At 35.7% G+C, this 144,179-nt stretch overlaps 1 protein-coding gene across 1 annotated transcript; it reads left to right on the forward strand.

The window, feature by feature from the left end:
- The first annotated feature begins 8,447 nt into the window (after positions 1-8,447).
- On the forward strand, positions 8,448-89,906 carry HtrA2 (HTRA2-related serine protease). The gene is made up of 6 exons (XM_090414953.1): positions 8,448-9,046; positions 13,849-14,050; positions 18,088-18,312; positions 33,435-33,546; positions 75,464-75,635; positions 89,165-89,906. Exons 1-6 carry the CDS (start codon positions 8,526-8,528, stop codon positions 89,334-89,336), a joined length of 1,404 nt encoding a protein of 467 aa, XP_090271079.1. The 5' UTR covers positions 8,448-8,525; the 3' UTR covers positions 89,337-89,906.
- The last annotated feature ends 54,273 nt before the right edge of the window (positions 89,907-144,179 follow it).

A 144,179-nucleotide genomic window follows, 5' to 3' on the forward strand; every position in this document is an offset into this window, starting at 1 on the left:
GTTCTTCTTTCCAAGAACTGTATATGACCATGTATAAAAACGTAAATTATTTTCAAAATTATTATTCAGCTAGTTAATGACTTCTGAAAATAAGCAATTTTAATACAGAACTCATTTAATCATTGACCTGTTCATTTTCAAAATGCCTAAGTTGAAGATGTGTCTTTAGTTTGGGAAGGAACTACACTTTCCGAATATTTAGCAATTAACAATTGATACCAACAGGCGAACCCTAATATTGGGTGTGTGTTTGTATACAACACATACTCTCGTAACAGGCGTTCACCACGCTGCTTCCTCACCCATATCCTGCTATGAGACTCGAAACAGGTGAAATTTGATTCATTGATCCAGAGTACCGTTTTCCACTTGTCAGTTGTCTAGTTCACACACTCTTTGCACTAGGGCAGACGAGCCGCCTTGTTCGTTGTTGGGAGTTTCGGCTTGTGTGCCGCTGCTCTTCCGTGGAAAACCCAGTAAATGAAGTGCTTTTCGTACAGTTTAGTGCTCACCGTGGTATTTCTGGGGCTCTGAAACTCATCACGGATGGTCTGTGCCCATTTTACCCGGTTTTTGCGTGCCACCTACTTTAACACTCTTCTGTCCCTGTCAGTCATTTTGGGTGGTCGTCCTTGGTGTTTTTCTACACCGCTAATGCCAGAACGTCCCCATTTGCTGATCACATCGCCAATAGCTGATTTTGGATATTCCAGTTGAACAGCTCTGGCACGTATGGACATGCTACCAATTTTTTAGTTTTACCCTCAATCTCCAGACGAATCTTATTAAAAATAATAATAAATTAGATTTATTTTATATTATTTATTTAGAACACTAAATAAAGTGGCTTTATATTTTATATATATACACTTCCACACGTACGCTCAGTGAATGTTAGGTACAATCACCTAACATCCTTTATCACAGCCTGTTGAACTTCAAGAAAAATTTCAAACTATTATAACAAGCACATGTTGGTTAATTGAATTGACTGATTCTATATCTCAAGTGAAGAGTTAGCTGGACCAAAATGGTTGTGCTAGCGATAAACTGCCCTCATAGGTTTTTTTTTTTCTGCTGTAGTTCCAAGCCCTTCAAGCTGACTGTGCTACAGGCTTTAGTTCTGGCAACACAGATGCTCGAGACAAGAGATGATGAATATGCTCTACTCAGTTGTTTCCCCTCCATCTCCATATAATAAATGTGGAGTTTTTAAATCTTTTCAAATGTATGCCATTTTTTCATGATGTTCTCAGTCTTGGTTTCTGCACGACTACAGGTTGTAATGATACCGACTTTCTCCATCCTGCATTTCCTTCCTGTGTGTGTGACTTTTTATGTGTCTGGAATGCCATCTGTTTTTCTTGAAGTCATCTATTGTATTTTCATACATGCTATAATATCCTGTCCACTTTTTGTTTTGTTATTGTTATGTTATAACGTGTGCATATATCTTTGAATCCAGATTGTTTCCATATTTCAGTGTGTCTTATGTGATCTTTCTTTCCTATATTACAAACTTTACTTTCTATTGCTTTTCGGGTTTCCCCTAATACTCTGTATGCGATTATCTGTGACAAGCTTTTATATAAAATAAAATTGTGTTACACTACAGTGTCATATTCGAAAGTCATATTTTGTATTCAGTAATCTTTCGAAGATATGTGGTAGGTTTTGTGGGGCAGAGTTTAAGACTTTCTCTTCAAAATTCTCCATAAAGAAGAAAGATTCAGTAATTTGTATCTTTCCATCAGGAAAGAAAAAGATAACTGAAAAAATTGTTTTCATCATTATTTTACCTAAGCGTTCAGAAATTTGCACGTAAAACATCTTCATAACTAGGTTAATATTAGACAGCAGTTAACCTCACATCATGCTGCCTAAGTGTTCTAGAACGCATAGTAGACTCTTGGGACATTAGACGGTATATTGGAGTGAGTGAACGGCATACTTGATTTCCAACCAACAATCTGAAGTATCGAATTCCATTGTGCCCATGAATGTGTGTGAATATCTTTGTGCTATAAATGAATTTCATAACTGTTTTGAGACGACTTTTCCGTTTATTTATTGGAAGCCTGAAGTGGCTTAAAAAGAGTCTGGATATATAATTATTAGCCTTCTACAGTATACATTCTATAGGTCTCAACCTTTCTCAGAGAAGAATAATATAAAATTTAATAAAATTTAAAAACCTTAATTGCAGATCTGGTTGGCCGACTGGTTAGCGTATCCTCTCTCCAGCCAAAAGGCTGCGGGTTCGAGTTCCGCCTTGGGCATGGATGTTTGTGATTGTCTGTGAAAATACTAATCGTGGTGGTGGGCAGTTTACGTACGTGGAGATGTAGTTGGTGGATTAGTAGTGGAGATGGAGATTTGTGAATGCCTTCCCTCGATGAGTCTTTGGATTCCTTGGAGGCGTCATTTAATAATAAAATAAATAAATAATAATAATAATATTTGAAATGAAAAAATGCATAATGTCATGCATTTAAGCGTTATAATCGACCAGTTTCGACCTTGATTGTAAATCTAGATCAGTGTGAGCTAGTCTTGTGCATATACTACTGAGAGATAACTCAAGAAGTGATCTGGCATCCACAGTATTATAATAAAATGGTGACATACTATTTTTCTGTGTATGAAAATATGACAGCCATTGAGTTAGCTCTCACTAGATCCATAAGTCTAGCTCGCTCAGGTGAGAATTAAATAAAGGTCAAATTCGGCCTGGGTAGTAACCCCTTACATTATACATGAAATTATAGATGAAACTAAGGGTGCGCGCGTGTGTGTTTGTGTGTGCATTTTGGTATTCAAGGGCAGCTTGCATTCAATTGCTCTGTATCTGCCACCGAGTTGGTGAGTGGTCAGTGTATTTGCTTTCGAACCAATAGGCCATGGTGCCGAATCCCGCTGTGCATTAATGTTTAGGGAATGTCTTTGGGTATGAGATGAGTTTCACAGCCTAGTGTGAGACCATCACCTACTTATGGGATGCTGAAGTGACTTGCAAGAAACGTTTCTTGGGTGTAGAGCATGGTTTGCATATTATGTAACACTTCGCCAGCAGAGAATAAGCTAAAAGCCTTTCATAAGATTCAAATTGAAAAAAGAAAAGATAAAAATGTGTGGTGATTCCAGAATAACTAACCATCTGCAGCTACAGATAACAGATCGGTGGTTATCGTCAACACGTTGGTGGATGAAGACTGGTATATTAACTAATTAGCGAGCGTAGCATTGTCCTAACGCTTGCATATTAGTTAATATAGCATTTTAATTTAGTTTATTCTTTCTTTTTTGTCGCATTGTTCCATGTACTTCAACATTCTGATAACATCTGCTGTGTGTAATGTAATGTTTTTCTAATCTTTTTATGAAAGTCTTGTATTCCTGATGATGTAAGATCAACGACATAAGCTTGCCGAGTTACATTGTTTACTTTAATAAACCTGTTTTAGAAGCACGGAATTTAAACGAAAATCCCCGGTTATTTTACTGATGATATGGCTTTCTTACAAAAAAAGAATGAAATAAGAAAGACGGACACAGTTCCTGCAACGTGGATTGATTGTGACAGCAAACAGAAAAAGGTTTTGTGAGAAAATTTGTCTGAAAATTCGCAGTAAAAGATGATACGTTCTCCGATGAGCTCTATTTTAAATAATTCATGAGAAGTCCCATGTTTAACTTGAAATGTCAGATCTTATGGAAAAGTACTAATAATAAGTGCTTCTCCCCCCCCCCCGTACATTTCTGACAAGAGCCCTTTAGACTTTGCATATTGAGTACTGAACGATACTGACTCATTTCCCTGTTCGTAGAAAAAGCTTTGCTACCACTGACGAGATTTCTGCTGAAGTGACCAGACTTATCAAACCTATCAACAAACAAGATTTCCTGACAGGAATGCAAACTTCCAAAATGTTGGACGGTACTGATTTAGTAGAATCGTGATTATGTGAAAGGCCTGTAAATGTACTTTGTTAAATAAACGTTTGGTTTATCAAGAGATATGGTGTACAGAACATTTGATATCACCCTACTTAGTTCTGAGCAACCATTAATCCTATACTACAAATTACAAAATCCTCTGACTATTAATTTCTGTTCTTACATTTGAGGTTGTGTTCTTAAGGTTGATTTTTTAAATCGTGATTCAATAAAAAAAAGAGCACTCAGGTGCCTTTTACACTCAATCTCTTTCTGCTTTCAGTTTTCGTTCTATTTCTGCTTAGTTCATTTTCTATACATATCTGCATGATTACTGTTCATCAGAACTGGCATTCATAATTCTCTACTTTTGTAAACCCATTGGTACACATGCAACAACCAGTTAAACTATACAGATGGTAGTCACTGCCACTTCATAATTTAACAATAAAATAAAATGAATCCATGAAGGCATTTTAGGAGAAGCCACTTGGCCTTAACTAACTTTTGAGGATTAGGGAAAGCCAACCCAACCCTTAACCAATCACACATAACTGATCCAAGGCCATCAATGATTTTAATAAACATATGGGGAGATATGATTGAGACATTCAAATTGCTAAAAGGATTCTATAGGATTAATTCAGATGATATTTTTGAGATCAGGACTGGTGGTGGGAGAACTAGGGGACACCCATGGAAGCTGGGCAAGAGCGTGGTTAGCAAGGTGTTAGAGCTGAGTTCTTTACTTTTAGAGTGGTAAATGAGTGGAATAAGCTGCCAGAGTCTGTTGTGGGTGCTATGACAGTGAGCGAGTTCAAGGCAAGGTATGATAGATACTGTGAGAATGTTGAACAGCTGTGTGAACATGATGTTTAGGGCCTCCCTCGATGAGTCTAAGGACTCCTGGAGTAGCCCGTGGTAATAATAATAATAATAATAATAATAATAATAATAATATAGGGAGGAAAGTACATAAGAGAACTATACCATCACATAATCCTAACATTAATACTACATGTAAAAAATCCACAAAAATCTTTAATTCCTCATAGGAATAGGCAAGGCAGTTTTATCACTAACTTTCGTTATATATTTTTGTCTGAAATAGTGTGAGATCTGCGGGCGATATTTTTTTTCAGTTGCGAGAGTAAACTCCGTGATTCTGGTAGTTATAAATCCCACCTTTCCCATACTAGAGATCGATTAACTCGCGAATCGGGCCAAAAAGTGTTAGACAAAGCTTCTGTAATCATAATTCAACTTTAACACAAACAACAATTTTTAGGCCTTCATTTCCTCTAGTGTGATACATAAACAGTCAGATCTATTCAGCCCTATAAAAGGGACATGTGCATCCATAGCTCTAATCCACACGAAGAAAGCCGTTCTCAGTTTTCGAATCTGGCCAACGACTAAAGGAACTTTTTCTACTCTTTCTTTCACCAGTTCCCGAATTAATCTGACACGGGCATGCGGATTTTTCTCCAGGAAACTCGTGTTATTTTTTATTATTTTTTTTTTTTTTGTCCCTTAAACTCAAGAGAATCGACCAAATTACGCGCTATTTCAGACAATAATTATATCATGCTAAGAAAACCACGAGAAAGCTGCACTTGTCTGCCATCTCTCCACTGGGTAGTATATAATTAGTGATGTTCTTGGGACAGTTATTTTTTATTGACTGCCACTGCCGGTGGAGATGGAAATTCCCTTTTTCAATCTCCAAAAATATTGGCCTCGTCCACTCCCTGTAGGGGAATAAAAAGCGTCAGCAGATCATTATTATAGTAACCTTGGGGAGAGCATTTTTTCTTTTTACCATAAAAATAAAACATGCAAAAAAATTAAGATTTTTTTTGCACATTCAGCACATTAAAAAAAAGAGAATATTCAAATTATTACAACCGAGTTTAACACTTCATTAAGACGAACGACACAAATTTACAATATTTTTTAAGTGCTCTTAATCTTTACAGTGTGTTCGTTATTGAAATTTTCAAATAAATAAATAATCTTTGCATAAATAAACTTTTTTTCTATTAAATGTTTATTTCAAAAATAAAGGAAAGTCTACAAGTTGGATTCACATACTCTGAAATTATCTCTGTTGTTAATGAGCCTCAAATATACATATCTGGAGTGAGTTACTCATAGTCTGATTGCAATAAAATCGTTGAGAGCTATTCTCATTTATGTTCAAACAGTACCATTTCAAACAAAGTGTACAAAATCGCACGTAATATAGTGGTTGCAAAAAAAAAAAAAATCTGCGTCTATTTAGATTCTTTGAAGTATCCCCCCCCCCCCAAATAAAAATGAAAAATCACTAGAAAATTTTCCAAAAATCTTTACCTAATTAAAATTTATTTCACGTGGCTGATCGTCTGCACATCCAACTGTTGACATTTTAGTGCATTGTTGGTCGTTTATTTCCTTAGGATTAGTTTCTCGGTTTATCCCCTGGTTTTTTCTTTCTTTCTAAGATTAATCCAACCAGTGGCGCACCCAGAAGGGGCCAGGGGCCCGTCCCCCCAAAGAAAAAGGAAAAAACACTAGGAAAGTTTCCAAAATCTTTTCCTAATTAAAATTCTTTTTTTTTTATTTATGTTGTGTCGTGTCTTCTATTTCTATACTACTTATGAATTAGCGATCACTGCAGATGCTCAGTCATAGGTCGTATGTGATGTGTAGTGTGTATTCTCAAATCGTCTACTCAATTCTCCCCCGCCAGGATTAAATCCTGAATGCGCTACTGAATCCAACATTCCCAGTTTGATAATATTGCCCATTGGTGATGTTGACTTATGTAGCCTTTTGTTAATGTCACCAACGGAAGGGACTGTGATATGACATTAGATCATACGCATTTTGAAGTTGGTAAGTTCTCTCCATCTATTAGTGAGAGAGATATGGCCGACTTCAAAAGTAAAAAAAAAAAAAATCAGCTAACGCTTTCGTAAATAGGGAGTAGGATAGCAGTACAGACGAAATGCGATGACAGGAATATAGATATCAGTATAAGAAGCCAAAAGACTATTTTACCGGCGACATAAATTAAGTTTAAGGGAGATGGTAAATCCCGCATTATTCTACAGCCGGTACGAAACTCGGATCGAAATCCATCGTAATCCTAGAGTTTCATGCCGAAAAAACTATCTGCGAGCCCAAGTGTAAGTAATCACTTGGGTAGTACAACACCAGGGCAACTCGGAGCAAAGGCGGGGCAAGCTCCACCGATCCGAGTGTCGTACCTGGCTGTAGAATAATGCGGGATTTACCATCTCCCTTAAACTTAATTTATGTCGCCGGTAAAATAGCCTTTTGGCTTCTTATAGTAGTAATAACAATATATAAGTACACCAGTTTAGCAATTCGTTAGTAGAGGTATATGTAAGTTCGGTTCACTTAAAACCTTGATGTTCCAGGTCTACCTACTCATTGATGAGACCTCAAAAAGGGTTGAAACCGGTCTGGGTAGTGACCTCTTCTCATAATGTAAAACAGTAATACGTCTCCTAGGAACTGCGTTTTACATTATGAGAGAATATTAAGGACAGTGACGGAACTTGCTCCACCTTTGCTCCGAGTTGCCCTGGTGTTGTACTACCCAAGTGATTACTTACACTTGGGCTCGCCGATAGTTTTTTTTGGCATGAAACTCTAGGATTACGATGGATTTCGATCATAGTTTTGTACCTGGCTGTAGAATAATGCAGGATTTACCATCTCCCTTAAACTTAATACATATCAGTGTATTCATTGTAAAATAGAGAATGTCTCAACACCTATTTCAGCATAATGTATATAAAATAAAATAAATACATAAATCTGCCTTTTATGGCCTCGCTTACGTCCCCTAATGGAAGTAAGCGAGGTCGTTTTAGCGTTATTGGCCATTTATCTAACTTTTGGAGACTGAGGAGAAGTTCAATCTCCACCGGTAGCCAATCAGAGATAGTTGCTTCAAGACTCTCACTAGTTATACTCGGTATCCGGTGCAGAGAGGAGGCTGACAAGTGTCACCATCTCATGGTCCTTAATCCTAACACTAATATGTTTACTGTCTGAAATGGTGCGAATTCTACGGTGGATTGTCTTGCGTTTCCATGGGAAAAAAACCGCATGCTTGTGCCAGAGATCGGGTAACTCGGGAACTGATTGAAAAAAAAAAAAAAGTTTAGAAAGAGTGACTGAACTTAGGAATTCTTCGGGCGTTCTAGTTCCGTAGACAGCACTTCCATTGAGCTACACAAATTTCTGGTTTAGATATATAATATTATAAATAAAATAAAATAAATAACTAAATTAATACAAAGTATTAGGAAAAATTTAGAAATTATTAGAAAACTAACTTGTTCAAGAATGTCAACAGGTGATATAAATTCTTCGTTTCCTTTTTTTTTTTTTTAATGCAGCCATTATTGTATTTTTGCCGAGCTTTTTTATCGACATAGGTAAAATTGCTTCATAAGTGTGACGTGAAGTGGCGCTGAAATGGTGAAGCGATGTTTGTCGTGTTTTGTCAGTGCTTGCTTTGAGATGTTGGTTATTCTGTTTTGTTCAGTACAGTAATAAAAGTTTAAAATATGTTTAAATTGTTTCGAGTTAACTATACGACTGTGCTGTGTAAACATTTTGAAGTGTGTGGTGCAACTGTCCGTTTGTGTAGGTTTCATGCAGTAAATCAAAAACTTTTGACACAACATGGTCCTTATGCAACATGGAAATCTGCGAAATTTTTAGTAAATAATTTAAAAGTGCTTAACAGTGTCTATTGGATTGTGAACTGTAGAGCCTATAAAAGTAATGACAATTGGTATAAATCTCAAAAACATGGAAGAACAGTGAGACTAGGGTCATTAATAGCATTAGCAGTAGGTTTCGGAACTTCTGGTATCCTTGCAGTTGGAGATAAAGATAATTTTATTTTATCAGGATTAACACATCTGGCTGATTTCCTATTTCCTCACCTCAATGCTGCCCAAGTGTATGATCCGGGTAGGGGAAGTGCTTCTTCTCCACCTTCAGCAAGTAAAATTCATAACTTCATCGCAGATGTTGTTGAAAAAACTTCTCCAGCTGTTGTATACATAGAAATAAAAGCCAGGTGAAGCTGATGCAATAATTGTAGTGATTCTATGTAAACATGTGCATTAGAGTAATATTTTCTGGACAGTTTTACAAAACCTAATACTTGTTACACCAGAATGAATGCCAGTAAACTTTAACACCTGGCAGGTTCCCAGGCAAGGGACACACCAAAGGGGGGGGGGATCCTTGAATTTGCGTGTCATTAAGCATATCTTTTGATTTCTGAAGAAGTTTTATTAAAGGTTTTGTAAAATCTTCCTTGATAAATTTTTAGTAAGAAAAAGTGAATATATATATGCTAATTTTTTGTGGTCATTTTACAGTTTTGATATACATTTAATATTTTGGTACAACTTTATCAGTACTACTGCTGTCCAGTATTTCTGAAATCAGCAAGTCATTATCACATGACTGACATCACTCTGTTAATCATATGATCTAGCTAATACTTGTCACATAATCAAGTAATAACAATGGAGTAACTAGATTAGTGATTGCTATCTATTTAGACAGTAAAAGAACATTAAATTAAAAAAAAAAAAATCAACCATTACCAAACATAACACTAATAACACAACAAAATTGTCCATATTATAACATTATTCTTGTCTTACTTTTTCCTTCTTTAACCATAATGTATGATTCACTAACTTCTAATACTGAAGTGATTTTTATCAATTTTTCTTAAAGTAAATAAATATGAAGTCACTCAGTCACTGTACTTGCCATTTTTAACATTATGTATATAAATTCTATTAATAAAAATGTAGAAATAAAAGGGGGAAAAATTATTATACTATATCTCAGTAACTAAAAATGATTTTTTTTACATTCTATAAATTCTCCTATTACACTCATCTTGTCACATTTAATGCCATCATTCATTAAGATGTGATTAGTTGTATTCCTTAATTACCAAGGAATTGGACCTCATCTCTGCTTTGTGGTAATGTATGAGCAAGCATTCCTATTGAAGGTATTAGTTGGTATTTCTTTGCTAGAAACTAAGAATGATTCTTCGAAATTTTCTAGTTATATTTCATCTAATACTACTATCATGGACAACTTACTAAAAAAGGTTCAAAAGCATGAAATAAATGCAAAAAAAAAAAAAAGAAAAAACACACATAATCACAAACAGATGAAATAACAATAAAAAAAATTAGTTAACATAAATGAAAACATAATTCAAAAAGAATCTCATGTTTTAATGTCATCACAGAAATCAATCAATCCTGTCACACATGGCATTGCATTCCTTGGTGGTGGTTTCTTCTCACCTACTTTTTCCATCAGTGCCAGAATACCAAGGCACTATGATTTTCACCTATATTCTTTCTCCTGTATACATCACTAATGATCTCTCACTTATACGCAATCCTGTCCAAAGCACTGCTGATGATGATGGTACACTCCATTCCTTCGTTCCTTTGTCATTCACAAAACATTGTGACACTCAGATGATTCAAGTTTGAAGATTTTCAGTGGCCAATGCCAGCACAATTTAGCCATTTTCAAATGAAGTAAAGATCATTGAGTACATTTTAATATCGTCAAAGCAATCATGCCTTATTTCACAGAAGAAAGACTGTATTTCCCTCTCTCTCTCCTCTGCTCGTCAACCAAGATTAATTTTCTCTTCTTGAGCTGGTTTTTGTATCTAGCCTATCCTGGAATAAACACACACACAAAAGACTGTATTTCACTCTCTCTCACTTTTAATAACACTCCTCTACTCGCCAACCAAGATTAATTTTCTCTTCTTGAGCTGATTTTTGTATCTAGCCTATCCTGGAATAAACACACACACAAAAGCCAAAAAGACATACCAAAAAAAAAAAAAAAAAAAAGAAGCTTGGTATTCTTTTTGCTCTAAACATTATTTCTTTTGTGCTCAACTCCTAACACTCTAAATCCCAAATCTGTCTAGCTTTAGAATATTGCTCTCACATGAGGTGGTTTCCTCTTATAAAAAAAAAAATAAATACATAAAATGATAAAAAGTCCTCAGAATGCTAATTTGTATCCAGAAGAGAACAATTCACTTAATAGATAACTCTTCTCTCACTGACTTCCTCTGGTCACTTTCTTACTGATGTTCTGGCTCTGCATTATATATTTCCTGCAGATATAGGTATTTCCATGGATGTTGCTCCACTGAATTGGCCACCACTATTCCTCATCTCCCTCTACTTATGGACCAACATAGATAGCTACCAATCAATATGCATTACCATTCAACTCCAGACTCACCAAACCAGTTTCTCATCCTCTTCCTTTCTTCTCTTTGAATACTTGCACACACAAAATTTTTGTGCTATACATCTTGAGACTTCTCATGTGTGGGATTGATATAAAAAATAAAGGGCAATACTAGGAATGCAGATACAAACACACTACCAAATACTTCTGGTCCGTGGCCCCTCAAAAGAAAAATACCAACCAGTAACAGCACATCCATCTTATAAATTAATAAACTCCAATTACTAATCGCTACAAAACAGACACCTAATCAACTCATCACTCTGGAAAAACAAAACTTCATAAAATAAGAAACCATCACTACAAACAATAACAACAAAACAATATAACAAGTGAATTTCCAGACACATTACTACTACTAAGTGTAATAGGTGTCTCCTACTACTAGAAGGAGACACCTATGGAAGCTGGGAAAGAGTGTGGTTAACAGGGGTGTTAGAGCTGGGTTCTTTACTTTTAGAGTGGTAAATGAGTGGAATAAGCTGCCAGAGTCTGTTGTGGGTGCTATGACGGCGAGCGAGTTCAAGGCAAGGTATGATAGATACTGTGAGAATGTTGTATAGTTGTGTGGACATGATGTTTAGGGCCTTTCTTGATGAGTCTAAGGACCTCCCTGTTATGGCGGAGATAGTGTGATGGTTTGCGGAGGCATCACTTTGGGTGGATGCACTGATGAGGTCTTGGACCTCTGTGTTTGTCCATATGTGGGTGTGATAGGGAAGGCAAGGTGATAATTCTCATTCTTATTGGACCAGTATTTTCAAGAAGAGACTATCATACGTATGGATTGGCCAGCCAAGTCTCCTGACCTTTATCCTATTGAGTATGTCTGGGATGTTCTATGTAGATGTGTTGTGGCTCTCAAATCCCTCTCCAAAAATTTGGCTGAGTGGCTAGCATATCTGCTCTCCAGCCAAGAGGCTGGGGGTTTGAATCCTGCCAAGGATGTGGATGTTTGTGATTGTCCTACTAACCATTTACCATATGTACTGTTGTGACCTGTGTCCTGGTGCAGTATGACCCTTGATGTCTTTGTGCCATTAAAAAAAAAAAATCAAATCAAACCAAAACTTTGAAAGACTTAGTAGAGTTTTGCAGGAGCAGTGGTTGTTATTACCAACTTGAGCTAGTGGATGCTATTATAAACAGTATGAAATATCATTGTGAGCACTGTATTACTGTGTGTGTGTGTGGGGGGGGGCATATTCCTTATTGAGGACACTTTGAAAATTTCATTTTGACCTTTTGTTTTTGACCATTGTCTCCATGTATTCATTTGGTACTGAATTAAATTATTTATTTACATTTACAATTATTTGGGTGTTTCTTTTACACACAATATCATTCTGTTTTTCACTAAATTGTATAAAAATTCATTATACAGTTTTTGAGTTATTGCGATTTTTCTCTTTATTCCTTAATTTATGGAACTAGTGTATTTCGGTGGTCATTCATCAGAAGTGCATTGGTAATTTCAGCGTCAGTCCCCCTTTAAATCTAAAACATGCAGGAGTTATTTAACATTATCTTCAAACTTAAATTTTCTTCTTCATTCTTTCCTTCTACAGCATTTGGAATGGTTTCCTTTCTAATGTATTTGCTAAATAGTATAATTCACAGGTTTTCAAATCCAATGTTAACAAATTTCTGCCTTTCCGCAGTATTAAATTCATTGAGTAAGTATATTAAATTTTCAAAATATTTCATAGAAAACTAGATTTTGATCAAAACAGCAAACATGAAGGCAAAACAACAAACATACATAAGATATTCCGTTTTTGGCCTAAACAATGCATTTGCTGACATTAGTTCTTTTCCAAATCTTTGATTAAAATTGAATCACACAAGCATTCAGAAGATTTCAGTCATTTCAAACTGAATCATACAGTGAGTTTTCTAGAGTACAGATATCGCAGTCAGTAATGATGACACTGGTTGACAAACTTTGGTGCAATTCACATTGTAGTAAGAGGAGTATTGACATTTCAGCTAAAGATGAGTTAGCTAATCGCATGTAAAGATGATCGATGTAGTTTAAACAACAAACAGCCGCTACATGGATCACTTTTAAATTTTATCTTTTGCCTCTTTAAATCAGCAGAACCACTCTAAGATTAATATTCCAGTAGTCCCCATATGTTAGTTTTTATAAATCATATTTTACTGGCTGCTTTGTTGCCTTTTTAAAACAAAATTTAATATGGCAAACATTTTGCTTTATATCAGACATTCCATAAATTGCCATGAAACTAAACTTGTTTATTTTCATGGCAATTTCTGCTGACATTACAAACATGTTGAACATATTGACATTGAAATATACATTCAATCTGAATACCTTTCAAAGTTACCTCATTATCTGTTTCTCTTAATTTCTAGATGTTACATGAATTATTATTAGGAACAGGCTGAAATGAAAAGGGTTTTATGGAATTATGATTTGATTTTTAACTAAGAGTTCTTTTATTAACCTTGTTGTTAATTGTTAAGTAATAATGTTTAAAATCTGAACTGACTTTGCAAGCATATATATAAAAATTCTTATTATTATTTTAGACATCCTTTGACAAACAGAATTATGCCAGTATCAAATGGTTCAGGTTTCCTTGTTGCTTCAGATGGGCTGATATTAACTAATGCCCATGTAGTAGCTCAAAAATCCCAAGTAACAGTCAAGCTCTTTGATGGCCGAGTGTTTGAAGGAATTGTAGAAGATATAGATCAAGAAACAGATCTTGCTACGGTTAGAATTAATGCTGTAAGTTACCTTTCATATTATAAAATGGCTTTTTTTTTATGTGATCATCATTTAGTATTAGTTATAATTAATTTACTGAAATATAGCTCTAATGGCAGCTTTGTCAATTATACTTTCCAAGAAATTATATTCTTGATTAATCCTTAATCCAAGTGTAAGTAAACTTTGTTTACTTACACTTGAATTAAGTATCTTCACAACTGGGCCACTTGTATGTAGAGGCAGATGACCCTTAGTCATCTGCCTCTTAGTAGGATAATTGACTCGCAAACTTTTTCTTGCACTTGAATTAAAAATTAATCAAGAATATTATTTCTTGGTAAGTATAACTTTGTAACCAAGTGAAAAAACTTTCTACAGCTATAACCCAGAGTATTTTAATAATAAGATGATGCACCTTTATACTACTTGTATATGAAAAATATATGACTTTGGCATTAATTCAACCTTGGTATCTGGAATAAAGGGATTTAGGCATTTGATGAGATCAGATGTGTTCATTTCTTTCTGCTAGATAACTTCATCTGATTTCAGTGGCGTTTCATGTTTTTTGCATTGCATGGACTCCATCCCAGCTCGAATTTCTACTTTCTTCCCCCTCTGCATGAAATGTGAATGAGGTCAATGGCTGTGTAAGCCCCACCCAAAAAGAGGACCAGTGGTGGCTGTTTGATTTCTAGAAAGCTCTAGCTGAAGCCTAGTGAAAATCACGACTCTTCCACCGTTACTTTGTGCATTTTTTCTAATGCTCGGTCTTGCTGGCAGCCCTTCGGGACTGTGGGATCTTTTCTTTGCTGGTAGATCATCGATTTTATCTACGGGATTTCACATTTGGGTTCTAGGACCCACTTCTCAAACTTATAGCTTTGATACTTGACATTAATAGACATGGAAAAACTAATAGATGAAACAAAATTCAATGATGTATATCGGGAATTTATCTGATTAGGTGAAATACTTAATAATAACTAGCCAGGAAAAGTAAAACTGTATGACACGTTTTCCCCACGCAATCGTCACAGACGACAGTCTGGAAAACCAACACCATGAGAACATGACGCCATTGGACAGCGGAACTTGGGGCAGTCACTAGATCCTGAGGATGTGGCAATATTCCAAAGCAATGTCCACCATATATTGGATACAGCCGACATGCAGGAAGAATTCCAAACTGTTAAAAATAAGAAAAGAAAAATCTCTGTTACTAGAGAAACACCCAAACCAGTAGAAATGGAGACTGATAATAATACAAATTCAAAAGAAAGAATACACCCAGTAATCCTAAAAGAAAAATTACTGGATATCAGTTGTCACTTAACTCCGAACACTAGAAATATCATTTAGGAAAGCCACCAATACAGAAGAAGGAATTTGCATCTAACCAAAAACTTCTACCGATTACAGAAAACTAACCAAATTACTGGATAATAGCAACCCTCCCTACCATACATTTGCCCTCAGTAGTGAAAAGAACCTCAAAGTTGTGCTCAGAGGGGTAATACAATCAATTACAACAGATGAAATTACGTCAGACTTACTAAAGTCAGCCGTATGCATAGAGCTTCCTAATTCCAAAACCTGGACCAGTTTCCTCAGAATTATGGACCAATCAGCCTCCTATCTTGTCTAGGTAAGATAGCCGAACATGCTATACTCACTGGATTCAAGAGGCAGCAGATAACAACCATGTCATACTTCGTGTGTAGAGGCTTAAGTGCTGTGAGGACATCATGTTGGAGGCTTAATGGATTTTTTACAACACTCAAAAAGAATTAAAATAGAATTTAATACTTCCTATATTTCGTCCTAGTCACTAGGACATCTATGGGGATTACAAAAACAATTAATGTAACATGCACACAAATATCATACAATACTAAGCCCAACCACGTGGGTGACACTAAAGTCCTATCTAGGTGGAGTGCCCTCTAAGGGCGGTAGTAGGTGGCCTGGAATGTAAGGTGGGACCTCTGGTGGTGAGTGTTTCCCAAATCTTCGGAAGCTTAATGCAACCGTATTTATTAAGATTTGGTTGGTTTTTGAGAGCTGCTGCTGCTTCTAAGAACTTCACCCAACCACATGGGTGACTTTAGTGTCATCCACGTGGTTGGGCTTAGTATTGTATGATATTTGTGTGCATGTTACATTAATTGTTTTTGTAATCTCTGTAGATGTCCTAGTGACTAGGACGAAATATAAGAAGTATTAAATTCTATTTTAATTCTTTTTGAGTGTTGTAAAAAATCCATTAAGCCTCCAACATGAAAAACCACGTCATACAAGATGAGCAGTTCAGCTTTAGGAAACATCACTCCACAACTCTTTAAATTTATAGAGTCATTGAATACATCATCACCCAAGGTTATGAATGGCACCAACACTCAGGTGCAGTCTTCCTGGACATAACTCAGGCATTTGATAGAATTTGGCATTATGGACTAATTTTCAGACTACATCAAGCAGGAATCCCATTACCACTAGTTCTCATTAAATCATATCTGAACAACAGAAAATTCAGAATAAAAATCAATAGAGTCAGATCCACTGCAAGAAGAATTACGGCTGGAGTCCCTCGAGGCTTTCTGCTATCTCCCGTATTCTTCTCCATACACGTGGCAGATCTCCCCAAGTTATCCCCATCCATCACTGCCCTCTATGCGGATGACACGATTATCATAGCAAGGTCACTCCGTCCTCAACTGGCCATAAACAAGCTGCCGATAGCAATCAACGTATTAGAGAATTGGTACAGTAAATGACGTATATCAATCAACCCAGGGAAAAGCTGCATAATACTATTTACCAGATGTAAAGCAGACCCAAACACAACCATATAAATGTTTGGAAAAACCATCCCTTGACATAACTCAACCAAATATCTAGGAGTTATGCTTGATAAATGCCTAAACTTCAAGACACACATAAATAGTATCTCCTAGACTACAGCACAGCTTGAATAGGAACAGCTTCCTAAACATAAACAACAAAATTCTCCTCTACAAATCAATAACTTGACCTCAACTAACTTACGCCTCACCCCCCTGGGGACACACGACTAAATGAAACATTCAAAGACTACAAACAATCCAGAATAAATGTCTGAGAATAGCATTTAATGTCCCTTGGTTCATCAGAAACCTCCAATTACACCGAGAAGCCAACCTTCTAGATATCAAGACCTATATGATAGGCATTGCAGAAAAATTCTTCACAGTCACAGATAATCACCCAAATCAATTAATTCAACAGATAGCAGACTACAAGTCCTCAGGTCGCTTCAAACACAGAAAACCAAAATCCTTCATTGTAGGAGAAAGCTAATGCATTATAAAATGCTCACAAAGAGCGGGTAATTAACCACAATAATTCCCTCACCCACAAACTAAAATTCAGATGAATGGATGAAGAGTCAAGGACTCGGTCCATCACCCAAAGAAGTTCCAAGTTCCAACCTTGATATCTTTCTGGGTCTGGATCCAATTTATGTGACCTCAATAAGGGTAAAAACTAGTCTCAGTAGGGACCCTCCCATAATGCATAGGATTATATGCATCTGAAAGGAAGCGTGCTTTATAGGATACTAAGGCAATTGATACGAAGGCATCAGCCTCTGTATACAAGTGATCTAGTTCTGAAGATACTAGACATATGCTCATACACATTCTGAAAGGAAATATGCTTTGTATTATGGGATACTAAGGCATTTGATATGATAAAGTTTGTTTACACTTGAATTAAGGATTAATCAAGAATATACTTTCTGTGACAACTTCATCCTTAGAATCAATATAATGTTAATTATACTGGGCCAGTTAGATCTAAGTGTTATTTTAATTGGAAAAATCAGAATGGCAAAGTTACTAAAATATACACCTGCATGAGGTGTATATTTTACATGAGGACTTTTTAGCTTATGTTTTATTACTTTCAATCATTTTTGAATATATATATTTTTTTTTTTTTATTTATATATATATATATATATATTTTTTTTTTTTTATTATTATTATTATTATTATTATTTTTTTTTTTTTTAGAAAAACTTACCTGTTCTGCCTTTGGGTGAATCAAATGCTGTACGACCAGGTGAATTTGTCGTTGCTGTTGGTAATCCTCTAACATTGAGCCATACTATTACAGCCGGTGTCATCAGCTCTGTACATCGGGATAGCCAGGAGTTAGGATTACGTAGAAAAATGGAATATATCCAGACTGATGCTGCCATCAATGTAGGAAATTCTGGTGGACCTCTAGTTAACTTGGTATGTAATTTAATGCATTTTGGAAATTAACATACTTCAGTCATGTTAGAGAAAGTTGTTTGTAGCAAGTATAATTTTTTTTCTATAGGGCAGTTATGAAGTAAATTTTGAACTTCAGTATACCTGTCCTCCACTTTCTTATCACATGCAGTTGCAGGCCAGCAACACCTTCATTTTGAGAATACAGCAGTAAAGCAGTTTCTACAGACCAGTTGCTATAAGAAGTCCTTGACCTTTGCTGTATGCCCCTGCTCTTTAATTTTCTCCCATTAATTCAACCATGAACAATAACTAAAACAGATACTGGTGCCACTGTAGGTATCAAAAAATTACCCACAAGGAAGAGCAACAAAAACACAAAAAAAATATGGACAGTACAACAAACAATTTTTAAATAACAATATTATACCAAAAAAAAATCTAAAATAAAGATTTCATTCAATAAAAAGCACTTCCATATTCATTTCACCAACATCGGTAGCCTCAATACATTTTGGACAAATTGGACATTTCCTTACTAAAGGTTATCAAATCTGGAATCTCTGCTCTTTGAGCTGCTCTGGCTCAAGATATCATTATCCCACTGTATTGCTTTTACCATTCTCCTAGTTTAAACACAAACTAGTTTCCCTTCTCTGACTTTACAGATCACACTGGAAAAGAAGTTGAATCATTTGCTCTCAGTCATAATATAACCCGATTTGTTACCCTGCAAACCAGAATATAGATGATATTCATCTTACTTCCAACACTGGACTTTTTCTTAACTAGCTATCCCTCCAAATACCCTGTAGATGTTGACTCTCCTCTTGGGAATTCTGACCATGACATTAAGTATTTTTTTTCCACAGATCAAACTCCTCCTGTGCAGGCACAGACTATATATGACCTCCAGTGTTTCTACACCTCTTTTCATGTTTAATTTCTGTTAATTGAAATAAAAATTAATAATACTAACACTGTGTGAAACTAGCTAAACAAAAGTCATGGGAGGACTTTGGCAAGAACATAGAAAATAAATATCAAGAAGGTGGTAAGATATTCTGGAGGTTGTTGAAGAAGCTTAGAAATGGAGGAAAGAGTGCTGTAAAAGAAATTAGAGATGATAAAGATGAAATGAAAACAGGAGAAAAAGATATCCTCGAAGTATGGAGTAATTACTTCGAAAAATTGCTAAATGAAACAAGCAGTGAGAGCACAGTGGTAAAAAACACTCAACAGGCATACAGTCAGGAATACATATCCATACTTGAAGTAGAAAAAGCCATCAAAGGCTTGAAATGTGGAAAGGCAGCAGGAGTAGATGATAGTCGACCAGAAATGCTGAAGTATATGGTAGTATTTTATGTTATAAAATACCACCATATAAATGCTGAAGTATATATACTTACAGTGGCTGCACTGCATAGTTCAGAAAGCCCGAACAGAGGGACGAATTCCCGATGATTGGAGTAGAGCTCTCATAGTACCCATATATAAAAAGGGAAATAAAACTGAATGAGGTATTTATTTTTCTACTGAGTGTTCCTGGTAAGATATATGCAAGTATACTTGAGAAATGGTTGAGAAGGATTGTGGAAGAGAAGCTTGGTGAGGAAGAACAAGCTGGATTCAGGCCAAATAGAGGCTGTCAGGATCAGATTTTCACTTTATGACAGATAGTTGATATTCGTGGAAATACGAAAAAAATCATGGAAATATGACAAAGATTTGTATTTAAGTTTTGTAAATCTAGAAAAGACTTATGACAAGGTGCCAAGAAAGAAGCTATTCAAAATGCTACAGTTATGTGTTGTCAATGGGACGTTATATCAAGCAATACTTAGTCTTTATTTGAGTTGTAAGTCAACAGTTAGAATTGAAGGAAGTACAGGAAGATGGTTTAATGTTAAATCTGGTGTGAGACAAGGATGTATATTATCTCCTCTGTTATTCATTATCTATATGGATTACATTATGAAGGAAAGTGGTATTAAACGTGATATCAGAATTGGAGATGTTAATGTCAGCTCTTTTGCTTTATGCAGACGATGTTATACTTCGAAATAAATCTGCTACAAGTTTGCAAGATTCCCTGACTAAATTGAATAACTGTTGTAATAGATATGGTATGAAGGTCAGCATTAAAAAGACAAAGACAATGAAAATAGGTAGAATTGCTGAAAATGTCGACTGTGTTGTGAATGGGGAACCTGTGGAACAAGTAAAACATTTCAGCTACTTAGGCACGATTTTTACTGAAGATGGTAAATTAAATATGGAAATTGACAGCAGAATCAACAAAACTGGTATGGTAGGCAGTCAATTGAATAAATTCATATGGAATAAGAGAGAAATTAGTTGGAACACTAAATTAGCTCTATACAAGACAGTGTTCAAACCAGTTTTAACTTATGGATCTGAGAGCTGGGTCAGAAGTAAAACACTTGACCAAAGACTAGAAACTGCAGATATGAGAGTCCTGGGAAAGATTAGAGGCATGAACAGATGGCATCAATGGCAATATCATATTAAAAATGAGGATATTAGGAAAGAACTTGACATTGTCAGCATCCAGGAATGCGTTAGCAGAGCTAATCTCAGGTGGTATGGTCGGTATAGTCACTTAAACAGAATGGGCGAAGAAAGATTAGCAAAACAAGTGTTCTCTGCCAGGTTGGCAGGAAAACGTCCCAGAGGAAGACCAAGATATAGGTGGATTGATATGGTACAAAGTGCCTTAGACGATAGAAATATAAGGTTTGATAATGTTGGAGTCTTGACAAGTAACAGACTGATTTGGAGGAAAATTGTAGATAGGAAGTTAGTAATGATGTAAATTTTACATCATTACTAACTTCCGTAGGTGGTGGGACTCCCTACGGAAGTTACCCCCCTATGCCGTATGGGGTGAGATCCCCCCTTTTCCGAGTCCTCAGAATTCAAGGAGAACCTCCTTCCACTCCGGAACATGTGGGGTTGGGTGGCAGGGGGCATAGCCCCCGCTAGTACTTATATAAAAAATATACCACAGTCCTTGATTAAAATTCAGCATTCATTTAGTGGTTCAAGTAAAAAACTCCTGCCTCTCATTCAGCTTACACTACAGTCCAAGACAAGTGTAAGAAGATCATCAACAAATCCAAAGCAGACTTCATAGGGCCCAAATGCAATAAGCTTGTCTCTTGCTCAACTGGCATTTCACCTTCTGATCCCTTGCTAAGGCTTTTGAGTGTAAAGTCTTTCCTGATGATAAATGTGGTAATATCACTCAAGGATAACGCCAGACCTCTTGTCATTAGGGTTTTCCTCCAACTTCTATAGACAACCAAGGCAAATCACCTCCTACAATGCATTCAGTGGTTCAAATCAAAAACTGCAGCTTCTCATTTGACCTACATTACAACCCAAGCTTTTACACCATGTCTCCTCTGATCTTTCACCAGAACAAAAGAAAAATACTATTATTCTTGATACTAATAATTTTACTTGTCCAAATGGCATCTCTTCAGTTGGGCTCCAGAATTAACACCTTTATAAGGTGTTAATTAACACCTATATCTTATCCTAGATGCTATACTCATCCAGCATCTATTCAACAACATGGAAGCAATCATTTTCATCCTCTCCTTAAAAAAAGGGAGATAAAAGTCATCCATCAAACTAACATTCCATTGTCCTCTCATCTCTGGACACATGAAAGTGATGGAGAAGGTCATCAACAACCAGCATTCTTCACTACCTAGAGATGTATCAGTTAATTACCAGCATGGATTATGGCATTCTTGTTCTACAGCAGACCTTGTCACTAACCTTACCATCTCTGGACATAGGCCATGGAAAGATTTGGAGGAACCTATGTAGTTGTTTTTGGTATTTCAAAAGCATTTGATCATGTCAAACTACCATCTTATGGTCTCTCTCTCCTGCTCTTTTTGATTGGATTGCTAGCTTCTCCTCCCTCTCTCTCTCTCTCTCTCTCTCTCTCTGGTTGTTCATTGCATGTCATGGAGGGCTCTTTTCAGAACTCATTTCAGGGTCCAAACATCTATCATCTATGAGAAAGCGGTGGAGTCTGTAAGAGTGGGTTATCTTTTAGCAAGAGTGTCTTCTTCTAGATAGCATAAGGCATTTTTAGGGACTTTCATTGCACTCCAAATGTGATGGCAGGTTGGGTGAGGTTTTGATTTTCACTTTGTGAAAGTTTGTGAAATTCACTAAAGCAAACCTTCTGCTATAACAAACTTTTTTTTGGGTGAGATGAGTGGAAAAGAACAATTTTTTTTTTGAGGATGGTGTAATGTGTTTGCTCTAGAAAATGCTGGAGATATTATACAGGCAGGCAACCCCCATGAACCATTAACATTATTCACACAATGCTTGTCACACCTCCATTTTTTACTTTTATTTTTTATGGTAACTCCACACAAGGAGTTATTTAGCCTTAGTATATTAGTAACCATGGAGGAGCAGAAAGTTGAGGAGATAAGAAACTTGTTGAGGTTAATTTGAATACGTGTAGATTGTATTCTTTAAGAAATGCATAGCAGGATAGGCTGTTACAAAAGAAGCATTGGAAGGAATGAATAAAGTGGAAAAAAATTTGTTCTTTAGTTTGGAGTGTTGAACTGCTGCTGCACATATTAAGATATATATAGAGGATAGGGGATGAATTACGGATGCCAAATTGCGATGAATAGTGACCATGAAAATATTTGCAGAAAATGCAAGCAGTAGAAAAATTGAATATCTCTCTGAAAGAGTGGAGAGGGAGAAAGAAAGAATGATGATTAATCAAACTAATTATTCTCTTCTACCAAGTCAAGTATTTTTAGTGAGCTCTTAGGAACACTGTGCTAAAATGAGAAATGTATTCAAAGTTTGAATGGAGTTGTGATATGTACAGATTTAACAGCTATTAAGAGGTAAAGTAACGCTTTGAAAAAAAAAAGTGAAAAACTAATTTTTTGGATGCCGAGGAGACAATAGTTGTAATATGTATGCCAAGAGAGATTAAAGATCAAGTGAAATTGTTCTCATCAAGAATTAGGCATTTGCCTGTTTTGGCTTCACTGGTCTTTCCATCTTACAGGTGGTCACTTTCTCTCTCTTTTTTTTTTCTTATTTTCCCTTTGGTCTATATTTATCCACTTCTTTTTATAGTCGATTTCTTTCCATCCTGTAAATATTCTTTACATTTCTCTCTATTTCTATTATATGATCTTTTCATATAAGTTGTAAATACCTAGTTTATATGGCTAATTTTGTGCATTCTTTAATTGTTGTTTAAAATCTTATTTCTGCTGCCTATATATATTTGGGTCCGCGCGGTTAGCCTAGTGGCTATGCACTTCACAACCATATGCCTGGGGAAGGAGTGTCCTAGGTTCGATTCCCGTCGGTGACGTGAGGAGCTGAAGGACTTCCTCAGCCATAGCCAAGTTAGCCAGTCTTGGGCATGGACAGCAGGGTTTTTTCCTCAGTTTATTCTGGGGTTTTTCATCCCGCAAAACAGGCGAACTGGCCTTGAGAACTTAACACTACAGGCCATAGGATATACCGGGGCATAGGGCTGACCACCTTATCCTGTAAACGGATTGAGGTCCGATGATCAATGGACCCTTGACACCGCAAGGTAAAAGAGGGTATAAAGAAGATGATGATGATGATGATATATATTTGGCTATTTTATTTATTGGTTATTTTATTTAATTCATAAACTGATTTTTGAAGATAATCTTTATTGTCATCATCAAATTCCTAAAAAGTACCCTCAGGAGATATTTGTCAGGATGTTATTATGATAGTACTACACAGAAAAGTTACATCATTACTAACTTCCTATTGATAATTTTCCTCCAAATTAATCTGTTATCTGTCAAGACTCCAGCATATTAGATCTTATATTTCTATCTTCTAAGGCACTTTTTACTATAGCAGTCCACCTAGACTTTGGTCTTCCTCTTGGCCTTTTTCCTGCCATCCATCCTGGCAAAGAACCCTTGCTAAACCTTTCCTCACCCATCCTGTTTAAGTACTATACCACCTGAATTTAACTTTGCTAACATATTCCTGAATACTAACAACGTCATGCTCTTTCCTAATATCCTCATTTTTAATATGATACTGCCATTGATACCATCTGTTCACTCCCTTAATCTTTCTCAGAGCTCTCATATCTGTGGTCTCCAGTCTTTGATCAAGTGTTTTATTTTTAGCCCATCTCTTAGATTCATAAATTAAAATTGGTTTCAATACTGTATTGTATACAGCTACTTTAGTCTTTTGACTAATTTCTCTCTTGTTCATTATACATTTCTTCAGTTGACTTCCTATCTTACCAACTTATCCTGTTGTCTATTTCCATATTAACTTTGTCATCTTCACCAAAAATTCAGCTAAATAGTTGAAATGTTTAACTTTTTCTGTAGGTTCTCCATTCAGGATGTATTGAATGTTTCTGCTATTTTCATTGTCTTTGTCTTTTTATTGCTGATTTTCATACGATATTTATTATAAAAGTTATTCAATTTATTCAGGGAATCCTGCAGACTTGTACTGGATTTATTTAGGAGTATAATATCACCTGCATAAAGTGAAGAGCTGAGATTAACATCTCCAATTTTTATATCAGATTCAGTACCACTTTTCTTTATAATGTGATTCATGTAGCTAATGAATAATGGTGAAGATTAGATGTACCCTCGTCTGACACCTGATTTAAAATCAAACCATCTTCCTCTATCTCCTTCAATCCTTGTGTACTGCTGTAACCTTTACTATATGCAGTATGACATTTGCTGTTTTTCTGCCAATAAATCATAAACCAACTAACAAACCAGTACTTCCTTCAAGTCTAACAGCTGACTTACAGTTCAGATATAGACTATATATTTGCTCGATATATTGTCCCATTTACACCATATAGCTGTAGTATTTTGAACAGCTTTTCTCATGGCACCTTGTCATGTCTTTTCCAGATCTACAAAACTTAAATACAGATCTTATTATATTCCCATGATTTCTGAATTATTTGTCTTAAAGTGAAAATCTGAATCTGACAGCTACTTTTTGGTCCTGAATCCAGCTTGTTGTTCTCCAAGCTTCCCTTCCACAATTTTCTTACTGTTTCTTAAGTATACTTGCATAAATCTTACCAGAACACCGTAACTGAATTCCTCTATAATTCTCACATTCAGTTTTATTTCCACTTTTTATAGATGGGAGAGCTCTGCTCTAATAATCTAGAATTGAACATTTGATCAGGCATTCTGAATCATGCTTTGTAGCCACTGTAAAACTTTTATATCTCCACATTTGAGCATTTCTGGTTGAGTATCAGCTACTGTAGCTGATTTTCCACATTACAGGTTTTTGATGGCTTTTTCTACCTCAAGTATTAATTATGTATTCTTAATTTTGAATATTTTCTATTACTGTTTTGCACTGCTTGTTTCATTTAGCAATCTTTTATAGTAATTATCCCATATATTTAGAATAGCTTTATCTTCAGTTTTCATATCATCTTTATCATCTCTAATTCCTTTTTACAGTATTCTTTCCCTCATTTCTAAGCTTTTTTTCAATAATTTCCAGATTATTGAAAAAACAACCTCACCACATGCCTCTCTAGCTGAATCAATCAATGTTTTCTTGATTTATCACTGAATCGCCAATGTGTGGTTCTTATTTTCAAACTCTTTTATTTTTTCTTGAATAATATTTGTGTATTTTAGCCTACAGTTCACCTCTGAAAGCTCTTCAACTTTGATTTATTTTAAAATTTTCTTATACGCTCTTTTTTATCCTACTTAAAACTAAATTATGATCACTTCCAGACTTTCAAATCCTCTGTATATGCTTGTGTCCTCATGAACCAGTGGGAAAACGTTGCCCTCAACAATAACTTAATCGATAAAACTTTTATTTCTTTCATCTTCTCCCCATGTGAATTTATGCTTGCCATTGTTTTATGCTTTACTCTTTTCTCCAAATTTTCTCCAAACAATTCTCAATGTCTGGTAATCATTTCCTACTCTACTGTTTAGATTCATTGTCTTGTAATATAACCTGATCATCTGTTTACTGCATTGTATTTATAACAGTTCTTCTGTTAAATGGATACCTTGTTTTATTGTTCTTATGTTTTGTTCCATGTTTTAATAATTTGATCAATAAATATATTGCATAGAGTTGGAGACACCCTACATCCCTCTTACAGCTTGATTAATTTTGGTCTCTTCTGTTAATTTCTTATAAAATTGTAACTATATGTTTTTTATATAAACTTTTTATAGCCTATACTAAAGGTAATGGATTACTTGTTTTTTCATTATACTGCATAATTTTTTCTGTGTATTTTATGAGAAAGCTTTTTTCATAAAGGCTAGATGCTTCTCCAAATTAAATTCATCTTTTTCAATAATGTGTTTTAAAACATAGATATAATCTATACATAATCTTCCATCTTTGAAACCATTTTATTCTTCTGAAAGGTATTTGTTTGCAATATTTCTAAGTTTTTTATTCAAAATTTTACTCTATACATTATAATCTGTATTTAATAAACTTATTCCTTTGTAATTTCCACAGTTATCTCTATCTTCTTTCTTAAGTATCTATACAACCTTAGCTTTTTGATGAAACTTCACATTTCTTCCAACAGTTATTAACTCTTAGAATCTTTGATGCAAATATTTACCAGTTGATTTTCTGTTTTTTTAATATCCTTATTGCTTCTTTTAGTTTTTCCAATCTAATTAGTTCTACATCCGTACTAATTTCTTCATTATTATTTTTTGTTAATAAATTTGGATCAAATTGTAAATTCTTATAATGTTCTGTCCATTGTTTCTGTTGTAGCATGTTGATTTGTGCTGTATCTCTATCTTTATTATTTAATTTCCTTAATATCTGGTGTTGGTGTACATGATGGAGACAAATGGAAGTGATTGAGAGCTGTAAAGTAGGTGCCCTCCCTCGATGAGTCTTTGGACTCCTTGGAGGTGTCACAAAATAATAATAATATTTTGTAATATATATCTTGTCTTCCATGTACACAAGGATGATCTGGCTCAGCAGGCTACTGGGAATATCCCTGTATGCCGATGTGTGAATGGTCCTAAATATCTGCTATGTCAAAAAGTAATTCCTTTGTTAAAAAATAATAATATATATATAAAATAATGGATTTGTGGCCATTCTTAAGTAATTTCTCAGGCCTACTTTGTTTGCCAATCCACTGCTACACGTATGTATATCTTCATTATTATTATTGTTACACGACACCTCCAGGGAGTCCAAGGACTCATCGTGGAAGGGACACTACTCTACTTCGCTAAATACATCTCATCCTCTCCACTACTGCTACTTAAATTTCCAACTAAGACACTACTACCATCAACGCCATCTATTGCCCATCATCACCCAACAGTATTTTTTGTCTGTAAATTGTGTGTGTTCTAAAGGCCGATTTGTCTGTGTGCGGGATGAAAAACCTAAGTTTCCAGGAGAGAAAAACCCTGCTACCACCTTATGAGATCAGCAAACTCACCTTCGACTGAAAAAGCCCATATAAGGATTCCTCTCGTCATGACTAGAATTGAACCCAGGTCTTTTCCAGTCGAAGGGTGCAATGTTCCGCTGTTCTTCCAATTATGCTATGGCAGGTATTTACTAATAAATATTCTAAGAATTGTGGTGAGCTTTCTTTACTATATTCTTTAGCTATATTTGTTTTGTTTTGATATTTCTCTTCTTTCTTTCTTTTATTGCATTTTCTATATCATTGTTCCAAATTTTTAGTGTTTTTCTTTTTAATGTTTTACTTTTATTCTTCTTCTATATCTTAATTTTGGCTTCTTTTAGGTAATCTGTTAATAATGATTGATATAGTATTCTAATACTTTCTTCGTGTAATAGATATCCTTTGTTTACTTGCTCTATTTATTGTGTTTTATTATTTACTTCCTTTCTCCATTTTGTTGTATTTCTATTTTAGAAACTACTAAATCATGATCTTTATTTTATTTCCTCTGTAAACATGTACATCTCTTATACATGGAGCTAGTTTCTGATTAGTAATGATATAGTCAATTATCTACATCAGTGCTGATTTCTTCATTGTTATTTTCTGTTAATAAATTCTTATAGTTTTATACATCATTTCTCTTGTATTATGTTGATTGTGCTGTATCTCTTCATTATATTCTACCATTCCAAATATATTTATATTCTTTGTTCGAAAAAAAAAAAGTATTAGTTATTTTAAAATTATTGAAAAATCAGAGGAAATTCAAGAAGAGAAATCTTATGTTATCGTGTATTTTGGTTTGTTTTTAATAAGAAAGTAGGTAGGATTGAGTTTTTCTAGAATTGAAATTAACACAGTTACTAGAACTGCATTGAAGAATAGCTTGGCAGTTAGAATTTAGGCTTGTTGAGGTTGATATTCTGAAAGTTTTGTCAGATGAGGAGGAGTAGAGTGCACCAAAATTTTGGATTGGATTTCAGTCAGCTAGAGATCATTGATATGTAAAAGGATGAATGAAAGAGAGAGAGAGAGCTTATCTCTCTCTCTCTTGCAAGAAATAAGACAGCACTGCATTTCTCTGTCATTGAAGTTGACAGATTTATATTGGTCATTCTTCATGGAGTGAAGAGGTTGATTATTGATGACCTCCATTACTTTTGAAAGAACTTGGATGAGAGTAATGCGATAGTGGTTTGATGATTACTTTTTTTCTCTTTTTTTTTTTTGATATAAATCAAATATAGGTTTGCTTCTATGCTGTAGGATAGATAATGGATGAATATGAAAGTTTATAAAGACCATCAGACATTGTTAATTTTGAAGCATGGTTGAGGTAATATTATCATAAACAAAAAAAGATCTAGTTATTTAACAGAATACTGCATGGAAAACTATTACATAAGTTGGAGCAAATGGGGTGACTGATAGATAGACATCAGAGGGTGGTACAGTAGAGTGGAATCAAAGTGATTGAGGGTGACTAATAGAGTGCCCCAGGGCTCTGTACTAGGACCACTACTATTTAATTTGTACATTAATGATATAATGGAAGATTTGAAGAGATATTCAGTTGTGTGCCAATGATGTAAATCTAGGGAGGGCAACAGTTGATAAGTGATGTAGATATCTTACAGGATGATTTAAATAAATTGGCAGTGTGGGCAAAGAACAATGGTTGCCAATTCAATGTTGTAAAATGTAAGATAATGCACTTTGGGATGAAAAGGTTACACACTCCATATCATATTGATGGTACTAATTTACAGGAAATCGATGAGGCTGATCTGGGGTGATGGTGGATAGAGTATCAAATTCATAGAAAAAGATAGAAAGGTTTTTATCCTCTTTATAAGGCTATGATTCAGCCATATGTTGACTACCGTGCAGAGATTTGGTCACCTGCATTTCTTGGTGATTGAGAGGTGGTGATAGAGAGGATTCAGAGATGAGCTACCAAGCTGATGACAGGTCTGTGGAATGTTCCCTATGAGGATAGATCGAGGGTGTGGGTTTTGGAGTTCAGCTGACAGGAAGAGGAGAGAGGACGTGATAAAAACTTATAAGTTACTAAAGGGATTCTATAAGATTGACACAGAAGGAATTTTTCAATTCATTGGGGAGTAAAGAGTCTCCAAGTAAAGAACCTATCTTTAACCTAGGTTAAAGCTAGGTTCTTTACTTGGAGAGTGGTAAATGAGTGGAATGGATTACCAGAGGTAGTTGTGAGCACTCCAACAGTAAATAGGTTCAAGAAGATGCATAATAGGTATTGTGTTAATGGATAGAGTGGGTCTCCTATGGGGACTCCATTGGAGACCCACGTGTTTTTTTTTTCTTTTCAGGAATATCATCACAAAATTATAGTAAATATAAAATTAATGTATCTATCCCAACAAGCATGTCTGAAATATCAGCATAAATGAAGCTTTCTTCGGACAAAAAAAACTTTTAGCATAAGTTTTTTATTGCATGAAATTGGCATTATTATGGCAAGAAATAAATGCATTTCTTCATTGTCAGTTCTTATAATTATTTGTTTCAGTTATATTTCTACTTTGATTTAGGAATGATAATTCCTTTATGTGCACATATGTGTAATTCTGTAGTAATTTTAAGAAGAAAATTAATTTTAATTCTCCCACATTATAAAATAATTTTATTTTGTAATGTGAGAGAATTGAAATTAATCAACAATATATGAATTTTTGTGAACTGGCTATTGTTGAACATGTGATTTGTTAGTGTGAATATTCCATCTCATTCATTTGAAAAAAAAAACTTCTTTTTCTCTGTTGTTTCATGGAGTAGTTCTTTATTAATACTGATACATCTGCCTCTTTATCGGTTAATTCAATACAGTTCAATATTATTATTATTATTATTATTATTAAGAGAGACCTCCAGGGAGTCAGAGACTCATCGAGGGAGGCCACATGCTACACACACCAGCTATCATACTTATTCTTAAATTCATTCACACTGCTTGCACTCACAACATCCAGTGGCAAAATATTCCAATCACTCGCCACCCGCTGAGAGAAAAATCTAGCTCTCACTTCCTTAGCAGCATTCATTCTCAGTTTCCAAGGATGCCCTCTTGTCTTATCTCCACCCTCCATAAATTGAAAAATTCCATCAATTGAAATCCTGTATGAATCTTTCAGAAGTTTGTAAGTCTCCATACTACCAAATATTCCACCATCACTACAATAAAAAAGTGGTTCAGTAATATACACATTGACTAATGCTTCATAAGTGGCTGCATTCACATAAACTAGGAATATTGCATATATATATATATATATATATATATATATATATATATATTTATCGATATAGCGAAGTTATAAAATACTGAACATGTTGACACATGGGATTAGTATATGGATTGATTTTTTTCTAAATCTATATTGAAGGATGTTTCGTCTAAGGAGTTGGTATCATGATTGGAATAATTTTATATTCATAATCCTGTAGTAAATATAAGAAGAACAAAAAAATTATTTGAGTTGTAAGTCAGCAGTTAGAATTGAAGGAAGTACAGGAAGATGGTTTAATGTTAAATCTGTGTGAGACAAGGATCTACATTATCCCCTCTGTTATTTATTATCTACAGGGTGTTCGGGATAAATTTGACAGTTTCGTAAGGAAAAAGAAAATCTTCTTTGTATCTATTAAATTTAATGAATTGACAAAAAAACATTACAGGCAGAGTTAATTACAATACTATCAACAAGATTTACTCAAAATAACCACCATTAGCATCGATCACAGCTTCAATTCTGCTTCGGAACCTCGAACAAGCTGATGCTACAGTCTCCCTGGGAAGGGCCGCAAAAACTGTTTTAATTTTATCCATTAACTGGGCTTTTGTATTACTGGAAGTGCGATTGGTGTCTTTTTCAACTGCGCCCCATACAAAATAATCCATGGGGTTAAGGTCTGGGGAGTTTGGAGGCCAAACATTTGGACTGGTGAAGTCGTAGAAATTTTCAGACAACCATTTTTGACTTTTCCCAGAGGTGTGGCAAGGGGCCGAATCCTGCTGCCATACATACGGCCTACCATTGGCTACCCTTGTTATCCAGGGCTTGACTACAGTTAGCAACTCCACGAACAAAGCCCGAATTCCAATGCCAGGGTTCTTCAACACCTGTTCCTGCAGATTTGCGAGGAATTCTGCTGTACGAACGCAATCAGATCGTCTGCTAGGGATCTTTCTTCTTTGCTACATCCTCGTAGTCACCATTGCAAGTCTCTAGTTCATGCCTGATTGTTTTTACTGTATTCAGGGAGCATTGGGCAGCAGTCGTAATATCCTTATTTTGATGGCGGGCACGAATCATCATGATACAAGTTATTCTCTTCCATGATTCAGGTGGGTTCCAGCTATCCATCCTTTCTGACATCTTGTATATGAATGAAGAAGGGTCCAAACTTTTAAATGAAGAGAAGTGTGTGTTAATACATGTAACTTACGGAAAAATATAATTAATTATAAATATGTCAAATTTATCCCGAACACCCTGTATATGGATCACATTATGAAGGAAAGTGGTATTAAACATGATATCACAATTGGAGATGTTAATGTCAGCTCTTTGCTTTATGCGGATGATGTTATACTTCTAAATAAATCCGCTACAAGTCTGCAAGATTCTCTGACTAAATTGAATAACTGTTGTAATAGATATGGTATGAAGGTCAGCAATAAAAAGACAAAGACAATGAAAATAGGCAGAATCATTGAAAATGTCAGCTGTGTTGTGAATGGAGAACCTGTGGAACAAGTAAAACATTTCAGCTACTTAGGTACGATTTTTACTGAAGATGGTAAATTAAATATAGAAATAGACAACAGAATCAGCAAAGCTGGTGGGAAGTCAAGAATAAATTCATATGGAATAAGAGAGAAATTAACCAAAACACTAAATTAGCTGATTACAAGACAGTGTTCAAACCAGTTTTAACTTATGGATCTGAGAGCTGGGTCAGAAGTAAAACCTTGACCAAAGACTAGAAACTGCAGATATGAGAGTCCTGAGAAAGATTATAGGCATAAACAGATGGCATCAATGGCAATATCATATTAAAAATGAGGAATGAGAATATTAGGAAAGAACTTGACATTGTCAGCATCCAGGAATGCATTAGCAGAGCTAATCTCAGATGGTATGGTCACTTAAACAGAATGGGCGAAGAAAGATTAACAAAACAAGTGTTCTCTGCCAGGTTGGCAGCAAAACAACCCAGAGGAAGACCAAGATATAGGTGGATTGATACGGTACAAAGTGCCTTAGACGATAGAAATATAAGATCTGATAATGCTGGTGTCTTGACAAGTAACAGACTGATTTGGAGAAAAATTGTAGATAGGAAGTTAGTAATGATGTAATTTTTTTCATGTAGTACTATCATATCCTGTACACCCCTTGAGGGTACATGGCAGGAATTTGATGATGATGAAAAAAATTCTTTTGTTATTTATATTTAGTATCTAACAATCTGTAAGTTACTGAACATATTCTTATATCTTAATTAAAATTATGATTTAAATTTTAGCATTGCTGCTTTAATGAATATAATGTCTAAAAATATCTATGTTCATTAGGATGGTGAAGTCATAGGTATTAATACAATGAAAGTAACAGAAGGTATATCATTTGCAATACCTTCAGATTTTGCAAAAGATTTTCTGAAAAGGACTGCAGAACACAAAGCAGGTAAGTAAATCCTTATTTAAAATTGGTATCCAGTAGCAAATCAGTTAACCAAATATATATTTACTTATTTTTCAAGTATATTTCAAATATATACAACAGCATATATTTCATCACATAGCTAAAATATATACTGTTTGATTGTTACTCTAGCAAATGCTATTAGAGTAAATTCAGTTTCTGTAACTTTTTGAACTACTGAAAAATACTGAAAATCAGCAATAAAAAGACAGAAGGTTTGAAAATAGACAGAAAAATTGAAATCAGTGGAGAACTATAGAACAAATAAAATATTTCGGCTATTTCGACCATACAATTTTTAGTAAAAGTGGCAAATAAAAAGTCAGAAATAGATAATTGTATAAGCAAAGCTGGTATGATGGGGAGTTAGTTGAATGAATTTATATGGAATAAAAGAGAAATTAACCAAAACATTAAACTAGTAGTATACAAGATAGTGTTCAAAACTGTTTTTTTGACATATGGATCTGAGAGTCGGATTAGAAATAAAGCAGATGATCAAAAACTTGATTCTGTAGATATGAAATCTGGAAACAAATTAGGAGAGTGAATAAATGCCATCACTAGTGACATTGTATTAAAAAGGAAGATATTAAGAAGGAAAGTTGACATATATTGCTAGCATTCAAGAATGTGTGAGTAGAGCTAATCTGAGGTGGTATGCCCACGTAAATAAAACGAGGAAAAGTTGGCAAAGTAGGTGTTTGACACCAAGATAGTAGGGGGAAAAAAATCAACTGAAAGACCGAGATCCAAAGGCCTTAGAAGAACTAAAATATGATGTCTGACAATAGTAGAGTCTTGACAAATAACACAATCTGCAATCTGTTCACTCTCCTAAGTTTTCTCAGAACTTTCATATCTGGTTTCTAGTCTTTCATCAATTGATTGATTTCTTACCTAACTCTCAGATCCATAAGTTCAAATAACAAAGAAATCAGTCATTCTGTATAAATTTATTCAGTTGACTGCCTACTATGCCAGCTTTACTTATTCAGTTATTTCTTTGTATATTTAATTTGCCACTAAAGATGTTTACTTGTTTGTTTGTTTTGTAAGTTCTCCATTGAGAATGCAATTAAGGTTTTCCATGTTTATTTATTAAGATGGCCTATTTTCATAGTTTTTGTCTTTTTGTTGCCAATTTTCATGACAAATTTGTTACAGCTCTTATTCAGTTTAGTTAAAGAATTCTGGAGACTAACTTATGCAGGATTTGTTTAGGAGTATGGCATTATCTGCATAGAGTGAAAGAACTGAGTGTGATGTCTCTAGGTTTTTAATGTCGCTTTCTTTCATAATGTGATCTGTATAGAAGAGAAAGAGTATCCTTGTCTTGTGCTTGATTTTACATTAAAATACCTTCCTGTATTTTCTTCGGTTCTAATTGCTGACTTAAAACTTTAATATAGACATGTATTCCTCTGTATAATGTTCCATTTAGACACTAGACTGGGGTAAATGGGGCAATAAACCAGTTCAACATGAATTGGTTGAACTGGTTTATTGATTAGCTTTGCTTATTCTGAGGTCTCTCTAAATATTTGCCTAAAAACAGTTCTTAAATAACTGAAATATTTTACTTGATCAATAGGTTCTCTATTGAGAATGCATCTGATGTTTTATATTAAAGTAAGTTTCTTGACTTACATATGTAACAAAAATTATATAGAATTTGTTCAAAAACTACAATATATTTCATCCAACATTATGTGGCCATCATCAAGGAGATGGACTGCTAACTACATTCAAAAGATGAATCAAAATAATGAGTCATAAATTGTGCGTGAGCTCATATCACAGTTGCGATATGATTTTAAGTTGCACAGATTAAAATAATTAATTTAAAAAAATAACAAAACACTTGTGAACAATTAATAGTGATCACTTCCTAAAACTTGGATATTGGCATACAGTCTGATCAGTTCAGATTTCGATGATTTCTTTGCACTTCACATGTTTCAAGGAAAGGTGATCAAATTTGAACTTGCTGGAGTGAAGAAGTTATGTCTGGTTCCAAAGAACTCTGTGCCTAGTGTCAATAGCTTGAGAAGCAAGGCTAGACTTTTCAGATTCGAAAATGTAATAGTCTTGACATTCTTGAATTCTAATCACAGTAGAATAGCTAGTCTGTCCAGAATAGGAAAGATGACATGAACAGGATACTTGAAAAACACATGGTAAGCAAAGAGGTGGTAATGTATCCTTTGTTGATGGTAGAAAGGAAGACACTTTCTGAGCTGGTTTGAAGGAGGAAGCATATAGATTGAATTTAAATTATCAGTAATTTTTTGAATGATAGTTTTGTGGTATCCATCACATATCAGATTGCTTTTAATTTTATTCATTTCATCCAGCAAAAGGGGATCAGATGAGCTCTGTGTATGAGACTTGATAATACCCATTTTTTGTGATGATTGATGGTGGGAGGATGAGTGACTGTATCTGTTAGTAAAGCTGACTTTTGATAAACTGAAAATTTGACCTGTGGGATTCTTAATTATTATGGTATCCAAAAAGGTTAGTTGGTTGTTGGATTCACATTCAATAGTGAATTTGATACCGGAGTACAAGGAGTTTTTTCCCTCCAGGAACTGAAGTAATTCTGATTCAGTGTGGGACCAGGTTGCAAATATATCATCAACAAAATGTAAAATGAACTCCTTGTACTCTTGTATCAAGTTCACTATTGAATGTAAATCCAATAACCAACTACCCTTTTTTGGATGCCATAATAATTTGTAATCCTACAAGTCATGTTGAATTTTCAATTTAATGGAAGCCAACCTTTACTGACAGATACATTCACTTATTCCTTCCACCATCATTTATCACAAAAAAATGAGTTATATTAAGAATCTTATACACAGAGTTCATCTGATCTGCTTTTCTGATCCCCTTTTGTTAGATGAACTGAATAAAATTAAAAGCAATCTGATATGTAATGGACATCACAAAACTACCATTTAAAAAATTATTGATAATTATCATCCTTCTACCAGACTACAATCCAATGTGAAAAGAATTTCAATACTCTACCTTAAAAGAACCTTGCAACAAATAGCAAGAATTCTTCGTAAATTCAACATATATGTCCTTCGGGGGTGCTTAAGGGTCAAAGCTGTATAACTGAGAGGAGACCTCCACATAGCCTTTAAAGGAATGCGGAGAACCGACCAGGGCTTCTGACCTAATGTCCAATCCTCACCTTCTCGTGGTGCACCCTGTTGGGTATCTACTTTGATACTGAACAAACGAGGATGGGCTGGCAATTTGGGATTTAGCCGACCAAATTGTATTCTTATTGGTTAAACCAAAATAAAAAATGATGGTACAACATGACAAAATTTCATGCCGGCTGGGGCGTCGCCCGGTTAAACAAGGCCCCCGTTGTTTTCGCCAGGGAACCAGGGTGAACAGCGAAAAGTCAGCTACTGGAACAAATCTGAAAACAAACCCCAACTCAACATCACCAGAGTTAAAGATCGGTACTATCAACGTAAGAAGTCTGAATGGCAAAGAAATGGAGCTAGCTGAGGAATTAGATAAGTACCAGATCGACATAATAGGGGTGACTGAAACAAAAAAGACCAAAACTGGTGAGATCTTTCTGAGCAATAAATACAAAATGTTATATTCAGGCAATAACAATCAAGGAAAAGAAGGAGTAGCCATAGTATTCAACACAAAATACGAGGCTAATCTTCTTGAATGGCGGTCAGTCTCAAGTAGAGTAATGTGGGCAAATATGAGAATGGGGAACTGGACAATGAGACTTATTTGTGCCTATGGTCCCACAGAAGGTTCTACTAAGGTAGAAGTGGAGGAATTTTTTGAGGCTTTAGAAAAAGCAACTGACACAATGAAAAAGGAAAAGTTGGTCCTTGTTGGGGATCTAAATAGTAGAGTAGGAAATGATTGTGAGACATACAAAAATATTTTGGGAAAATTTGGAGAAAAGAGCAAAGCTAATAATAATGGCAAATATCTGTTGGATTTCTGCTCAGGACATGGACTGGTTATTACTAACACCATGTTCCAACATAAAAATGTGCACAAATTCACATGGAGAGAAGAGGCTAGGAATAAGAAAAGTCTCATTGACTATGTTATTGTAGATAGTGATGTTTTCTCCCTGGTGCAGGACACCAGAGTGTACAGAGGATTTGAAATTGGAAGTGATCACTATTTAGTCTTGAGCAGAATAAAATTGAATTTCATATTGAAAAGAATAACATGTAAGAAAGTTTTAAAGCGAATAAAAGTTGAGCAGCTCTCAGATGTAAACTGTAGACTAAAATACAGAAATATTATTGAAAAGAAAATGAAAGAGTTTGAGAACAGGAATCAAACCTTGGAGATTCAGTGGCAAACTCTGAAGGAAACATTGATTGATTCTGCCAGAGAGGCATGTGGTGAGGTTGTGTGCAAAGATAAAAAAATCAGAACTCCCTGGTGGACACAGGAAGTTAAAGAGACAGTGAAGGAAAAGAAGAAAGCATATCAAAAGTTCCTGGCAAATAAGTCAGCTTTTACTCTTACAGAATACAGAGACAAATGTAAGAAAGCTAAACAGTGTGTAAAACTAGCTAAACAAAAGTCATGGGAGGACTTTGGCAAGAATATAGAAAATAAATATCAAGAAGGTGGCAAAATATTCTGGAGGTTGTTGAAGAAGCTTAGGAATGGAGGAAAGAGTGCTGTAAAAGGAATTAGAGATGATAAAGGGGAAATGAAAACAGGAGAAAAAGATATCCTTGAAGTATGGAGTAATTACTTTGAAAAACTGCTAAATGAAACAAGCAGTGATGACAGCACAGTGATAAAAAACACTGACCAGGCATGCAGTCAGGAATACATATCTATACTTGAAGTAGAAAAAGCCATCAAAGGCTTGAAATGTGGAAAGGCAGCAGGAGTAGATGATATTCGACCAGAAATGCTGAAGTATGGTGGTATAAGAGTCTTACAGTGGTTGCACTGCATAGTTCAGAAAGCCTGGACAGAGGGACGAATTCCCGATGATTGGAGTAGAGCTCTCATAGTACCCATATATAAAAAGGGAAATAAAACTGAATGTGAGAATTACAGAGGTATTTCCCTACTGAGTGTTCCTGGCAAGATCTATGCAAGTATACTTGAGAAACGGTTGAGAAGAATTGTGGAAGAAAAGCTTGGTGAAGAACAAGCTGGATTCAGGCCAAATAGAGGCTGTCAGGATCAGATCTTCACTTTACGACAAATAGTCGAGAAAGCATGGGAATATAACAAAGACCTGTATTTAAGTTTTGTCGATTTGGAAAAGGCATATGACAAGGTGCCAAGAGAGAATCTATTCAATACGCTGCAGTTATATGGTGTCAATGGGGCATTATATCAAGCAATACTTAGTCTTTATTTGAGTTGTGAGTCAGCAGTTAGAATTGAAGGAAGTACAGGAAGATGGTTTAATGTTAAATCTGGTGTGAGACAAGGATGTACATTATCCCCTCTGTTATTCATTATCTATATGGATCACATTATGAAGGAATGTGGTATTAAACCTGATATCAAAATTGGAGATGTTAATGTCAGCTCTTTGCTTTATGCGGATGATGTTATACTTCTAAATAAATCCGCTACAAGTCTGCAAGATTCTCTGACTAAATTGAATAGCTGTTGTAATAGATATGGTATGAAGGTCAGCAATAAAAAGACAAAGACAATGAAAATAGGCAGAATCATTGAAAATGTCAACTGTGTTGTGAATGGAGAACCTGTGGAACAAGTAAAACATTTCAGCTACTTAGGCACAATTTTTACTGAAGATGGTAAACTAAATATAGAAATAGACAACAGAATCAGCAAAGCTGGTATCGTGGGAAGTCAATTGAATAAATTCATATGGAATAAGAAAGAAATTAGTCGGAACACTAAATTAGCTGTATACAAGACTGTGTTCAAACCAATTTTAACTTATGGATCTGAGAGCTGGGTCAGAAGTAAAACACTTGACCAAAGACTAGAGACCGCAGATATGAGAGTCCTGAGAAAGATTAGAGGCGTGAACAGATGGCATCAATGGCAATATCATATTAAAAATGAGGATATTAGGAAAGAACTTGACATTGTCAGCATCCAGGAATGCGTTAGCAGAGCTAATCTCAGATGGTATGGTCACCTAAATAGAATGGGAGAGGAAAGATTAGCAAAACAAGTGTTCTCTGCCAGGTTGGCAGGAAAACGACCCAGAGGAAGACCAAGATATAGGTGGATTGATACGGTACAAAGTGCCTTAGACGATAGAAATATAAGATCTGATAATGTTGGAGTCTTGACAAGTAACAGACTGATTTGGAGGAAAATTGTAGATAGGAAGTTAGTAATGATGTAATTTTTTCATGTAGTACTGTCATATCCTGTACACCCCCTTGAGGGTACATGGCAGGAATTTGATGATGATGATGATGATGTCCTTCGAACCCGCATGGGAACTGTCTTCTTTCTTGCTATCAACAAAGGATGGCAGAAAACTCCTTCATTACCAGGTGTCTATCAAGTATCCTGCTCATGTCATTTTTCTTATTTTTTACAGACTTGTTGTTCTGCCTTGATTAGAATTGAAGAACATCAAGACTATATTACATTTTTGGAATATGACAAGTCTGGCCATGCTTTTCACACTATTAACACTAGGCACAGAGTTCTTTGGAACCAGACAAAAAAGCTTTCACTCAAGCAAGTTCATATTCCATCGTCTTTTCCTTGAAATGTGAAATGCTAAAAATCATCCGAACCTGAACCATTCAGACTGTATGGCAATTTTGAAGTTTTAGATAGTGATCACTGTTAATTGTTCATAAGTTTTTTTTTTAATCTATGCAACTTGCTACAATTGTGCCTTGTGACTTTAATAGTTTATTATCATATACTTCAGCTGCGACCAAGACATTAGCTAATAGATGCATGATTTATGGCCTGTTATTTTAATTTATCTTTTGAATGTAATTAGCAGTGTATCTTCTTGATGATGATGTCCACATAATGTTGGATGAAATATATTGGAGTTTTTAATTTTTGTTATATGCACAAGCCGTGAAACTTACTCTAATGTGTGTGTAGTGCATATGTTCGAGTAAAGCTATTGATGGTTTCTGTGTTACTGTTTTTTTCCTAGTTTTTTTTTTTTTGTCTTTTATTGCTGATTTTCATGCCAAATTTGTTGTAGCTGTTATTCATTTAGTTAAAGAATTCTGGAGACTCACATTAGAGCATCATATCATCTGCATCAAGCAAAAAGTTGTTTGATATCTCTGATTCTAATATCAGGTTTAATGCCACTTTCTTTCATAATACAATCCATCTGAATGATGAATTAGGTATAACATCCTATTAATAATAAGTATAGGATGTTATAACATCAGGTATAACATCCTATACTTATTATTAATAGGATCTCACATCCTTTTACCTTCTTTGTCTCAGTAATGATAATTATCTCACATGGTACTTTTCTAGTTTTTCACGTTCAATTTCTTTTCCATTAGCACCTTTTATGTTAATGGACCTTGAGACTTATTTGTGCCTATGGTCTCACAGAATGTTCTGGTAAGGAAGAAGTAGAGGAATTTTTTTTGAGGCATTAGAGAAGAGAACTGACACAACGAAAAAGGAAAAGTTGGTCCTTGTTGGAGATCTAAATGCAGCATAGGAAATGATCACCAAACATAGAAATGTTTTGGGGAAATTTGGAGAAAAGAGCAAAGCTAATAATAATGGTAAGAACTAGTGGATTTCTGTGCAGGACATCGACTAATTACTACTAACACCATGTTCCAACATAAAAATATGCACAAATTCACATGGAGAGAAGATGAAAGAAATAAAAAGTCTTATGACTGTGTTATTGTTGAGAGCAATGTTTTTCCACTGGTTCAGGACAGAAGAATATACAGAGGATTTGAAACTAGAAATGATCATCATTTAGTTTTGAGCAGGATAAAATTGAATATCACATTGAAAAGAAGTGTGTATAAGAAAATTTTCAAACAAATCAAAGTTGAGCAGTTGTCAGATTTGAACTCTAGACTGCAGAAATTATTCAAGAAAAAATTAAGCAGTTTGAAAACAAGAACAAAACCAAATGCTTGAGAAAAAGGCTAAGAAAAATTGTGGAATGGAAGCTTGGAGAAGAACTACCTGGATACAGGCAAAATACAGGTTGTCAGAATCAGATTTTCACTTTAAGACAAATAGTTGTGAAATCATGATAATATAACAAAGATCTGTATTTGTTATAAGTTTTGTTATGACAAGATGCCAAGAAAAAAGCTGTTCAGAATATTACAGTTATATGGGGTGAATGGGACATTATATTATATTAAGCAGTACATAGTCTTCAGTTCTAACTGCTGACGACTTACTGTGGTAAATCAGCAGTTAGAACTGAAGGAGGCACATGAAGATAGTGTGATGTTAATTCAGGTGTGAAACAACAGTGCACATTATCTCAACTGATATTCATCATCTGTATGGATCACATTATTAAGGAACATAGCATTAAAACTGATATCAAATTGGATATGTTAAATTTCATTTTTACTTTTATGCAGTTAATGTTATATCCCTTAGTAATTTCAGTACAAGGCTGCTGGAATCTCTGATTAAACTAAATAACTGCTGTAATAAATTTGGCATGAAAATCAGTATTTCAGCTATTTAATCACAATTTTTAGTGAAGATGGCAAATTAATATGGAAATAGACTACAGAATTAGCAAAGGCGGTACGATAGGAAGGCAACTGAATGAGTTTATGTGAAATAAGAGAAAAATTAGTCAAAACATTAAACTAGCTGTATACAAGACAGTGTTCAAACCAATTTTAACTTATGGATTGGGTTAGAAATAAAACACTTGACCAAAAACTGGAGAACAAGATATGAGAGTTCTGAGAAAGATTAGGAGAATGAACACATGGCATCATTGGTGATGTCATATTAATAATGAGGATGTTAGGAATGAACTTGCCATTGCTAATATTCAGGAATGTGTTAGCAGAGCTAATCTTAGATGGAATGGCCTCTTAAATAAAATGGGAAGGAATGATTAGCAAAACAAGTGTTTTTTGCCATTTTGGCAGGAGGAAGACCAAGATCGCACATACTGGCTGCTGAAGTAGAAACCTTTACGCAACGTATATTGTTCTAGGCAACTATTTAAGAATGCTGTTGATCAGTAATTGTCAATAATGTTGATCACAATGGGGAAAAACAAAGGATCTTTTGGAGTTTGATGATGAAGGGCTTATTGCGGGTGCCTGTTTGGCTGGAGCTGTGACTTTGAAAACAGCCGAGTTGACTGGTTTCTCGTGAGGTGAGATATACCAGGTGTTTAATTAGTGGAAAAATAACTACCACATTGCTTGTCTAAGCAGTGTAGCTATGGTCCTGAAATAGTCTGTCAGGAACAAGATTGCTATTGTTTGAGAAGGCTGGTATGGACAAACAGAACTTGCTGTGTATGTACAGCAGTTGACCAAAGCATTTAATAAAAGCTGTTCTCGACCCATATCTCATTGAACTATGTGCAGGGAATTGAAGAGGATTGATATTGGCAGTTACATGCCTATATGGAAACCACTGATTTCTGCAAAGAACCAGAAAGTTCGTCTACAGTGATGTCAGGAACACCATGACCGGACACTGGAAGACTGCGAAAATGTCATGTGGTCTGACGAGTTGTGGTACACCTTGTACCGCCAAACTCTCTACCTACCAATGGTAGGCAGAGAGTTTGGCGGGAGCACCATGAAGCAGTGAACTCAACTTTCCCTGTAAACATAACTCTAGGTTCTGTAGGTGGTGTCATGGCATGAAGCATATTCTGTTGGTATGGAATGGATCCCCTGATAATGCTGGAAGGTTGGGTTCCTTCCAAGGAATATCTGAATATTGTTGCCGATCAAGTCCGTCCTGCAATGTTGACTTTTTATTCAGCAGATGACAGCTATTTCATGGACAACAATTCTACTGTCTATCGCACAAGAATTATTCAGCAGTGGTTCAGCCAGCATGTCAGCGACTTCCACTATCTTTCTTTGCCAACAACAAAGCCTGGATCTGAATCCCATTGAGAATGTATGGAGCATGTTAGAAAATCAGATCTGGGAGCAATCTAGTGAATGCTTGGACTTCTGCCATCTTCCTTTGCCAACACAAAGTCCAGATCTGAATCCCATTGAGAATGTAATGAGTAGAAAATCAGATCTGAGAACAATCTAGTGAACTCCTGGTATGTTATAGATGTAGATGCAATCCAACATGGGATCTATAAAAGTTTCTGATTCAGTGACCAATATGTATGTGGATAGATAAAAAGATGATGGTGATAAATTTATCATCTTTCTAAGAACTCTCACAGATATGAGAATTCATAGAAAGGTGATAGGAATGAACAGGTGGCCTCATTAAAAATGAGGATATTAGAAAAGAACTTGCTATTCAGGAATGTTTTAGCAGAGCTACTCTCCAGTACTGTGATCACTTAAACAGAATGGGAGAAGGAGGGTTAGCAAAACGGGTGTTTGATGCCAAGATGACAGAGGGAAAAAAAAATGTAAATTAAGGCCAAGATTATGTGGATTAATATCGTAAGAAGTGCATTAGAGAAGAAAGAAATATAATATCTGGTAATATTACAATCTTATCAGATAACAGATTAATTTGGAGGAAAATTGTTAATAGAAGTTAATAACGATGCATCTTTTTCATGCAGTACTATCATTAATATCCAGTATGCCCCTGAGAGTACATGTCAGGAGTTTGATGATGCTGATGGTTCTCATCTTCAATTCTTTTGATGTTTATGATTGCATAAATCTTGTACCAATTAGTAGAGAAATTCCTCTGAAAATGTTCTCATTCAGGTTTGTTCCTCCTTTTTAGATGGGGAACTATTCTCTATTCCAATCATTTGGAATATGACCTTTTGACTAGGCCTTCTGAATTATGCAGTGTAGTCTGTAAAAATTTCATGTATCCATACTGAGATATGGATATTTGATTATTTGAATATTTTTGGTTGAATATATACTCCAAGTACCTTCAGGTTTTGGATAGCTTTTTCTATCTAAAGTATTAATATTTACTCCTGCTTGTGTTTCTTTTCAATACACTCTGCCACTATTTTCTCATTGCTTGTTTCATTTAAGTCTTTCAAAGTAATAACTCCAGATATTCAAAATATATCCTTTCTTTTAGTGTTACACGGTGATCAGCATTCATTTTAGAAATTATGAGCTTTACAACGTGTTATAACTATTTTAATTTCCCAATGTTTCGACCTTCATATTGAGGTCATCATCTGGAGTATATACAAATATACGAGGACAAGCTGAGTTACATTCCACACAGTATGCTAAAGAAACAATGATTTGATCAAAGGTTATTCTACTAGCATGACCTCTAGTGAAAATATTAAAAAAAAATGCAGATAAAATTAAAAATTATTAATTATTTAGAAACTACATCAAAGCTAAATTCTATTTAAGATAACATAAGAGAAACATTCTTTCATATAGATAGTTTTCATACAGTAACAATGATGTTCTATTTTTAACTCTCGTGGAAAGGCTTAGACATTGGTTATGCATTTTCACTATATAATTTAAGGAAATTACAACGTACTAGGATATACATTAAAATAAATTTTAATATATTTCAATATTTCGGCAACGTCACGTTGCCGTTTTCAAGAACTTAAGAACAAGACACGTGCACGCAGACACAACAACAACAGTAAATGAGGAAGAAGTCTGAAGCTATTATTTCTCCTAAAGTCCTGATGGTGCCCTCTAGCGGGCAGTGTTGGTATTCTTGGGCGATTGGGCTGAAAGTCTTCTGATGTAGGTTTCCCAAACTTGAGGAAGTCTCATGCAGCCAAATTTGTTGAGGTTTGGCTGCATGAGTTTTTTAACATGACAATGTTATATTAGATTTAAGATTCTGGATATTCTGTAGTCTTGTTTATAGTTAAACAGGAAGTTAGGGAACTTAGGGAAGACAGGTTCCATAGGTAGATTATGTGCCTTCCATATGCTTGGGATTTTTAGACCATCATTATTGTTCAGATTGGGGTGGTTGATAAGAATCTCACGGGCTTCCTTAAATTTACGTTCATACCATGTTGTGGTGTGATGTAAACAACTGGTGCTTTTCCAGTCAATTCTATGTAAAGTGTTCAGGGCATGATCAGAAAGGCCAGCTTCACCATAGTTATTATATTTAATGTGTCATTTAAGTTCCTTTTGTCTGATAGGAATTGTGCGTCTTGTTTCCCCTATATATGGTAGATTACAGGTGCAATAAATACAGTATACTCCAGGGTGGATCAGTGGAGGGAGTGGGTTTCTGGATGAGTTGAGTAAGCTTTTTAATTTTGCTGGAAGTTTAAAGGTGGCTTTGAGGTTGTATTTCTGTAGTATTCTGTTTATTTTATCTGATGTCCCTTTAATGTAAGGAATGGTTATAGTTTTATTGTAGTCTGGTTTATCTTTGTTTTTTATTGAGGTCTTGTAGAGAATTTTGTTAATAGTGTTTTGGCTGTAACCATTTTTTAGAAAAATATTGCTGATAACTTTAAATTAGTCTTTCAGCACTTGTTCATTAGAGCAAATCTTCAAAGCCCTGTTTTTTTGAGTATTAATGACACCTAGTTTTTGTGTTGGGTGGTGGTAGGAGTTTATGTGTATATATTGGCCAGTATGTGTCGGTTTCCGGTAAACGGTGGAGGAAAGACTGCCAGATGGAAGATGTGTGACATGCGTATCTAGAAATGGAAGTGTGTCTGTTTTTCAATCACAATTGTGAACTGTATGTGTTTGTATTGTTTGTTTAGGTGGCTAAGGAAAGTGTCTGGTGTCTGACAGCCATGGGGCCAGATCGCGAAAACATCAACGTATCTAAACCAGACTTTGGGTTTTAATCATGCTACCAGCCAAGACATCTATAGACGTCAAGGTTATCATGGATGTGAAGTGCATATTAAAATTGTAATACCACTGATATTACATTGAAATATATGATGGATACGAAGCATATGAGACCTAGTGGTCTCATATGCTTCGTATATGAGACCACTGATCTTCCATAGATCCATAATGGCTGGTTTGGTGGTTAAAGAAGAGGAATCTAGAGCATGTTGCTCAAAATGTTCCATATAAAAGTTAGCAATGGGTGGTGGTGGGGGATAATGACGAGCCCATGGCTGTGCCTTCTTTTTGTAGGTAGAAAGCGTTTTGCCATACAAAATAACCAGAATGTAATACATGCGCAAAGAGCCCCATGATATCTGGAGGGAATTTGTTCTGTAAAAGAAGGATTGGGACATTCATAAAGAGGGCAGAGAGACATCAAAACTGACTAATAAATCATCTTTTTTTAATGTAATGTCTTTGATTATGTTTAAGAAGTGTTGTGTGTTTCTAATATAGGAGGGGGAATGACCTACCAACACCTTGAGTGTTGCCGCTAATTTCTTAGCTAGGTGATAATTCGGGCTGTCAATACCTTCGAGTATCGGCCAGAGTGGTGTGTTTTGTTTGTGTATCTTTGGTAGACTGTAAATTCTTGGGGAACGAGTATAGTACAGAAGTAATTTTTTGACGATATCTTCGGGCCATGTAGAAATTGATTTAAGTAATTTCTCTGTTTTCTTTTTTATTCTATTGGTTGAGTCATAGTTAACAAGTTGGTATGTACTATTGTCCAAGACTAGTAGATTCCTTTTTTCTAAATATGTGGTTCGGTTTAGAATAATGGTGGTACTTCCTTTATCGACTCTAGTTATTACGATCGGATTTGCTTTTAGTGATTTCACTGCTGTTAATTCGTGTTTTGTTAAGTTGCTTGTTATTGTTTTCTTATAACTTATATTTAAAATGTTGGCGGTTTCTAAACGTATTTTATCTGCTATGGTATTTGAGATGAATCTTAAGCCTCTTTCAATGTTATAAATAAAATTCAGTTTGTTTATTGATCTTCGTGCTACGGCAAAGTTAGTAGCAAGAGTTCATCTTTGTTTAAGGCATGGTTGGATAGGTTAACTATTTTATTGTTACCTGCAGGTGATTGGTGACTCTAGTTGTTTCTTGCTTCTGGTTGGTTTTAACGTTCACCGCAGAAAAATTCAGATATGTTGGGTGGTTTTGTCGATCATTTAGTCTATGAAATTTGGATATGAGGTTTTCTTTCTTAGTTTGTAGGATATGGTTTGCCGTGTTGTTCGTAATCTGAGGATGCTCCAAATGTCAGCATTCAAGCAACTTGAAAGTTCAGATTTAAAATTTTTTACCTGGTTTTGAGTAACGGCCAAAAATTTTTCTAGTAGTCTGGATCTGTTCTGTGAGTAACGCTTTCTCCATGCAGTGGTATATTCGTTGCGCCTTTGTTGAGGTAAATTTTCTCCTTAGTTTGATGCAATTCAGAATGATATTGTTGTCCCTACAACGTTTTAAATATGCCAGTCGATTGATTAAACCAGAAACATGAATCTTCAACTTACCGTATTAATTGCATTGCTTGTGGGTCGAATCTCCATGAATTATCAGAGTCCTTTCTTTTGGTGTTACATGGTGATCGGCATTCATTTTAGAAATTATAGACTTTACAACAGTTTTATAAATAACTATTTTAATTTCCCGAATGTTTCAACCTTCATATTAAGGTCATCATCTGGAGTATATACAAATATACAAGGACAAGCTAAGTTACATTCCACACAGTATGCTAAAGAAACAACGATTTGATCAAAGGTTATTCTACTGGCATGATCTCTAGTGAAAAAAAAAAAAAAAATTCAGATAAAATTAAAAATTAAATATTTAGAAACTACATCAAAGCTAAATTCTATTTAAGGTAACATAAGAGAAACATTCTTTTATATAGATAGTTTTCTTACAGTAACAATGATGTCCTATTTTTAACATGACAATTGTATTAGATTTAACATTCTGGATTATCTACAGTCATGTTTATAGTTAACTCTTAAGGAGAAAGGCTCCGTAGGTAGAATATGTGCCCTCCATATGGTTGGGATTTTTAGACCATCATTATTGTTCAGATTGGGGTGGTTGATAAGAATCTCACAGGCTTCCTTAAATTTACATTCACATGATGTTTTGGTGTGATGTAAACAACTGGTGCTTTTCCAGTCATTTCTGTGTAAAGTGTTCAGGACATGATCAGAAAGGCCAGCATCACCATAGTTATTATATTTAATGTGTCGTTTATGTTCCTTTTGTCTGATAGGAATTGTGCGTCCTGTTTCCCCTATATATGGTAGATTACAGGTGCAATAAATACGGTATACTCCAGAGTGGGTCTCTCTACAAGACCTCAATAAAAAAAACAAAGATGAACCAGACTACAATAAAACTATAACTATTCCTTACATCAAAGGGACATCAGATAAAATAAACAGAATATTACAGACATACAACCTCAAAGCCACCTTTAAATCTCCTGCAAAATTAAAAAGCTTACTCAACTCATCCAGTCATCAAACAGAACACTCAACAGTGTTCTGTTTTTCATTTTCAATTGTGAACTGTTTGTGTTGTTTGTTTTGGTGGCTAAAGAAAATGCAGTGTATGGTAGCCATGGGGCCAGATCGAGAAAACATCGTCAGCGTATCTAAGTCAGACTTTGGGTTTTAAAGGAGAGAAATCTAGAGCATGTTGCTCAAAATGTTTCATATCAACAAAGATAAACCAGACTACAATAAAACTATAACCATTCCTTACATTAAAGGGATAGCAGATAAAATAAACAGAATACTACAGAAATACAACCTCAAAGCCATCTTTAAACCGCCTGCAAAATTAAAAATCTTACTCAACTATCCAAAGACCCACTCTAGCCCACCCTGGAGTATACCGTATTTATTGCACCCGTAATGTACCATATATAGGGGAAAGAGGATGCACAATTCCTATCAGACAAAAGGAACATAAATGACAAGTTAAATATAATAACTATGGTGAACCTTTCTGATCATGCCCTGAACACTTTACATAGAACTGACTGAAAAGCACCAGTTGTTTACATCACACTAAAACATGGTATGAACATAAATTTAAGGAATCCTGTGAGATTCTTATCGACCACCCCAATCTGAACAATAATGATGGTCTAAAAATCCCAAGCATATGGAAGGCACATATTCTATCCACAGAACCTTTCTCCCTAAGAGTTAACTATAAAACAGGACTGTAGATAATCCAGAATCTTAAATCTAATATAACAATTGTCATGTTCAAAATAGGACATCATTGTTACTGTAAGAAAACTATCTATATGAAAGAATGTTTCTCTTATGTTATCTTAAATAGAATTTAAGTTTCATGTAGTTTCTAAATAATTAATTAATTTTTAATTTTATCTGCATTTTTTTAAAAAATATTTTCACTTGAGGTCATACCAGTAGAATAACCTTTGATCAAATCATTGTTTCTTTTGCATACTGTGTGGAATGTAACTCATCTTGTCCTTGTATATTTGTATATATATTCCAGATGATGACCTTAATATGAATGTCGAAACGTCGGGAAATTAAAATAGTTATAACACATTGTAAAGTCCATAATTTGTAAAATGAATCATTTCAGTTTTCATGTCATGTTTATCATCTCTGCTTCTTTCTTGTTACTGTACTCTTTTCTCCTTTTTCTTTGCTTTTTTTCAATAGCCTCCAGAATATTTTGCCACCTTCATAATATTTATATTGTTATGTGAAGGGATTCCCATGACATATTTGTACTTTTTTACTTAGTTTAGTTTTCTTACATGTTACTCTCTATGCTAGTAGGGAATCTGCCAACTTGCATGCTAGGAACTTGCTGTGTGATTTCTTCTTTTCTCAGACTGGGTGAACTTTTTGAGTCTACCTGTTTGATTAAGCAGTTTTTTTTTCTTTTTTTCTCAGAGTTTGCCAATGAGCCCAATGTTTGGTTCTTGTTTTTAAGTCTCGGTTTTTCTTGACTAGTATTTGTATAGTTAAATCTACAGTTAGCATCAAAAAGCTACTGAACTTTGATTCTTTTTTAAAACTTTCTTATATATTTTCTTCTCTCCATGTGAATTTGTGCACAACTTTATGTTGAAACATTGTTATTAATTATGACTAGTCCTTGTTATGAACAAAAGTCCAACAGGCACTTAGCTTTACTATTCACTTCGCCGATTTCTCCAAATTTTCCCAGACATTTTTCTGTTCCTGGAATTTATTTCCTCCCTTGCTGTTTAGATTGCCAACAAGGCAATCTAAACAGCAAGGGGGAAATCTGTGCCTATGATCTCAACAAAGGTCTTAGGAAAACCTTTGTTGAGATCATAGGCACAGACAAGCTTTATTTTCCAATTCTCTATTTTTTTTTAGATGGTTCCCAGAACTTCTCACAAAAAGTTATTAATAAACCTATAAGTATATTTGTACTGTGTGGGGGGTAAGGATTTTTTTTTTTTTCCATTTTTATCAATTATATATATTTTTTTGTAATTTTTTTTTTATTTATTATTACATAGTTCAGAAACCCTGCTCTAAAGACAAACAGAACTTTTTCAGCCACTTCAGGCCTCCAATAGCAGGATGGTGGTCTCACACTGGGCGATGCAATTCATCTTCCACCTAAAGACAATCACAAATATCCATGCTCACGGTGGGATTCGAACCTGTGACATGTTGGTTGGAGAGTGGGTACGCTAACCACTCAGCCAACCAGGCTGACAATTTGCCCACATAACTCCTCTTGAAATTGCCTGATAATGAAGAAGTTTATCTTTGGGTTTAATGTTGAATGTTTTTTGTGAATCCTATGTTTATTATTTATCAGGATTTCACCTGTTTAGCCTTCTTTTTCACTTACACCAGCTACGTCTATAGTACTTCTCTAGTTCTTCTTCTTCTTCTTCTGCCATTTCCATTGATACTTCTCATGGTGATGATACTGAGTTTGTTCCAGTAGCTGACTCTTTGCTATTCTCTGTGGTTCCCTAACAGAAACAATGGCGGCCTTATTTAACTGGGCAATGCCCCAGCTAGCATGAAATATCGTTTCATACCACCATGTTTGTTTCTGGTATTAAGCCAATATGGAATACAGTTTAGTTGACTAAGGTCCCAAATTACTAGCCCTTCCTCATTTGTTCAATATCCAGTGGATATCTACTAATGGGGGGGGGGGGGAGGCTCATCACTTGAAGTGAGAATTAGGCATTAGGTTCAGAAGCCCTAGTTTGGTTTTCCACATTTCTTTAAGGTTATATGGATGGAGGTCTCCTCCCAGTTATCTAGCGCTGATCCTTAAGCAACACCCAGTGCTTTAATGTTGCAGAAAATTCCAAGAAATATTTTTCTCACATACAGGGTGATTCATTACCATGTCATAACTTTAGAGGCATATTCTCCACCTGAAAATGAAAAGATTCCAGTAAACATAGGTCCAGAAAACCCTCATAAGATATAGTCCTTTGTAAGGCAGCATAAATGCTAATGGCCTGCAATGAAGATAGAAAGCATTGTCAAGAAATATGCATAAATCTCTTGATAACTGACAAAAGAAATACTGTAGGACAAAAAATATCTCACAGCAGGTGTTCAAAGTTATCTTTATTACCAGCCATGCAGCCTTTAAGATGTTTCACACTTGACAGTTTCATGTGCTTAAAAATTCCTGACTAGTTTTTTGATTGCATTGCATGCATGTTTAACATGTTCTTACAATTCATCAGCTTTTTTCCACTGGGGATAAAGTCCCACAAATAAAAATCTACAGAATATAGGTTAGGTGACTAAAGAGGCCACTTAATTGTCCTCAACTGATCCATCTTTCAGGAAACTGACCCTTGATTAGCAGAACTTAAGACCTCACTTCTGAAGTATAGTGGAGCTCAGTGATGCATAAACTATGTTTCTCCTCTAAGAGAATATTATGGAAGATGTTTTTCTCTGCTTCATGCTGTATGTTTTTCCCTCAGTTTCTAGTATTCCTATAGTTCATGATGCTGAAACTGTGGCATTCTCAGAAAGAAAATGAAATTTATGAACAGAGAAAGTCCCTTGATTAAGTTGACATGTTTTATGCACTTTCTTTTTCCATATCCATAATAAAAATGCATATCATTCAATTCAATAAACTGAAACAAATGACAACAGACATTTGCTGAAAGCAAACCTGTTAGACTGATTGCAGTTCAGTGCACACCTTTGCATGTGATTCTGGTTGTTTACAATCATGTGATCAATCAAGTTGCATCTATCAACATTCATGCTGTGATGACAATGAGTTGTATCTCAGAAATGCAAGGTTTTTTGACCCATGTTTATTAGTTCCTTTTTTGTTAGTTTTGAGGTGAAGAATACATCTTTAAAGTTTATTTCTGGTGTGACAAACAACACAATGTGTACTCATTCTGTGTTTTCTTTCCCACTTCCCCATTAGTATCAGGGTCACTTGCCAGTTTTTTTTTTTTTAAATAAGCATTTAAAAAACTGTGAATAAACAAAATATCTTGTTGCTCTAATCCACAAATGATTGGAAACCTGTAGCACATAGGTTATATAAATCTGCTTCTAGAGACTACATTTAGCTTGACTTTGCTGAATAATCAGAACAATTTGAAGTTTTACTAAACTTTCACAGTATCACAATTTGCAACAGAGTTGCTAGTCACAGTGATGGTCTTATTATAATGGTAAAGGAAAAAAATTACGTTTTCCTCTGCTGTTGGAAGAATGCAGGAAAAAATTAAAATTTAATGCTCCCATTTGTTAGTCTCCATAGCTCAGTCAGTATAAATGAAGCTATTTGGTTCAGTAGACTTGGGTTCAAATCCCATCTTGGACTCAGAGAATCTTTATCAGGACTTTTCATTTGAAGGTGAGTTAGTTGGTCTCATGTAGAGGTAGGGGATTTTTTTACTCTTGGAAGCTTGGTTTTTCATCTCACAAAACAGGAACCTGCCAGAGGACATGCAATTTACAGCAATAGTAGACAATGCAGATAGGATTAATTGTCCTGCTGGCCTGGTTGACCAAGTGATTAGCATATTTGCTCTCCAGCCAAGAGGTTGCAGGTTTGAATCCCACCAAGGGCATGGATGTTTGTGATTGTCCTCCTCACCATTTACCATATATGTACTGCTGTAACTTGTGTCCTGGTGCAGTATGACCTTTGATGTCTTTGTGCCATAAAAATCAAATTTAAAAAAAAATAATAATAATTGCCCTATTGTAAGCAGCATCAGGTTTCTAATAGTTAAGTTACTTGACCATGACTGACTATTTAAACTAACATGAAAAGGGAGATGGGATACTTCTCCTTTTCTGTGAGATTGCCAAGAATAGTCAATTCATGCTGAAGGGGAAAAAGAAATAAAGGATGTATGAATTGGTCACTAACACACAAAATCACCTGCTTTATACAAAATTTTTCAACTGTTATACAAGCAAAATATTACCACTTTAAAAACTACAATGCTCATAAAAGAAAAATTAATTTTCCAATGTATAATAATAAACAACTCGTCCCACAAGACGGATTAATTACCCTATTATCGGAATGGATTCTCCTTCTTCTGACATGCACAGAAGTGTCGAAGGGTCTTGCATCTGTGGGCATACGGTATCTGTGTTAATTCGACACACAAATTAAGACCTATAACAACAGTGCAATGTGTGAACAAGTGAGTAAGAAGAAAGGAGTATGTTAATGTGTATCTCGAGGACCTGAGGGTTATATTTGTGGGGGAAAATGGTCTAAAGAAGGATCTTCAAAAGAATAGAGGTAGATGACAGAAATGGATGAAAGATTATTATTGTATGGGAACCTCCATGGAGTCAAAAGACTCCACAGACTGCTCACCCACCATCTTGGTTGCTTGCTTGTGAATCCTCTCCACTGCTTCTTCATTCAGTAATCCAGATGTGAATGTATCAGGACTTTATAAAGAGGCATAACAACTTCAGTAGCCAAGTAATTTTATGAGCTACCCTAGCAAGCTTAGCAATATATCCTCTAAACTTCAACTCTCTGTCTACTGCCATCCCTAAATCTTCAGCTTCATCTATTTCCTGGAGTATAGTTCCATCAATGTGGTAAATAGCTTGTAATATATTTATTCCAAAATGCATGACTTTACATTTCTCCACATTAAACTGATATCCATTATCTTTTGTTCATACTGATAGCTTATTTAAATCATCCTGCAAGCTCTCCACATCACCTTGATTCACAATTACTTAGTAATTTTTCATCATCAGCAAACAACTGAATATTCTTTCAGGTTATTTTCTATATCATTTATGTACAAATTAAACAGTATCAGTGATCTTAGCACCGAACCTTGTAGCATACCACTAGACACTAGCTTTTGCCTGGATTCTGCTCCTTCGTATATCACGATCAAATGCCTTTGCAAAATCCAGCAGAATCATTGTGTAGCCATTTCTTCTCAACTCAGCTGTCATTTTAACAAGTTAATAAATTCCTAGGGCACAAAGCCATGTTGCCCCTCATAGGATATCATATTGTTGTGTCCCAATTTACGATTATTAGGCTTTCAGCTATCCTTACATGTGAAACTCTACTTGTCTTTATCCAAATCTTATTTATATACGCGATATCACCCAAATACAAATATTCAAGCTTCTTCTCCCCTTAGTGTCCCTAAATATTTATTTTATACTGCGCCTTTCAGGACATTTAGTTTAAGATATAAAATTCAAAAACAAGGAGCAATTACCAAAATATGTCTGAGTGTGAAACTAATATGCAGTCGTGACCTTTATATCGTAACTTAACACCCCCCCCCCCTGCATGATTAGGTTTGTATGTTGTTACAAGTGGTGCATTGAGCAGCAATTTCAGACAACTGTATTTTCAATGAACAAAAGTTTATTGAACTCTTAAACATGGTACAATTCATTCTTTATCAAATAAAATTCAATTCAATACTAAGAATATATAATACAAATTTTCACTAGCTAAACACAAATATTAGGTTAAGATCCTACATGAGAATTGTGATCATTTCACCATAACAAATTCTGTACATACAAACAAGTATAATCCTAGAACTAGTTGATCCTTTGTCTAACCCCTTACTGGTTTGATCACGCTATAATTCTGTAATTTTTTTAGGACATATATAATCAGTTACTCTAATTTTCTCACTAAGACAATAAGGATTAAAATTATCCTTTCGCTGAGCTAATACACACCTTTGACCTTTAAAACTCTCTTAATTAAAGTACAATGTACATGCATAAATCTCTAGGCACATGAATTACGTATTAATTAATAATAACAAGCTCATTTTTATTCTAGTTTGACATGTACTATAGTCCGAGTATAATTCTCATTAATCCTTTCAACCGTTCAGTAATTGAACAATGACTACAGTTACATATGATTTGAATTGACATGAGATTTTACAGTACCTTTTGACTTGGGTCGTCTACACTGGTCTCTACCTTTTTCCGATATTTTATCTTCCTAGGACGAACTTTTCTATAACTTATCACTCCTAAGTTCTTTTAGCACTAAGATGGGCTTTCACAATCTTTATCTTACATTCTTCAATCAAGGACATACATAAGATCATCTATTCTATGGCTGTGAAATTCACCACGTGGGCACTGACTCCTTTATAGAATTTTCTTTCTCTCATTACGATCACTGAACGATGAAACACACTGACATTATCTTCTTTCCTTTTAACTAAACGACGTCTCTCGTTTCTTACAATAGGAACACGGAATCAAAATCCCGCACACTTTGTTTCCTTATTGTGTTGGACGGAGAAAACTCCTAACCCGTCACTCAGGAAAACCGCGTGAGACCTATCCGAAGACTTGTGAAGGAAAAAAATAAAGCCTCGTGGGGGGGGGGGGTTCCTAACCCTTTTATACGATGATCCCTACCGGCACCGTCTTCAATTTCTTTTCTTCCTCTCTTACTGGAGTCGATTTCACTGACCAATTAGAGTGCCGTTTTTCTGCCAAAACATCATGCGGTTCGTGTACACGTGACGAAGTCTCAATTTGGGAATTATGACCTTGAGCTTTGGTTTTTGTTTAAGCTAACCTCTATGTCATCTATACTAAATTAATCCCCTTTCCAAAATTTTCTAAGAATTAACTCGCATCTTGAATCTCTTATTTCAAGTGTAAAAACTAGCCTCTTACATACAAAATCTTATGACTAATCTTCTTTGTTTTACTTAACCTTATTTTATCTTATCACAATTGTAATAAAATTTCCTTCCCTATTTTTTTTTTGGTTCAACAAACAATTTCAGCTATATTTTTCAATTGGATGCAAGCATGTTTTTCTTTTTCTTTTTTATTTTTTTGTATTCGTTACTTTCAAAAGCTCTTAACGATATCTGCTTAGGAACAAGCTTGCTTACTTAGTTATCTATACAGGGTTTTTATTTCTTCTCTTGTTACATCATGATAATTCAAATTTTCACATTCTTAAGTTATCAGGATGTAACAATATTATCATCTATCCATTCTTGAATTCTCTTTTTTGACCATGAACTTGAATTTTTCGAGTAATTTTACCACCACTCCTGAGATACTGATCAGTGTATAATTTTCTACTGCAGTCTTAGTACTTCCCTTATGCAAGGGAATTATTTTATCCTCTTTCCATTCCCTTGGAACTCTTCCAGAGCTGAGACTTAAAATAAACAGTATTAAACTGTCAGTTTCCTTGCACATTCCCTCAAAACATGAGCTATCCCATCTAATCCTACAGCTGTATTTACACTGAGATTATGCAATATCCTAAGAACCTCCAATTCATCCACCTCTGTTCTCACATAAGTCTCTGTCTCATTAGCCTCACTTGGATGATGCCATCGCAAAGTGGTCACCCAGTAACTCAACTATTTTATCTGCTTCTGTAACCTAGTGACCATCAGCTCTCATTAAGGTTATTTTTACATAATCATTTTTCCTCTTACTTGCCACATAGTGAAATAACTCTTTGGGATTTCCTTGGCTTGCTTGGTTAGTTTCAACTCATAATCTTATTTTGCTTTCTTTAACCGTACTGGTCACTTTCTTGCCTGATCCTTGTAATGTTCATGAGTTTGCTGTGAAGCACATGCTTAATGACATTAGTCATTCATCTAATTTCTACTTGATTAACCCCCTCCTTACCTTAGGTGTACAATTTAATATAGCTTCCCCTAGATACTCTTTAACTATCTCCCAAGCACTACTAACATCCTTTCTTTGTAAGGTTTTATGCCATGGCATAGCTTTGAACTTCCTCCTATGCTTGTCATAATCACTTGCTTTGTAGTTCCACATATATTCCTTCTTGACAGAATATTCCTCATTTTTTACAATCTCCAAAGTCCAGTTGGGAGATTGTAAAAATTTCCTCAATTGGAGGCAATGTGGCCACCTTAGTTATGGATAGCTCTTCTGATCTTATGACCAGGTTCAGTATTCTTGTATCTCAAGTCCCAAGTTGGTGCAATGAGTTTGAAGCTGATCTGTGTATGGATGGTGACAGCAGCCTTTTGTGTTCTCACATGATTAGAGGAAGGGAAGGAATGACAGTATCTAGTTCAGTGGAATAGTGTCCATGAAAATACCTATAATATAAAATATCAGTAATGGAAAAAACAGTATATGTGAAAAAGTGAATGGAGGGAGAGTGTCAGAGAGAAAAATCATCTGTTAAATGGATTGTCCTCTTCTGGATAGTTGAGCATTCTTAGTAGTTTTAGTGCACTATCCCAAATGTGGCAACATTATCAAGGTTGAGCATATCCAGGAGATGTGCTTTGTATTAAGGGTAAATATTAAGAATAGTGATCAGAGCTTATTCCATCTTTACCACGAGTTGCCTAGACCTGCACTACGCACGGGTCACCCCTACTTGCAAGCGCAAACTTGACTTACTTGTCTGTTTGCTTACTTGGGAAATGGATTAAAACCAGGATTATTTATAAATTAGCTTGGTATCTTTAAGGTGTCAGGAGTTGTACAGTTGAGAAGTAGTGTTTTGAATGAAAGAGAGGATGCCAAGGATAGACTAGAAGTGAAAGTGAACACTCAAGAAGAGAAAATTATCTTGACTAGAAATCAAAATATTATCAAAAGTAGAGGGGAGTAAAGCAAGATCGTTATTCCAAGATATAAGACAGGTTTGTATTTGGTAGTATTGGAATTCACTAGATTATCTTCACCCCCCCCATCACTTAAGAACGGTAAAGAGATCAGTGTTTAACCACGCTACCGGCCAAGATGTATATATATGTCCAGTTTATCATGAATGCGAAGTACATATTAAAATTGTAATATCATTGATATTACATTGAAATATATGATGGAAACGAAGCGTATGAGGATGCATATTTGATTCATAATGACTGGTAAGGTGGTTAAGACGAGTTTTGGAAAATCTAGAAATTTGAATCATTTGAGCACTACAGCACAGAAATGGAGCTAAAGATTGTTAATGTAATGCCAGCCTGATTGGCCGCATGATTAACATTGCCACTCTCCAAATGAACATGCTACAGGTTTGAATCCCACCACGAGCATGGATGTTTGTGATCAAGAGCAAGGTATATAAAATTATATTAAAAAATACTGACATTACTAATATTTTATAGGTTTATAACATTTCATGGGATGGAGACACATATAGAAGATAAATGTGGGCAAAAAGTACAAAGCCCAGAGATGCTTCAGTATTGATTGAGAAATCTGATGAAATGAAACCATCCACCATAACACACACACACACACAGTGAGCAACCAGATAGTTAAATTGGAGACTCAATCATAAAGATTGAGTAAGAAGCTCTCTTTGCCAGACTTGATTAGATGTCTTGGAAATATTCAAGAGTAACCACAGAAGAAAATCTCCAAATTTTACCATGCTTGTGTCCACAAGTGAGTAAGGTGGAAACAGATCTTCTGTGGAGTGAGAATAGAGGAATATATATGTTGGTAATTACTAATTAATTGGCAAGCTTCCAGGTAGGGATGAAGTTGGATGTTGATGACTATTGTCATTACTTACAATAGACAATGGTACAGGAGTTTGATGGCTGACTTCTACTTTCATTTTTAGAGACAGGTTGGATAAGGTCTGTTTCTCTGCTGTTATAGATGCTAGATGACTATGACAGTTAATTGAAAGCACAAGCTTTTAGAACAATTGGTAGAATAGATTACCGAGAATTTTTCTGTTATCTTTATGGTGAAAGTTCAGGAGAGGCATGCAGAGAGTTGTGTAAAGTAGGAGGTGATTTTCCCTTCTTCCTGTATAACAGTTCAAGAAAAAGACTGATGCTGAGAGTCATCTTGATCTTTAGTTGATATCGCCATGTTTCCATCATGGATTTGTGTATATTAGAGAGAGAGAGAGGTGGAAATGTAGAAGAGCAGTTATATTCAGTAGCCTTAGTGAAAGAACAGAGGTCTTGACCATTTGAACAAGAGGTAAATTTTATGCATTTCAAACTTATTTTGCCCCATTGGTTGATGGTGTTTTCACAGATGTTGAAAGCCATAGCGCATGCCAACTGTGATACCCTGGTTTTTGACTTGAGCCATTAACAGTAGCTGAATTTTTATCTTTTACTGCCTGGTGCTATTGGAGAACCAGGACATGAATAGTGGTCAGGAGTTTTGTGCGAAGTGGAAAATGAAAACTCATTCTAGCAAGGATTATTTCAGTTATTTGGTCAGAACAGGTATTTGGATCTCAAGAATGGAAACAATAATCATGCCATGATACAGACATAGAAACCCAGAGGTCATCTCATTTATTGCCATTATATTGCTAGCATACGAGGCTGAAATTGGATGAGAGAAGTTCAATCTGCAGAAAAGGAAACATGGATAAGATTATGATTAGAGTTGCCAAGAAGAGCACACGATCTTTACAGTGTATTTTAAGGGAGAGCTCGATAAGGAAAGAAGATTCTAGGGTGTTGAGAGAATTATGAGGTTGGTAGGTAGTAGTTTGTTTTAGATCATTACTTACAGCAAATAATTCAATTTCCCTGCCAGCTCAATCTGTAAGGTTAGAGAAAGGAAGGCAGTTTAAATTATGAAGACTGAAGTTTTCATGGAAGATGATCTCACTGATTGGATAGTTAGATTATAGAAATCAGTCTTTAGGGATAAATAATCAAAGAGCAAAGGTTGGTTGATTGGTAGAGCCTCTGCTACTAATGGCTCACGCAAAAAGTTAAGTAAGTTTGAGCACTGTTAGTAGTTGGAAGGGGTTGAGTCGTTCGATGCTGTTGGCACCCTCTCCCTCAATGAGTCTTTGGACTCCCTGGAGGTGTCACATAATAATATTCATCAGATAGCTGTAAAGGCAGCTGATGAAAGCAATAGTATGAAGTAAGGAAATCTTATGCCAGAGAAAGTGATTCAGAGGTTAGTAATCTCATATGGAATGTCAAATTTGACAAATGCATATTCTCCTTATGGAAAGAGTCAAAGAGAATGTAGTTAGAATGGTTGGAGTGAACTGTAGTTGTAGTGGATGCCAGTTGGCATTCAGATTGGATTAACAGATCAGGTTTTAACGTATCCAAGTGATGGTATATACATCAATGTTTATGTTGAGGGTTTGTTTGTTTGAAGTGGATGTTGAAGAACTTTTACTGCATGGGATTGTCATGTTTTATTGTTGTTGTTATGTGCCATCCAATTGTTTCCATCTCTTAGTGATTTTGTGAACAAAGGCTCTCCATCTTACTTGTTCTCTTGTCTTTTCTTTCAGCAGTTGTAAGTTCCTTTGTTATCCATCCAATTCATTCCTGGTCTTCTTCTTCTCCTGCCTTTAATCTTTCTATCTTGTTGCTTGATTTAGATTCTTTTTTTGTTTCTTCCTGCAGTTCTAATTCTCTCCCTGTTCCTCTCCAAACTTTTAAAGTTCTGTATTGACTCTTAGGTAAAGTCCGTGTGTACAGTCCTTTTTTATGTTGTTGAAAGTAAGTGTAAATAACAAGTTATACTAGAATATTAATTATAATATAATAATTATAATAGCCAGCCTGGCTGGCTGCGGGTTTGAATCCCGCCGTGGGATTCGATGTTTGTGATCGTCTGTGGAAATACTGGTGGTGGTGGTCGGTGGTAGATGCCGTTGCAGTCAGTTGGTGGATTGAGTGGTGGAGACAGAGTTATAGAGCAGGTGCCCTCCCTTGATGAGCCTTTGGACTCCCTGGAGGTGTCAAATAATAAAAATAATAAAGTTTAATAATAATACCTTCTTATATTTCAGCAATGTTACATTACCATCATCACGGATCAAACACTGGTACTAACACTGCACAAATGAGACTGAAGAAAGCAGAAGTCAGGCCTAGAATCCTAAATGGTGTCACCTAGTGGGCTAAATTGGGTTGTCTTGGGTGTCGGGCTGATGATCATTAGATTTATCTCCCAAATTTGGGGCATTCTCATGCACCCAAATTTGCTGAGGTTTGGAAAGTTTTTCAGAGCTGAGGTAGACTTGAGGAATAGTCTTTCATACTTGTGTTTGCTGCAGTGAAATAGAGTGGCTTTCTTCCAGCATATCCTCTGATGGGTGTCCAAAGCGTGGTCAGCAAGTCCTGAGTGGCTGTAGCGGTGGAACCAGATGTGGTCCATTTGTTCGAATATCCTGATATTGGTTGTCATGTCTGCTTGTCCTTAATAAGGATAACACCCAATCGTTGATGTTGCACTTTAATGGAATAACTTACACCACAAAGAGAAATAAATAAAGAACAGGTTTAATTGATTTCAATATTTCATCTCAGCCATAGAGACATTAACAGCAATACAATGTTAAAATTGCAATAACACACAAACACACACACACACAAGAAGTGAATAAAACTGAATGTGAGAATTACAGAGATATTTCCCTACTGACTGTTCCTGGCAAGATTTATGCTAGTATACTTGAGAAACAGTTGAGAAGAATTGTGGAAGAAAAGCTTGGTGAAGAACAAACTGGATTCAGGCCAAATAGAGGCTATCAGGATCAGATCTTCATTTTACGACAAATAGTTGAGAAATCATGGGAATATAACAAAGATCTGTATTTAAGTTTTGTCGATCTGGAAAAGGCATATGAGAAGGTGCCAAGAGAGAAGCTATTCAATACACTACAGTTATATGGTGTCAATGGGGCATTATATCAAGCGATTCTTAGTCTTTATTTGAGTTGTAAATCAGCAGTTAGGATTGAAGGAAGTACAGGAAGATGGTTTAATGTTAAATCTGGTGTGAGACAAGGATGTACATTATCCCCTCTGTTATTCATTATCTATATGGGTCATATTATGAAGGAAAATGGTATTAAACCTGATATCAAAATTGGAGATGTTAATGTCAGATCTTTGTTTTATGCAGACAATGTTATACTTCTAAATAAATCTGCTACAAGTCTGCAAGATTCCCTGACTAAATTGAATAACTGTTGTAATAGATATGGTATAAGGCCAGCAATAATAAGACAATGAAAATAGGCAGAATCGTTGAAAATGTCAACTGCGTTGTGAATGGAGAACCTGTGGAACAAGTAAAACATTTCAGCTAATTAGGCACAATTTTTAGTGAAGATGGTAAATTAAATATGGAAATAGACAACAGAATCAACAAAGCTGGTATGGTAGGAAGTCAATTGAATAAATTCATATGGAATAAGAGAGAAATTAGTCAGAACACTAAATTAGCTGTATACAAGACAGTGGTCAAACCAGTTTTAACTTATGGATCTGAGAGCTGGATCAGAAGTAAAACTCTTGACCAAAGACTAGAGACCACAGATATGAGAGTCCTGAGAAAGATTAGAGGCATGAACAGATGGCATCAATGGCAATATCATATTAAAAAGAGGATATTAGGAAAGAACTTGACATTGTCAGCATCCAGGAATGCGTTAGCAAAGCTAATCTCAGGTGGTATGGTCATGTAAACAGAATGGGGGAGGAAAGATTAGCAAAACAAGTGTTCTCTGCCAGGTTGGCAGGAAAACGACCAGAAGAAGACCAAGATATAGGTGAATTGATACAATACAAAGTGCCTTAGACGATAGAAATATATTATCTGATAATGTTGGAGTCTTGACAAGTAACAGACTGATTTGGAGGAAAATTGTAGATAGGAAGTTAGTAATGATGTAAATTTTTCACATAGTACTATCATATCCTGTACACCCCTTGAGGGTACATGTCAGGAATTTGATGATGAGTAACAAGAAGTGGAAGAAATTGCAGAATAAATAAAGACTATAAGTCCTATGAGGGGTGCTCTCTATAGGTGCTGTTAGCTAGCCTTAAATGTTGGGTGGGTGGCCTAAGAATGAAAGTTTCTCAAATTTTGGGAAGTTTTTTTTAAAGTCTGCTAAAGATTTTAAAAACAGTCTTTCACGTTTGTATTTGCTGTGATGGAGCATGGTGGTTTTCTTCCATCTGATTATGTGTAAGATATTCAAAGGCTTGATCTGCTAGACCAAAGTGACCATAGTTTTGGCAGCAAATGCAATTTATGTGTTCATCTAGGCAGATATTAGCAGATCTTCCAGTCTGAATATAATATGATAATTTGCAAGAATAAGAAACCTTGTAAACACCTGGAATTGAGAGGGAAGGAAGCAGATTCCTAGGAGAGCAGAGAAGTGAAGCCAGCTTCAAATGAGGTTTGAAATCAGTGCAGGGATTATATTTCTTCAAAGTCCTGGCTATTTTTACTGAAGTGTCCTCAACAGTCAATACTCCAGAATCCAGTTCATTATTGAAAAAAAAAAAAAAAAACAGCTTGCCATTTTTAGATACTCTAACCACACGTCAGCCCATTGTTACTGTTTCTTTCTCTGTTTAAAGAAAACCTATCCATATAGGTAGATACATAGATAAACTTTCCCACCAGTCCCCTTCTCGACAATATGGGGTCATCAAAACCCTTGTCAACAGAGCCTCCAACCTCTGTTCCACCCAAGCTTCCCTTATAGCAGAACTTACCTTTATTTGCCAAACCTTCCTATCCAATGGTTACAATGCCAAAAAAAACCTCTACAAATTATCTGTCCCTTCCACCTCCTCACATCCCTCTCAACATTAATACTACAGTAATGCTATTATTTTTCCCTGTATCCAGGGCACTTCATAAAAAAATAGCCAGAACTCTGAAGAAATATAATCTCTGCACTGCTTTCAAACCTCATTTGAAGCTGGCATCCTTCCTCCACTCTCCTCAGGGGGTGTTCAGGGTACATGATATCATGATAGTACCAGATGAAAAAGTTACATCATTACTAACTTCCTGTTGACAGTTTTCCTCCAAATTAATCTGCTATTTGTCAAGATTCCAATATTATCAGTTCTTATATTTCTCTCTTTTAAGGCATTTTTTACTGTTTCAGTCCATATAAATCTTCTTTCTCTGGGTGTTTTTTCTTTCATTGTGGCAAAGAACACTTGATTTGATAAAATCTTTCTTTTCCCATTCTGTTTAAAGTGGTCATACCACCTGAGATTAGCTCTGCTAACACATTTCTGAATGCTAACAATGTCAAGTTCTTTCCTAATATCCTCATATTTTAACACAATACTGCCACTGTTCGCTTTCCTAATTTTTCTCAGAACTTTCATATCTGTAACCTCCAGTCTTTGATCTTGTGTTCTATTTCTAACCTAATTCTCAGATCTATAACTTAAAATTTGAACATTGTCTTTTATACAGTTAGTTTAGTCTTGACTAATTTCTCTTATTCCATAATATTTTATTCAGTTGATTTCCTACCATATTGGTAAGCTTTGTTAATTCTGTTGTTTATTTCTATATTTAATTTGCCATCTTCACTAAAAATTGTGCCTAAATAACTGAAATGTTTTACTTGTTTTATAAGTTCTCCATTCAGGATGCAATTGGTGTTTTTGACGATTCTACTTATTTTCATTGTCTTTTTATTGCTGATTTTCATACCAAATTTATTACAGCAGTGTTATTCAGTTTAGTTAGGGAATCCTCCAGACTTGTACTGGATTTATATAGGAACATAACATGATTTGCATAAAGTAAAGAGCTGAGATCAATATCTCCAATTTTGGATATCAGATTTAATGCCACTTTCCTTCATACTGTTTATTCATATAGATGGATAACAGTGAGGATAACGTGCACCTTTGTCTCACACCTGATTTGACATCAAACTATTTTTCTGCACTCCTTCAAAACTACTGATCAAGAACTCAAATAGACTGTGTTGTCCTATATAATGTCCCATTTCGACCACATAGGTTGTGAACATTTTTTTTACCTCTTGGTATTTTGTCATATGCCTTTTCCAGATCTACATATACAACTTAAATACAGATCCTTGTTATATTCCCATGATTTCTGAACTGTTTGTCTTAGAGAGAAAATGGGATCCTAATAACATCTATTTGGACTAAATCCAGCTTCTTGTTCTTCAAGCTTCCATTCTAAATTTTTCTTAGCCATTTCTCAAGTATACTTTCATAAATCTTATCAGGAAACACTCAGTAGGGAAATTTCTCTTTAATTCTCCCATTCAGTTTTACTTTGTTTTTATAGATGGTTTCTATGAGAGCTCTGCTCCAATCATCTGGAATTTGACATTCTAACTAGGCCTTCTGAATTATGCAGTGTAGCACTAAAACGTTTATGCCTGCATATTTTGATATTTCCTATATATTTGAGTGTTTCTGGTCAAATATAAACCCTAGTTGCCTCTATATACAAGTAGTCCTGTTATGGAAACTTCACATGCAAACTTTCTTTGCTTACCCTTGGATAAAGGATTAAACCAAGAATATAATTTCTTGGCATCTTGAATTTATAAAGCAAAAAAACTTTTAACATCTATCTCGGATCAAGAGTAATTTAATAATAAGGTGATACACCTTTTCACTACTTGTATGTGAGAAATATATGACTTCTGCATTACTTCAACCTTGGTATCCCTTCTAGGTCTGGCTCCCACTGACAAGACTTCAATAAAGATTGAAACCAGTCTGGGTAGTGGCCCTTTCCATAATGCATACAACCCTAAAGGATATGTACTTTGCATTATGGAATACTAAGGCAACTGATGTGAAGTCATTAGCCTCTGTATACCAGTAGCCCTGTCTTGAAGATACTTCACATACAAACTTTGTTTGCTTACACTTAGATAAAGGATTAAACCGAGAATCTTGCTATCTTTTATTTATGGAGAGAGATAGATAGATGGTTGTATGCGAGTCATTTTCTGGTCCACAGACTGTGTAACCAATTCCAACAGTCACAAACGGTTTCCTAGAGATACAGTAAGGAAGCCCACATGTTACAAGTGCAGGGGGATGACTGATATCTCTGATCATTTGCTTGCTGAAGCAGTAGTGCTATACCTAATCAGCTATGATCTGACTTTGGTACAGCTATGGAAACATTGGTAATTAGTGTCTGCTTTCACCATGTGAAGAAGACTTTGTGAAAGTGGTCTCTATGCTAAGTGACTAGTAGTCTGCATATCCCTATCCCCACACCACAGAAGAGAACATTTGAAATGGGCCACATCAACTGAACTTAAGACTAATGGGGGAGTGACGTTGTTTACAGATGAGTCCTGATTTGTTCTACAAAGTAATATCATGCTCTGATCTGGAAAGCCAGGGACACTTATGGTGGAGATGGTGATGGTTTGGAGAAGAAGCATCACATTGGGTTGATGTATCAACCTGTATGTGCTTCCTAGTGAAACCAAAATGTGATGTATTAGTGTTAGAAAGTAAATGTCATGCAGATTGTGAATATTTTGACTGTTCAAAAAAATGTTAGGGAAAAGAGAACCACAATAATAATCAAAAGTACTTTCTCAATTTTTAACTGAAGTGGTTGCCATGTTTGGTTCCCAGAGTAGGAGTTTTGGTTTCTGTTTCCCCCACCCACACTTACTATATGTGAACATGCAGTTCAACTATAGTATGCTCTTGAGACGGTATCACCCTCTCAAGAGCCTTCTAGACATTTAGTAGTGATCCATTATCTCCCCTATATGTAACCTCAGCTTGGTCAGTATCAACAATGCCCTTTGGTTGGAAAGACCTGGGTTCAAATTCCATCTAGGATGCAAAGAACCTTTATAAGGGCTTTTCAACTGAAGGCAAGTTAGTCAATCTCATATGGAAGTGGCAGAGGGTTTCCTCCTAGAAATTTGGGTTTTTCATCTCTTAAAACAAATGATCCATTAAAAAATAAATATAAATAACAGAACATAATACACTAGTCTCAAAGCCCGAGTTGCTTTGGCCATAAATTCAAAACAGCCAACCCCATATTTGAGGTTACAGTTGTAAAACAGTTGTGCAGGCTGGCAACCAGATGGTGTCAGGACCAAACCTGGAGGTAATGCATTTAGGAGACTTTCCGATCAGTTGGCACATACTCTTGTTGCCAGATGATCATGCCTGGATGGAGGCAGTATAATAATATGCAAGGGCACTCTCAAGGCCGCATTACTGGTATGGAGACTTCTCTTTTTTCTCTCATCATCATCATCAAATTCCTGCCATGCACCCTCAAGGGGTGTACAGGATATGATAGTACTATATGAAAAAAAATTTACATCATTACTAACTTCCTATCTACAATTTTCCTCCAAATCAGTCTGTTACTTGTCAAGATACCAACATTATCAGATATTATATTTCTATCGTCTAAGGCACTTTGTATTGTATCAATTCACCTATATCTTGGTCTTCTTCTGGTCGTTTTCCTGTCAACCTGGCAGAGAACACTTGTTTTGCTAATCTTTCCGCACCCATTCTGTTTAAGTGACCATACCACCTGAGATTAGCTCTGCTAATGCATTCCTGGATGCTGACAATGCCAAGTTCTTTCCTAATATCCTCGTTTTTAATATGATATTGCCATTGATGCCATCTGTTCATGCCTCTAATTCTTTCTTAGGACCCTCATATCTGCGGTCTCTAGTCTTTGGTCAAGTGTTTTACTTCTGACCCAGCTCTCAGAGCCATAAGTTTGAACAATGTCTTGTATACAGCTAATTTCTCTCTTATTCCATATGAATTTATTCAATTGACCTCCCACCATACCAACTTTGCTGATTCTGTTATCTATTTCTATATTTAATTTACCATCTTCACTAAAAATCACGCCTAAGTAGTTGAAATGTTCTGCCTATTTTCATTGTCTTTGTCTTTTTATTGCTGAACTTCATACCATATCTATTACAACATTTATTCAATTTAGTCAGAGAATCCTCTGTTGTTCCTCTGTATCAAGCCTTGATAAGACCCCATCTGGACTTCTGTGCCCAGCTATAGGCACCAGGGTTTCTTCGTGATGGGGAGGAAGTGGAGCGGGTCCAGAGACGAGTGACCAAGATGATAGCAGGTCTGTGGAATGAACCTTATGAGAATAGGTTGAAGATTTGTGGGTTGCAGAAATTGGATGATAGGCGAAGGAGGGGTGATATGATTGAGACATTCAAATTACTGAAGGGTTTTTATAAGATTGATCCAGAAGATATTTTTGAAAATATGACTGGTGGTGGGAGGACTAGGGGCCATGCATGGAAGCTGGGCAAGAGCGTGGTTGACAAGGGTGTTAGAACTAGGTTCTTTACTTGGAGAGTGGTAAATGAGTGGAATAAGCTTCCAGAGTCTGTTGTGGGTGCTACGACCGTGAATGAGTTCGAGGCAAGGTATGATAGATACTGTGTGAATGTTGAATAGTTGTTCTTGACATGATGTTAGGGCCTCCCTCGATGAGTCTGTCTACTCCTTGGAGTTTCCCGGAACAATAATAATAATAATAATAATAATCCTGCAGACTTGTAGTGGATTTATTTAGAAGTATAACATCATCTGCATAAAGCAAAGAGCTGACATTAACATCTCCAATTTTGATATCATGTTTAATACCACTTTCCTTCATAATGTGATCCATATAGATAATGAATAACAGAGGGGATAATGTACATCCTTATCTCACACCAGATTTAACATTAAACCATCTTCCTGTACTTCCTTCAATTCTAACTGCTGACTTACAACTCAAATAAAGACTAAATATTGCTTAATATAATGCCCCATTGACACCATATAACTGTAGCATATTGAATAGCTTCTCTCTTGGCACCTTGTCATATGCCTTTTCCAAATCGACAAAACTTAAATACAGATCTTTGTTATATTCCCATGCTTTCTCGTCTATTTGTCGTAAAGTGAAGATCTGATCCTGACAGCCTCTATTTGGCCTGAATCCAGTTTGTTCTTCACCAAGCATTTCTTCCACAATTCTTCTCAACCGTTTCTCAAGTATACTTGCATAGATCTTGCCAGGAACACTCAGTAGGGAAATACCTCTGTAATTCTCACATTCAGTTTTATTTCCCTTTTTATATATGGGTACTATGAGAGCTCTACTCCAATCATTGGGAATTCGTCCCTCTTTCCAGGCTTTCTGAACTATGCACTGCAGCCACTGTAAGACAACAACCACAGCCCATTTTAACTGTTCAAACTATGCCCTGTAAAAATTTTTTCTGCCAGGAGGATGGTACTCTGCTTTTGTGTAATCCAGTGTTCCTTGCCAGAGGATGCCTAATCTTAAGTCTTCCCTTTTTGACCTTCTGTGGTGGCTTAAGATATCCCCGCCTGATTATGGTTCTACCATTTCCCCAGTTCTAAAAATTATTCTGATCTCTTTAAAAATCATTCTGAACTTCTTATCCATATCTTAATTTCATACACTCCAAATTCCCTAATAACAAAATCATCTTACTGGTGTTTTTATCCACAATTCTAACTGGCTTTTTTTTTTTTTTTTTTCAAGCTGAAGAGAAGCAGAGGTATTCCCGGATTCTGACTGAAGCATTCGAACGCATGCACGCCATCAAACACGAATTATCAAATGTAACGGCCTAACAGTTACTAAAGTGTATGTTTTCATGTAAATTGATGCACTTGTTTTCACACCAGTACAGCCTTGAAAATGCTAGACAGTGGCTAGTGAAACTTGTTGGCTCTTTGTATTTGTAATCATTAAATCTTAGGGTCTTTTAACAATAAAAGTTCTCAATTTTAACAGCTTAGACCAAAAATGAACAGTTTAAATAACTGTTGTAATATAGGCGGAAACACTGAAAAATATCAACCATAGCTTCTTGAACCTATAGAAGAAGTAAAACATTTCAACTATTTAGACACAATTTTTAGTGAAGATGACAAATTAAATATGGAAGTAGACAACAGAATTAGCAAAGTTGGTATGACAGGAAGTCAATAAATACATAATGAACAAGACAAATTAGTCATAAAACTAAACTAACTGTATACATGACAGTGTTGAAACCAATTTTAAGTTATGGATCTATCAGATGGGTTAGCAATAAAACACTTGATCAAAGACCACAGATATGAGAATTCTGAGAAAGATTAGGGGAGTGAACAAATCGAATCCATGGTAGTATCAGATTAAAAATGAGGATATTATTGAAAGATCTTGCCATTGTTAACATTCAGGAATGCTGTTAGCAGAGCTAATCTTAATCACTTAAGCAGAATAGGAGAGGAAAGATTAACAAAACAATTATTCTTTAGCATGATGACAGGAAAAAGACCTGGAGGAAGATTAAGATCTATGTGGATTGATACAGTAAAAAGTAAAAAGTGCCGTAGAAAACAGAAATATAAGATCTGATAATGTTGTTTTGTCAGATAACAGATTAATTTGGAGGAAAATTGTTTGGATTTTTTAATTCAGTTCTCCTTTCAGGTATACTGTTGCTGTTGATATTTAGTTTAATTTGGTATTGCAACAGTGCTAAATGGGAAGATCTTCATGACTTTTACTTCTCCTTTTCATGGTCAGACTACTGTTTCCATTCCTCAGATTCAGATACCTGTGATTTTATTACAGAAATTATCCATGTTGGAATGGAGATTTTCATTCCTCACTCTGTTAAAATTCCCACTCTATATCTATATGATTTTTCAAAATGTGTTCGACATGGTCCAGGAAAACAAAACAGCTTAAAGTGGCTTGAGACAAAATTCCAGCTTCATTTACACCTTATCATGAAGCAGCAGTGCTTGAAAAAAGTATCATTAAAAGTGCTGTTTTCTAATATCCCTTTCAAAATTAATCAGGGAGATTAATGGTAGAATCTACCACAGCATTACAACATTCATCAAATCTGAACTAATTGGGCTGCATCACTTTACCTAAAATATGGGAGACTGTTATTTTGAGACCTTCAGTGAGTTTCGTTTCCATCACTGCACCCATAGAGGGCACCAGTTAGGGCTGTAGGATCTTGTCTTTCATATTCTGTTTGTCTTCTTGCTAGTCTTTCTGCATGCACATGCTTAGTTTTATTTCTTTGTACCTGTGAAGATGTCTTTGGTGACCAATGCTAAATATTGACATAGTAATTTATAAGCTAAATAAATTTAGTAATTCTTATCTCTAGATGTGTGCTTAAGACCTTTCCTAAAAATTCTTCATGTAGTTCAGAAGAGAGCAGTTGGTGGGTTGATGACCTCTCTCTCTCTCTTTCTCTTCAGCTAGTGTTTCATAGTCTGTTTCTGCATTTGCCTCTTCTATAGATATTTCCATGCACACTGTTCAAGCAAAACTAGCATCCATTATCTCCATTTCTGCTAAGCCTATAGGAACACAAGCAACAGGTAGCAACATTCTTTTACAGTTGAATTCACCAAACTTGCTACTCTCAGAGTTGTCTCTTATTCCACAGAACTGTAGTAGATGGAATAAGAATGCTTTCCCAGTGAGGTATTCCCCCAAGGACTGCAATCTCCCACTTTTTAAGAAGGATGTCAACCTATTACTTTGCTCTTGACCCCAGGTCACACACATGGCATTATTTGTTTAGGCCTTGTGGTCCCTTGTAGGAGTGATTTAAAACACCTACTTTTGTTCCAAGACACAGTAATAAGAAGTCAGTAAGACTGTATATATATATATATATATATATATATATATATATATTGACTAATTAGTCTTTTGGCCATAACTAACAATGTGATAAGTCTCCTGAGTATCCAACTGTTATTATGCATTTGCTTTCATAAAGGTTCGAATGAAGAATGAAATACAGGTAGCCCTCATATAATGTGGATGTTAGGTTCCACAGAAATGCCTTGTGGTCCCTTGTAGGAGTGATTTGAAACACCTACTTTTGTTCCAAGACGAATAATGCATTATATAAATCATGTATGCGAGACTCAGATAACTATATAGAAAAAGTAGGATTATGTTCCGAAATCGTTTTTTTTTTTTTTTTTTTAAATTATATAAATGGCAATGAAATATCCAACAAAAATATTTTTATTTAATTCAGGTAATTCATGTAAGTTAAGAAAACATAAACTATGAAACAAAATACATAGTATAAACTTATAAAAATACAAATTGTATGTAAACTTCATTACCCATAATGCATAAATGTTTTAGGAAAAATAAAATAAAGTGCATATTTTAATCATCATCACCACTGCCTTCAAACTAACATTTCGTAGATGTTCTTTATTTATGAGTGGCCAGATGTCGTCATCACTTGAAATCTCTTGGACATCATTTGTATAATTCTCATGTCAGTAATAAGACCTTGCTTACCACCGTGCTGCAATTTTTTTTTATTAAATTCATAATATGGAGCTAAACAAATATCCAATTGTCCTGTGAATTTTACGGAGCGCTCCATTAAGAGATCATTATCCATAAAATAACTTTCTTGCCAAGTTCAATTCTTCTGCTAAATTCTTTAACGGATTCATCACAATCAGAATCTTCGGCAGAATTTTCCCTGCCATTTAGTTCGACGTCATCTATTAATTGCACCAGTTCCTCCTAATTTAAATCTATTTCTCCATCAATCAATTCACTAATTTCGTTTTCAACTATATCACAAAAGCCCACTATGTGGCCATTACTATAAAAATAAATTTTTTACATAAAAAAGCATTACATATTGAATGTAACTCACCAGAAAATAAAGTGTTCAGCTTGAGATTAACTTATGATTTTTATTGTGCTTTCCTGGCAGAAAATGAAGACAACTTTCAACAATAAACACTTTATACGGTAAACAATTGACACACACATGCATGCTAAAGGTTTTTCCCCTAATACAAATTCGCTACTTATAACTATATGTGCGATATAGGCAGATGCAAATTTAACGAAGATAAAATTTAAGTTGCGTGGTGAAAAATATATGAAAAGATAAATGGTTACTGCAATTTGTAGGCCGCGTTATATTGAAACGCATTGTATAAGTACCATGTTATACGAGGGTTACCTGTACTGCCAATATTTTTCTTATGGTAGACAAAATTTCATATTGCAGTATGCATTGTTCTATATTATTTTGCAACTTCATATTGGTTTATTGCATTCTTCAATTAATTCTGAAATTTCAAGTTTTTTTTGTTTTTTTTTCCAGTGAAAGTAGCATGTTTGTATGATGTATCTTATAATTTGTACAAAGCTATATAAACAGTGAAAAGAATATGCAACAACTGCATTTTCTTTTAGAAATAGTAACTTCCATAGTAACTAATCTGAAAATTCTCAAAAAATGGGATGAGTTATATAAAAAATTTATTAATTCTTTTGAAGTGAAACTAAAAGGATAAAGAGTATACATGCTCATCTGTTTAAATAGTTTGTTTAAATATGCATCCCAGAAACATTGTGACAAAATTGTAAAAAAGAGAATTTTAACTTAGTTGAACATGCAAATGGTATGGTATTACAGGAACTGAAGAGAACCTCCAGAGTCAGTTATTTAAACTACAGTAGATGTGCAGTAATTTTTCAGTATGAAAATATCATTAGAAAAAACAAAAATGATGATAGCAGGTGAACTAATAAAGTATAATTTCGGAATTAAACAGAATAATATTTTAGCACGTGATGGAATGTTTGAAATCATATCCTGTTCTAATATTTACAAATGACACTTCAATTGGGAGAACATAATACAGGCAAAAGTAAAAGAACGATCTCTAAAAATCAATAAAATATTAGGATGTTTATTGGAAAAATAAGTAATTTTTTTTTATCATCTGTTAGCAAATGAGGCACAAATTTAACAGACACATGTTTCATTTACAAATCTTCTGCTAAAATTCGCTGACACAAATTTCATGACAAATTCGTTTTCAGAAACTTGCTCAGTGGTCTTTTGACGATCTTCATTGCTTTCCTGCAAACCCTTTTTAATGTTTTCATCATTTCTGCTTGTCAAAGGTTGGCCAGATTGTGGTTGGTCTTCAAGTAACATGTTCCCATTTTTAAAAAGGGAAAACCACTCATAGACCTGTGTTTTACCTAAAGCATCGTTCTTAAAGGCTTGCTGAAGCATTACAGTAGTTTAAGCTGCAGTTTTACACACAAGAAAACAAAAAAAGCAGCTAAAACAATGAACACCATTTCACACAGGCCACTTGCCAGACTGGTGGTGAAAATTGCACCCTCACAATGCCTAGTGGCTTCATCCATAACTAGAAAATGCGTGTGCACCAAGTTTGGATTCTATTTATTTTTGGGTATTCCCTCGTATAAATAGAATGGACTCAAAAATATGGAATGCCTGCATTGAAATATTTATATTACAATAGTTTTGAGTTTACATTGAAAAAAGTTTTAAAATGCAAACCACATAAAAGTCCCTCCACTCTGCATAATGGGGAATTGAAACTGCACACAGGACAAAGAAATTGTTATTCTAGATAATCCAAATAAAGCTTTCTGGGTATATACACTTGATTATTTTATATTGCTTTCTTCTTTTTTTTTGTGATTTTTGTAATTATTTTTTTGCAGAAAAAAGATGGTTTGGCCGTAAAGCTCCTTCTACCAGACCCTACCTTGGCATTACCATGTTGACCCTTACACCTGGACTCATTCAGGAACTACAGCAACGCCATCCAGATTTTCCTAATGTTCAGTATGGTGTACTCATATGGAAAGTAACGATGGGTTCACCAGCTGATGTGTGAGTATTTGTCTATGTTAAAAAAAGAATTGGTTGGACCAGTACAAATCCATATACAGTTGACTCACTATAACAAACTTAGAAAACAGAGAAACATTTTTTTTATAGCAGATAGTTTGCAATAATGAATTTCTTCATGAGACTTTGGTCATGACTTTTCATTAGTTTGCTATAGTGAGTAGACTGACATTACTTTATTTTTAAAAGCTGCTTTGTGTGTGTGAAACTCCCACCCAAGCTAAAGATTTCTTTATTTAAAGTTTATTTATTTTGTATTTATTTGGCAATCTCTTGCTGATTATCTCTCACTGGGCACAGTACTTCTCCCAATAAAGACTGTTACAAACATCCACATGCATTAGTGGGATTCAAACCTGCAGTTGAAGAGTGAGCACGTTAACCTCCCAACAATCAAGCTAGTAATATTGCAGTAATTTTAAAAGAAAGAATTCCTTTCTGTTAATTTTGTATTTTTGTCTTATGTATAACTGCCTGTAAATTCCATATCTCATAATAAAAAAATAAAAAAATAAAAAAAAGTGAGGAATGCACTGAAAAGTAGGAGGTTGACTGCAATTTAGAAGCTGTTTTATTATTTTGTTATTACATTGCCTATATGAAACCACCACTTCCATGTTTTGTTGAAGATCGCAGCAGATTGAAAAGTTTTATGTTCGGTCTTGGAGCACGATTTCCAAAATATCTAATCCTCTGTCCACCCACAGTACTAAATACAGTCAGTCCTCAATTTACAGCATATGCAACTTACGTTACTTGTACTTACAACGACTATCCTATTAACACATTCACCAATACCATTTCACTCCTGTAACCCATGCATTAGTGTTATTGCTGCCTTCAAGGCATATCATTTAAATACTTTTGTTCAGACTACCAAAGGTGAGAAAATCCTCAAGAGACTTTTGTAAGGAATTCCTTATCTTGCAGTGTACAAAGAATGTTGATTCAGCATGGAATGAGGTGACAGCAGAGGGTATTGATGATGTTCTGAAGAAGCTGCTGAAATTATATGTTTGTACATTCACAAGATTCAATGAAGACAAAGCTGTATAAAAGTGATTGGTGACAAGGTGGAACTAAAAAGTTAAAGGTTAACAATGAAGATGTAGTGCAGTTGAAGAAGAGCTCAATAAAGAGACCTTATAGATCTAAAAGTATAGAAGTAGAAGAAAGGAAAAAAGCAGAACAAGAAGCTGAGACCTACAAAAATGTTTACAGCAAAAAAAAAAAACTGGCAGCTAATAAGGCAGTTCGGTTGTTTGAGGAAATGCCCCCCCACCTTCTGAGTAAAGCAGACAGAATGATACAAGCCAATTGCTTGCTGTAGAGAAATTCATACAGAAAAGAAAACACAAACTGTTCAGACTAAGTTGGATGTAATGTACAAATTTTTAAAGAAGTCCAGTACTGCTGTTGCCTTTTAACCCCCCCTCTAAAAAAAAGATAAGCCTACATCTTTCACATGCATCTTGTGAACCATCCTCAGTACACTTTGTTGCATTTCCTGAATTTGAAGAATTTGTTGTTGATAACTCAGCCTTCCCTACCTCCTCCTATGAATTGGTAAATTAATAGTGAAGCAGATATTTCAAGAAGCATACTTTGCTCCATATGTTTCCAGCTGATCATTTCACTGGAAAGCACATAGAAATGTATGCTTGTTATTTATTACAGTACAGTAATTTGATGTTATCATTTGCATACTCTATTACTTCACTGTAAACAAAGTAAAATTGTTAAAAATATAAGCAAACAGACCTACATATTTTAGCATTTAGGCATACTATTTCTTTACGTATTCCTATGGTTTATGTAGTGATTTTCAACTTAGGATGGAATCATCAGAACAGACCTCTGTTGTAAGTCGAGGACTGACTAATTATGTACTTCTAACAGCATTTCATAGGTTCACATTAGAATGAATATGTGGACAGTCAGTCCTTTACTTATGAGACATTTGACTTGACGATGACCATCCCGTTAACACATTCACAGAATACCACCTTCCTGCATCTCATAGACCACTATTACTTCTGCCTTCAAGCATATTATTTAAGAAATGTTTTTTCTGCTGCTGCTAATGCTGAAGGTGAGAAAACACTCAAAAACTTTTGATAAGATTAAAATATCTTGCAATATACCAATAATATAAATACAACATGAAATATGGTGACAGCAGAGTATATGAATGGTGTGGAAGAGACTGCTGAAAATATGTTCATACATTCATAGGATTTGACAAAGCCTTACGAGTGGTTGGTGACAACATGTTGCTGTTCAAAAGAGTTGGAGATTGACAATGAAGACCTTATAGAGCTAGAAGCTCAGAAATTTGCAAAAGAGGAAGAGAATAAAAAGCAATTTGATCATTTGAAGAATTTGTTGTTGAACCTGTCGTCCCTGTTTCCTTCCAATGAATCATTTGATTAATTAAGTAGCATCGAAGAATTGCTCCATGCTTTTAGAGTTGATTATTTTCTGTAAGCACACAGGAACACTGACTAAAGTTTCATTATTTATTACAGTACAATACTGTATACAGTAATTTTATAATTTGTACTTGTACTGTTTCACTATAAACAAAGGCTGAAATTACAGCAGGATCATCGTAATGGAACCCTATTGTAAGTTGAGAACTGACTGTGTGTGTGGAGAGAGAGAGAGAAGATAGGAAATGGGGGGGGGGGGTACTGTACTACTGATGATAGCATATGCTGATGAATTGTAGCCAAAGAGAATAGGAGATAGGCAGGAGGTTGGTGTGATATCAAGGTAACAAGACAAAATATACGGTTGGTTGCTGCTATAGGCCAAGGAATTCCAGGGATGATCTGGAAGACAATCATCAGCAATTTAGTGTAATGAATGCAGGTCGAGTGATTATTATGGGAGACTACAACTATGGATATATAGATTGGAAGGAAATGTAATTTATACACCTACTGAGAGATAATTGTTTGCTGCAACATGAGATGGATTGGACTCAAGGTGCAAGAGTATTGGAACTGGTCATAGCATCAGAGGAGCTATCCGTAACTAAGGTGGCTACATTTTCTCCAATTGAAGAAATTGACCATGCAATCTGGACTTGGGAGACTGTAAAAAAATGAGGAATTTCTGTCAAGAAGGGTACACGTTGAACTACAAGGCAGGTGATTATGACAAGCTGAGACAGCTTGAGGCTATGCTACGGCATAAAACTCTCCAAGGCAAGGATGTTAGTAGTGCTTGGGAGATAAGGAGTATCTAGGGGAAGCTATATTAAATTGTATACCTAAGTTAAGGAGAGTTAATCAAGTAGGAGTTAAACGGATAACTAACGTCATTAAGCATGCGCTTCACAAAAAGAAAATGCTGGGTAAGGTATATAAGGAGAAAGGTGACCAGCATGGCATGGAAGGCAGAATCAGATTATGAGAAGAATCTAGCCGAACAGGCCAAAGGAAATCCCAAAGAGTTCTTTCATTATGTGGCAAGAGGAAGAATGACTATGGAAGATTAACCTTAATGAGTGATGATGGTAATGAGGTGACAAAAGCAGATAAAATAGTTGAGTTACTGAGTGATCACTTTGCAAGGGTATATTATCCAAGTGAGGTTAATGCTATGGCATGTGTGACAGACTTATGTGGGAACGGAGGTGGATGAATTGAAGGTAAAATTGCAGAATCTTAGTGTAAATACAGGTGTGGGATTAGATGGGATATTAGCTCATGTTTTGAGGTAATGTGTAAATGAACTGACAATTCTCTAACAGTGATAGAGTTTCGAGGGAGTGGAAAGAGGGAAAAATAATTCCCTTGCATAAGGGAGCTTCTAAGACTGCAAATTATAGACCAATCAGTATCCTAGCAGTGGTGGTAAAAAGTACTTGAAAAATTGGTCAGATGAGAATTCAACAATGTATTGATAAAGATATGATGCTCTATGAGGGGGCAACATGGCTTTGTGAAGGGTTAGTCATGCCTTAGTATTTTACTAATTTTTTATAATAGAGTGAGAGCTGAGTTGGATATAGGAGATGATTCTGCTGTTAATAATTCTGTTAATGGGTGTCAGTTTAATGTGGAGAAATGAAAAGTCATGCATTTTGGGATAAATAGATTATAAGCTGTGTACCACATTGATGGAACTCTACTCCAGGAAATAGATGAAGCTAGAGATTTAGGGTTGGTGGTGGATAGTGAGTTGAAGTTTAAGAAAACTGCTAAAGTAGCTCCTAATAAGAGCACTTGACTATTGAAGAATACTTTTAAAAACTGAGATGTAAGAGGAAGAATTCATCATAAAATATTATTACCAGATGTCTTTATTTCAAAAATTTTTGGTTAAGTTTCATATCCATTGTCAATACAATTGTAGGAAAAATAAAAAAAAAGAATTCAGTTTAAAGCATGTGATATTATGTGCACTATTGGCTGCAGGAGAATAGCTTCATCTGCATTAATAGATATTCAAAATAAATTACAATAAAATAATTTAGTTAATAAATAATTTTTAAATATAACCAAAAGAAATTAAGGAACACATGAAGGTGAGTATTAGTTAGTATAATTTCCCAAAATTGAGAAAGTTTTAGACAATCATTTTTGTTCAGGTTTGGGTTGTGAATGTGTGCTTCACATCTTTCCAGAAGAAAATAACTTTTGTGTAACACTTTAGTGTGCTAAACCAGATTTGTTTGGTTTAATTGAAATGCATTCCTGATGTTCTTCAAGACAAATGTGTGCAGAACAACCAGTTTGTCCATAATAACATAAGCCACAAGAGCAGGGGGATTCTGTAAACTCCAGGATAAGAAAGAGGAGGATATTTGTCTTTAAGTGAAATAAGGAAGTATTAAGTTTTGGAATGACTTTTAATGAGATTATATTGATAAAAGCATATAATAAACAACTATGTTATACCAACTAGTTTCACCAACTAAGGCTGTTGGCATCTTCAGGGTACATAACTGAAAAAGTTTCAAAAAAGTGAGGTGATTTAATAGTTTGGCCTTTTTACATTTAAGGAGTTCAAAATGGCATACCTTTCTTTTGATTTCCTCATGAATTCTATTCATGTTAAAAAACGTTTAATTTTCTTGACCAAAAAGCTCTGGAATGACTTTTAATGGGATTATATTGATCAAGTGCATATAATAAACAACTATGTTATACCAACTAGTTTCACCAACTAAGGCTGTTGGCATCTTCAGGGTACATAACTGATGTAAGGCACTAAAAAGTATTTTTTAAGTATTAAGTTTGCGAACTGGATGGAAAGAGACTTGTAATTTAATCTATTGAAGTAATCTTGCTATTTTTTTCTGAAAGTCCTTTAACATGTGGAATATACAAGTTGTGGTAATTTCTACTTGAGATGGGTTAGGATGATAGCCATAATTATTGATAATGTTTCAATAGTTTTTGTATTATAACCATATATATAAAGGTAGTTCTGATAATAAACACTTTGTTAAGAATTTGTAGAACATATTTTATGAGCTCTGTCAACTAAAGATTTGATTACATGATTTTTCCGACAAGGGTGATGATGTGAGTTAGAATCAATGTATTTACCCTTATGAGTTGATTTTCTATATACTGTGAACTGTTGACTACCTTTTGGTTGATGTAAAATGAGAACATCCAGGAAAGAAAGAAGAAACTGTTATCTTCTACTTTCCAGGGTAAGTTTGATTCTTGCATTTATTGAATTAATTTTTTCAAGAAATTCATGGAGATTGGACAAGCAAGAGTTCCATACAGCAAACACATAATCAGTATCCGTACCAAACCAATGGTTTTGGTTAAAAAACATCCAGAATATGTTGTTCGAAATGTTCCATAAAGTAATTAATTAGAGTTGGGGGAAAGGGGAGACCCCATATTCTATCTGTTTATACAGTTTGTCATTAATTCAGGATACTTTAGCTGCCAGAACAAAGTCGAATAATTTTATGCTATCAGGAGGAAAGTCTTAAGAAGTAATTCAGTTGTATCTGTCAGAAGATTATTTGTAAAGAGTGAGACTACATCAGAACTTACTAGAATATCTGTGAGTTGTAAGATAATCCTAAAATTTTATTCTTAAAATCTATTGAATTTTTTTTTTTTCCCCATTGAATCCATTAAATTAGAAAGAAGATTAGATAGTATTTTGTGGCTTTATACTTAGGACATCTGATATTGTTCTTTTTTTGTTTGTGATTTCCTACAATTATATTGACAATGGCTATGAACCTTAGCCAAAAATGTTACAAATAAAGACATTTAAATTACCTATTTTCCGGTGTATAAGACGCACTTTTTTACCTTAAAAATTCATCTTAAAAATGGGGTGTATCTTATATAATGAAAGTAAAGATTGTTTCCTCTTTTCAAAGTCATACGCACTCCTTTTTATGTTCCAAGATCTTTGTAGGCGGTTAATGGTGCAATCAAATTGATGCATGACCTTCACGTGACTTCTAGCATGTCATTGGCTAAGTACGGGGAGTCCCTATTCAAATTTCATAATATCGTGGCCGATGTTTATCAGTATTGAGTTGACGTGTTGAGATATTTTGTGTTCAGTTTGATATTTCCTCGTAGATTTTAGTGATGGAAAAAAACAGGCGACATTCATATACTTCAAGTTACAAATTGCAGGTTGTAAAATATGCGGAAGAACATGGGAAGCTGAAAGACATTTTGGACCTCCGCCTACAGAAAAAATGATTAGAACTTGCCGTGGTCAGAAGGAGATTTTGTACAATTTGCGTAATTAAAAGCAAGCGGAACGTGGAAAAATTGCGAAGTGGCCAGAACTAGAGACCGAAGTTTTGAAATGGGTGCAAGAAAATTGGCAAAATGGCATTGCCATTTCAAAAAAATTATTCATACACATGCAGTCAGAGTAGCCTGTGAGCGTTGTTTTGGTTTAGGTAAAGTTTAGGTTTTTTCCAGAAAATCGTATTAAATTTCTTGGGTGTGTCTTATACACCAGAAAATACGGTAAACGTAAGTGATTCTGGTAGTAATATTTTATGATGTATTGAAGAACACACTAACAAGTAGAGAGAGAGAGAAGGAAGTGTTATACCTCTTTATAAGGTCCTGATATGTCCAGGTCTGGTCTCTTGGGGATGAAGTGGTGCAGAGGATTCAGAGGTAAGCAGCAAAGATGGTGAGTGGACTGCAGAAAGTGGGGATATGATAGAAACATTTAAGTTACTTAAAGGGTTTTATAGCATTGATGCAGGTGAAATGTTTCAGCATTTGGCTAGAATAGGCAGAAAAAGAGGTCATCCCTGGAAGTTGATTAAAAGTGTGGTTAGTAGAGGTATGAGGACTAGATTTTTTGCTTGGAAAGTTTTGAGTAAATGGAATTGGTTGCCAGAGTCAGTGCTTTGTCTGTGAATGGGTTCAAGGAGAAGTATGATAATTTGTGTGGATAGTTTGGGCCTCCCGTGATGAGTCTTTGAACTTCACAGAGGTGCCCATACAATAACATGTACACGCAGTGGCGTAGCTAGAGCTTTTGCTGCCCCTCTCAATACACGTCAAAATGACGTATAGGGAAATAAATTAAAACACTTATGTTTATTTTTGAAGTAAAACTTTACTTCCAACATTCTAAAATGTTATTTTCTTGCTTTTCCGTTAGCAAAATCGATCACATTGTCAAAGTCTGTTTCATCACTCAGTTGTTGTTGTTCTGTAGAAGGTATGGCAAGATTTCTTAAATGCAAAGTGCTGCCCCCTAGCTACGCCACTGTGTACACACACACTGTCTTTATTAGTGTATGTTTATTGTACTCTTAGGATAGTGCTGATTCCCAAAATAACATTCACTCAATGTCAATGCTTGGTTCAGCCAGTCTTGTCCTTAGTAATATAGATTATACATTTGCTTTCTATTTTTTTTTTTTTTTTTAAGCTTACACAGTGATCCGAATGCATGTTTGAATAAAAACTTTAATATAACTAAAATCTACATTCGACGTTTCGACCTTTATGTCAAGGTCATCTTCTGGAGCATACAACTATACACAGAAAACAAGCTACACTACAATCAAACTGGTTTGTTAAAGATACTGACCGACCACTGCAACAATTGTTGGCCTGACCTCTGGTGAAAAATAAAATAAAATTTTATTTATTATATTTTATTTTAAAAAAATATTATTTTATTATATTTTATATTTTTTCACCAGAGGTCAGGCCAACAATTGTTGCAGCGGTTGGTCAGTATCTTTTAACAAACCTGACCTCTGGTGAAAAATAAAATAAAATTTTATTTATTATATTTTATTTTAAAAAAATATTATTTTATTATATTTTATATTTTTTCACCAGAGGTCAGGCCAACAATTGTTGCAGCGGTTGGTCAGTATCTTTTAACAAACCAGTTTGATTGTAGTGTAGCTTGTTTTCTGTGTATAGTTGTATGCTCCAGAAGATGACCTTGACATAAAAGTTGAAACGTCGAATGTAGATTTTAGTTATATTAAACTAAAGTTTTTATTCAAACACGGTAGTTGTCTCCATAATTTTCAAAAATGCTTTCTATATTCTTTGCAGAAACTGTTAACCTTTTATAAGAAACCTAGATATTGTTTATTCTTTAAAAATAATCATTGTTTTTTTGTCAGGGGGTCATGATTTTCACTGTAACAAACTATTCCTTCTATCCTAAAAAATTCAATATATTAAGAGTTAATTGCAAGGTGCATTTTGTGGATACATCTGATGATTTTTTATTAGAGATAAAAGCTATTATTGTCTTTAAATAATCATGTCTCCTCTAATTAGCCATAGTAAAGGTTGAACAGTTATTAACAATGCTAAAGATCCTGTCTTTTAAGCATTTTCATATATCATTTGTAATTTTCTGAATTGTGTATTTAAAGAAATTAACCTAGTATCGAAAATAACATATATTTGCATGTTTCTTTGTAAGAATTACAAAAGGTGGGAGGGAGATGATGACAATAACATTGGCATTTGTAACTTCTTTTAGAGTCATATGGTGATCAGCAACCATTATCAATAATTATGGAGAGACACACTATCATGTTAGAGAACTGAACTTATTTTAATTATATTAAAATACAATTTGATGTTTTGACCTTTATATCAAGGTCATCTTCAGGAATATATACAGGATAACACAAGCCACATTGGTGCATACTACAGTGGGTCAAGAATAATAACTTCTTTGGTCAAACATTGATCAAGTACCTGTTATAATAGAAAAAAATGAATAGAATACAGGTTATAATAGAAAAAAATGAAATAAAAATCCATAATTACACTGGTAAAACTTCATCAGCAGTTATTAGTTTCACATAGTCCTATAATTTTAAATTTCTGTTGAAATTTGGTTTGTTGATAGCATTTCACAGTTCCATAATGCTGTTGACGGCATGTCTGATCACAGGGATAGGTAGAGAGAGACATCTCACTTAAATAAAATGTTAAAAGATTATTATTAATTGGCTATTATTTCATTTTTAAATTTTGACTTAAAAATTTAAGTATAGTGGTGGTTTAAAGAACAGAGCTAGATAATTGTGGGTGACCACTACATAGCTTGTAAGGAATGCAGGATACTGACTGTTACTTTTGAAATATAGCCTCCAGTTAGTAAGTACACTTCTATACTAAATGAACAAGGATGGACTAAAGTTTGGCAGTAACTCATCAAACTGTATTCTGTACTACTTAGACCACAAATGCATTAAGATGGTACAAACATAATCAGAAGTCATACTGGCTGTATTGCTTCCATGTGTTAAGGCTTAAGTGCTGTGAGGGCTTAATGGATTGTATACAGCACTCGGAAAGGTTTAAAACAGATTTTAATACTTCCTATATTTCATCCCAGTGTCACTGAGACATCTTCAGGAATTACAAAAAACTAATGTACCACACACAATACTAAGCTAACCACATGGGCAACTCTAAAGTCCTATCTAGGTGGTGCACCCTCTATGGGCAATTTTAGATGGCCTAGAATGTAAGGTGGGATCTCTGATGATTAATGTTTCTCAAATCTTTGGAAGTTTAATGTAACTGTATTTATTTAGATGTGCTTGATTTCTGAGAGCTGCTGAAGATTCTAAAAATAGTCTCTCTTTTTTGAATTTACTGTAGTGGCGCATGATGGTTTTTTTCCAAGAAATCCTTATGGGTTGTATCCAAGACATGGTCAGCCAGGCCTGACTGACCATAGTCATGGTTACAGATGTATGACTTGTGTTTTTCTTAGAAGAACACAAGTTCAATCAGCCCTGGCTGACCATGTCTTGGGTACAACCCACAGGATCTCTTGGGAAAAAATCACCATGCTCCACCTCAGTAAATTCAAAAAAGAGAGACTATTTTTAGAATCCTTAGTAGCTCTCAGAAATCAAGCACATCTAAATCAATACAGTTACATTAAACTTCTGAAGATTTGGGAAACATTAATCATCAGAGATGCCACCTTACATTCTAGGACTTTAGAGTCACCTACGTGGTTAGCTTAGTATTGTGTGGTATTTGTATATATGTTACATTAATTTTTTGTAATCCCTGTAGAAATATATAGAAAGTATTAAAATCTGTTTTAATCCTTTCTGAGTGATGTATACAATCCATTAAGCCTCCAACATGCAAGGTTTGAATCTAGGAACAATGGCTATAATCTCAGCAGAATTGAAGATAGGTAGTAATGGAAAAAATATAAAAAGAGATGAAATTCTTTATTCAGGCACTAGAAATCACAGAAAGAAAGAGGTGGCTATAGCATTCGCCAAGACAAACGTCTTGAATGAGTAAAGTGATGACAAGTTTCAAAATGGGACTTATTGGAATTGAGGGTGGCAATAGAGAAATGTAGATTTGAGTCATGAGAAAAGGGTATTAGGATAGTACTGATTATATGGAATGGAATAGGGACATTAACAAAAAGGCTAACCCAACAATATAAAAGTAAACTAATAATGGACATTTTAGAATTGACCTTGACATTAATTAGCATTGAAAAATGTATAAGCAGAAACGAAAATAAGATTACTTATAGAGTGAGAGGTGAAAAGTTAACACATGAGAAGCACAAATTGGAGGGAAGATTGAGATGTGTACAGATTGATACAATTCAGAACTTCACAACAGTACTCTTTTTGAGCAGAAAGCAAGGTAATCTCTTCAGAGAAATTATGCTCATAAGAAAGACAAAAATATTGTACTAGAAATGATGGATAAAATATGTTCCCTGTCTAGCAGTGTCAGCCACCTCAAAGAATACACAGTTGACATCTTTTGCTATTATTGCAAGAGATTTTGCCAATCAATCAAACAACATATTTAAACAGTGCTGAATAGTTGAACTTAAGTGCATCAGACATTATAAACCTGTGAATCTTGTTCATTATTCTGAAAAGTAATGCATTTAACCATGAAGTTTGCTATTGTTTGGAATATCTTTAAAAAAAAAAAAAATTATAGTGTTCAGATTAAATGCTCTGTGAAAATCTTTGCTAACCAGAAATTGATTTACTGGGAGTATTTTGATCCTTTAACACTTTCATTGCCAAGCTGAAAATTGGAATTTCGTGTAGTGGCCAAATTTTTTTTATTTTTTTATTTAGTTAGCGACGTCAATGCGATAACGCGTGATCGGCCGTTTGGTGAGAACTCGCATCGCATGATTGGCAATGAACGTGTTAAACATAGTATACTTTCTTTAAAATCTACTAATGAATGTTTGTGGGTTCTATCTTACTAAACTCTTGTGCACACAAAGTGAAGTAAAGATGAGTGAATAATGGCATCCGTTCAAGGCTTAACTGCAAAAGATCCTGTTCAGAGAATGTCAGGTTAAAATATGCATGCAGAACAAACAAGCCATAAAAGGCATTGCTGATGTTATTTAATATCTACTCTTTCTCAGTTGCTATCAAGTAGTTGGAAAAGAGACCACAAAAACTGTAATCCTAGCCATTTTTATGCTGTCTAGTATATGGCATATGTGTAGAATCTTCAAGCACTGATCACCGTAAGTACTATTCAGTATGAATGATAAATACCAGGCTTTAACTTATTTATACTAGATGTTTTTGCTGTCTATGTGGCTAACAGCATCATCAAGAGGTGGCTTAACGTAAGTAAAAACTGGAAAAAATTAAATGTTTTCCAAGAGCAGTTAATACCTATAAGTGGAAAAGACTGGAATGATAGTTTAATTACAAGTAGCATGTGTTGCAAAAGATCATTCCTTGATTGATTTTGAGTGCATGACCTCAGAGGACCCCCTTGAACAACCTGTTGAAGTAATTCTAAGTAGGATATGGAGGTTCTTGCCATTTTACCATGTAATGTTCTTTGAAGATGTGTGCTATGACTGCTTTTTTTTTCCCTTCCCATTTGTTTTCAACATCACTTATATGTTCTTTGTTGCAGATTTTGAAACTTCTCCCAGTCTGACGCACACTACACATTAGATTAGATAGAAATATTATTATTCGCGAAACCTCCAAGGAGCCCGAAGACTCATCGTCGGAGGACACCCACTTCCACCACTACACCGAACCTCTACTACCAGTCATCTACCACTACCACAACTAGTATTTTTTGTCCATAAATTGTGTGTGTTCTGAAGGGCTGATTTGTCTGTATGCAGGATGAAAAATCCGAGTTTCCGGGAGAAAAAAAAACCTGCCACCCGTATCAAGAACATGGAATCTTGTATACATCCAGATGTTTATAAAATGGATGCCATACCTTTGTAATTAATTTCTGGATCGTCATGGGATGGTTCTTTAGTGCCTATTTTTGGAGGAACTGATTAAATGGGATTTGAAGTTCTTGTTTTCATTTGATTTCATCATTTTTAGTATGTTTAAAACTCTATTTTTCAAAGTTTCGATTATACCTAATTTTTGTTGAGAGTGATGATGTTGTGAAACATGTAGAGGATATACATATAATATAAATAAAATAAAATGTATACAAGTTAAAACCTGGTATTTATCATTCAAGTAAATCGCAATAAAATGTATTTTCAGTATTTCGGTGTCAGGTGATATTATGGCATATTTTACAAAATTAGTCCATGTTCTAACTATATGCACTCTGAAATATGAACTATACTGCACATCCTAATTCCAAAAAAAAATAAAATTCCTGACATCAGCATAAACGAAAATAAATTAATGAATTCCTTTCAAGGTAGTGTTGGTCAGAAAGGATTTTTTTTTCCCATTTAAACAAGATAAACCTTTATATATAAAGAACCTTGCAAAGTCTGAAAAAAATGCTGTTTTTTCAGACCATAAGCGAAAAATATAAAAAATCAAATTAGTTTTTCCGCCATGTCGAAATACTTTTTAAACATCTGTCTGCTGAGGAAAAATTATAATTTTCTAGAATGATGTGTAAACAAGAAAAACAAACATTTTTAGAATGAATGAACATTATATATTATATTTAAAAAATTACAGTATAAAATTTTGTTTTCTAATGTTAGATTGTATTTCATGTCCTTTCCTTTCTTCATAGGAGCGGGATCAAACCAGGTGATGTTATTATTGATATATCTGGGGATATTGTTAAATCATCAGCTCATGTTTACAAAGCATTGGAAACAAGAAAACCTCTTTCGATAAAAGTGTGTAGAAAAAATGAAATTATTAGTCTTACAGTCCAGCCACAAGATATTCCTCTTCTTTAGTTCTAACGTGCAAAAAACGAACAGTCTTGGTTTCACTGAGTTCTGAATAAGCCTTAAAAAGAAATAACACGTATAATTGAAATTAATTTTAAAATGCCATTAGGAAATGTATTTTTCTCAGAATATTGTAATATTTTTATAAGCTTCATTGTTTTGCTTGTTAGCTACAGTATTTGTAGATATCATATCGTATTGTATTACTGAATTTAAATATAACTACTCTGTATTCTATATATGTTATTATATTTGCTCACTAGCTGCTTTCTTTTAAATTCCTACAGAACCTTCCTATTGGCAGAACATTATTTTGTTCTTTATTTAAAAATTTTTGAAAACAATTTGAAATCCAAACATAAGTGTCTTGCACTTTAATATATAATTGCCTGTTCATGTTTGGATTGGATTAATATTTACTTGTAAATTGAGAGATCATAATCAGTTGCTTTTTCCTGTGATTTTTTCCCCCTCCACAATGGAATAAGCTGTGGTCTACATACTTGTTAATAAAGAATTAAACATCTGATAGGTGAAAATAAGTGACTACTGTAGTTGCGATTAATAATAAAAAATTTAAAAAAATGCAATCTGATTGATGTATTATTAACAAAAGAAATAAATATTGTAATGGCTTCCCCCTCCCAAAGAAGATAGCAGGTGATGGCCAGTCTCCATGTTCATGATGTGGATAAAAAATGAATGAAGATCTTAAAAGCATACTGCAGTTAACTACTGATATGATCTCATATTTCTATCTAATCTTTCTTCTCTTAGGTGTTAAATCTGATATCCATCAATGTTTATTACAGTCTTCATTCTTCTAGTACAGTATCTATCATTTATCTGACCTTTTCATCTCAACCAACTGCTCTGTAGAGAACCATGTAATAGTACTGTAGTTATCTGACAGACAAACCAATTTTCCCTCATATGGTCAGATAATTGGATTATTGTACTTGTCATAGTTATGGTGTATGAATTCTTATTGTTCTTCTTTCACATTGTTCTGCTTAACAAATCAGGTTCATTATATTTTTATTCTTTCTTGAGTTGTTTTAATTCTGTTATTCATTAGACTAATATTGAACAGCAGTGGTTGAACAAATCATCCTGTCTAATTCCTTTCTTTTATTTTTGATAATAAATCTGTTTGCCCTAAATGTTCTTTTACTTGTGTTGTTCTTCCAGCCTGTAACTTTTTCCCCATTGCTGGGGTAAAGGCCTCTCCCATTGCAGGAGGGTTGGGTCTACTTCTCAAATGGTGACCCACTCCATTTTGGGAGAGTGTTTATTCACTTGTATGAATGAATGTATGAAGGTGGAAGACAAACATCCATGCCTAGTTGAGATTCGAACCTGAAGCCTCTTGGCTGGAGAGCAGATATGCTAACCACTCTGCCAACCAGGCCAGCTTGTGATATTCTTAACACCTAAGTATTTAAAATTCATTGCTTATTTGAAATGTGGTTATGGAGAAGAATGGAGAAAATAAAGTGGACTGAAAAAATCACCAATGAAGAAGTATTACAAAGAGTTGAAGAAGAAAGGAATTTACTAAAGACCATAAGAAGAAGAAAGCATAACTGGATAGGACATGTATTAAGAGGAGACAGCCTACTGAAAAGAATGACAGAAGGGAAAATTGAAGGAAAGCGATCAAGAGGAAGAAGACGACTAATGATGCTTGATGATATAATGGGATCAAGAAATGAAGTGGGAAGCAAGAGACAGAGGAAATTGGAGGAAGAGAATCTGCTGAGTTATACCATTGGACCTGTCAAGAGACAGAACACTAATGATGATGATGATATAATGATCAAAAATTATTAAATGATGTGAACCAGTTGGGGGGGGGGGGAGGCCTAAGATAAGTTCAACTTTAATGACCAAGATTAAACCTGTTGATCTAGCGTCGTCGAACATGAGGCTACACACTATGTTAAGGCTTAAGTTCTGGAAGAAACTTATGTTAAAAGTCTAATGGAGTGAAACAACACTAGGAAAAGGATTAAAAATAGTATTTAATTCTTCCAATATTTCAACACAGTTACAGAGACATTGTCAGGGAGTTCAAAATGAGACTTGTAATGCACATACAAAGGTAACACAAAGCTAAGTGAAACGTGGATGAAAGACTAGGTGGTCCTAGCTCGGATGTAAACATCCTAGGCAGTATACAGGTATCCATAGAGGGCACCCCTCCACCTAGCTGGGACTAGTCTTTCATCCATGTGTTTCACTTAATTTTTGTGCTGCCTTTGTGCATGTGTTACAAGTTTCATTTTGTACTCCCTAAGATGAAATATTGGAAGAATTAAATACCTTTTTTAATCCTTTTCCTGGTGTTTGTTTCAATCCATTAAACTTTTAACATGAGACTATATTCTGCATAGTCTCACTTATATTTAAATATTAATGGTTACTACTTCTATTTACAAATTAAACTACAAGGGGTGCTTAAGGGTCAAAGCTGTATAACTGAGAGGAGACCTCCACATAGCCTTTAAAGGAATGCGGAGAACCGACCAGGGCTTCTGACCTAATGTCCAATCCTCACCTTCTCGTGGTGCACCCTGTTGGGTATCTACTTGGATACTGAACGGACGAGGATGGGCTGGCAATTTGGGATTTAGCCGACCAAATTGTATTCTTATTGGTTAAACCAAAATATAGAATGATGGTACAACATGACAAAATTTCATGCCGGCTGGGGCGTCGCCCGGTTAAACAAGGCCCCCGTTGTTTTCGCCAGGGAACCAGGGCGAACAGCGAAAAGTCAGCTACTGGAACAAATCTGAAAACAAACCCCAACTCAACATCACCAGAGTTAAAGATCGGTACTATCAACGTAAGAAGCCTGAATGGCAAAGAAATGGAGCTAGCTGAGGAATTAGATAAGTACCAGATCGACATAATAGGGGTGACTGAAACAAAAAAGACCAAAACTGGTGAGATCTTTCTGAGCAATAAATACAAAATGTTATATTCAGGCAATGACAATCAAGGAAAAGAAGGAGTAGCCATAGTATTCAACACAAAATACGAGGCTAATCTTCTTGAATGGCAGTCAGTCTCAAGTAGAGTAATGTGGGCAAATATGAGAATGGGGAACTGGACAATGAGACTTATTTGTGCCTATGGTCCCACAGAAGGTTCTACTAAGGTAGAAGTGGAGGAATTTTTTGAGGCTTTAGAAAAAGCAACTGACACAATGAAAAAGGAAAAGTTGGTCCTTGTTGGGGATTTAAATAGCAGAGTAGGAAATGATTGTGAGACATACAAAAATATTTTGGGAAAATTTGGAGAAAAGAGCAAAGCTAATAATAATGGCAAATATCTGTTGGATTTCTGCTCAGGACATGGACTGGTTATTACTAACACCATGTTCCAACATAAAAATGTGCACAAATTCACATGGAGAGAAGAGGCTAGGAATAAGAAAAGTCTCATTGACTATGTTATTGTTGATAGTGATGTTTTCTCCTTGGTACAGGACACCAGAGTGTACAGAGGATTTGAAATTGGAAGTGATCACTATTTAGTCTTGAGCAGGATAAAATTGAATTTCATATTGAAAAGAATAACATGTAAGAAAGTTTTAAAGCGAATAAAAGTTGAGCAGCTCTCAGATGTGAACTGTAGACTAAAATACAGAAATATTATTGAAAAGAAAATGAAAGAGTTTGAGAACAGGAATCAAACCTTGGAGATTCAGTGGCAAACTCTGAAGGAAACATTGATTGATTCTGCCAGAGAGGCTTGTGGTGAGGTTGTGTGCAAGGATAAAAAAATCAGAACTCCCTGGTGGACACAGGAAGTTAAAGAGGCAGTGAAGGAAAAGAAGAAAGCATATCAAAAGTTCCCTGCAAATAAGTCAGCTTTTACTCTTACAGAATACAGAGACAAATGTAAGAAAGCTAAACAGTGTGTAAAACTTGCTAAACAAAAGTCATGGGAGGACTTTGGCAAGAATATAGAAAATAAATATCAAGAAGGTGGCAAAATATTCTGGAGGTTGTTGAAGAAGCTTAGGAATGGAGGAAAGAGTGCTGTAAAAGGAATTAGAGATGATAAAGGTGAAATGAAAACAGGAGAAAAAGATATCCTTGAAGTATGGAGTAATTACTTTGAAAAACTGCTAAATGAAACAAGCAGTGATGACAGCACAGTGATAAAAAACGCTGACCAGGCATGCAGTCAGGAATACATATCCATACTTGAAGTAGAAAAAGCCATCAAAGGCTTGAAATGTGGAAAGGCAGCAGGAGTAGATGATATTCGACCAGAAATGCTGAAGTATGGTGGTATAAGAGTCTTACAGTGGCTGCACTGCATAGTTCAGAATGCCTGGACAGAGGGACGAATTCCCAATGATTGGAGTAGAGCTCTCATAGTACCCATATATAAAAAGGGAAATAAAACTGAATGTGAGAATTACAGAGGTATTTCCCTACTGAGTGTTCCTGGCAAGATCTATGCAAGTATACTTGAGAAACGGTTGAGAAGAATTGTGGAAGAAAAGCTTGGTGAAGAACAAGCTGGATTCAGGCCAAATAGAGGCGGTCAGGATCAGATCTTCACTTTACGACAAATAGTCGAGAAAGCATGGGAATATAACAAAGATCTGTATTTAAGTTTTGTCGATTTGGAAAAGGCATATGACAAGGTGCCAAGAGAGAAGGTATTCAATACGCTGCAGTTATATGGTGTCAATGGGGCATTATATCAAGCAATACTTGGTCTTTATTTGAGTTGTGAGTCAGCAGTTAGAATTGAAGGAAGTACAGGAAGATGGTTTAATGTTAAATCTGGTGTGAGACAAGGATGTACATTATCCCCTCTGTTATTCATTATCTATATGGATCACATTATGAAGGAATGTGGTATTAAACCTGATATCAAAATTGGAGATGTTAATGTCAGCTCTTTGCTTTATGCGGATGATGTTATACTTCTAAATAAATCCGCTACAAGTCTGCAAGATTCTCTGACTAAATTGAATAGCTGTTGTAATAGATATGGTATGAAGGTCAGCAATAAAAAGACAAAGACAATGAAAATAGGCAGAATCATTGAAAATGTCAACTGTGTTGTGAATGGAGAACCTGTGGAACAAGTAAAACATTTCAGCTACTTAGGCACAATTTTTAGTGAAGATGGTAAATTCAATATAGAAATAGACAACAGAATCAGCAAAGCTGGTATGGTGGGAAGTCAATTGAATAAATTCATATGGAATAAGAAAGAAATTAGTCTGAACACTAAATTAGCTGTATACAAGACGGTGTTCAAACCGATTTTAACTTATGGATCTGAGAGCTGGGTCAGAAGTAAAACACTTGACCAAAGACTAGAGACCGCAGATATGAGAGTCCTGAGAAAGATTAGAGGCGTGAACAGATGGCATCAATGGCAATATCATATTAAAAATGAGGAATGAGAATATTAGGAAAGAACTTGACATTGTCAGCATCCCGGAATGCGTTAGCAGAGCTAATCTCAGATGGTATGGTCACTTAAATAGAATGGGAGAGGAAAGATTAGCAAAACAAGTGTTCTCTGCCAGGTTGGCAGGAAAACGACCCAGAGGAAGACCAAGATATAGATGGATTGATACGGTACAAAGTGCCTTAGACGATAGAAATATAAGATCTGATAATGTTGGAGTCTTGACAAGTAACAGACTGATTTGGAGGAAAATTGTAGATAGGAAGTTAGTAATGATGTCATTTTTTCATGTAGTACTGTCATATCCTGTACACCCCTTGAGGGTACATGGCAGGAATTTGATGATGATGATGATGATGATGAATTTAATTTTTTAACTTGATAAACGTGTGAAAGATGGAATTTTGGATGTCAGTTTGATCTTCTTTAGAAAATGAAATATCTCAAACAAATATTAGAGGCACAAAAGCAGTAAACCAAATGAGTAGATCATCAATGCTTTTTGCAAATTAAATAATTTAACTGTATAATTACCACAAAATTATCCCATATGATTGAAGAAATGAAATATTCATTCCAATTCATAGCAAAAAAGATATATATGCAAAGATACTCCTGCTTTATTAGAATTCTGCAGTAGAGATATGAGAAAATTATGCATAAGTAGTAAATGAGATATATATAGTTGGCCGAGTGGTTAATATATCCGCTCTCCAGCCAAAAGGCTGTGGGTTGGAATCCCACCATGGGCATGGATGTTTGTGTCTGTGAAAATACTAGTGGTGGTGGTGAGCGACAGATGGCGTTGATGTAGATGATGATGGTAGTTGTGGTTCATTGTACACTTAGTGGATTGGGTGGTGGAGAGAGAGAAAGTTGTAGAGTAGGTGTCCTCGCTCGATGAGTCTTTGGTGTAACATAATAATAATATATACAGACAGCTTTTCACTTCATAAAATTAATAACAGGTTATACTTCTGTTTAATTTGCTTTAAACAAATTAATTCTCTAAATGAGCATTTTATAGAAATACAGTGAATGAAAAGAAATAAGTGGTGCATTAATTTTTGTCAAAATTAAGGCTATTATCAAATGCAGAAATCTATGTATTTAAATTGTTCATGGTTCGTTAATCTGGAGCTGCAAAAAAAGAAAAACATTGGTGGGGGGGGTTAAAGAGAAAGGTGACCATCAAGCACATGAACAGTACAAAGCATAGGCCAGAAGGGTAACCAGTGCAGTAAGAAAGGCAAAAGCAGAATATGAAAGGAAATTAGCAGTGCAGGCCAAAGATAATCACAAACAGTTCTTTTGATATGCTGCAAGTAAAAGAAAAGAATGTTTATGGTAGAGAGGTAACTGAATCAGTTGAAATAGTAGAATTATTAAGTGAACACTTTGCAAGAGTATATCATCCAGGTGGAGATATTGTAACGAGAGAGGCAAAGGCTTACATGGAAACTAAGGTAAATAAGAACTTGCATAGCATGTTACAGAACATTAATGTGAATACAGCTATGGGATTGGATGTATGAGCTCGAGTTTTACTCAAAGGCTAGGGAATTGTCAGTGCCCTTGACCACATTGTTTAATCTGACTCAGCTCTGGGTTAGTCCCAAGAGGGTGGAAAGAGGAGAAAATGGTTCCATTGCATAAAGGAGGCTCTAAGACTGATGTAGCAAATTACCAACATATCAGAAGTTGTCAAGGTACTGGAGAAATTGGTTGAGCAAAATACAGGAATGGATACATGGAAATGGGGTACATGATACGGTATGGAGGCAACATGGTTTTGTGAAGGGTAGGTCATGAATCAGTAACTTGCTCACATTTTATAATACAGTGCTGGACTTTGCAAAAGCCTTTGACAGGAGATACCACATCGAATTCTAATCAGTAAACTGCAGCACATGGGATGGATATAGGGTTGGTGAGGTGGATAAGATGGTGTATGCAGATCTGGCCCCGGGATTTCTTGGCGATGAGGATCCAGAGGCAAGTGACCAAGATAACAGTCTATGGAATGAACCATATAAGAACAGATTGAAGATTTATGGGTTACTGAAACTGGTTGAAAGGCAGAAAGGCACAAATTACTGAAAGGTTTTTACAAGATTAATTCAGAGAAAATTTTTCAGAACAGGTCTGGTAGTGGGAGAACTAGGGGGTGCCATCCTTGGAAACTGAGTAAGAGTGTAGTTAGTAAGGGTGTTAGAACTGTTTTTTTTGCTTGGAGAGTGGTGAACGAGTGGAACAGGTTGCTAGAGTCAGTTGGGGTGCCAGAACTAAACAAGTTCAAAGCAAAGCACGATAGATACTGCATAAATGTTGGATAGTGCTTGATGTGATGTTTAGGGACTCCCTCGATGAATCTAAGGTCTCCATGGAGTAGCCCATAATAATTAAATTGCATAATGCAAAACTGTTCTTTCATTCAGGCATAATAGTAGTTGGGTTTTAAATATTGAGTGCAATTTTCCAAATGCTTTAGACCCAAGCGCATCGTGCATCTTTTAGTTTTGTCCATGATATTTTGTTCCATTGATATCTGTTGTCCTAAGTATATGTAATGATCTATTTGTTTAATTTTTTTATTATTTCTTGTTGGACATAGCTGTTGAACATAACTTGGGTCTTCTTTAGGTTAGCTGTTTTGCTAGCAATTTGGAGTTCGTGGATATGAGACTACGTAATTCATGAAGTAAAGATAACTATGTCATCTGCAAAGTGTAAATGGTTTAAATATCTTCCATTTATCTTCAGACCTTTCCCTTCCCAATCAAGAAGTTTGAATATTACTTAGAGGCATGCTGTGAATAATTTTGGAGATAGAGATGTATAAGACAGGGTGACACTATTTCCACAGTAGAGATGTTTTCATTGAAATGCATTGGTGTGTGCTGATTTGATGGTCCTGACGTATGGCTCCTCCACTTGTTGGTTTCGTAATGCTTTAAGTATTGCACAAGGTTTTGCTGAATCAAAGGCTTTCTCATAATCCATAAAACTAAGACAATGGTAACTGATATTCAGGACTCAAGGCCGAACTTCTGCCTTTATTCAGCTTCATTTACTCAGTGTTAGTGACCTGCATGCACAAATCGTTTTTTGTGATCCCGATGATGGCAATGCAAAATTGCTGAAATATAGGAAGGTATTAATTCAAGTTTTTTTTATAATTAACATTGTAGTATACATCGTCATTTCCTGAAAATTTAAAAGCTATTTGTAACCAATGTATAAAGTTTTCTACAAGAACCACTGTCACCTGACAGTGGTTCTTGTAGATAAATGCCACATATTCACAAATGTGGCAACTGTCTTTAAAGTACCAAATACAAAGATTGCCATTTTCACTACTATGGTTACATTTTATCTCAAGCCACCCTAGCTAGGTCACTAATGATAATGCCCTTGGCTGGAAAGATTGAGATTTAAATCCCATCTAGGATGCAAAGAACATAAGGGCTCTTCGGCTAAAGATGAAGTAGTACATTTCCCTTTCTGGAAATAGGAGGCTTATCTCATAAAGCATGCAAATTGATGATCAGAAGAACACATAAAGTTAATAGACATTATACACTTGTCCTTGTGTTATAGTTGCTATGAGTGTAATCCAAAAATGAATCCATAATTTATCCCTGTAGATATCTTTATGCTAATGTACATTAACATATTTAACAAAATTTTCTAATTAATTGAGAATATCACTATACATGAAGCATAAAGTATATATATATGCTTCATGTATAGTGATATGCTAAATTTCTGAGCTCTCTTTTCCATACGGAGAGTCATTGATATTTCCGATCCTCACGTCATTTATGTTATAATCATAGTTTTGAGCTTCACGGATGATGGGTGAGCTTCCTAATGCAAAATATGTGCAGTGAAGAAATGTATTTAACTATTCTCTGCCTCATGCTTCCTTGTAGTTTTTGCAGTATGGTAATATATAACACTAGTTCCATGGATAAGCAAAGAATTGAATAAGCTGGTAAGAAGCCATGCTCTAAAATACCTAATTTGGTTATGCCATTTCAGATCTCTAGTAAACCATGTATGATATTGCACTGGGAAATGAAAATCATTTACCATCACTTTTTTGGACAGTCCAGATAATTTTTCATCTGTTTTATGGGTACAATGCTGTAGTGTATTTGAACACACATCCTGTCATAAGTATGTTCATTAAGCAATGGTGGGAAAGGCTTAAATGTTTTTTTTTTTTCCTGACATGAATATTTATATTCATGTCAGGAATATATTCATTTCTTCCCATTCGAAGAGGAAAACAGATTTCGCTGTTTCTTCTGTGAATGAGAGCTGCAGAATAAAAAAATCTTTACTCAAAGAAAATGGCTTCTTTGGCTCACAGTGATTCCAAAACATTTTTTGTTGTCTTTGCTTGATAAATTCATCTAAATAAACAGCTCTTTATTTCTAAAAGGAATTAGATGGAGCTTATTTAGCCCAAACGTTTGGAAATTAGTGGATATCCGGTGTCCACACTTAGTTGTTACAATAGCTGAGTTTGGCTATTTGATGATTTTCAAAGCAGTTGGACATATTAAACTTTTTTTTATTGAAAACTGTTATCAAAAACTAAACTATCTGATTTCAAGAGAAGTCAAAGCTTGGAGAACATTTAAAGCACTGACCAAATATTGCAAGATTTTCTTGGAAATATTTATGCAGAAAATTAGGCCGTTTGTTAATTAATTTCTGACTTCATACAGAGTCGAATGCAAATGAAAATTCATTTTCCACATTTCCATCCCTAATTTCCCACACAAATTTGAATAATGTTACCACAGGGTGTCCCAAAATTCACGCAAGAAGTAATTTTGATAGAAAACAGGTTTTTAATTAAAAATTGTAATTTCTTATTGATTCATGAAGTATACAGTATAGGGCTATGCATGGAATAGCATATCGGGTAAATGGCCTCCACGGCTTTGCTGGCACATACGCGCTCTTTTGTCGAAATTTTCCATGACCGTTTTGCATAAATGTGGCTGAATTTCGTTGATACAGCGCTCAATTTCCTCCTTCAAGGCGTGGGCTTCTTGGCATAAACCTTAGACTTCAAAAATCTCCAAAGAAAAATGTCCAACGGCGTTAAGTCACATGATCTGGGCGGCCAATTCTGATCACCAAAACGGGAAATTACACGACCAGGAAATGACTCATGCAATAATTGAATTGTTTCTCGGGCTGTATGGCATGTGGCATCGTCTTGTTAAAACCACATGTCGTCCACATCCATATCTTGCAATTTAAGCACAAAAAACTGGATTATCATGTCGCGATAGCGAGCATCATTAACGCATTTCTTCGAAAATGCGGCTGGCCTTGCCAGCCGCATTTTCGAAGAAGAATGGACCGATGATGCCTCCAGCCCAAAATCTGCACCAAACAGTGACACGTTGTGGATGCATTTGTTTCTCAACAATCACTCGTGGATTTTCTGAACCCCAAATGCGAAAATTTTGTCGATTAACGAAGCCATCAAGATGAAAATGAGCCTCATCGCTGAAGATGATTTTGTTCGAAAAATAAGCATCCACTTGTTGTTGTTCCATAATCCATTCAACCAACTCTCTTTTCGCTGTGTGTGGTCAGTAGGCTTCAGTTCTTGAGTCAATTGAACTTTGTAAGCATAAAGATACAAATCTTTCGTGAGAATACGCTGTAGAGAGCTTCTCGAAATGCCCAATTCAAGACCACGGTGCCGAATTGATGTTCCTGGACTCTCAGCAACACTCTCACGAACTGCTTCGATGTTTTCTGTTGAACGACTTGTTGAAGGACGGCCAGATTGTATAAGATCACTAATCGATCCAGTTTCGTTGAATTTTTTAATTAATCTTTTCACAGTTGAAGTTAAATCACTATTCCGACCATATTTTGTACGAAAATTGCGAACTGTAGCTGCCAAACTTCATTATTTTTAAAATATTGCTCAACAATGAAAATGCGTTGTTCTTTCGTGTAGCGCTCCATATTTAATAACCCTGAACTGTCAGCTGTCGCGCTGTCTTTTTTTTCTCGTTGGCAACACTTTACCGCACAAATGGCGCTAAATTTAAATCTTGCGTGAATTTTGGGACACCCTGTATAATACTTTTCATAAAATTCAATAAAGCATTGCCATTATGCCCCGTTTTTGGCTTATGTATGCTAGACATACCATTTTTATTTTCCAAAAATGGTTGGATTAAAGACATTTGACAGATGTTAAGAGAGATCCTGAGGACACTTCATTACAAATTTCATCTGATGGAATTGTTAATAGCAGTTTGAAACATTTTGCCAAAAAAAAAAAAAAAAAAGAGCCAACTTCCCCATCCCCACTTCTTGATATCCAAAGTTTAAAAGTTCATATTTGTAAGGATTCCAAATACCAAATTTCAGTAAAATTTATCTGACCAGTCCTGGAATAACCTGCATATGGACACGATCAAATATAAGATGCTTTTCGTATGCATTTTTGCAAAATGCACTTAAATGCATAACTTTATAATTAATCTATTTATAATTAATAATTATAATTAATTATAAACAGATTTATAATTAATTAATTTATATCGAGAAAAATTGGGGATGCTGCAGTGCCTATGGACGAGCCGTCCCTGAAATTCAGAATGACCTCGCAAATGCAACAGAAATGTAAGAATCAAATATCCAATTCCAAGGAGATTCAAATTATATCATCTGTAGGCACATACAAGGACTCATTGAGGGAGGACTGTGGAAAGTAACTTTTTGATACTTATATCTCCTTTTCAAAACATTTGCTGCATTCATAATGTGCATTAGAAGCTTATTCCATTCACTCACTACACGCAACGAAAATAATCCATCCACACCCTTACTAAGCTTTCAGATATAACCCCAAGTTCTCCCCAACACATACCTGCCACGATCTGTAAAATTTCTTCTGTATCTATATTATTACGTGACACCTGCAAGTCCAAGGATTCATCGTGGGAGGGCACGCTACTCTACTTTGCTAATACATCTCATCCTCTGCACTCCTAATTAATTCTCCAACTACGACAATACTATCATCACCAACAACAGCATTTTGTCTCTGTATATATTGTAAGAACTTCTTATGAAACTTGTATATTGCTAACAAGTCTCTTCTGTCTCTCAAACTTTCGAAGGCTACACTTCGTCTGTCGTCATATGCAAAGTAGCTTGATCAACCATTTGCAGCAAATTTCTAAAATACTTCAGCGCAAAAGGCATAACCTTGCACTTAGCGACATTAAATTGGCACTATATATAGTACGAGAAGAGTCGTGAAGCTTGTACCATAATATTCATTTAGCATAATATTTTTAGTGCGTGGCAGTGGGTTTCATTATTAAACTAATCCAGATGTAGGACTAGTTTACTGACTTTTTCAAAAAAAATTATTCTTTTCCCACTCCATTATATTGACGTTTTTATTCTGGTATTAATGATCGCTTTTTAAATTTGTCTAATTTTTTCAAACAGGCATTTTAATGGCCAAATTCATATTTGTTCTTTGTTGATGCTGGTAAGTAGTTTTATTCTCTTAGAAGAAAGCCAGCTAACGCCTTCTATTTCCTTATACGAAGTAGTCGAGGCCTTTCAACCCTATCTAGCCTTTTTTACTTTGTGAGCTAAGGAAGTAATATATTCTAGAACTGCCGAATTTTGCCACAAAAATGAAAGGATTCAGAAGGGAATTATATAGGGAATTAGTTGAAGAAAATTATCATGTAGTTTTGCGAGTGATTAGTGCTTTATTAATCTGAATGTTCTGAAAACAAAAAGCTTTTACCCCATTACTAAACTTCAGAAGTGCGTTTATAGTGCAGCCTCGAGGAAATTGCAGCATACTTTTTATTTTCTTCGGTTTGGAAGGAGGGATTCACATTCCGAGCAAGTAAGGAACCTCTAGAGGATAAGGACTTTTCAAATGAAGATAAGTTATCTGATCTTAATACGGAGGTTGGAGAGTATGTTGGTTGTCCTTTCCATAAATGAATAGTAACTGTGTAAACGACCAAAAACTTAGACTATTAATGATAAGTATAGCCTATTGTGAACTGAAAAAGACCAAAGCAGTGACTACACTAGCATATGAGAAGTGTCAAGGGAACATGTAGCTCATATACAGATTCATATCAGAAATCAGTTTTTTTCATTTTAAATATCGAAATCAATTTCTTTGAGTATCGTATATTTAAATCCCTCTCTCCCTAGGAACTAACAAAACCACAACTCCCCTTCCCCCAAGAAAGTTATTTTGGACGAGTCCTAATGGACACTAGTACAGACGTTATTGCCAAGGGGTCAACAGAGATTGCGAAGTCCAATTCAAAGGAAGGAATGTGAACTGTATACGTGGGATGGTCGCAGCTGTATGAAAAGGTGTCGTCCATAAATTACGGTAACGCTCCTTAGGATGGGGGAATTATGAAGCGACATGGGAATCTGTTCAATCTCTCTCTCTGATTCGATAGTTTCTAGAATTTAATTTTCAGTGAACCTTCAAGGCTCTTGGAAAGAAAGTTGCTGGTTTGGTAGGCTCGGTCAACAGTGTCTGGGCTAAAACAAGCGATGAGTTCTAAACCTACTGTGAATATCATTTTTTGGTCCTTCGATCAGAAGTTTTTGGATTATCTTACCCTGTCCATGGCACTAAATATATGTTAAGCTTACAGTGGATGAGATATACAAAGAGTAAACGTAATATACGCAGAGATATTTCTCTTTACTGGTACCAAACCAATTACACATAGCTTTCCTAAAATATTAAACCAGTTGGATTCTACGTATTTCAGGACTAAAAAAATTTAAAAATGAGACTAAAGAATTAAAACAAAAATATAATTTCTTGTTTATTATAATTTCCTTGAGTCATATTTAATAACTAAAATGTATTCGATGGCTATTGTTTTGTTGTTCAATAATAATTGTTCAATAAGTTTTCAATTGGAAAAAAAAAAGAGTCAGATAGGCCAGAAGGACACTCCAATTAACAGACATAATACGCCTCACAACCTTAGCTGATTCGTAGTAATTCTAATACACAGTATTACAACTTTCGCTTTTGCCAATCCTTTCGGCATATTATACAGGTAACCCTCGTATAACGCGGATGTTAGGTTCCATAGAAATGCCGCGTTATATAAATCGCATTATGCGAGACTCAGATCACATAGAAAAAGTAGGGTTAAGTTCCGAAATCGTTTTTTTTTTTAAATAAAAAGAAATTATATAAACAATGACATATCCAACAAAAAAATATTTTTATTTAATTCAAGTAATTCATGTAAGTTAAGAAAACATGTAAAGTATGACACAAATACATAGTATAAAATTATAAAAACTACAAATTGTAATTAAGCTTCATTGTACTAATGCATAAATGTTTTAAATAAAAAAAAATTATAAAAATAATTTTTTACATAAAAAAAGCATTACATATTAATTATGTACGTAACTCATCAGAAAATAAAGTGCTCAGCTTGAGATTAACACACGTATGATTTTTAATGCCCTCTCCTGGCAGAAAACGAAGACAATTTTCAACAATAAACATTTTATACGGTACACAATTGACGCATGCGTGTGCTAAAGGGTATTTCCACTAATATAAATTCACTACTTATAACTACCTGCGCGATACGGGTAGACAAATTTAACGAAGATAAAACTTGATTTTTAAGTCGCGCGGTGAAAAACATACGAAAAGATAAAGGGTTACTACAATTTCTAGACTGTGTTTTTGTCAAAACCGCGTTGTACAAGTACCGCGTTATACTAGGGTTACCTGTATATTAATAATAATAAACTTTCGAATATCTTTTTTTGAGACCCACTAACAGGAAGTAATATAGAAATGTTAGAATCATAGATTTTGTATCGCTGAGTAATAGCGAAAAGGTACGTTTGGCAGGGTAAACCAAAATTCTTGCTAATCCATAATAACCAGTGCCTTGTACACAACCAAATATTCAACTGTAATTATGGATTCAACACCTGAATAACCACATAATGCACTGCTTAGGCCGTAACTCAAAACAATGTTAAGCTAATTATACTAATTGCTACTTGGTTTAAGCATGGAGGATCGCATCATATTTTCGTGTCTTTGGGTATATTTTATATTTTTCTTTCAGTAATTACTGACCACTTTTATAATAAGTAAAAGTCGTAGAATATTAAAGTACGTGAAAAGAATTATTCTTTTGAAAAATGGATACTAGAAATAATGCAAACGAGGTTTAAATTTTCGTAGTCTATAACCCCATGGCCATAATTCACTTCCAAGATTATTTATGACCAAACCATAGTCATAAGAAATCTCGGGGGGAAAAAAAACAAAAAAACTTTGAAGTTGTTTTGAAATATGGGTGTGTGCAGGAGAATCCCATCTTCTTTAACGGCAAGTGGTGATAATTCACATGTCTGCCATTGTATTTTCAGGCAGTTATTAAGATCGCACTGCCTCCATGGTGATATACGCTTTGCTGCCTAATTGAGTCTAATCCTTGTCATTGTATCTGCCTCTCCACATTGCGTAATGTTACGGACGAGCCACGAAACAAGGTGATGAAGAAATCTGTTTAATTTCACAGAACGCCACTATCTCAGTGATCCGGAACTACAGTCATCGCCTGCAAGTTCGCCAGAGTTATATTTTCACCGTAGAAAACAACTGTCGCCAGGAGTTTACCGACACTTACCCCCTGCACGTTACCGTCACCCTTCATCTCGTATATATAATTGCTAGAGAAGGGCCACCGCAGCTCTTATACGCCGTTCCCAGGTTGGATGGGGTGTTCGGTAAGGCTGGAGCTCACACCTGTCTGGAAGTTAATGGCACTTTAACTGGCCAAATGTTCTAGCAGACGATAAATCTTAAGCAAATGAAGATGTCGGCTCCTTACTAAGATCGTCAGAGACCCTCCTACAACTTCATTTGTACTAAGTGCAGTTGGAGAACGCCCCCTCGAGCCCCGAGGCCTGTCAAATGTTGATGGTCATTAGTTTCTGCTATTTGAAAGGGCTGTGTAAACTGGGGACTGGTCGCTCTCGCTTAACTGCAGCCATAGCTTCCAGGAAGTCCAGAACAAAGAAAGAGACTTTGAAAAGCTACTAGCAAGGCTCAAGATAACAGAGTCATCTACATGGCTCGTAAAATCATCACATTTCATCAGTCAAAACATCACGAGGGCAGCAGGGAACAGGGGGAAAGACGCCGTCCTCGATTCTCTAGCCTCCTAATTGCCGTCATAAAGCTATCATGTCTGTTAGGGGGCGCTATTATAAACGTCATAATGCCAGCATTAATTACGCACTGGTCAACAACAACCACTGGGCATGACCAACAAAAGGAGTTGAGCGGCTACACAACCTCTGCATGGCGGTCAGAAAATCTTCAACTAGGAATTCGTTCCACCGCTCACAGGGGCCTTCTTTCACACGCTCGCCATTCCGTTGGGGTCAGGTGCGTTGCTGCCACACTACACGTGATGTCGTTCGCAAAATCCGTACCAAATGTGGGAATGAAAAATCACATTTTAGCACTCCCCTCCCCGTCACTCCTCCGCACCTAGGTGTAGGAACGCGTTTAATCCGTGACGCTCATTACATGTGATTGTACGCGGGGGTCTTTAAGTAGAGCCCGTTGCTGCTCGTTCAACGTGAGCGATACGGAACGTATCATCCTGCGGGACCGCCCCATTTTGTGGCGGACAGTAACTAAATTCTGAGCGTCTGGTGGAATTCTCTGATTCGGAGACAATGAAGTCATCATTCACCCTCCACCTGGTCCAAGCGAAGCAGCGTTATTTCTTTTTTTTATCAATAATGGTGGCAGAATATTTAACTGCACGACTATCGGTTATAGAAACTCCGTTCTGTTTGTTGATGGAGTGTTTATTTAAAAATCACTGACATCTGATGAACGAAGCGAGAATGTTTGACTTCTTAATAATCGTTTTAATCGGCAAAAATTATACATAAAGGCAACAGAGCTGTATTTGCACAAAGATCGAACTTCGGGTATTCCTACGCTAACGTATTATCTTCGAAGACTCCAAAAACGAAATGCTAGCATTTTATTATGCATAATAAAACCATAAGTCCCTCAAGCTCTTCACGGCTTTTGCCTGAATGATTTAAGTTAGCATTTTTAAACTCCGTTTTTTTTTTTAATAGTCATTAGTAAGGTCATAATATAAGAAAAGTAATAACGAATAAAACAGTGTTGTAAGAAACGCATTTGAATTTATAAAATATTTTTCAATTCAAGTTTTATTTTCTTCTTGTTTCACCGATGAAAATATTTTGTGTGTCAGGTTCTTTTATGTTACGTGCAGTAAAGTTATCCTCTATGTAAGGCATGGAGCTCTTATCACATTCAATGTTATCATATATATGAGAGAGACAGCAAAACGAAAAAAAAAAAATTTTTGGCATACACCCTCTGTCCAAAAAGAAACCGAACTTTTCGAAAATAGAAGGGACTGGTGGCGCCATCTGTTGTATCTTTTTGTTGTCGGAAGCGGCAACTTTCATTAGTGTTGAGTCAACTGTTTATGACATTTGTTTCGTTAGAAGCCGAGTTTGACGAACGGTCGGAAAATGAGTTTCAAACAAACAGCTGCGATTGACTTTCATGTTAAACTTGGCAAACGTTTTACCGAAACGCATCAAATGCCTCAAAACGCATACGGTGATGAATGCTTATCCCGTACTTAAGTTTACGAGTGGTTTAAGAGATTTCAAAGTGGTCGTGAGACGCTTGAGGACGACGAAAAGCCGGGTCGTCCAAAAACTCAAAAGAAAACCCGAAATCGTCCGTGAGATTGATCGAAGATGAATTCGGGATTCTAAAATCAACTGTGCACAACATTTTGAGCGAGAGTTTGGGCCTTCGTAAATTGAATTCGCGATTTGTTCCCCACAAGTTGACCGACGACCAAAAAATGTATCGAATTGAACACTGCAAGGACCTCATTAAAACCGCTCGTAAGGACTCAAACTTCCTTGAAACGTTACTGGTACCTTTCTACAATTACGTTAATCGTAGAAACAAAACAATGCCGATTTGTTTCTACGAATTCCAAGGGCAATATCCACAAAGAATTCGTTCCGCCTAGCCAAACGGTCAATGGTGAGTTGTATCTCGAGGTTTTGAAGCGATTGATAGCGAGAATTCGTCGCGTACGGCATGAATATCGTGACGACCGACCCTTCGTCAAAACACACTGTCACTCTTGGAACTATAACTCGGCTTCTAAAGAAACAAATGTCATCATAAACAGTGGACACAACACTAATGAAGGTTGCCGCTTTTGATAACAAAAAGATACAACAGGCGGCGCCACTAGATTCTTCTATTTTCGAAAAGTTCGGTTTCTTTTTGGACAGAGGGTGTATGTATACTTAGTTTTTGTGATATACGAGTAGGATGCAATTATCTGTATCCCTAGAAACAATATCAACACGTTCGCATATTTTGTTTCGTCAGGTCTGATGAAACTTTACAAAATGAAATACAACACCATCAATAAAAATATCATCGTTGGTGTGTTGCTATGTCAGTAAATAAAATAGACTGTTAGTGCCATTTCTATTATTATTATATCACAGAAACGTCTACTGCGTCTCACCACTTGTGATAAATTATAATTTTGGAAGCTGCATGTTCTAAACGTTCAATGCAAAATCTATACTAATGCTGCCTTACCAATACACAATATTTCCTCTTTCAATTCAACTACCTTTATTTTGTGGAAAAGCATCAGAAAGTATTTCGTCTACAAACATCAATAGTTCCTCCCCCCCCCTAATTCTTGCTAACACACGACACTATTGTGTAACCTCTCGTATGCGGAGATTATGTTATTTTATAAACATTGAAGTGACAATGTTTATTAAAAGGAAACACAGTGGGTTTATTTTGGTTGTAAAAATATTAAAAGAATTAAAACCTGCTAATTTCGCCGGCTTCTTCTGGGTTAGGATGAACCAAATGTAATTATATATATAAATTACAATAAAAAAATAAATCAGCTAACGCCTTTTATTCCCTTATAGGGAGTAGGCGAGGCCTTTGTACCCTATCTAGCTTTTGGAGTCTGAGTGAGGAGTTCAATCTCCACCTGTAGCCAATCAGAGATGTCTTACTAATTATAGCAGCCACCGATGAAGAGGCTGGCAAACAAGTGCTGCCATCTCTTGGTACCTAACCCTAACAAGATATGTTACTGTCTGAAATAATGTGGGTACTACGGTCGATTTTCTTGAGTTTACGGGATGAAAAACCCGCTTGCCCGTGCCAGAGATCGTCTATAAGTTCCATGACTTCATCTACCGAGACATTGGGAAAACAATAACTAGAATATTTGATGGCAAGATTGAAATTTCCCATAATTTTTGTACAAAGTGTTGCGAGTTAGTTCTTAATGGAGTCCGTGTGTCTGATGTGGTTCTTTAGATGATTGGCAAGATGTTTTGATAAAGAATAAGTAGGAGACGAAATCTACGATTGGCCTAAGAGGAATGGCAGCCCTGTGTACCCTTGAGTGCTCCATATAACTGATTTTTATATCCTTTTATGATCGATTTTTAATCGTAAACAATGTCTGGTGTCCATGGAAGAGTTTCCGGTTAATGTAAATTTGGCTCACTCTTGGTACCAGTATATTTCAAAGCTGCCAATTTTTTGTGGGTGGTACTATTGAAAAAAAAAAAAGGAATCCTGGAATAGGGGGTAAATTCCCATATGGCTTTTACAGTGCTTTTACAAAAGACGTTTCCCCTTCGCTTATGCATTGCCAACTTAATACTCTGTGCAAAAACGCTTTGCGCCACTAGTCACGTGAGCGTGGACTTGACTCCTGAACCAATACCGTTTGGCATGGAAGACAAACTGCGTATATTTTGATAGTGATTTAAATTTCCATCGATTCTCGTTTCATCAGTTCGCGTTTAGCTTTGCTTTTGTATTTCTGAGTTTCCGCATGCTGTTAACGATCCAGAGTTTACACTCAAATCTTCTTTCCTTTTATCATTATTTAATTCTGAATTACGTAATAACATCCGGGTGTTGAAATTACATTCATTTTAATTCTCCACTTTCCCATAAATTATTAAATATCATTTGCACAATTTATATCCCCGGCAAATGGTGTTATGAAACAGGTAACATTAACACGCACTTAATCACAAAGTTAGTTTGAGGTTCAGTTTCAGCGGTAAAATCCCAATAACTGCTGACTTACATCTTAATCCTGAACTGCTCGGGCTAAGCTTTGCATAAGAAATACTTTGCGCAGCAGACAAATCCCATTTTCTTGTACACAATTGGCAATCGGCATCTCTGTGAAAATCTTACATGCAGAAAACCTTCTTACCGACCAGGAGCTTCTCGGGCGGCAAGTGTAAGACACAAAATTACACACTCCCTGGCAGCAGGTGAGGGGTGGACAAAAAGGGGATTACGTACCCCGGCAAGAGCTACTTCCATGACACGTGCACACACACACGGGAGACGACATTTCTGTCGCTGGCTTTGTCGTCTTTATTTCATCTCGTATCAGGTTTAACCAGACTTAACGAAACAAAATAAGCGATTGAAGACCCAATCCTCTATCCCACCCCCAAGTCCGTAAAGAAAGAAATGACCGTCTAAGACGCTTAAAATCCAATACCGGAGGACCAGAGAAATGTCAGACGTCATGTTGTAAGAGTTAGCGGTGTTACCGGTGACACGTTAAAGGTCAAGACAACAAATGCGCCTTAGTGTGCTGTCAATGGTTTTTGAGATAACCCCTGTTGACAAGTCTGTACTTAGTCAACACCAGGAATACAATAGAGACGACAAAGAGTGGGTTGGGATGTTTAGAATTATTCCCGAAGCAGTTAATACCATGACACGTATGTGTATTATGTCCATCAATTGCATGTGTTCTCGGGTCGGTTTGTCCGCTTTGAGAAAGAAAAAACCTGCCTTTATGTGAAGAAATGTGTTGTTCCAGTTGATAATCGGCTAACTGTCAATTAACAGACGGAAATAATCTACGTGTTGCAACATATAATCAACTGATGTCTAATTTGCTGCATAGCTGTAGAGGGCGCTTTTTTATCTTTTTTATCTGTATTTTTTACCATGACAACTCGAGTGCACGTGTTTTGCGTGTTTCCATGCCATTTGCTATAGCAAATGGCCAATATTAGAATGTCCACCTTGCCTTTGTATTACTTTTCAGTCATCGTAGTCCCTCTTGAAGAAACTCATGATGGACAATATTGTCTGAATCAAATATACGACGCTTAAGCCACTTGTAAATTCAAAAAAATGAAATTGCACCTCCTTGTAAGCTTTTTTTTTTCTTATAAATTTTAAACCAAGTTTTCCATTTGTTTCTTATTCGATATCATTGCAAAACCCTAACTTGTCTTAAAGCTTACGTGGTATCTAATCATGCAATGCTTTCTTATTTATTCCAATGGTTAGCTAAATCAAAGGAAAGAAAACGAGCTGTCACTTTGATTGTACACGATGTCAAAACAAACCACTCTAACACCCAGCGTCCGTTTTCACTTGCGTATAGGCCCATGCGAGATTTTGAAACCAAATCCAACAGAGTAGAATGATTATATAATACATCTATTAATCAAAGGGGTATAACCAACCAACACGGAAATGCAGCATAAGATAAAATATGAATGCTTTAAAGACAAAGAACTGCAAATCAGCACTATGAAAAATAAATTTAAGAAAAATAGGAGGTAGTAGAAAATTATATTAATTTATGTGCCCATAAACGACTAGACAAACAAGTTACTATGTGATTTGTTTGAATAATGTGAAGAGTGGGAAGTAAATATCTGCATGCAGATTGAAAACCTAACTTGATTAAATATCTAGGAAAGAGCAATGGATAAAAATCTAAATTAGAAAAATCACGGTTCGTTATCACACACATATACCAAATACTTCTATCTGAAGACGACTCCGGTAGCCATTTGCTTTGTATTACGCAATTCTATCTTGGAAAGCCCAGGATTCTAAAACAGGCATTTAATGTTCGCTAAAACTGCTTGCAAGATAAATATCCAGCAGAATAAATTTACTATTATTATCAAACAGCGCTAAGTTTATAAATATATTCAGAACTACGTGCAAATCTGAAATATTTCAATCTAAACTGGAATCCGGTATCCGACATTTATTTCTATAAAACACGATTCTAAATTAAACGTAATTTTACACAATTACATAAAATTATAATTTTATGTAATTATGTAATATGTAAAACATCCCTTTCATATTAATGATCTGTTCTAAATAAAAAAAAATAAAAAAAACATCCTAATATGTCTGTAATTAAGTTTTGTAGATTTCATAAGGAGATGAAAAGGCTTTTTCCCCTTCTGGAAACTCAATAAGATTAGTCTATGTCAGGAACATTTTTTTTTTTTTAATTTTTCATTTCCTAGGCAAAATACTGTTACGTAATTGATACCCACAATGCACTCCTCGCATAAGCTTAGCATCGGTGTAATTGGCAACGACACAAAATAACTCCTAACGGAGCTTTTATTATTTTTTTAAAATAAATTTTTTGAATTTACGCAACAGTACTTTTAGCAGTTACTTATTTACTTTTGGGTTTTTAATCTAAGATAGAAGTTTTAGAGGGTTTTTTAATTAATTTCTGATAATGTTGTATTTGATAGCTTAACTATACAGAAATCTCCACTCCCTATAAAGGGAATAAAAAATTCATTGGCTTATTATTATGGAAATCAAGCAAGAAGCCTTCGCAGACTGAAAAAGCTTAAAAAGCCTTGATAGATTTCGATAGAATTCTTCGTTCAAACGAAGTTTTTCAAATTGTTTCTGTGAAATATCTTTTGGCTGCTATCATTGGTTAAATTTTCTTCATATTCTTCGGGATCTTCTTGCTGCGCATCGAAATTTAGCAGGTCGGAATCACTCAATTCTTCAGAATGAGATTTAATTAACTCTTGGACGTTATCATTGAAGGGGAGAAAGAAACGAATCGGTCACAAGACGCGAAATCACGTGCTTTATAGATAAAATTTCTCAACTTTTATACAAGAAAAATAGTTACCACTTTAAAAACTACAATGATCATAAAAAAGAAGTTAATTTTCCGACGTGTAATAATAAACAACTCATCCCGGAAGACGGATTGATTACCCTATTATCGGAATGGATTCTCCTTTTTGTGACATGCGCAGAAGTGTCGAAGGGTCTCGAATCTGTGGGCGTACTATAGAAGACGACAAATTTTGGCAGTGAAAATTTAGAACATAGTATATATACATAGTGTAGTATTCCATTAAAAATAACTTTGTAAAATGTTTTAAATCGGTAACTAAATTATTTTATTCTGGTGAGTGATTTTCTAAAATACTTAGCCATAAAAAATGTATAAACAGAAAATTTTTAAAATCTGTAACATTTATTTTTAAGATGTAAATAGGCGTACTAATCGAATTTGGGTATTGAAAAAAAGTGACGCACTAATTGAGGGATTACCGTACACTGGCCTCAAAGTCTTAGCTGCTTCGGCCATAAACCCCAACACAACAACAAAAGCAACAGCTGGCACCTCTTTGAAGAGGAAACACTAATATTTACGTTACAGGAGTGTAATCGGGAAGCGAAACCATCCTAATGCAAACTAGTTCTTATTCGCTATTCGTGAAGAGAAGTATCAATCCTCACACATTCAGTTCAGACACCACATTATCAGCGAGACTTCTAAAATCATAATCAACCCGCTCCTAAATGTTAAATCTCTGGATTAACCTAAAATCTCAATTTGTGGAAATGGAGTTGTTCCAAATATTGCCAATCCGGAAATCTAATGAATCTAATAATTTTGAAATTATCAATTAAACTTCAATTTTGAAAGATATAATAACAAATACGTATGTGAATGTTCTTTAACTAATTACAAATCTTTTTTTTTTTTTCTGTTGGATCTCCGAACGCATTAACATGTCACAGATGTTGGTGTGTTTACTAGAATTTGGAGCCTCTGTAGCTTAGTTGGTTTCGACAGAGCCTTTCGTTGAAAATATCTGGGTTCGAGTCCCGTCTATGACACGATGAACTTTAATCATGGCTTGTCAATCAAGCATTGATACCCACCAACCATTGGGCTGAGCGAAACCAACACTCAATGAGATCATTTTAATACTCATGTATGCTAAATGATTGCAGCTTATATTCTATATAATAAACAAGTCTCATCTTCATTACGTAAACATCTCCCTAATCACGTGATTATTACGTCCAGTAGCAACCCCCAGATACTATACATACTATTGGACTGATAATGATTTAAAAACCGAAAGACAAAAAAAAAAAATTTTAAAAAATTGATCAGTCGGGGGTTGAATATCTTTTCTTGGGTGGAGTGGGGGGGGGAGGGCTAACAAAAGCTATATTTTAATATGTGCAATGTAATGGCCATTGTTTTGTATGCCAGGAAGGGTAGCCGGCTCGAGTATCTTATCAGATCTGCCACGCTTGAATGAAAGAGATAAATGACAGTGTCAAGAGTGCCGTACACACAAATGGGTTTGGAGAAAGATGTGCGACTTAACACATCCCTGTTGTAAAAGGACTGGAAAATTTAGAGATAATATGCAATAGTAGTAATAATAATAATAATAATAGAAAGCAGTTTGTATTTACTAATGAATAGCAACACGATGACCTGGGAAATTCCACACAACCAATGAACCACGTGTATCATTCAGAATTATTGTGAAAAAGCTTTTTAGACTTCTATGGGAAATTGTCAAACTATATTCAAATAATGAATGTAATAATACAAAATACGCAAAATTTAATAATAAAAACTTTAAAATCGTATCAAAGTAACAGAATGGTGAATGAACAGCAGGATGTCTCGGAGAAGTTGCTGTTTTTAATTAAATGGTAGTTTTTGCAGTGCACGCAATCATTTCCAATCCCCTTTGATCTAGCGGATATTCCACTCAAATGAGGCCTGTGGTAGAATATGCTTTCGCTGCATTCCTCCTTCTGTTCTGCAGTAAGAAGCGACTGATAAAAAAAAAAATATTTTCAATCTGTAACCCAACTCTTTGTAAATCGTTAGCACCTCCTTGGGGGGTCCTCCTTTTTTACCTGATTGCTGCTCGTGCGATTGCACACTATCAGCGCCAGAACCCCCCCCCCCCACCCCCCACTTGAGCTTCTGAATACTCCGTCCGACTTAATACGACGGCATTAAAACACAAGGTGGCGAAGGCAGAAGTGGAAACCGATCGCACTTTTAATTCACTCGAGCGAAATCCACCGGAGTACATTTCCCGTGTGTCATCGGCTGGGTCATAAAGTCGGCGGTTGTTACGGATTTATAAACTGCTGGGCAAATCATAAGCTTACCGAGATAAAAATCTAGCTCGACGTTAGTCACGAGTTCCCTCCTTACACCATCCTCTCCCCCCCCCCCCCCACACACACACACCACCCCTGTGGCTGCCGGGATGAAAAACATTAGCCAGTGTCGCCGATAATGGAGCGGCAGAAATGACGAGCTGTCAGTCGGTGTAGGCGTCACGTGCCTCCCTTCGGCTCCGCCTCATTGTGCCACCTTGGAAGGGCTGTTATGAGTTCATTTCAAGAGGTCCGATAAGGCGCGGCAGAAACCCATTATACAATTCATCCTCGGAGAGATAAGCGTTTACACGGCAATTTCCTCTCCCTAATGGAGTTTTATGACTTGATGGCAGGACTCCTGAGCCAGACATCATTCTTCGCCAATGCGTCTGATAAACCGGGCTTCGGGTTTGGAAGCTGGCGACTGCCTAAGCCGGCCCGGGCATTGCCAGCCGGAAGGCAAGCGAGCGTGCAGCAGAAAGAGATGAGAAAAAGCTGTCGTCACTTTGATGGTTAAGGTTTTTCTCGCTTTTATTTCCTCTGTGAAGCGCGGAAAAGAAATGGGTCAGAGCTGTAGAAAAGGCACAAAGAAGTCAACACTCGATCACACACAAAATTGTGCTCACGGAAAGAAAAGTGGAAGTTGAAACATCAATTTTCCTCCAGTACTAAAGGATTTCCAGCAGTAATATAACCCGAGCTGTCTCGCTGGTACGTTTCTACCGCCTCGTGTTCGCGCGCTTGAGACGTGACTGTAATATTTTAGAATAAAGCAAAGATCTGGGTCAGCCTTCCAGCGTTCACCTTTTTCATATCTGGGGGTTTGTGTAGACGTCTCGTGCCCCTGCAACTGAAGTAGGCAACGTGTTTTCCGGAATGCTCTGACATCTAATTTATAAAATCTTTTAAACCGCATTCAACTTCAATACAAGTATTAAGACCGATAACCAAGTTGATTCGTCAACCCACACGGTTCGGTCCACTATTTGTTTACTCGCGAATATTCTTTTAGAAAATAGATACGAAATCGGGGAGATATGGAATAGCAATTGCTGCGAACTCGAGTTTATTTTTCTGTGTAATTAGAGTAATAGGGTTTAGCTGATTTTATCTTTGATGCTCCTAAAATCTCCGTGGTCAAATATTCGAGAGGCATCAATCAAAGGAAAGGTTCTTTATTTTTATTGGATTCATCCATCAGCGGAGATAGGAATTTCGAGTTTAACTAGTTAGATTATCGCTTTCAGAATATTTACTACCTTTACAAAAGACATTCGCTATCAATCATCAGAATTCATAACAGAATTTGCTCTTCTTGGTTGTATATTAATACAAATATCCTCGAAGTTGGCAATAAGATTATTTTCATCTATTACAAACTCGGAGTGCGACTATCATCTTCCATATTGGCCTGAAGCTATTATGTAAAAGATCATTGCTTAGAATTCAAGCAGTTCCGCGTTGTCCAATTCCTGGCGGGTCCATGGTACCAATCACGTGCTATAGTTGCACACGTGTGTTCATATCACTGCTTGGACAAACATATTCCATCGTAAGCCATGAAAGATCGCTTAAGATGGCCTCTTCTTTCATTCCTCATAGCTCTAATTTTATGGAACGCACTTCTTAAGTGCTGCCAATCGTCAGCTGTTCAAAAAGATCAATAACTATCTTCTCATATAAATTCTAACCTAAACATGCATTAATGTGTTAAAGATGTTGCAACTTCTCGTGTGTGTGTGCGTGCGCGTAGTTTGTTGAGTCGAAAGCGACATTAACATTCCATGTCACATTCAACATGCCGATAGATTATTAGTTTAAACAACCGATAAAAATCATTCGGCACGCCACACAAAGTATCAGAAAGAAATAAAATTACGTAGACAAGTTGGTAAACAAGTAAACTACTAAGTAAACAGAGTAAATGAGTAGATTTTGTTGTTACAACACGTTTAGATGACATTGATGAAAATGTATACGGATACATTTTTATTATTAGTTTACTAATAATAATAATTCAAAACCCTACTGTAGAGACAGAACATGGAACTTAAAATTATGGTTACAAAACCCAATCTCGGTAGGTCGTAAGCCTTAAAGGCCTACAAGAACCGCGGATTATTATAAGTATAGTGATAGTTATTGTAATTATTTACACACTTGTCCTACTTCCGTGAATATTCTGGATTTTTTCGATCCTTTAGAATCCTTAAAGCGGCGAGCCATAATCCATATATTCTCAAATTACTAAAATGCTTCAGCTTTTTACTAAAATCTTTCCCTCGATAATTTCCAAAGGTGGGGGGAAAGGAATGGGGGGGTTAAGCACCGGCAAAAGGGTAGCTGGAAACACCAACTTGAATATAGCAAGTATTGAAAAAAGAGGAAGGAAATTGGAATAGTGGCGCTTGTATCAGAAGAGTCTTATCGTGTGTACAATGGCTATCATTAATAGGTAGATGTCAACCAAGGGACTTTAGTGCGACAGAGAGATTGATGGAAACACTTCTCCACAGCAATCAGGATACGACAGTAAATTTCTCAAGGGAATGCCCTCACAATCACGGCCCGTCCGCACTGCCTTACTTCGTCGCTTGCTATTTTTCTCCTTTACTATCGCCCACCTTATCTCGTGGGGTCACTTTAGCTCCATGAAAGCCTTAAACATTATTGACCCCCATCAAATAAGAAAAGGAAAAAAAACCAATGAAATTACAGCTGCCAAAAAAAAATAATAAAAAATACTATTGGAGGCATAACTGGTTCTCGCTTCATAACGGACTTGTAGATCAAGTTGGAGTACAAACGCCCACTGTCACGTGTCTAAAACGAATTGATATTTATTCATTTGATTTATTTTCTTCATCGCTTGATGCTTTTCCCGTCTAGAGCCGAAGCTATAACGGGAAGTTGTCCTTTTTCATCTCTGTAGTATGAAGCTAACAACGCTATTTTCACAGAAGAAGGCTTACTCGTTTAAATTTAGATTGAACGCCCCCTCCACTTTAATATATATCTATATATATATTTTTTTTGTGATTCCTGTACATTTTATGCTTTCATATTGTAACCAAAATCAATTTTTATTGAACCTTTAATTTTCTTTGGGTCAAACCTTACTTGTAAGTATTAATGTAGACGCTTAGGTCCATTTCGTTTTTATCAATTCTTGTAATTTTGACGGATTATAAGCGATTTTAGGGCTGATCAACAAAAAAGAAGAGGTGACAGCACACATCCTTGCCTTACTCCTCGTTTGATGTTAATGGAGTCTGTAATAACGTCATCAACTTGAACAGATGCCTTTTGGTTCCAATATAAGTTTTCAATGATCCTGATGTCTTTACCATCTAATCCAATTCTTTTTAATAGTACAATCATTTTAGCATGTTGGACTTTGTCAAATGCTTTCTCGAAGTCGATGAAGCAAATGAATATTACCTTGTTTTGGTCAATACATTTTTGAAATAAGATCTGAGAACAGAAAAGGGCCTCTCTTGTTCCCAAGCCGTTTCTAAATCCGAATTGGGTATCACTGATGGTGTCTTCACATTTTCTGTATATTCTTTTTTGAATTATTTTCAGAAACATTTTGAGGACGTGACTCATTAGGCTGATCATTCTATAGTCATTGCAAGTTTTCGCATTTACCTTTTTAGGTAGCATGATGAAGGTCGACTGTAACCAGTCTTGAGGGATTATGCCTGTATCGTAGATCTTATTAAATAGCTTTACTAATATGTTAATGTTGTCACCTTCTAATAACTTTACTATTTCTGCTGGTATTCTATCTGGTCCCAGGGCTTTACCATTTTTAGCTGAGTTTAGTGCACATTCTACCTCTGATCTTAGAATGCATGGACCTTCCATATGTTCATAAGTATTTTCTGGGTTCTGTCTGTTAGCAGTAAAGAGTTCTTCTATATATTTCACCCATTCTTGTATTTTGTCATCCTTTTTGGATATAATTTCTCCCTTTTTGTTTCGAAGGATACAGAATTTTTTTCTTACATATACCTGAGGTCTCTTTCATCTTTTTGTGTAGATTAAAATTGTCATGCTTTTCCTATAGAATTTCTCTTTCTTTACTTTTTTCATTCATCCAGATTTCTTTTGCTTCTTTGATCTTGTGTTTAATAATTTTATGAACCTCTGTATATTTTGTTGGATTATGATTTTTATCTGCGTTGATCCATTAGAGAAAGAATTTCATCAGTCACCCAATCTTTCTTTTTTACTGCTCTATTAGGACATAAGGTATTGGTACATTTCTCTATGAAGACAGATTTCAATTTGTCCCACGACTCATCAACCCTCACGATGTCATCATTCTTGATAAGTGCTAACTCTTGATTCAGATCTTGACTCAATTTGCTTCTTATCTCTGTGTTTTTTAATTTTCCCAAATCAAACCTTTTTTGTTGATGTTTCTTAAGTATAGCTTTCAGTCTAAGTTGTAACTCTGCCACCAGTAGGTTATGATCAGAAGCAATATCTGTACTAGGATAGGTTTTTGTACTTTTTATAGAACTTCGAAATCGTTGATTAATTAGCGAGTAATCAATTTGGTTTCTGACTATATTCCCATTATTATCCTGTGGTGATCGCCAAGTATACAATCTTCGAGGTGGTAGCTTAAAACCCATGTGTTTGTGATTATTAGCTCCTTTTCCTGGCAGAATTGAAAAAGACGGTCACCTCTCTCATTTCTTGTGCCCAGTCCATGTTCGCCAACTACATCTCCACTTCTACCTTTCCCAACTTTAGCATTGAAATCACCCATGACTATGTTAATATTGTGCTTTTTTTGTGTGTTTTTCATTAGTTCTTTTAATTGATCATAAAATTCTTCAATCTCGGTATCACTCTTGTCAGCAGTAGGGGCATAGACCTGTATAAGATTAACATCTAGTGTTGTCCTTTCAGTTTTAATAACATCATTCTATCTGAGTAATGGATGAAGCTCAACAGTGACTTATTGATATCTTTGTTTATTATTATTCCAACTCCGTTTTGATGGTTGTTTTCACAACTTCCAGAGTGATACATTGTCATGTCATTGACTTGAGTTTTGCCTGATCCTGGCCACCTAACTTCACTCATTCCTAAAATTCCAATTTCAAATCTTTTCATTTCTTGGATAGCATTTCTTAGCTTACCTGCTTCATACAAGATTCTGACATTCCAGGTTCCTAGTTTTACTGAGCGCACCATGTTGAGCCCGAGGATTCTTCGCACCTCTGTCCCATTTAATTAACGCCGGTAACTCGAGGCCATTTGTGTAGATTTGCTCGCCATGGTGGTTAGTCTGGAGAGAGAATAGAGCAGTAGTTTCTCCATTTTCTTTCTGCTTATATTACTTAAGTATCATATCATAGCCAGTAACTTATCGGGATTTTTTCGTTGGTTTTGAGAAGAATACGCCTTTAAACTTTACAACAATGTGTAATCACCCTGTGTGAATGTGTGTGTGTGTGTGGGGGGGCATTAAGAGTAATTAGCTTCTCCACACGCGCATCGAAAATTATTAGGAAGCTCTTTAGTTAAAGCATGATCGTGGACGTTTTAGTATACTGTGAACTGTATACTGTAACACAGGATTAGAAAACATGGAATTTTTACTTGGAATTAAAAATTTGGAATTTTATTCCTTCGAACTTCCTTCAAGCGCGGGCTCAGCGCAGTTTTTTGCCTTTTACCCTTTTGATGATACCACGTGACTCTTTGTATGCTATTCGAAAAAATGAATGCGTACCCACTTTCTACTCGAAGTCGTAAGTTATACGAGTTGATTCTTCTGAATTTGCGGTTGTAATCTTCAACCATTGTGTTCTTCCTTAGTTTTGGACACCAGTGTATAAGAGGGCACAGTAATATAGAAAATATGCATTAGGAAATTTAATTAAAATGGATATTTTTAACTTCATATAAGTCCCTGTAATTTGAGGTGTTTTAGTTGATACCGTAAACTTCTAACCCTGCTTATATTTGAGATTTCACAGAATGGTGAATTTGTGTTAAGTGCATTGTATCAACTAGTCATCAACATCACCGCGCAATTGAGTACACATCATAATGACAATTAAAATGAGTTTAACAAATTGGTTAATAAAAGTTTTAGAATTTTAATAAAAGAAACAGCCGATGTTGTTTCGTTAATTGGCATTATCTGCTTGGCTTGTCATTTACGTAAAGCTTCCTACAAAACAAGTTCCAAGTTTTTACTGAAGATCCCTTCTTGTGGCATTTCTGTTATCTTCGCCAATTACCCTTCCGTCTTTGTTCTGTTTTTTAGCTCAAGAAGTCTTCAGGACATGGTTTACATAATCAACGTTAATTCTGTCCAGCTGTAAAAGTCTGTATTCATCATCTAGCGGCTTCAAAGAAGCCGAAGACTTTCTTCCAAAGCGGATGAATAGGAAAAATTAACTGTTAAAAAAAAGCTTCGAAAGTGTGGGCAACTTTTTAATCATTTCAGCATCCGGACTGTTCCGTTCGACGCAGAGCAGCGTCTAATTTCCGTATAACTGTCAGAGCACCCCGTAACAACAACTCGGCTTATCTGAAAATTATAGTTGGGATATTCTCTTGGCGTACCGCTGATCTGTGTCCATTGTGCGTCTTAGCCCGTAAATAACTCGGAGACATCTGAGGGAATAATGAAGTATTGTCAAGCAGAGGAAATCCTTGTGACAAAGTTGCCCTTCATGTGCGCCGCTGTCTTCCGAAACCTCCGCCAACGTCGTAGCTGCAGGATCAAGAGTGTGCAGCGAAGTACTCGGAACCCACCCACTGCGACGGATATTATTTCTCGCTTCTAAGTGAGAATTAATGCGTGGTCGGCCCCGTAATAAGTACGACTTCCCGCAGCTTAGCGTCCAAAAGCCTCTGCCTGGATTACGGGGCAGTCTCAAGGCGCAAAACGATGACGTTGGAGGTCCTGGACATACAGCAAAGATCAATTTGTTGTATTTAGACCGCTGCGGTTGAGTCAATAACATTAGCCCCAAAAGGTGCGCTGTTGCCTTTATTAAATTCTGGCCATTCATACTGGACACCCCGTCGGGCCGACCAATAGCTCTGCGGCGACCTCCTACATGGCACGACGACGTTACGTCATAGTGAGTCATTTGGAGTCTTTTACCTCCCACCGAGCCGGTGGGGAAAGAAAGAAGAAATTGAATACCGGAAGGGGGCAAGTAATAGATGCAGAACGTGTTTGTTTATTAGCGACCGTGAGGCCTTTGTTGTAGATTCCAGCTCCAGGAGGTCCATCGCTGGTCATAAATTCTAATTAATCAGAGAATTTAAAACTATTACCAAGGGAAAACTGTTTTAGTGGCGAATAAAGGCCCTTAGAACGTGCTCAGCGAGACTACCTGACTGAGGTAATTTACTAGCTGTACAGGAATTAGATGTGCTATTAGTTCATTGTAAAAGAGCGGGAGGGTCGTCAGCTGTGACGGCTTTCGGCATTTTCAGAGAAGAATCATTGCGCGAGGTATTCGTTATTGCTGTTGCTGTCAGCTTGGGAGACTTTATGATGTGTTGATACCAGGAGGCGCTGCTGTTACTGATAACGAAAACTCATTGAGTATGCTACCGAGGTGTGCTTCATTCCGGACGTGGGAGTTACAATAATTAACCTTAAACTGTTTGGTTGGATGTTATGGAGCCCAAGATATGCAAATGATCTCTGATACGAAGATTAGTATTTTCATGTGATAAATTATTTCAACCACCGTTCACAGTAATGAGTTTCGAGAGCGTGGGGTAGACATTTTTCATATTATAAGATGTGGACAAAAGAGACGCCATAAACTAGGTCAGTAGAAATGGAACGCATGCGCATACAACACCTCTTCATAGACTAGGCCAGTGGTTCTCAAACTTTTTGAAGTTGGGGCGCATTTAAAATCTTACAAATAATTGTAGGCGCTATATACACATTTCTGAGAAATATGTTATAATAATTAAGCCAAATATTACAGAAAAAAATAATGCGATAAAAAAAATAAAATAAAACATACCGTAAGTTTATTCATTCTTGTGTTTATGAGAAACATGAGCCTGGTGTGTCCTAGCGATTGCTTCAATGTTTGGGCTTATATTTGAAAGGCAAACTCTCATTTCCTCGTCAATACATTGAAGAGTTCCTCTCTTTTTACTCTTAATTGTGGTGAGGGTAGAAAATCCTAATTCACATAAATATGATGTTGAAAATTGTAGTAAAATGTTCAAAACAAAAGATGTAAGGCCCTTAACACAGCCTACCATGGAAGGGGCTCCATCTGTACAAATGCCTACACACGACTTCCATGTTAACTGCCATTTATCAAGCTAGCTATTCAAAATGTTAAAAACGTCCTCACCTTTTGTAGACACTTAATTCTTTGCAAAGAAAAGTAACTGATTTACTATTTGATCTTCATTAATAAAACGGACGAATGCTAAGAGTTGCGACTTGTTGGTAATGTCTGTTGACTCATCAACTTGCGATGCAAAATTTGAATACTGAAGTTTATTACTGCATACATTATTCTCGATATCAGAAGACATTTCTATAATACGCCTGTGAACTGTATCGTTGGACAGTCTTGCTTATTTTCATTGCTGCTTCATTTCCTAGCATTGTCATGACCATTTTTTTGCACGCAGGCAAAATAAGTGACTCACCTAAAGTATGATCTTTCATATCTTTTGCTATCAGTTCTGAGACTCGATGAGAAGCGATTTGAGCTTTATCAGAAACAGTCATTATACTTTTAAAAGAATTTGCCGCTTTTGTTTGCTGTTCAGACAATCTCTTGAAAAAACTTACAGATTTATCTTGTAAATTAGAGTGTATAGTTTTAAAACGTTTACTCAATTTACTAGGAAGCAATGATTCATTTGCCATTTTACATCCACATACTAAACATAGCGGCAAAGGATGATCTTCACTTCCGGTCCAAGTGAAACCAAAGCTTAAATAACTTTCATTATATTTGCGAGTAGGCCGCGATTTTGCTTTCTTACTTGCACTTAATTTTTGCTCACTTCCAGAATCTGATTCTTCAATTTGAAATTACGGCCAAAGGCTATGTGGCCAATGTATATATATACATTCCCGGATAAGTTGATTAGACCTATGCATATCCTACTTACATGGCTACATCAACTTATTGAATGATCAGAATACGAACAAGATGCTCAATACGATAATTTGCTAGAAAAATATAAATCCACTATTTATTTTTCAAAACAAAGCATACATAATTCAGCCAAAACTGCTGTAGAATATCTGTGAGCCATAGAAGTAATCTACACAATAATTACCCACGACTTGAGCTTCCTCCTGTTCAGAAGAACTAACTGTCGCTTAGTAGTTCTGAATTTGCTACTACTGCGTGTGGGTTTGTTTGCTAGCACCCAGAGTACTGTTAGGGTAGTAAGTTAAGAAGAAAGAGTCTAGTAACATTCGAATGTTATGCAAGCAGACATCAGTATTTCCTAGTTTAATGAGTAACATAGTAAACAGTTTATTTAACAATATTTTTTGCACTTTATCTACGCTATTTATTGTCATTTCTATATAACGTGGTATATAAAGGGACTAACTTAAAATTGTGCGTATTATTTCCTTCCTAAATATTAATTGGATTTCCGAAGAATATTGCGCTACCTCTGCCATTTACGACCAATTATATATTTATTAATATTCCTTCAGAAATTCATAGAAATATTGTTTCATAAGTTGCTTGGAAGGATGGTCCTAGAATAAAGAGAATATGGACTACGCTGTAGAATCCAATATTGCGAGAAAAAAAAATCTATCCGTTTGATTACAAAGTGTTTTATAAGTCATGGGCCATAGAATGTCTATCGCTGTTCTATGGCCTGTTTATTTTGTAGGAGGAAAAACTATGAGATCGGCTAACGGCTCATCACTACTTCCTTACAGTACACATAGGTATATTTTCAAGTTGGGTGCCGCTGATAAGCTGTAGCGAAACTCGTTTACACACTTTTTCCCCTTTATTTTTTAAGGGCATTTGCAAGAATATATTTTGTTGGAGTAATGATGAAGGAGCTGAAGTAAAGTGTTAAGTTACTTCAGTGATTTAAGAGGCTTTTCTACAGGTGTGTGAGGGGAGAATATTTAAATAAAAAAGACATTTGCTTCTCTAAATCCACAGTAAAGAATGTGCACTATAATCCTAGAATCAAAACGAAAACACAAGTCCTCGTTTTTCATGAATTAGTTATTCAATAAAGTACAAATATATCCCTTATTACCACTGGCAAAGCATAGCAAAAACGTTTTAGTGTAAAATATTTGCCACAACGCTATCTACATGTTGTCCCCCGACTGGATAAAGTCGGACAGTTTGGGAGACATAATCTGAATTGAGTAAGGATTCAACAGACGATACTAATAAATTCGTGGAAAGAAATTTGACAAAAATATATAAAACGCATCACGAAATGCGAAACAACAGTTGAAATATCCTCATCGTACTTGTGACAAGATGTCTTATTCCATTCTACCAACCGATATACTCGAAAGACAAAACCCCCCCTTTTCTGTACTGGAAGTGTGACGTGTGTCTGAGGGACGCTCCATTCGATTGACGCATTATCATAGTGGGGAAAAGCTCATTATTACAAAAAGACTAGCCACAAATATGGAACTCCATTGATCACCTCCGTGTCCCCCTTTCTTCGCGTACGACTCTAAAGTTCTCGTGACACCCCTGATCGCGGGGTTATTATGTAACACACCGTGTTGTCTGATAGTCTCGTGATGTGCCATAAACCGAGGGAAAGTTGTCACACATTACCCGGGATGGCATTTTTATTTCACTGCCGTCACCATTAACCGTCAAGCGATAAACTCGATGCGTCGTTTTTCCGAGTCTCTGTTCCATTTTTGCTAATCAATTTAGCCCATTAGCAACCACCTTTCAAAGGAGGTAATGAAGGGTAATGGATTCCCCAATGGGTAATCAACATTAATAATTATTTAAAACCGTTTCTACTGATAAGGTAATGGGTTCGGCACTTGATGGCCTTGTGAAAGGTTTTTCCAGGCCTGAAGAACACCAAAATCTACGACACAACTGGGCAAGAAGAGAAAGTAATTAGCTCCTAAAACACTTTATGAAGTAAGTCATTAGGGACTTTTCAAACCATTTGTCTGCAGTAATTAAATAGGAATGGAAGCTAGATAGGCGAATGTTACGACACAAGATAGGAGACGCCTACAACGTTCGAATATCAATCCGCACAAAGCTTCTCAAGGATTAGAAAAATAACAAAAAACTATTATCCTGACAATTATTTCTTCAGCTGGATGTTCTTTCTCTTGTCATTCTTATTATTCTCGAGCACCCACCCTACCCTGTATGTTAATGACATTCGCCAAAGAACTTGTTACGAAGAAGCTCCAAAAGAGATAGGAAATTAATTTATTCCGCTAACTGATGATACACATAATAGAGGGCAGTAGTGTCGCACCTTTGGCTGTGGTTAAAATTGATGTGTAAGTTAATCGCAAGTCACGTGAACTTGCAGGAATCTTTCGCTGAAAGCAATAAGATAATTGAAAATAAATTTCGAATTTCATCGTCCGATGTGGGATGAGACTACCACCACCGCCTTTGCCTATTGGAGTCCTGAAGTAGCTTGAAAAGTTACATATTTGATCTTTGGAGGTGGATCATCTAATGCGGTGTTTCCCAACGTGGGGGGGTACGCCCCACAAGGGGACAATTTGAAAATTTTTGGGGGGGTAATTAGAAAATGACGTTGCATTCGTCACCTCATCACCGATATACTCAAAAAACTCGCCATTGTCGGAGATAGGTTGTCGATGTTGCAACCCTGACTTTTCGAGAAAAAAAAGCTGACGTCACTAATACAGCAGTCAACATAAATACAGTATCAAGAAGAACTCTCAGAAAAGCAAAACGATGAGTCTATTAGAACTTTATTCAACATAAAAGGAACAATGGCATGGCTTTCTGACGAGACAGAAATACCGAAATTCAACTGGTTTTGCTGTAAACGACTTGCTACTGAAAAAACGAAATCATCTGAATATCACAAACCATGGGGGATTTGAGATTGAAGATGACTAAATTAGTATCTCAAATAAAAACTCTTTGCAGCAGACGTCAAGCTCAAGGATCGCGTTAACTTGGATTTTATTTTCCCGAATTCAGTTCCATTTATGTTTTATAATATACAAAGTGTAATATAAAATTTGTATTCATTGGAGAAGGTCAAATTAAAAACAGTTTTACCTTTTTTATTTAAAGTACATATTTATATTATACTTTTTTCAGAACTATTATGCTAGGGGGGGGGCATCAAAATCTTTGAGGCGTTGAAGTGGGGCATGATCCAAAAGGCGTTGCGAAACACTGATCTAATACATAGCTCACCAATAGGGAATAGGTATACAACCTTTTCGTGGATTTGAATCATAAAAAAATAAAATAATTCATTCTTTGATTTTCATACTGGAATATTTTAAGCCCCTCTTATTTTGACGTGTATACGTGTGTGTATGCGTGTGTGTGTGTATATATATATATATATATATATTTTTTTTTAAAGAATTGAATGACTAGAACCGAGATTTAAGTAAAAAGGTTTTAATATTAAAACACTACTAGTCTTGGCTTGTAACAGCCTTCTTCAGGTGACATTATAAAAGAAAAAAAAAAAAAAAACACTAAAGCTTAAAGAAACTATGAACATCAGAGAGTCTATACATAATTGAAATTAAAACGTTGTGGTTGTATTTAAAGCTGTTCTTTCGTTTGTTGCATTGTTTTGAAAGTACGTGCTAGTAGCATCTCGTGAACGCCAGTACATAATTACAGCTGAGTGACTATCTGGGAGGTTGTAGCTCAAGTTATTTAGATGAACAGGATTGAAGATGATATCCCTAGATTCTACGATTTTTCTAACTTATTATTTAAGCTTCAGTGTTTTAGTGTTTTTTCTTTTTTCTCTCTTTTATAATGTCACCTGAAGAAGGCTGTTACAAGCCAAAACTAGTAGTGTTTTAATATTAAAGCCTTTCTACTTAAATCTCGGTTCTAGTCATTTAATTCTTTTAAAAAATATGTATGTTAACCGAGTTAATGATCATTCATATATCATTCGTCATCGTTTAATTACACTAATTAGTGAACACGTTTTTTTTTTTTTCATATCACTAAAATTCAATTCATATATGTTATGCCATTGGATACTCCACGTATTCAAAAGTAATACTATTAAATAGTAATAAACGTGCTCAGTCGCGCAAAATGTGAAGCAACATTTTTGAAGAGCATCTTTATAAAAGGAAAAAGTTTCGATCTCAGCAAACTGAAAACCTTGAAGAGTTGAATCATTTAATTAATGATTCAACTCTTCAAGGTCAAACTCTTCTTAATTAATGAGACAAAAACTGGTGAGATCTTTCTGAGCAATAAATACAAAATGTTATATTCAGGCAATGACAATCAAGGAAAAGAAGGAGTAGCCATAGTATTCAACACCAAATAGGCTAATCTTCTTGAATGGCAGTCAATCTCAAGTAGAGTAATGTGGGCAAATATGAGAATGGGGAACTGGACAATGAGACTTATTTGTGCCTATGGTCCCACAGAAGGTTCTACTAAGATAGAAGTGGAGGAATTTTTTGGGGCTTTAGAGAAAGCAAATGAAAAAGGAAAAATTGGTCCTTGTTGGGGATCTAAATAACAGAGCAGGAAATGATTTTCAGACGTATAAAAATATTTTGGGAAAATTTGGAGAAAAGAGCAAAGCTAATAATAATGGCAAATATCTGTTGGATTTCTGCTCAGGACATGGACTGGTTATTACTAACACCATGTTCCAACATAAAAATGTGCACAAATTCACATGGAGAGAAGAGGCAAGGAATAAGAAAAGTCTCATTGACTATGTTATTGTTGATAGTGATGTTTTCTCCTTGGTGCAGGACACCAGAGAGGATTTGAAATTGGAAGTGATCACTATTTAGTCTTGAGCAGGATAAAATTGAATTTCATATCGAAAAGAATAACATGTAAGAAAGTTTTAAAGCGAATAAAAGTTGAGCAGCTCTCAGATGTGAACTGTAGGCTAAAATACACAAAGATTATTGAAGAAAAAATGAAAGAGTATGGTATGAGAACAGGAATCAAACCTTGGAGATTCAGTGGCAAACTCTGAAGAAAACCCTGATTGATTCAGCCAGAGAGGCATGTGGTGAAGTTGTCTGCAAGGATAGAAAAATTAGAACTCCATGGTGGACACAGGAAGTTAAAGAGGCAGTGAAGGAAAAGAAGAAAGCATATCAAAAGTTCTTGGCAAATAAGTAAGCTTTTGCTCTTAGAGAATACAGAGACAAATGTAAGAAAGCGAAACACTGTGTAAAACTAGCTAAACAAAAGTCATGAGAGGATTTTGGAAAGAACATAGAAAATAAATATCAAGAAGATGGAAAGATATTCTGGAGTTTCTTGAAAAAGTTAGAAATGGAGGAAAGAGTGGTGTAAAGGGAATTAGAGAAGATAAAGGTGACATGAAAACAGGAGAAAAAGATATCCTTGAAGTATGGAGTAATTACTTCGAAAAATTGCTAAATGTCATCACTGCTTGCTAAATTGCAAGCAGTGAAAAAACACTGACCAGGCATGCAGTCAGGAATACATATCCATACTTGAAGTAGAAAAAGCCATCCAAGGCTTGAAATGTGGAAAGGCAGCAGGAGTAGATGATAATATAAAAAGGGAAATAAAACAATGTGAGAATTACAGAGGTATTTTCCTACTAAGTGTTCCTGGTAAGATATATGTAAGTATACTTGAGAAACGGTTGAGAAGGATTGTGGAAGAAAAGTTTGGTGAAGAACAAGCTGGATTCAAGCCAAATAGAGGATGTCAAGATCAGGTTTTCACTTTACGACAGATACTTGAGAATTCATGTTAATATAACAAAGATCTGTATTTAAATTTTGTAGATCTGGAAAAGGCATATGACCAGGTACCAAGAAAAGCTATTCAATACACTACAATTATATGGTTTCAATGGGGCATTATATCAAGCAGTACTTAGTCATTATTTGAGTTTGTAAGTCAGCAGTCAGAATTGAAGAAAGTACAGGAAGGTGATTTAATGTTAAATCTGGTGTGAGACAAGGATGTACATTATCCCCTCTGTTATTCATTATTTATATGGATCATATTATGAAGGAAAGCGGTATTACACCTGATATCAAAATTGGGGATGTTAATGTCAGCTCTTTCGTTTATGCGGATAATGTTATACTTCTAAATAAATCTGCTACAATTCTGCAAGATTCCCTGACTAAATTGAATAACTGTTATAATAGGTATGAAGGTCAGCATTAAAAAGACAATGAAAATAGTTAATATTTTCAATGAAAATTAACATTGAAAATATCAACTGCATTGTGAATGGAGAACCTATAGAACAAGTAAAACTTTTCAGCTACATACTGTAGGCACGATTTTTAATGAGGATGGTAAATTAAATATGGAAATAGACAACAGGATCAACAAAGCTGGTAGGAAGGAAGGAAGTCAACTGAATAAATTTATATGGAATAAGAGAGAAATTAACCAAAACACTAAATTAGCTGTATACAAGACAGTGTTCAAAGCAATTTTAACTTATGGATCTGAGAGCTGGGTCAGAAGTAAAACACTTGACCAAAGACTAGAAACCGCAGATATGAGAGAAATGGGGATTAGGGAAAAGATTAGGGGCGTGAACGGATGGCATCAATGGCAGTATCATATTAAAAACGAGGATATTAGGAAAGAACTTGACATTGTCAGCATCCAGGAATGCGTTAACAGAGCTAATCTCAGGTGGTATGGTCACTTAAATAGAATGGGCGAAGAAAGATTAGCAAAACAAGTGTTCTCTGCCAGGTTGGCAGGAAAACGACCCAGAGGAAGACCAAGATATAGGTGGATTGATACGGTACAAAGTGCCTTAGACGATAGAAATATAAGATCTGATAATGTTGGAGTCTTGACAAGTAACAGACTGATTTGGAGGAAAATTGTAGATAGGAAGTTAGTAATGATGTAATTTTTTCATGTAGTAATGTCATATCCTGTACACCCCTTGAGGGTATATATCAGGAATTTGATGAGGATGATGACAAAACTGCTAACCCTAAGTTCGTTGTTCGCCACATTCAAATATTAGTTACAATTATTCGTGGAATCATGTGGTCAAAGAATACAGTGGACTGATGAGACTAGAGAATTGAATAAGATTAAAATTTAACTGACTAGAATCCGAGAAAGTATAACAAAAACCTTTAATAAATCACGACTAATTTCATCGGTGTTCCGACTTCTTCAGGTGAGTAAGAAATAACATAAGACATAAAAATAACAAGGTAAAAAACATGGACTTTCCAGTTTAATAAAAAGCAGAATAGTTACAGTCATATTTGAATAGGTGACCGCGTGCTACTGTTGGCATGAGTAGAATGTGCGTGACAGCTAATTTTAGAGCGCCAGTATTGGATTACTACGCTATGGGAATCAGGCAAATTATAGCTTAGATTGTTGTTCAAGTGTGAAGGGTCCAGAACTATTTTTTCAAATTCATCCTTGCATATATATAAATTGGTTGTGCAGTCCCAATCAATTTGATGTTGCCGTTCTTCGAGGTTAGAGTTAGCGGAGAAGAGCACATGACTGGAAAGGGCGCTCGCTCGTGTTCTATGTCACGTCTATGTTCCTCAAGACGAAGTAAAACAGATTTATTTGTCTGGCCAAAATAAGGTCGACCACAGTCGCACATAACTTTATAAACACCAGGCAACACCAAGATGATTGGGACTGCACAACCAATTTATATATATTCAAGGATGAATTTGAAAGACGAATTATAGAATCAAAAGAAGTAGTTCTGGACCCTTCACACTTGAACAACAATCTAAGCTATAATTTGCCTGATTCCCATAGCGTAGTAATCCAATACTGGCGCTCTAAAATTAGCTGTCACGCACATTCTACTCATGCCAACAGTAGCACGCGGTCACCTATTCAATTTTTGACTGTAACTATTCTGCTTTTTATTAAGCTGGAAAGTCCATGTTTTTTACCTTGTTATTTTTATGTCTTATGTTATTTCTTACTCACCTGAAGAAGTCGGAACACCGATGAAACTAGTCGTGATTTATTAAAGGTTTTTGTTATACTTTCTCGGGTTCTAGTCAGTTAAATTTTAATCTTATAAATGTATACATCCCGAGTCAATCCTAATTTCAACATTTGAAGTGGGTTTATATATATATAAACCCACTTCTCCAACCACTGCGCATTATGCAATCAATGAAGCTACTGGCTGTCAGATAGTGCCATACACACAGTTTGAGGTCTTGAAGAAATAATTCGGAGAAGAATGGAAGATCGACATCTGCTAGTGAAAGGTTATTTACACCAACGAGTAATTCATATCGAAGAACTGTCCACTTTCTGAATGTGGATGCCTTCATTATAAACCAAACATCCAACAAGCACAGAAGTAATCTTCATATGACTACTAATATTCGCATACAATTGTGTGCTAACTCAGTGATCCATGCAGGACTTAAAGCTAGTAGCAAAAGGTGACTCATTCATTAACCTTCAAGTTGTTCTTACACCAGAAAGTAGGTAAGTGCTTGCGCGGACACATACATACTTTACTTTGTTCCACATGTTTTTTTTTCCCGCCCACAGCCTCAATATTTGCATACTTGGTTTCAAAATACGGACCTTAGTTTGCTCTGTTTGGTAGTTCAAGAACAGCAGTGAGATCTATTCTTAAAGCTCCATTACTGTGAGTTAATGTGATCGAAGGTAGTATATTAATCTCTACAGCGCAATAAGTTCCCAGTATTGAGAATTTCATGCACCGTATTAAGATTTTTTTTTTTTTTTTTTAAATAGAACTCCTACCCACGAAACGTTATTAACCTCTCAGTACCACTGATGGGTTGTTTTTTTTTATTTATTTAGTTATTTTTATGTAATCAGAAAATCCAGCTGTAGCAACCAAACACGGAACTTTTTTAACTTCGCCATGCTAGCCATTTGATTTTAAAATTTCAGTAACAAATCATCGTCTGCTTAAAGCTGCAAATTATATTTATCGAATTTGGGATTTTTATGGTTAACATATTCAATGGCTTTATCAACACAAAAAGATTTTTCATCTCCTATGTTTAGGCTAACTAGATAGGTTCTAGTTTAAAAGCATGTTTATATTTATCTCGTAAGTATGACCTAGAATAGACCAAAAAATCTTTGAAACGACGCATTGCGCGAATAAAATCATGTGATTGCATAAACTTTTTTTTTTCCTTCATAGCAAAGAATAGGGCTAGTCTACAAATTGCATGCCGATCTTGATCTATTCAGAAAGTTTAGATTTGGATAAACATTTGGATAAAAATAAATAAAACGCTCAGTGCATAGCAAAGAGATAAATACTTGTATATACTGTACTTAATGTTCTTCAAAATTCACTTATTACTATGAGGAAAAAGATGTGAATCGGCCACATACTTAGGACCCTGGTGTCCAACTAGAAGTACCAATTGGCCCAATTAGTACTTCTAGTTTCAGAAATGGAAGAGGGAGTGCTTAAGGTTTAAAGCTGGATAACTGAGAAGAGACCTTCAACGTAGCCTTTTAAGAACGGCAGAGAACAGATTGGCGCTTTGACTGAATGTCCAAACCTCGCCATCTCGTGGTGCTCCCCAAAGGTATCTACCTGGACACTGAAGGAACGAGGATGGGAGTTTGAGATTTAGCCTACCAAACCGTGTTTTACAACTTAAATCATAATGCAAAATGATGATACAACATGATTGAATTTCATGCCGGACGGGCTTTGCCTGATTAAACAAGGTCACCATTGTTTTCGTCAGGAAACGAAGACAGCAGTGAAAACTTAGCTACGAGAAGAAATTCCAGCATTAGTGGGGTTCAAGATCGGCCTCATCAACACAAGCAGCATCAACTGAAAACAAATCGAGAACCAGCAGAAGAATTGAATAAGTACCAGAAATAACAGGTTTTACCGAAACACAACAAACAAAAATAGGCGAGATTTTTCTAAGAAAAACAAAAATGCAAAGTATTATATTCAGGCCACAACGATAAAGAAAAGAAAAGAAGAATAATGAGACTTAATTGTGCCTATGGTCCTACGGAAGACTCTACTAAGAAAGAAGTTGGGGAATTTTTCATGGTATTAGAGAAGGCAGCTGACACAAAGAAAACGTTTGTTCATGTTGGTGATCTAAAAGTAGAGCAAGAAATTATTACTAGACATATAGAAACGTTCTGGGAAAATTTTGGAGACAAGAGCAAGAATGGTAAGTACCTGCTGGACTTCTGTTGAGGATATGGCTAAGTCATTACGAATACTATGTTCGTAATGACTTAAAGTTGTGCACATCTTTATGTTCCAACATAAAGATGTGCACAACTTTACATGAGAGAAGACAAGAATTAAGAAAAGTCTCATTGACTATGTTATTGTTGGTAGCGGCATCTTATCATGTATCGAAAATTCCAGGAAAATAAGTCGGCAGATGCCTTAAAATTGCACAGCAAAATGTAAAAGAGATAAGCTATGTTAAAAGAAGCTGAATAAAGATCATGGGAACACTACTATAAGAATATAGAAGATAATATCAGAAAGATGGCAAAATGTTCTGGAGGCTATTGAAGACGCTTGGATATGGAGGAAAGAGTGCTGTAAAAGGAATGAGAAATGATAACGGTGACACTAAAACTGAAGATAAATTCTAGATATCTAGAGTAATTACTTGGAAGGATTGCTAAATAAAACAAGAAGTGACTGCACGTTGGTTGGAAAATATTAAAGAGGAATGAAGTCAGAACATACCCAAATATGGATGTATGAAAGTTCCACAGTGGCTACGATGCATAATTCAGAAAGTCGAATTCCAGTTGATTGGAGTATGGCTCTCATAATACCCATCTATAAAATGAGAAATAAAACTGAATGTGGGAATTTACAGGAGGAATTTTACTGGCCGAAATATTGAAAACATCAATTGTATCGTGAATAGAAAAACCTATAACCAAGTCAAGCATTTCAGTATTTAGCAAAGCTGGAATGGTAGGAAGTCAACTGAATAAATTTATATTGAATAATAGAGAAATTAGTCAAAAAAACTGAACCTGCTGTATGCAAGACGGTGTTCAAACAGTCAGAGAGCTGGATTTCTCAGAACTCTGATATCTGTGGTATCTCGTATCAACTCGAAGCAGATATGGATCTCAGAGCGCTAATTCCCTGCGGAATTCCACTCTTGATTACAAGAAAACAATACCAGTTATCACATTAATGACAATAAGTGTTATGTATACGTATGATGGCTTATTAAGAGAGAAACAGTAAAATATTGTGAATTAAAATGTATACGTGTGCGCGATAAGGTGGGTTTCCGGTTCTAAAAAGTTCAAAATAAAGAATTATTATAAATTTTAAATATATCACCATACATTATTATATATTAATAATATATATTATTTTAGAATATTTTATTTAATAACATTGAAATTAAAGCAGCTTAATTTTATATTATGAAACATTAAAATAATTACTATTTTTCTGGAGCTCGTGTTGGGATTTGGTGGGGGAGACGTCAATTAACTATTTCAACTCTACAGCACATCATTCTTGAGGAATAAATATTATGTATGACATTTTGTGAAGGATGAGGATTAAAAAACAAACGGAAAGTTTGCATCTCAGAATTTATGACTAACCTTCCGAGATTTTTTGAAATTAAAAAAAAATTAACTGAATTCGAACTGAAACAGATAAATTGTATTTAAATAAAGATCATTCCAGTTTTTCGACCACCAACTTTAATTCAATAATAAAATTATACTGGGATATATTGGCCGAAGATTTTAATAACTAATTGAGCCCACTAGTTTCGCCAACTTCACTGTTGGCTTCGTTTGGGCATACATAACGTGATACAATGTGTGCTCAAAAGTAGAGCTACTCGCATCATAACAGAAGAGAAACTCAAGGATGAATTAACTCACATATCAGAAACCCTGAAAGACAATAGCTATCCAAAAAATTTAATTAAAAAGGTACTTTTCTCCAACCCCTCCCCACAGCAACCCAAAGAAACTCAATACAAATCTTTATATAGAGATACTCAATACAAAGAAGATTACAACACTTCTCAAACCATATGAAATAAGAGTAATTTCAAGCCATTTAAGACAGTCTGCAACTTGTTAAGATCACCAAAGGATAACCATTCCTTTCTTCAAACATCCTGGCGTTTACAACATACCTTGTTCATGTGGCTTAAATTACGTAGGACAAACTTCCAGAAGTTTGGAAGTAAGAAAAAAAGAACACATCGGAGACGTTAATAATAACAGAAAAGATTATTCCGGGTTAGCTCTTCATTTCTCAAATACCAACCACGACATTGAATGGGACAAAAGTTCTCTGCCATATTTAGAGGAAGAGTTTCGTAACCGAAACTTCAAAGAAGCTACTATGGTAATCCATTCAAAAGGCAGCCTCAACAGGAACCAAGAGATAATCCTTGCTGACATATGGAAACCCTCATAAGATCACTTAGCACACCAGAATTCAACTTCGTTACAAATTACAGAACGCACTTACGTAACAATGTCTGACATCACACACGCTCCATGCGTTTGCTGCAATGCGTCTTGAATTTGTATAACGTTCAGGACTCCAGACGAAGCCGACCGTCCTTCAAATTCAACTGAAGAGTCTTTGTGAAAATTTTCCTGGGCAGAAAGCAATCAATTCAGACATTTCCAACCAAGGAGATTTTGGAAAGGCAGCAATGCAGTCACTTCTAAGTGCGGTACGGTGGTAATTGGACTCCAAGTGTGTCAAAAAGTAGAAAAGAAATAGCCATTTTTCTTCTTTGAATTTCCTTCATGGCAGAAATGATGAACCATTTCCTGCTACCAGTGATTTTTTCTTTTGCTCGAGTGCCTAATGTACAGCAACTATATTACTAAAATAGAAATATCAATCTTGTTCTTTGTACATAGTTACGCATGCGCGGGCATCGGATATACCGCAACTTGAGCAGAAGTAGAGATAAAGTTTTCAATTACTTGGTTCTTCCCAAACCATCAGCCGCTCCCAGTCTTTAGTTTCATGACCTGACGGGCACAATTAAGAGGGCACGTTTCCCAAGCACGATACTGTACGATTGATCTAATTGTTGGCTAGCACTACTTGGTTGGCAGACAATCTTCTCTTGACAGCGGGGAGTCTCGAAGATCCGGCTTTTCCTATTTTCGCTTCGCGCGTTGCACACGCGAGACAAAAAACAGTTCCTCGGGTTATTCTCCCACCCCGATATCCCCTTTCGTCAACAGCCAAGATGACTACGCGCCAAATGGCTCGGAGTCTGTTTGACAGACGTGTGCCAACTTGAGCCGCTAATAATGGAGTAGGGAGAATGACCTTTACGACCGCCGTCTTGTACCACGTCTCTAATAACACACCGGTAATTCTTGACCCCTGTAATCACGTCGCCCTGATCGGCTACCGTTGGAGATTGTCGACTACCGCTAATTAGATATTTAATACGAAAATGTACGAGAAGTCGCTCAACGTCTTACCTGAACGCGTTAGACGATGTCCTCACTTAGGTGCGTCCCACTTAACTCGCTAGTTTAGTGCGTACCTTAAAAGTTTATGCTCGTCTTTATGTGAAATAGCGAGTTTCAGCAGGTGGTAGGATGACGCTCGCTTGGTTTTGGTGGTGACGGGGAAAAAAAAAGTTCAATACGAGGAAGCAACGGAGTTTTTTTAGTACACACGTAAAATTTTGCTTTTTTTCCCCTCGTAAAATGATGCAGATTAATCAGAAAACAAAGGAAGAAAACACAGAAGGAACAAAAAGTTAAATCTTTATGATCACATTTTTTTATGAATTTTTTTTCTACAGTTCCACCCACGAAAAAAGAACAATCAATAACATGATTTTTTTTTATTTAAATAACGAAACCTGTGGTGCGTTCATAATTAGAAGAAACACACGTATAAACCACAGTGAAAATTATTTAATTGTAAATATTTCATCCTAAGTATCTTAGGACATCATCAGTGCAGTAGTTTAAACAAAAATTAGGAATAACATACAGTGAGGGCGCATGATTACAATAGAATCTCATGAAAACGTGCTAAAGTAGTACAAAAAACGTTAATTATTTAACACAGTTTTGTATGATAATTTCCCATACTTTAGGAATAGTAAGAACGTCGTTGCGGTTTAGGTTTGGTCTGTGTAGTAGGGCTTCAGAACTTTCTTTGTATAAACGTTCATGTTTATATAAAGATCTATGTAAAAGTTTAGCCTTTTCCCAATGGATCCTATGGTTTGGATTTTCAATTCCGTGTTGAGAGAGGCCAGATTTCTGCGGTTTAAGAAGACGAATGTGGTCTTGATGTTCCGAGATGCGTTTCTGAACAGACCTACCCGTCTGTCCAAAGTAAGATAATTTGCATGAGCATGGAATCTCATAAACACCAGGTAACATCAAGGGTGAGAATTTGTCCTTAGGAGAAGGTAATAAGTTGTAAATTTGGTTGATAGGTTTGTAAGTAGGTTTGTATTTCTTCATAATTTTAGAAAGAACAAAAGATGAATTAAATGTTCTAGCAAGAGGCCATAAATTTGCGATTTCACCAAAGTGTTTCCCATATTTAGACTTTATACATAATATAGAAAGAAACATCAAGCATCTCTCCAGTATTGAAGCAAACAAACTTCGTTTCGAAGTAGCTAAAGTGATCTACAATGCCAAACCTCCAGAATTAAATATCCCACCGTCGGAATCGAAAGCTATTATTTCCTTAAAACGTAACAAAAATTTAATCATTACTAGAGCTATAAAGGAAATACCACTGTGGTTCTTAATACCAATTCATATGACCAAAAAAATTAATTTACTTCTTCGAGATCATAATACTTACTCCAAATTGGATTTTGATCATACGAATCGTCAACTCAGAAAATTAAATAAGCTACTTAATGAAACTTCCTCCTTAGATGAAGAAACAATCAAAAAACGTAAGATATACCATGCAAGACCTCCTAGAATTTATGGCTTACCTAAGCTACACAAAACTAATGTTCCACTTAGACCTGTCGTAGACTGTATCGGCTGTCCAACGTACAAGTTATCAAGATTCTTATCCAATCTTCTCCGCCCTCACATAGGCCACTCAGTCTCTTCAATCAAAAATTCTACTGAGTTTCACACAAACATTAAAGACATTCAACTATCAAAAACTGACTTGTTAATCAGCTTCGACATTGTCTCCCTCTTCACTAACATTCCCCATAAAGAAACAATAGAATTACTAACTCAAAAATTTCCGTCTGATATAGTTGAATTGTTCAAATTTGTTATTGCATCAGGTTACTTCACCTGGAAAGGTCAAATTTACAAGCAAGAGGAAGGAACAGCAATGAGCTCTCCTTTATCACCAAACCTAGCAAATTTGTTTCTAGAACACCTTGGGGAAAAAATATTCACTTTTGAACCCAAACCAAAAATTTGGCTAAGATATGTCGATGACGTATTTGCAGTATGGAATCATCCCGAACCTGAATTACAACTGTTTCTAGATAAAATTAACCTTCTTCATCATCGCATCAACTTTACGTTAGAAAAAGAATCTCCACAGGGTATCTCTTTTTTGGATTTACACATCAAAAGAAAAGAAGACGGTTCCATCGCCACTTCCGTCTTTCGCAAGCCTACATTCTCAGGTCGCTACATTCACAATTCTTCTGCTCATCATCCATCTCAGAAATCTGGCATTATTAAATCACTAGTTTCCAGAGCACACAAATTCTGCTCCTCTGAAGAATCTTTAAACCAGGAATTAGAAGTTATCAAAAATACAGCCATCCTAAATGGATATAATCCCAAAACAACTCAAAAAATCATCAGTCACTTCTGCATACATCAAACCAGACAGGAAGAAGTGCATAGGATTCCCATACCTTACGTTAAAGGCATCTCAGAACGTATTTCTAAAATTATGAAGAAATACAATTTTGCCACTACTTACAAACCTATCAACCAAATTTACAACTTATTACCTTCTCCTAAGGACAAATTCTCACCCTTGATGTTACCTGGTGTTTATGAGATTCCATGCTCATGTAAATTATCTTACTTTGGACAGACAGGTAGGTCTGTTCAGAAACGCAGCTCGGAACATCAAGACCACATTCGTCTTCTTAAACCGCAGAAATCTGGCCTCTCTCAACACGGAATTGAAAATCCAAACCATAGGATCCATTGGGAAAAGGCTAAACTTTTACATAGATCTTTATTTAAACATGAACGTTTATACAAAGAAAGTTCTGAAGCCCTACTACACAGACCAAACCTAAACCGCAAAGACGTTCTTACTATTCCTAAAGTATGGGAAATTATCATACAAAACTGTGTTAAATAATTAACGTTTTTTGTACTACTTTAGCACGTTTTCATGAGATTCTATTGTAATCATGCGCCCTAACTGTATGTTATTCCTAATTTTTGTTTAAATACTGTACTGATGATGTCCTAAGATACTTAGGATGAAATATTTACAATTAAATAATTTTCACTGTGGTTTATACGTGTGTTTCTTCTAATTAATAACATGATTGTACCATCGCTGAAATGAAAAACTATATTTGGTTGAGCGGTTTAGATTATGTGGCTAAATAACTATAATGAATGCTGCGAAACAAATGTACGCGGTATCTATAATTTGCGTTTAATTTTTTCATGTAAGTAGTTTGCTAAAAGAAAAAGCAGTGTGTGTGTGCTTCTGCTATATCTCTCAATTGCGTACATTCTCTGGCCGGGATTTCTTTGTTTTGCAGGTGGAAAAGCTTGTTTCCGGGAGAAATACAAACTTTCTACTCCCGTACAGGCTAACTCACCTTCGTGTGAAAAGACATGAAGATCTTCGTGTCCTAAAACAGGATTCGAACAAGATCTTTCCAACACTAAAGAGCATCATAATTACCGACTACGCTGTGGACTCTCCTATTATTTTTGGTTGGTTTAAAAATGCAGACTTTTATCTCATAAGTAAACAATAAGATATTGTCAAATAGATGTGGACTTTTGTCACTAATGAGAGTCAAAATAGGTCTGAGTCTCTGATGTGTAGCATAGCTCAAAGACGTTTCTCGTAACTCAAGGCACAAAAATAGTCGGTTTATCTTTAAAAAAAATTATAACCAAAAAAAAAAAAAAAGTTCAGGCCGATACTTAATGGTTCACGTCTTGACTTCTTTCTATAATCTAAAAATAAAAAAGAGCGATAGAAATTTGTCTTGCTTTATCTTTCATACCTTGGTCACACACTGTCATACATTTCAAAGGTGGATGCAAACCTCGGTATGTGTTGTGAACATACGCAGATGTCTTTCAATAGTATCGCGCAGCTGCTAGCTACTTGATGACACAGCATTCCACGCATGGCCTACTTGATGAGGTGTCGAAGACTTAGCGGCAGATATCCAAACCTTGAAGTAATACTGTTCACTATTATCAAGGAAAGAAAGTGTAATGTTTGACTTGCAATATCAAGCGGAACGATGGGTCTGGCCATAGATCAAAGGAGGATCGATATTTGCTCAAGACAAATCGAGTACTTTTATTATTATTCCATAATAGTATAGAAGTTCGTTTTCCTATGCTGGATTCCTTCCTAAAATACACACATTTAAACAATACAAACTCTGAAGTGATTTTTAGCATCACACTAGAACTGAACGCTACGTGATGTCTAAGAAATATTCGTCAAGCTTGTGTCATGAGTCTGCGGAACGCAAACCTTTTGTTGAAATCCCCTTGTAAAGATTTCCGGCCTCCTAGATTGAGACTGAAATAATATTATACACCCTCTGTCCAAAAAGAAACCGAGCTTTCGAAAACAGAATAAATTAGTGGCGCCACCTGTTGTATCTTTTTGTTGTCGAAAGCAGCACCCTTCATTAGTGTTGTCAACTGTTTATGATATTTGTTTCATTCGAAGCCGAGTTATAGTGCCAAGAGTCACAGTGTGTTTTCACGAACGGTCGGAAAATGCGTTTCAAACAAACAGCTGCGATTGACTTTTGTGTTAAACTTGGTAAAGGTTTTACCGAAACGCATCAAATGCTTCAAAAAGCTTACGGTGATGTATGCTTATCCCGTACTCAAGTTTACGAGTGGTTTAAGCGATTTCAAAGTGGTCGTGAGACGCTTGAGGATAACGAAAACCCAGGCCGTCCGAAAACTGGACTGAGCGAAGTTACCATCCAAAAGGTGCGCGATTTCATCAAAGAAAATCCGAAATCGTCCTTGAGATTGATTGACGATGAATTGGGGATTCCAAAATCAACTGTGCACAACATTTTGACCGAGAGTTTGGGCCTTCGCAAACTGAATTCGCGATTTGTTCACCACAAGTTGATCGACGACCAAAAAATGTATCGAATTCAACACTGCAAGGACCTCATTAAAACCTCTCGTAAGGACTCAAACTTCCTTGAAACGATCGTTACTGGTGACGAAACGTGGTGTTTTGAGTATGAGCCCGAAACAAAGCGCCAGAGTGCTGAGTGGAGACCACCAGAAGAGGGGCATCCGAAAAAAAGTCACTTGGAGAAGTCAAAAGTAAAGAAAATGCTGATTTGTTTCTACGATTCCAAGGGCATTATCCACAAAGAATTCGTTCCACCTGGCCAAATGGTCAATGGTGAGTTTTATCTCGCAGTTTTGAAGCGATTGATAGCGAGAATTCATCGCGTACGGCATGAATATCGTGACGACCGACCGTTCGTCAAAACGCGCTGTCATTCTTGGCACTATAACTCGGCTTCTAATTAAATAAATGTCATAAACAGTTGACACAACACTAATGAAGGGTGACGCTTTCGACAACAAAAAGATACAACAGGTGGCGCCACTAGTTTCTTCTATTTTCGAAAAGTTCGGTTTCGTTATGGACAGAGGGTGTATAAGCGCGTCATCCTGAATGAAGTGTATTTTTAAAAAAAAAAATAAAAAAAAAAAAATATTATTTGCATTCTGTATTCAAACTGAAAAAAAAACTCATGTTTTTACAGCTAATATGAATTAATAAATTGATATGCCAAATATACAAAAAGAGTAGGGAGTCTGTGTATATATATATATATATATATATATATATATATATATAATATATATAATATATATATATATATGGTGGGGGTGGTCCGAATATACTGAATAAGGACTCGTGGACCAACAGGGCCATAAGGGGCAATCATCTTGATTGTAAGGGAAGCGGCACTCCCATGGACCCCTAGCTAGATCTATCCTCTCCTTCTTCTACTTTGAGGAAGACCCACTTACTTTAATCTTTCCTATAAAGCCTTATCAGCCAACTCTTCTTACTTTATGACCCTTGTGCTATTAGAGTACTCGAGGGCCATGGGGTCTTTTCATTTCTGGCCTTACAACTATGTCCTCTCTATAAACCTTACTATATTTCTTCTATAATCTACCCTTTCCCCTTCAATATACCCTATTCCTCCTATGGGTTTAAATTCGGAAGAAGGAGAGTTCAGAAGCCTTAAGGTAGCAGTCCTACCACTGAACTATTCCATCGTCAGGCTAGTCCCCTGACATGGAGAACATAACCATACTTGTAAGCTGAAAGAAAAAGATAACCGGATTGAATCTATGGGAAACGACCCTGGAATGGAAAAGGGAAAACGAAAATGGAAACGACAAAATATAATACACATAGCAAACTGGAATGTAAGAGGAATAGCATATAAAGAAATAGAATTAGACCAGTTATTAAATGAAAGAAATTTTAAA

Source organism: Typopeltis vanoorti, chromosome 26 (genome assembly GCF_054136105.1).
Source record: "Typopeltis vanoorti isolate ZY-2024b chromosome 26, IOZ_Tvanoo_1.0, whole genome shotgun sequence".
Lineage (NCBI taxonomy): Eukaryota > Metazoa > Arthropoda > Arachnida > Uropygi > Thelyphonidae > Typopeltis > Typopeltis vanoorti.

What these genes read in the sequence shown, in the direction of transcription:
- HtrA2 (XM_090414953.1), top strand. Translation starts at nt 8,526, where the DNA reads ATGTTTAAATTGTTTCGAGTTAACTATACGACTGTGCTGTGTAAACAT. An exon ending in CTACGGTTAGAATTAATGCT is followed by an intron (nt 14,051 to 18,087) that starts GTAAGTTACCTT and finishes TTTTTTTTTTAG; the next exon opens with AAAAACTTACCTGTTCTGCC. An exon ending in GTGGACCTCTAGTTAACTTG is followed by an intron (nt 18,313 to 33,434) that starts GTATGTAATTTA and finishes TATGTTCATTAG; the next exon opens with GATGGTGAAGTCATAGGTAT.